Source organism: Kogia breviceps, chromosome 17, assembly GCF_026419965.1.
Source record: "Kogia breviceps isolate mKogBre1 chromosome 17, mKogBre1 haplotype 1, whole genome shotgun sequence".
Lineage (NCBI taxonomy): Eukaryota > Metazoa > Chordata > Mammalia > Artiodactyla > Physeteridae > Kogia > Kogia breviceps.
Window position 1 is genome coordinate 36,869,021 of NC_081326.1, and position 144,179 is coordinate 37,013,199.

General features: G+C 34.6%; 1 protein-coding gene across 6 annotated transcripts; it reads right to left on the reverse strand.

The window, feature by feature from the left end:
- Nucleotides 1-13,213: 13,213 nt before the first annotated feature.
- On the reverse strand, nt 13,214-112,869 carry TRIQK (triple QxxK/R motif containing). 6 transcript variants are annotated; one of them, XM_067017290.1, is made up of 6 exons: nt 112,779-112,869; nt 95,826-95,985; nt 59,818-59,896; nt 39,210-39,454; nt 19,241-19,326; nt 13,214-14,061 (listed from the first exon to the last, which is right to left on the reverse strand). In XM_067017290.1, exons 4-6 carry the CDS (start codon nt 39,289-39,291, stop codon nt 13,948-13,950), a joined length of 282 nt encoding a protein of 93 aa, XP_066873391.1. In that variant the 5' UTR covers nt 39,292-39,454; nt 59,818-59,896; nt 95,826-95,985; nt 112,779-112,869; the 3' UTR covers nt 13,214-13,947. The 6 variants fall into 6 exon arrangements, with proteins under 6 accessions (XP_066873391.1, XP_066873390.1, XP_058899467.1 ...); XM_067017289.1 differs by having other exon boundaries at nt 59,818-59,899; nt 112,779-112,866; XM_059043484.2 differs by lacking the exon at nt 39,210-39,454 and having other exon boundaries at nt 59,818-59,899; nt 112,777-112,860.
- Nucleotides 112,870-144,179: the final 31,310 nt, after the last annotated feature.

The window sequence follows — 144,179 nt, forward strand, 5'->3', positions numbered from 1 at the left end:
TAGGCCTATATATGCCTACGTTTGTGCATTTTTTTAATTAAAGACAGCAAAAATTGGGGTATTACTGTAGTCACAGGCTACTGAGGCCTGGGAACAAATAAATTGTATATTTTTATAATAACATGAAAGCATAAAGTCTAGAAGGCTAAAAGCAAGATAATTAATATACAAATATTATTAGGGAATATTTCTGGATAATATGATTTTGGTTATATTTAATTCATGTTTGTATTTTTTCTATAATTTTTTTTCTATATATATATATATCCTAAAGCTGTGGGATTTGCTGAATTAACTTGAACTTCTGAAATAGAGAGAGGAGGTCTGTGTATATTAAAGCTTTGCTTTGGCATCTTATTATAATTTTTGTTTCAATTGACTATAATTGTAGTATACCTCCAAAAGCTGCAATTTAATGAACCTGGAGCTTCATTTCTAGGACCAAAGAGAATTGGGAAACCTGGAGCTCGATAATGCTGTTTTGTTCCATTAAATGTTCTCACTGTCTGTGTGGAAATAAATGTGACTCGTCCCTGACAGATGATAAAAGGCAGCAGACATCATTAGTGTCCATCATATGACTCCTGACACCTTCTGGAGAGAGGGCTTCTGTTCGTTCATGATCAGAGGTAAAATCTTTCTACGGATTGATTTGAAATTACTTCTTAACTTTGGTGTTCAGATCTAGCCATGAAGCCAAGAGTAGCTTCCTATTCCAACCTTAGAAACCTTCTTCTGAGGTTTTAAATCATTTTAGCTCTGTATTTCAGGATGTTTCAAGGGGCATCCATGCTCACAAAGGATGAGGGCTCTGTGGAATGCTTTATTAGAATTTCAAAAAAGTGCCATCTCTTGAACTGCTCATTACTAGGAACAACCTGGTACCAAGCAATTTATGATTAAAACATACAATTTGCATTTAAATTAAATGAATTAATAAATAGCAGAGATTATAATAATGTGTTATATTTTCTTACTGTTTACTGATTTAATTTTTACACATGTTAAAATGAACAAAGTTTATGGGTTTCCTTTTTTTTTTTTTTTGCAGAGAAATTATTGAGAAAAATGTGAATTGGAGAAACTACTTAGTCTTTTATTTCCAGTTTTATCATGAGAACATGTTCTCTTATTGGTGCTTCTCTTAAAACATGGATTCTTTTCAAGAAACTGGACTACATTTTAATAGTTTTAGGAGATATTTCTCAATATTTATCTAGGTATGAAATCTTTTTAAAAAGATATATAAAGAACCCACATATTTTGCTTACAATTTCTTATATAAAAGTTTTAATAACTAAATAATTAATATATATTGAGAAACTATTCTGTGTATGTTAGTATACCAGGTACTATGGTGAATATCAAAATTACAAGATCTCTCCCCTCAAAGTGTGGAGTCTATAGAAGGTCTACAGAAGACTTATAGAAGACAAATCCAAAGCAGATTTATACATTTAACCTAGAAAATAAGCAATTTCAAAATCTATTTTAAAATTGTGGGGCTTTCCTGGTGGCGCAATGGTTGAGAGTCCGCCTGCCGATGCAAGGGACATGGGTTCATGCCCCGGTTCGGGAAGATCCTACATGCCACGGAGCGGCTAGGCCCGTGAGCCATGGCCGCTGAGCCTGCGTGTCTGGAGCCTGTGCTCCACAACGGGAGAGGCCACAACAGTGAGAGGCCCGCATACTGCAAACAAACAAACAAACAAAAAAATTGTGGTACTGGAGATAACAATATCCTCCTGAACTTGAAATCTCTCAAGTACTCCACCCAATGATAATATCAAAATAAGAATGCAAATATAATCACAAATGGCTCAAGTGTTTAGCCTTATTAGGAAGTAGAAAACACCAAAATCAAGTTACTTGTAAATAGAGATATAAACACCACATTCCAACAAACATCTTAAGCCTGTAGGTGCCAAAATTAGGAAAGGGGAAACTTAAGACACACCATTAAAAAGTGGAACACATCGACAAGTCAAAGACCCCAGAAAAAGGAAGTACAATACTAAGTGGCAAAATTTGAGGTCTGGTATTTGGCACTTCACAGTACAAGCTATAGGAAAAATGTTCGCAAATGGTTAATACTGAGGAAGTCAGCAGCCTCAAAGAGCATTGCTTCTTAGTGAGAATCATAAAAGTAGAAAAAAGATTATGCTCTTGAGAATGTAGCAGAAATGAGAAAGAAGGTAAGGGAAAAACTGAGGATCTTTCAGAAATGAAAGAGACAAGGCATGCAATCCTTTGTGTCTTCTCTACCACTGAAAGCATTCATTAAAGAAACTGGCTACACTAGGCTGTTATAAGGAAGTAATCCTGAACTAGAGACTCAACCCTCAAAATGACTAGGAATAGAAAAAAAAAAAAAAAAAAATCAAACCAACTACATACAAAGTTAACGGAAGAAAAAAACAGAAAATTCAAATCAAAATACTTCAGCTGATGAAATGGTCTGTACCAAAAAGCAACAACAAAAACAAACAAACAAAAACCAAAAACCAGAAGAATATGCTTACACAATTTTTAACTGAATTAAAAATCCTCAAATGAGCATTTGAAAATTAGATATAGATATGTAGAGACACAGATAGAGATACAGATATAAACTAGAAACAGAAAATGTAAAACTAAGGCCACAATGGGGAAAAAAAGGGGGAGTGATGGAGTAAGAGTTGATTGATCTCAGCAAAGAAATTGTAGAAAAAAACTAGCCCATCTCAGAAATAAAGAATAAATTGAGAGGTACCCAAGGTATAATAGATTCTAGTTAAATTTACTAAGGAACTTTGAAGAAAAGCAGGATAAAAGGATAAAATGAGATAAAGTAAGTAAGTAAAAGGGTCAAAGAGAAAATGGTTGAAATTGAAGACATGAAAAGAAAATTCAAAATACATATAATTGAAGTCTCTGAAGAAGGAAAACAAAACGTGCTATAACTGATATGTAAAAGTAAAATCAAAGAAAACTTTTCAGAAGTAAGAAAAACCTTTTTTTACATATTCAAAGGGCCCACTGTGTGCCTAGAAAACTCAAAAATAATCAACTTACAGGCATGTTCTAGGAAAACAATTAGAATTCAGGGTATACCGGCAATACCATCAAGTTGCTTATGCATAGAGGGGGTCTAGGAAAGACTGGCATCAAGCTTTTCAAAGGCAACACACAAACAAAAAAGGCAATGGTGGAGCAACATTTTGAAGAAATTTGAGGAAAAAAATTGCAAGCCAAGTATTCTGTAATCACCCAACTATCCCTCAAGTGTCAAGGCAATAGAAAAACTATTTTAAAGGTTCATGAATCAAGGGAATAGTTTACACATGAGCCCTTCCTTGGTTGGATGACCTTCATTCAACTCGGAGATAACCTGGAAAATTTTGGCAAAATAAATGATGATAGCATTTTATATATTTTTAATTTTTGAGTTAAATTTAAGTTTAATTTTTGAGTATTTTAAGAGTTAAATACCTAAAAGAAGGGTAGTGGCATGAGTAGAAGAATATACTCTAGAAAAGTAGAAAGAAAACAACTAGAAATGGAAAAAGGGAAAGACAAAGGAGAAAGCAGACTAAGAGTATTGACTGTTTTATAGGTAATAGACGAAAGTCAAGGATATCATGTAAGACTGACAGTCTACTGAATAAAAGGTTATTTAAGAAAAGGTATATTAAGTGCACAAAAAAGGTATAAATATAAGTGAAATCTCTAATAAAAAATACCAATGTTCAAAAATACCAAAATATTTTTAGAAGCAAAGCCACATCAAATACAGAAACATAGTATATATAACTAAATATATTTGGTGAATGTAAAATAAAATTATATGCAGAGTTGATACGAATATATCAGCCACATTGGAAAATGTGAATGGGCTTAACTCATCTATTACCAAAAAAAGTCCAAATTGGCTCATAAAGCAAATCTGAACTCTGTGATTCTATGTAAGGGACACACCTAACATACAGTGTTTCAAAATGTTGAAATCATAGGTATGGGAAAGGACATATCAAAAAAGTGAAACTATAAGATAGCAGGAATTGTGATATTGATATTAAAAGGGTAGAATTCAGGCCTAAAAGCATCAAGGACACTCTATAATGCTAAAATCCAAAACTTATAATCAAGATATAATAACTATGAATATCAATACACCAAATAACAAGATACCAGATAACAAAGAAGCCATGTTCAAAATGCAAAAAACACAGAAGATATGAGAAAAAAAAATACTAATAAAAGACTTAATATACCAATCTCAGTAAAAGGCAAGTAAAATGAATGAAAAATTAGGAAGTAAGAGATGAGTAGATCTCTGCACCTGCTGTCAGAATCATAACATTTCTATAGAGGCCTTAAAAGTCACATACACATTCCAAATGATTTCCACAACACATTTCCCTCCAAAGGCTGTGTCCTTGAAAATGGTTCCCACTGTGGAAACAGTGGGCAAAATATACATCCCAGGGAAAGGGCAAGGAACTTCCCATTGCCCTGGTTCAACTCACGGGTCAACCAGTTGTCACATCCTCTTGATGACATCCTACAACAATAACTGGGGCAGGAGGAGGTTCTACTAGCATCTAGTTGCATACTAGCATCTAAGTATGCTGCTAAGCATCCTCCAATGCACAGGACAGGACCCCACAACAGAATTATCTAGCCCAAGATGTCAATAGTGCCAATGTTGAGAAACCCTGTTCTAGGGAATGAGGTGTTAGTATTTATTCACTCAAAAATATTTACTGTGGCAAAAGTCATAGGTCTAGAGGAGTGCTTAACATTTGAGATATAACAATGAAACCAAGTTCCTTCCTGAAGGACCTCAGAGTCCAGTTGAAGAATTATATAAATGAATAATTGTCGTGGAATAAATTCTAGCCTTGGGTTGGAGGTGTTGGTGGCTGGAGCGGGGGAAGTCCAGGAAAATCTGGGAACAGATGAGTCTTAAAGGATAGATATGTAGGCATTTTCCAGATTAAATATAAGGAAATGGTTTTAGGCAAAGGAAAGAAAGGTGACAATAAGTACAAAGGGACATTAACAAACAACCTTCTCACTCCACTTTACCACATACACTCTGTGTTCTAGCCACGCTTGGCTGCAACAGGCCAAGCACTCAAGCACTAATATGTATTTGTACTCTTTTATTGGTTTTCTCTCACTTCAGAATACCCTTTTCATGCTTTTTTTTTCTGTTTGATGAAACCATCACCATCTCCATCTCTCAAGATCATATGTCATGAGAGCAAGAGTATTGTTTTTGTTTTTTTGTTTTTTAATGCTTATGGATATGTTGCAAGCATAAAAACATGTTTGGCATGTAGCAAATGTTCAATTAAGTTATTTTTGAATGAACAAATGAATAAACCCAAATACTGTTACTGAGTCTAAGCTCGTACCACTCCCACTTGCCACGTGACAGGACAATAATCGAGAGACGAGTTGTTGGGACAAGGAATAATGACTTTATTTGGAAAGCCGGAAAACCAAGAAGATGGTGGGCATGCCCCAAAGAACCATATGGACTGAGTTAGAATTCAGGCTTCTTTTATACTAAAAGGGGAGGGAGTAAAGTCAAGCATTTTCTGATTCCCATCAGCCTCCCTGCAGTCTTTCACAGGTGGGCCTGGTCAGGATGTTTCCTGTGAGTTAAACAAAGGTATTTTAGCTTAATGCTCATTACCTGGGAGGCAGGGTTCCCAGAGATGAGCCATTATGTATAATTTAAGCTCATAGGCAACATGTCTTGAGTTATTAGCTTGTAATAGGATACAAAAGTTCTTCCCTTTACAATATCAGTTCTTTTCTGAAGCATTCTTCAATTTCTCACTGTAAAACAAACAAAAAAAACAGAACTGCCTTTTTGCATACTTCTTAATTGCATATACATGGGTAAATGTAAAAGATAACTTATTATAATACCAAATAAGTGCTTAATGTTTATTAAATGAATGAAAAATAGAAGAACATAATGGGGGGGGAACCAAAAAACAGATCTGCCAGGTGTCTGGACCCATGATGTAGCTCAGTAAAACATTTCCCTTCTAGTTTTTCCTGAAGATCAGAGACTGAAGAATTCTTTCAATATACAGAAGTAAAAATCACTTATAACTTAATATCCAAAGATAAATACTCTTTCATTCTTGCTAAATATTCTTCCAACAGACTCATATAAACACACACATATACAACACACAGACGTGTATATACTTTCAAACAAAAGAGAATTGTATTACATGTAATCCTTTATGACTGCTTTTTCACCTCTCTCCATGTCAGTTAAGTATAAATATGTTATTTTTATAAATACATCACATTTTATTTTATAGATGTAACATGACTCATTTAAAAAGACTCCTACATAGGGCATTTACGTTGCTTCCATTTTGTTTGCTTGCTTGTTTGTTTTGATGTTACGAAGAATGCTGTGGTTAACTGTGTATTTACACACTATAGGCATTATCTTGAGATAAATTTCTAAAGTATATATGAAATTTAAGAGTTTTAAAGTACATTGCAAAAGTCCCTTCCACAAAGTGCATAAGATTGCCATTCCCCCAAGCAATATATGAAAGAGACTGTTTTCTCACATCTTTAATTAACACTGGGTACCAGGTTATGTGTTAGATTTTAATTTAATGTGTTATAAACCAACAGTATTTCCTTTATGGTTTCTGACTCATGAATCAATGCCTAGAAATAATTTCCCTACTATAATTTACTTAAAATGTCTACAATTTCTTTTAATCCTTTTAATGGTTTCATTTATTTTCATACAGAAATCAAATTCCATCAGAAATTAATCTTGTTTTACATCATGGTAGGCATCTTTTAATTTCAAAATGGACACTCAGTTGTTTCAATACATTTAATAAATAACCTATTTTTCCATCTTCATGACTTACAGGATACATTAAATGAATATATACATTTGAATATATTTCTGGACATTGCACTTTTCCTATTTGTCTACTTTTCCTTGACAATAATATTTTATGTATTATAACTTTATAATACACTTTAATATCTATAAAGTTTCACCTTTCTATTTCCAGATTAGAAGAAAATTTATATTTGTACAATACTGAATGATCTCATTCAGGGAAATAGTTGGTCCCTTTTTATTAAAGTTTTATTATGTTCCCCTGTAAAGTTATTTTTCCAATGAAGACTCTTCATATTTCTTGCTGATTCTTTTCTAGATAATTCTATAGTTTTGATTGCAATTGTGAAAATATTTTATGTTATGATATTTAGCTAATTATTGTATAAGTAGATAGATATTGATTTTCACAGATATTTTTCTTAAAGAGCATGTTATATAAAACTTTCTCAGTATTTTCTTAGTTTTCTAGTCTAGAAAACTAAGTTTAGTTTAGTTTAGTCTAGTTTTAGTTTAGTTTAGTTTTAGTCTAGTCTAAGTTTAGTCTAGCTTTCTAGTTTTCTAGATCATATAATATGAAAATATTATACTTTTTCCCATATTTACTACTTATTACTGTTGTTTTTAAAATCTGATTGGACTGGCTGTCACTTTCAAAATAACTTAAAATAGTGTAAAAGCATAAAACTTTCATGATTTTAATAATGTAAAGCATGATAATGGAATTCTCCTTTCAGTACTGAAAAGAACAAAGATTACAAAGGATTGAGCCACACCACATAGGTAAAATCTATGCCTTTATAATGATAATAAAAGAAACAACAGGAACAACAATGACACATCTTCATTGGCCAGTTAGAGAGTGCTAAGCCATTATTCTGAAATTTGGATTTCAAGTATTTATGCTTCCTTCTTGTTATGAGCTGTGTAAGCTAGCCAAATAGTTGATAAAATTGTTTTTAATAATTTCACTTAATATATGCTAAAGGAATGATGGAAAATCACCAGTTTGAAAGGCCTAATGAGATAATGAACTGAGGAAAGAATTATGAATGGATGCTAAAAGCTTTAGGTAAAATGTTGATGTAAAGCCTTATTTTGGAGGGAATCATGTTACTAGCACATGAATCCACTGTTAAATTTCAGCATCACCATTAGTGAGACAACCAGATATCATGTGTCTCATGTGTCTCACTATGAAATATTCTTGCCTTAAAAACAAACAAATGACAACAACAAAACTGTCTGGATCTAATCTAACTTAAAAGTTAACTCCTGGTTTACAGAAAGTAGGAAAAATAGAGGAATAAAATGAATAACAAAATGAAAAAGCCAAATCTAGAATGTTGAACATCCAAAAGGACAAATAACTTGGTTTCCTCAACAATCAATGGTATGAAAGAAAAAGGTTTGCTGCAGAATACAGTTGACTCCTGAACAACATGGGTTTGAACTGCATGGGTCCACTTATACGTGGATAGTTTTCGATAGTAAATACTACAGTACTACTGAATGATCGTGGTTGGTTGCATCTGTGGATGTGGAGCAACCAGGGATATGGAGGGCTGACTGAGTTATAAGGAGATTAATTCCCACATTGTTCAAGGGTCAACTTTAAAAGAAATTTAAGAGACATACAACCAAGTGCAGTATAGATCTTGATTCAAAACCTATCTTAAATAGGTATCTTGGAGGCAATTAAGGACATCTGAATATTGACTTGGTAGTAAGTGATAACAGGAAATAACTAATTCTATTAGCTGTAATAGTAGCTTCTTAGTAACTCAAAAAATAATACCTAACAAATAACAAACAAACAAATATGAAAGTTCCTTCAGGGATACATACTGAGATATTTACAGGTAAAATGTCAGCATATTTGAGTTTTGCTTTAAAATCCCTCAGGTTACAGAAAATGCATGGAGTATATAAAGCAGTGGCAAAATATTGGTAATTGTTGAAACTAGGTGATGGGTAGATTGAGGTTCATTGTACTATCCTCTCTAGTTTTGCTTAATGCCTGTGGTTAGTGACAGATTAAAAAGAAAGCAGGTAAGAAGTAAGAGACAGTAGAAAAAATAGGTGAGGATCAATGATGATTCTAAGTAAAACAGTAGATAGAGGCAGTTAATATAGTAAGCACAAAATTAAGTATTACAAAGTACAAGTGAGGTTCACACAAACAGAGAAGGAATGTTCGAGATTGCTGAGAATTTAGAATTGAGGCACATAGGTGAGGAGTAGGAGAAGTAAGCAAGAGAACTCAAATAAGATGCCTAGAAGGGCACTCACTATCTGCATCACAAATGTTTAGGAACTAGTGTAATAAATGAGTTTTTAATGTCTGTATTATTTCTCTTTGGTCCACCAACTTCTCCCACACTCTTGTTTTATGTAAAGCATACTAATAAGGGCTAAGACTCTGACCTCCATCTCATGGTCATTACAGCAAGAGTTATATGTGGCCATGTTTATTTATAAAATCTTCTTTTAAAAAACTGCAATTTAAGAGACTTTAAAAAATGTTTTAACCTCACTTTATAAATATGAGAACAACAACAAAAAAAACCCTCTGAATTCTGTATTATCCTAGGATGTACAGAGAAGGCAATCCAATAAGACCTGCCTTGTCACATTCAATAGAGCAACTGCAGAAGCAATTTGTTACAAGCAGATGGATAGTTGAACACTGAAAAGGATGATAAACTAGAACAAAATTAGATATTGAAATCAATTTCTTTTAGGCTCACCATGAAAATTCAGATTTACACAAACAATTGTATTTGAAGAAGTTAGAAAAAAGTGCCATACTAAGATGGGTGCCCGTGAAAACAGAACTTTACACATGCTATAGCCTTTATAGCCATCATTTACTTGGTTGGTCCAAATATTTATAGTTCATTGTTATGACTGCCAAAACTGGCAACCACAAGGATTGTTGTCTCAATTAGGACAGTAAACAGATTGTCTCTTTTTTTAATGAAAAAATCTAAAATGTAATACTTCACAGTTTAACATGTTTATTCATCTAAACGAGCTAAAAAATAATGGTGCGACATCTGTTCGAGAGGCATTGGTACCTCAAATTTTGGCTGCCACCCCACCATTTTGGTTGTTGTTTTAAAAAATGAAGAATAGGAGGGGGTACTGTCATCAAAAAATCTTCTGGCATGTAAAGTATCTTATTTTTCTTGAAATAAGGATCTCATGTCTGTTGCTAGGGATAAAAAAAAAAAAAAAATGTTTAACAAAGAGGCACAATGCTGAATACGACAGCAGTTCAATTGTTTTAAATACATTTACTGACCCACTATAGATATTTCCACACTGGTATAGTTCTTGAAGTGACTCTCCTAGTTCCCTCTATACTTACCTGTATAGCTAAAACCTATACAAAATAGTAAAGTGTTTCTGTAGGCACTGAATTCATCTGCTACAATTTTTACTGTAGGTTACACTGATTTTAGATATGGTGTCAATGGAACAAAATCTACCAAACATTCTATCCAGGCTGCATTGGAGCAATTCTAATAAAAGAAGGCAGTGGTGCTAAGGGAAAAGTGGTGAGAATCTCCCCAGAGAAGCCTCAGGTAAGTGTAAAGAAACCTAATTGTTGGTAAGAAAAACATAAAGGTTTATCTTAGATAGTCTCTGGCTCAATAACCGTATGTTATGGAGGAAATACATTAAGATTTCAGTTTAATTTCTAGAATTTTATTTCTGAAGCTTATCTAAAGCATAACTTGATCTACAGAATTATCAATGACTATATAATTTTAGAATCTGGAAAATATAACACTTTAGTTTTCACATAAATATAAGCACTATAATGAAAATTTAGTTTTATTTTCAATGGGAGTGAAGATTTAGACTAAGTTAAATTTAAAACAATAAGTATGATTTTTAACAATACTAAGGTGAAAACAGCATATTTGATTTCATAGAAAAGAGCAACGTTTCTGTTCTGTAGCAAATTTAATGATAGTTGTCTTGATCTTAAAGAGAACCAGGATTCAATGTATATGTGTCCCAATACAACCAAAACCATAAATGCTAAATGCTGAGTTGATCAATATTGTGATTTTCAAGTTTTATTTATTAAATGCAAATAATTTTTGATCATCTGTTACATGCAAGAACTGTGCCAGGGTCTGAGAGGACTGAAAGAGATTAACTTAAATTCTAACATGCATTTATTAAAAATGTGCAGACCACTACACTACTGGAATTACAGAAATGAATAAGAACATATTCTCAGGATTTCGTAATCCTTGGTTGGAGTGGGAGTATTTCACCTACATTTACAAAAAATTGAAAAAGATTGGAAAATCTTCAAATATTTTGTCACCTTAAAACAACAACAAACCTCATTCTGGTACTAAAATAGGATTTTAGCACATTTGTTTTAAAAGAAATTCTAGATGAGGTTATATTTTTACAACATCGCCTCTCAAATGAATTTACATATTCTGTATTTTTCATGCAATATAAGAACCAGCAATCATTCAAACTTCATTCACAGTATTCTATAGGTTGTACGTTAAGTCTAGCTGCATTAGTTGAAATTTCTTCTGCAGAAAGAGTATGTTAACAGATAGATCCTAACATTCTGAAAAGTTATTAAATTTTTGTTTTTGTTTTTGTCTTCTGAATTACTCTGAGCAGTGAATTATTGGAGGGGAAAAAACCATGCCTAAAATTTGTATGGTGCCAGTCTCAGATTTATGCCAAATACCACTCACTATTTAAAAGTGTAGTCCCCTGCAGGCCAGATATCACCTCTCTGTCTTCAAAGATTCAAACCAGACTTCAACTTGGGATTTCTCTACAGAGGATTGGCTGCTTCCCAGTTAATGTGAGTTTGAAAAATGTGCATTTCACAACAACATTATTTTGTAGACATACATTGTCTCACTTTACCTGCTATTTATTAAAATCAGAGTTTAGCCTTTGGGACTTACCATAAGTTAATCAGTTAAGTTAGTTATGCTGTGTTTAGGCTAATATTCATTACTATCAGAAACAATATTTTTCCTCCAAAGAATACCTCAAGAGTAGAACAGGATAGTAAAGTTGTTTTTTTTCTTTTTTTTCAGGGTAATGAATTTTCAAACATTTCCAAGAGTACAATCATCTATTTTAAATATTGTAAATTCTGTTATATCTCAGTTGGCTAGTTATCTAATAGACAATTATTACATATCCTTGCATTTAAATTACCACTGAAATTAGAAATAATCTTTATTTTATATGACTGTATTTAACACCAGATGGGAGGGGAAATAACTAAATGAAGATTGTTCACATAAATGTGATAGGAGTGGGGGAAAGCAGTATTTCTTGACATGTGGCATGTCACTCAGGAAAGTAAAAGACCCATCATATCCAAAATGCCAGCTTGGATATTCTCTTGCCACCCACTTCACAAACAGACATACCACATGGCATTAAATGCTGCAACCTTTCCTAAAAATGCCACTTGGATTTGTCCACTGTGGTGAGTGTATAGGAACTCTTGGTCTGTCTCTTAAGTTTGTGATTTCAAGGGGAAGAATCCAGGAAACAGCACTGGCTAAATTTTGCCCTCAGATGTTTGGCATAAATGATCTGTGAGGATACTGGAACTTTTGGCTGTTTTCACACTGATGAAATAAGTTATGCTACTTGAAAAAACTCTACAGAACATAATGCTACACAACCACATTCAGCTATCTGCAAAAGTCTCAAAGACTATCTAGGATATTTATCAATACTTTCTTCTCTTGGAGAGTATGGAAACAATCTTAACATTTTATTTACTCTTTATAATTACAATGTATTTACTATGAAACACCTTATGCACATGTTGCAAGCTATTCATTTTCTATACATATTTATGTAAGGTAGTAACTAACTCTGCTGTGGACACATATTTTTCCATTTTCTAATCTTTATGTATTCATGTGTTATAAAATTATTTAAAAATTCCATTATCAGTAAAAAATACTGAATATATTAGTCATTATACTCCAACAAATGTAAAATACCTTGAAAGATCATATAAACAAAAAACTCCATATGTGAGTAATATAAGACATATATTTTCTTCTACTACTTTTCATGAAAGGGTTCTAATTGATTTAATTCCCAAGAGACAAAATACAATTTTGTAAAACAAATTTGTATTGTTCAGATATAAGAGACAACCCAAGAAAATGACTCTGAGTAGGTAGGACTTCTGCTATTACCGTTGTGTGAAAAAGACTGCACAATTAGACAACAGGTTGCTACATATCTCCTTAACAAGAGGGGCAAACTGGTACTGCAAGCAGACAGGACAACATAATTAAAATAGAATTCCAAGTTTATATTAATAGAGTAATAAGTTAATTAAAATCAAGATCAACTGAACTTTCTATTTACACCAGTTCAGACAGCCCAAGAGGAAAGCAACTCTATTTTAGAGACATATGTGACTCTTTGAGCTTCTGTCATCCAGGTGCCATTTCTGATGGAGCACATGTGCACTGAACAGTTGGCAAAGAAGGAAAAAGATTACTGTAGATGTATGTGCAGATTGTCTCTCTAATGATATAAACTACGTCTGGAAAGAAAGCAGGGCTTCTCTGTAAAATGAAAAATTTCCCATGACTTTTCATTCCTTCTTAGGCTCTGAATGTGACTAGAGAATGTTTCTGTAAATGAGGATATATACTTTTACTTAGAATGTATATGGAACAAAAATAGATTTAGTAATCTGTAAGTGATGGAGTTATACACATAAATTGCCTAAGACATCTGAAGAATTTAGGATCTGTTTTTCACTTTATCTAAATGCACCATGAAGAGGTTGCCTGTCAAAGTAGAAAGATTTATAAAAGTATCTGGTAGCACACATACGACATTACTAGGTAAGGTTCTTTTCTTGATATCCTATGCAACATTTTAAAAGATATTTCTGCAAACTGAAAATACCAGCAGAAAAAATTCAAGATCTTGCTGTCTCAGTACTTCAGAAAGTATTGGTCCCTAGAGATGCTTTTATAAAATTATATCCTTTTCATGCATTGATTGCTGCTCAACTAATCTTCATCTGGTTCCAGATCAGGGTCAACGTCTGTGGACAGTCTGAGATAAAAGAAAGCATAGAAAGCCAGTAGGAGGGCCAATATAGCTGCAAGTAGAAGGCCAACTTCCTGAGGAAGGAAAAAAAAAGTAGATTTGAAATTCATGAAATGAGGTTGGTTAACATTATCATCTTCACGAGATAAAAAAACCACAGCCTAGATTTAATAATCACATTCTTTTTGTTTAACACTTTCTGTCATTAAGCAAAGAAACTTTTGTGCTTGACAATACCTAATATAATGACGAGTACTTCAGTGGGTATAATAATAGATGTGTATTATTATTTTTATTTAAATTTGTGTTTTTCTAATAGTAAAATTAACATTTATAATTTTAATATATTTTCATAGTTTGGATATCAAACTGTTGGATGTAAGCAATGTAGTTTGTGCCTACACAGTTTATCTTTTTCTATTTGAGAAAGAAATAACATTTGAGAAAGAAATAACATTATTTCTTTCTTCAATACATTTATTAGTAGCTATAGCATTTGGACACAGATTCTTTTTTAAATTATCATTCCTTTTCTAATAGGAAGAAACTATTATAACCAGTTTCCAGATTATGTCTCTGTAAACATCTTTATTAAATATTATTTTTTAAACTCATTTTTTAATTCTAAATTCTATAGTTTACAATGTGGCAGAACAAAACTAAGTACTCTTGTCTCATGAAGCATGATATGATATAATTAACACAACTATGAAGGATGGTACTGGATACTTCATTTGGTGATGTGATATGGATTATATTAATCAATTATGTTGAAATAATAGCCAAAAAATTACCACATATACAATGGTAAAAATCATATTATTTTTCAAAAAGTCGATAAACTTATATATATATATATATATATATATATATATATATACACACACACACACACACACGTCATGAAGGAATTTTCTCAATATTAACATATCATTTGGCTAAACAGAAAGAATAAATAGTGCCAGTACAGTATCCTAAAGGGCTTAAATATTCCCTTGTAATTCTCTCTTGCATATCACACCCCTTCCTGACATTATTTTATGGAGAAGCAATTTATTTGCACTTACACAAATGTAGTTTACATTTCAAAAGAATGCAAAATTAATAATTCAACATATGCCACCTAATAAACTTTAAAAACATTAAAATAAATTTGGTTTATAATCAACATGTAATTTTTACCTGGATGTTGAAATTACAAATGGACATTTTATACAGATTTTTAGCTTTATAATTATATTTTTTTTAGATTTGCAAACTATAAAAATAAATATTAATAAAAAACATGGGGTTGAAAGATTTAGTGTCAACTATTTTTGTAAGATTTGATTTCTCAATCTACTCTATCAATATAATGTCAAATTAAAGTGAATTTTTCTCTGTTGCAGTTGGAATACTTTGGCATCTCAAAAGGGCATGGCAGCATCAGACAGGTTTCATTTATTTTCCTGTATCCACAGCTGTGCTCCCAGACCCATCTGGTTACACAGCTACTAATTTTAAGAGGATGTAATAAACAAGTGACACACAACTGCAAACTCCATCTGTTCTGTACAGTGGACAAAAAACTGTTCAACAGCAGTCACCATTCCCATAAGCTTAACACAAGACTAAAGTTTTTACTCTTGATTAGAGTCTGTGATTCTCATCTCATTGATAATCACCTCTAATTGCTGTTTTTCAACTCCTTCTTATCCTTTCAAACAGCCCTGTATCATCTTCATTGTACATTTTCAGAAGATCCAGAGGCATGAAAAAGGGGTTTAAGGGTAGGAAGCAGAGAACGTTCATAGAATACAACTTCAGAAGATCCATTAATTCAATTAAGTCTATTCAACATACTATGGTGTGGGGGGTGAGACTTCCGAAGTATTGGATGAGGAGGTACAGCAAATCATTTGTTTCAGAATGTCCCTATTCTGTTAAGGAGATAAGTATTGTGGGGACTGCATGCTTGGAGGGTTAAAACTATGGTAAAATTTGAAAATACCGCTTTCAGAATTCTGGTCACACTAACCATAACTTAGAGACCTACAGGCATTTATGACTCTCCCCACTCCTGGCCATTTTTAGTTTTAGATCAGGAATAACAAAGAGAACAAAAATAATGCTTCCAGCTGGCTCATCCCAAGGGGTTGTTAGCAGGATCTGGTTGCCATTTGAATATTTTATTTATGTAACAGACAAATCAAATTTCTGATCCTTATTTTTTACTATAATAACTTGTTTCTAATAAATACTTAATAAACAAATATAGATTATCTTTTTTCCTTCTAAATACTAGGAAACACAGGTATTTGCATTCTAAAAAATTTTTCCCTGATGTTGCAACTCTTGAAAAATAATCTTCAAATTGAACAGCAACCAAATAGCAAATATTAGTTGTGCAAATATTTTTTTTAGGTGGTACTCATTACTGGGTCATAAATTATGACATTTTTTTTTTATATTGGTAAAAGACACGAACTAAAAATAGCCTCTCAATAGAAATAATTCCACATTTTGAAGAAGTGATATTCATATCTTATTCTGAATCACTACTGTTCCCTGAAATTTTCTATCACTAAACATACATTTATAAAAAAGCACTAGAAGCCCGTGAGGGTAAGTACCCTATTGTATAATTTTTATATCTCTAATCCATGATTTCTCAATCATGTGATTTCTTGTAGAAATTCCTCCAAGACAATTGTGTCTTATTCATCTTTTTGTCCACAGGTTCTACAACATTGTAATGCTCATAGCAATTTCTAAATAAATGAAGGATTAAGTCAGATTAATTTATGTACAAGGTATATTAAAATTATGTAATGTTTTGAAAACTTTACAGCAATAATATCCATAATACTATCTTCACAGCACAACTAAAAACATTTTGTAATATGTAGTATAGTCACACAAAGCAGACTTAGTTGAAGTAGGGGATCTTTAGGCCAATGACAAACATCCAAGGATAGTCTTATTTATGCAAACCAGTAATAGCTAATTCAAAGAAATATTTATGTTAAGTGTATTATTTAACTCTTCTGACTATACTGTGAGGTAAATGGCATAAAATCCATTTTACAAATGTGACAGTTTAGACTCAGCTCAATCATTGTAACAGTAAGAGGAGTCATGTGATTCTAGGCCTCTTTCGTGTTCAGTTTTATCATTGTTGTTATTTTTCTATTCCTTGCAGCTGTTCATATATTCTGTAGATTTAAATTATTTTAAGAGCATAGCAATGATTCGTTCTAAAAAATAAGTAGTAAAGTGATAAAATATTATAACATTATGGTCATCCTGTATTAACTAGATAAGAGTCAAACATGTTTGATGTTCATTAATCCTTAGTTGCTTCTCTGACATTATCAACATGGATAAAATCACTCACTGGGGAAATTAAATAGCATTAAATGGCAATTGCTGAAAGAAACTTCGTTATTTAAAATACTATGCTAAAATGACAAGGCAATCAAAGTTTGACAGGGCAAACTAATTAGTATGCCAGATTTGAAATGTAAAACACCTCCATGGTTCTGATTCTAAAAAGTTTCCTATTATTTTAATGGACTCTTTACATAAATTTTCAAGCAAAGTAAACAGTGTTTAAAGATAAGGTTTTTGTTTTTCACAGGTTTACAAATCAAAATGATATGCTAGTTTATTAAATAGGAGCTGTTTTTGATGTCAGAAACTTTTCTGTACATACTTTAAATCATAAATGAAATCTAAGAAAAATTATTTTCTCATAAAAGATAAACAAATTCTATACTGTTTTTAAAAAGACATTAGATTTCACTGTAAGGTAGACTTATACTAGGAATATGGTTATTCCTCAAGTTAAAACCATAGCAAAAATGATAAGAGCAAATGAAATAGAGGATATATACAGGAAAGTGGTATATATCAATAAATGCATGGCTGCACTATTTTTCAAATTCTAATTTGCATCTGCTCATTATACTGTGCCACAAGTGGAGTGTGCTACCCCAATATTCTTCTAACAAGACAAAAACAAAGCCCTGTATTGTGAAAGATAAAAATAAGTGACATATTGCTTTCCTGGAAAATGACAGACAGTGCTCTCATTACAAGAGACAATCATTAGGTAACTAACTGCAAAATAAGAAACTAACCACTTGTTTTAGAAAGTTTGTGTCATGGAAATAATTTTAAAGATGAATGAAATTTCACATGAAATTAGAAGAAAACTTGAAAAGATTAATCATCTCTCTTTCAAACAAAAAGGCAATTCACTTTTTTTTCCTTTCGTTAAAAACTGACACACAGCACTAACTGAGGAGATTGTGCTGTGAAAACATACTGCAGCACACAGCAATGCTTGATCAAAATCAGTAATCAGGAGTAAAAAGAAGGCAGTGTTTCGTGATCATAATAGCAAATTCTGGAAGACAACCAAATATATCATCTGGCAGTTCAACAGCTGTTACAGCTTGGTAGTAATACCTTGGCATTTGCTATAAGCTATAACTTAGAAAAATTGATTTTTCATCTGCCAGGTAAAACCCCAAATCTCCTCTTAACATTTTAATATTTAAATAAAATATATGTACTAGTCACTTTACTTTTGCACATTTGACAGTAGAGCCGTCAAATTAATTTTTCTATTTATAGTTTAATTTTACTCGAAACACGTGGCAGAGTTGACATGAGTAACAATGTAAATGTAATTTTGTTGGACTTCATTGTGCTGGCACATTGGATTAACATCTGCTAACATCATTCTCAGTTGCTTTTATCCCTCTTAAGCAGTTAAAATACTGGTTTTCTAAAAGAACAAGTTTGGGAACATCATTAGAATTTCATCATAGAGAGTACTGGCAACAAAAATAATACATGTGTAAACTTACATATATTAACGATCTAAGTATATACAATTATAATTAAAAGTTAAACAACCATAAAATGAAACTTATTGATAGTGAGAAAAGTTTTTGATCCAGGCCACATATATCGCTGAAGTGTTTGAACAATAAATATAGTAGCTAGAGAAAAAGTAAATTGCAACTTTAAGTGTAACTGTTTCTCTTAAGTGACATTAGGTCTTATTCTAAGACCTAATAAAATCTTAGAATGGGAAGGATGTTTCTCATTAAGTAAATTCTCTTTAAGAGCCTTTAATCCTGGCATTTGACTTAGATTTTGAAATGCCATAAAACATTTAGAATTCAACATTTATGCAATCCAGTTTTAGAAAATGAGATGGCATGCAATATATCAAATTTTAAAGTTATCAAATACTGGTACCTTTATTCCTATTGCTGTTTTCTTTGCTTCTGCTTTTAATTTGGTGGCTCGTAAAATAGGTTTGGTTTTTTTATAATCCTGTTTACCTAGAAAGAAATAATTTCAGACAATGAGCTATAATTTAAGTTTAACAGCCATCTGAAATGTCAAAGAACCTTTAAATAGAGTAAAACTGGGAGACAAAGTTGCAAAGTAATTCCCGGTTATGGAAACCATAAACTGGTCACCCTAAGGTCAATTTTTCCTTCTCTCTTACTTTTTCAGGAAGAAGATTTGACAGACATCTTTGATTTGCTGTGCAGTGAATATCAACAAAGATAAAAAATTCTTTTAGAGAATAAGATGTTTAAAGCAAAGAGAGTAAACCTTTAGAAGCATTTGGAGACATGTGGAAATAAATGAAATTACATAAGATCCCATTAAATAGGTAAGGTTAACTCTGTCTTCATAATTGAAGAATAACAGTTCATTAGAAATTTATTTTATTATGGATATATTAAGTATTCAATAATCAATCTGAGAAGTATCCTCAAAGTTTCTCTAAGTAAGAAACTAAAGACTGATCTGTAAATAATTAACTTTCAGTTGCTGAATTCTTTAGAAAAAAGTATTTAACTTTTGTTTGCTCTCTGTGGAGGACAGAATAAATATGGCTAGATAAATGATGTAGGATAGCTATATTTAGACATTCGTTTCAATGTTCTTTACCACATTTAACAACCAAAAATGAACAAAACTGAGTTAGTGTCCCAAATTTGCTTTTTTTGTGTATACCACCTGGTGACCCCACTAATGGGTAACAAGAGCTATCACACACCCTGTGAGGAAAACAGATTTAACAATAACAACAACAAAAGCATTGACTGGAATAATATACTTTTTTTGTTAACCAAACTGTTAGCTAAGAATTGGGTCAAATGAGTCTCAAATATAATCATATGTCATTCTGAGTGGGAGTTAACATTTGACCATATAATCTCTTCAACTATTTTATATTCTCCTATTTGGCCTTGTTGTTTCCATTTTATTCCCTTTCTTTTCAAAGGTCAATTACTTTCCAAAATTTACCCCTGTAGTCTATCAAAATAATACAACTGCTAACTTTAATTTCCACATCTTCCTCACACTGAAGTAAACCTGAAAGCAGTTTATCTAAAGTATACCATCAAAATTTAATGTGCAATATATTTTTTATATGTGTTTGCTAATGATTCAAAAGTAACTTTAAAATTCTATATAGATTTTTAGAATTAGAAATGCCAGGGAGAAGTGAGACAAATGGATGGGAGGATGAAGAAATGCTATATCTATGTTCATTAGGCACATAAAAGTATTTATTTGGCTGAAGAGTTATTTTTTTTTTTTTAAGAAGTGTGCATGCTATTTCCTTAACTGCAATGGTATAGCAGTCATTCTGGATCTATGAGCATGCAGCAGCTTAAAAAATATTATTTGATGATGGGTTTAATGATCCAGAAATGAGCCAATTGTAAAAACATATATCAAATGATCTAAATTTAAATTATGGAATGAAAAAATATAGAAAAATATTACTCTGACCCATTTTAAATTAGCAACATTTAATTTTGCTGAAAAAATCTTGACAAGTGTTCACTCTGATTTCACATCGCAACAGTCAAACTATTCATGTCATTATTCCTGCTGAGATATAAACAGTTCAGAGCAATGAAACTGGTGACACATCAAATGTCTCCACTCAGGGTTACAAAGCAAGTTTCTAATGAGAATTTAAAAAGAAATTTCAATATTATAGATTTGAAGCCAAGAAGTCATTTCTTATGTTATATGTGCCCTATAATAAACTCTGGGTGCAACGGGGACAAAATAAACAAAAGAAACGATTATCTTAACCAATCTGCTTTTTGTAGACATATGCAATATTCTGGATGATGTGTCTGTCATAAAGCATATTCAAATATGCTTAAAAGACTCAATGTTAAAGTGAGATTTTATCATTCTACTTCACTTGCCATTGGTTAAATAATGTGTTCTATTTCAATTCAAGTCCTATAATCTCTTAAAGAATAATACATCTAAATTTATATTAAAGTTGATATGAACATTTGAAGCAGTATTTATAATAGACAGTTTTAAAAATTATTACACACCTCATACTTCTCCAAATAGTGCACCTGTCATTAATGTAGCATTCTCCTTGCTGACTATGATATCCAAAAGTATATATTGCAAAACGTGGTTTCAGTCTACTAAGTAAAAATGTTTACAGGGTCATTTTTAAGTTCTTTATAACTAAAACCAGATCCCTCCATTATACCCAAAAAGATATTTAACATTTTAATTTTTTATGGCTTCATGAAAAATACCTATGCCCACATGATTGTAAAAAATATATATAAAATAAGAAGTTCCTGCCTTCTGAGTACTTACACCCAGGAAAAAACACATTTATGTAATCTAGATTTTATAAGTAGACAGCTTTTTAAATACAGTTGGATCTGATTTTGGTTATATCAATAATACAATAACAAAAGTAGCAATTTAGCAATTGCTTATTACATTTTATATGAGAGAAATTGAAGCCTACAAAGCCAATGTGGGGCCTCAAGCATCTCGTTTCTCTCTTCTCAATTACACCATTCATCACAGTTCTGTATTTTAATTTCCTATGACATAGTTTAAGTAACAAAAGCTTTCTCTCTCATCTCCACACTTTCTGATGGACTGATTTATGCTTCTTCCCTCCAATATGATCCTATTATATTATTTCATTATATTTTATTTTTTACTTATCATACAGTGAATATAACTTTTTTTTCCTTTTGGTATACAGTTCTATGAATTTTAATGCTTATGTATAGATCATGTAATTACTACTATGATCAAGATATAGAAAAGTTATATCATTTCAAAAAACTCCCTGGCACTAACTTTCTAAACTCAACCTCCTTTCTACCATAATTTCTGGCAAACACTGATATATTGTCCATTTCTATAGCTTTGTCTTTTCAATAATGCATCAATAATGTGACAAGGGCTTCTTTTATTCAGCATAAGGCCTTTAAATTTCACCCAAGTTGTATGTATCAGCATTTTATTCTTCTCTATTGCTGGTTAGTATTCCATTATAGGAAGGTACCAGAACTTGTTTATCCATTCACTCATTGAAGTACATTTGGGTTATGTCCAGTGTTTGGCAAGTATGACAAGAGCTACTATAAACACAGGTATGCGGGTTTTTATGTGAACATAAGTTTTCATTTATCTAGGGTAAGCTTGCTGAGTCATATGGTAAGTATATATTTAACTTTGTAAGAAATTGCCAAACCATTTTTCAGAGTGTTTGCATTCCCACCAGCAATGAAGAAGAGTTCTGATAGCTTTGCATCATCACTAGCACTTGGTATTATTGTATCTAGGTTATCTAATTTTTTAGTGTACAATTGTTCATAGTATTTTCCTATAATCCATGTTATATGTGTAAGGTTGATAGTAGTGTACACTGTCTTATTACCAGTATTAGTAATTTGTTCTTTTTTTTCCTTAGTCTTAACTACACAGGTTTTTTCAATTTTGTTGATCTTTCTAAATAACAAATTTTGGGTTTTGTCTATTTTTTTCTACCATTTTTCTGTTTTATATTTTGTTTATTTCCACTCTAATCTTTCTTATTTCCTTCCCTCAGATAGCTTTGAATTTAGTTTGCACTTTTTTTTCTAGTTTTTTAAATAGAAATTTAGGTTATTGATTTGAAAGCCTTTCTTCTTTATTAATATAGTCATTAACAGGTATAAATCTCCATCTAAGTACTGCTTTACATCATTTCATAAGTCAGCCAGGAGAAGAAGAAAGATACACAAAAACACTTGTAGATATATCTACCTATGCAGTTACTTTTACTGGTGTTAACTTATTTTTTCTGTATGTGGATTCTAGTAACTGCCTTATGTACTTTCATTTTAGCCTGGAGGACTTCTTTTAGTGTTTCTTATAGGGCAGGTGTACTATTGACCAATTTTCTGGTTTTGTTTATCCAAGAATATCTTGATTTCTCACTTTTTTGAAGGACAGTTGTGCTAGATGTAGAATTTTTGGTTGATGCTCTTTTGCTTTCATCACATCATATATAATGAATTACTTTTTACTTTCTGCTTTCAAGATTTACTCTTTATGTTTGACTTTCAGCAGTTTGACTATGATGTAGCCAGGTGTGGATCTCTCAGTTTATCCTTCTCAAAATGTTATGAGGTTCTTGGATATACAAATTAAAGTTTTTCATCATGTTTCAAGAAGGTTTTTATCTTTTAAATATTCTTTTTGTCACTCTCTCTTCCTCTTCTCATTCTGGGACTATTATTATGCATAGACTGCTATGCTAGATAGAGTCCTATAGGCATCTATGGCTCTGTTCATTTTTGTCATATCTCATTCATTATTTTTTATTCATGTTCCTCAGACTGGATAATCTCAGTTAACCTCTCTTCATGTTCCTTGTTTCTCCTATAAGTTCAAATCTACTGTGAAGCCCCTCTAGCAAAATTTTTACATTGGTTATTACATTTTTTCAAGTCCAGAATTTCTATTTTTTATATACATAATTTACATTTATATAATAATATTTTCTATTTGTTGATACATCATTCTCATACTTTAATTCTTTAGACATGGTTTTCTTTATTTTTTGAACATATTTTAAATGGCTGATTTTAAATCTTTGTCTAATAAGTCCAAGGTCTGAACTTGCCTAGAGATGCTTTCTATTCTTTTTCTGTGTATGGACCGTAATTTGCTGATTTTTTTGTGTGTTTCATAATTTTTGTAGAAAACAGTTTTCTACAAAATAATGTTATGTAGCAACAGTTAAATAACCTAATGTGGCAACTCTGCCAAGCAGATCTCCCCTAGGATTTGTTGTTGCTGCTCTTTGTTCTTCTTTTGTTGGTGTTACTGTTTGTTTGTTTAGTGACTTTTATGGTCTAATTCTGTAGAGTCTGTATTCTTTGTTATATGGAGTCACTTAGCTTGATTTTCATCTAATAACTGGACAGGCATTTTCTTAAATGTCTTTAACCAATAAATCTTCCAGGTTTGTTGAACAGGTGTTCCATACTTTGACAGGACTTTATAATTCTGCGTTAGCCTTCACTTCCTGCTAGCTTCCTCAAGGTCGGCAAAAAGTGAGAGCTTATGGCCGTTCCAGGTCTTTACTGGAGATGGCATAGTTCTGCACAGGTTCATGACTTTCTAGATTCCCAAGAGTCTATGTCAGAGATTTTAAAAGACACTATGAACATCTCATTTCCCAGTTTTAAAAACAATTTTAGGTCAGCCTTATGCTAACCCCAACTAGTAATGCTGCCTCGGGTAGTCGTGATGTTAAATGCTTGCCACTGATTGTTTTTGCCAAATGCCATCAAGAAAGGACTCTTCACACAGAATGAGCTCTAAGTCAGGTCAAATAAAGACAACTTCTGAGAACGGGGATTTTCCTTTTCCGTGAGCTCTCAGACACGTCAAATAGAGACAGTTCTCAGAGGATGGGATTTGGGGTAGCTCCAAACCCATTCTGCCTCTCCAGTGACTTCAAGTTGCGCTTTTTCATGACTACTATTGTTGCAAAGCTGAGGAGAGGAAGATGGGATTAAGGCAAGTTGAACAAAACAAAGCTTGATGTTCTTACTCAGAGTTAGCTGTTTTTCTCAAATAAACACTCTTTGCACTGTTTTAAATTTTTTGAAAATATGTAGATCTCTGAAAAAGTTGATTTTGACAATTTTTTGTCATTGTTCTTGCTTTTATAGAAGAGCAGACTTTTGAGGTCCTTACTTTCCATTCAAGAAGTGCTTCTCTTCCATCCTTTTACCTTTAATCTCATTATATTTGAAGTGAATTTCTTATCTATAGCCTATATTTACAGCAGTTTATAAAATTTCAACCTGAAAATCCTCTGTCCTTTCATTGGTATGTTTAAACATATACATTTAATGAAACTATTAATGTATTTTTATTTAGGTCTACCATTTTATCTTTGTTTTCTTTTTATTTCCTTTGATTTGTTTCTGTTTCACTTTTCATGCCTTTTAAAGTTATTTGAACAATTTTTAATATTTTGTTTAAATCATATATTGTATTTTGATATATCTCTTAGAATAATGTTTCAATAGTTTCCCAAGAGTTTACAAAATATACATTTAACTTTTAAGAGTCTAATTCAAATCAATATTTTATTCAATTTCCTATTTTTAAAGATATTCTACATTAAAAAAAAATTAACATGCACAATCCAATACATTTCACATTCTAATATAATGGAAACAAGCAGTACATTGCTTTGCAGTGCTAGTTTTACTAGTTGTTTATCTCTTTTGACTTTGCTGTACTTATATTTGATTTTCTTGGACATGTGTCATAGGTTAGGAAAGTTGTTTCTATACAGTTGACTTTCAATAATTCAGGACTTTACTGTGACGAAGTGAGAGAGTGGCAGGGACATATATACACTACCAAATGTAAATTAGATAGCTAGTGGGAAGCTGCCGCATAGCACAGGGAGATCACCTCTGTGCTTTGTGACCACCTAGAGGGGTGGGATAGAGAGAGTGGGAGAGAGGGTGATGCAAAAGGGAAGAGATATGGGAACATATGTATATGTATAACTGATTCACTTTGTTGTGAAGGAAAAACTAACACACTATTGTAAAACAGTTATACACCAATAAAGATGTTAACAAAAAAATTCAGGACTTTAAATGTCCACAGACAAAGAATTATACAAGTGAATATACTATTGTAGCACAGATGCATTTTCCTTAAAAATGCTAGACAAGACACTGGTGTTCCTATTTGATGCATGTTCTTATTATAGCTTAACTGTTTTGCAATAAAAAGTGAAAGGCGCATGCATAGTTAGAAGGACTATTATACTTTGGTTACTGAAACTTTATATTCATGATAAAAACTGCAGGTTGTCCTTAGATAATACTTGTATTTTAGTTCTGGAATAAAATTTCTAACTACACTTCTCTTGAGTTTTGTGTTCAGTTTAGTTGAAGAGTATCTGTAAATTGCTAGATCTGTACTATTAAAAAGTTACATTAATATTTTAACTATTTAGTTGTATTAATAGAATTTTCTTGATACTGTAAAACCAAAACTAAGTACAGGAATAAAACAAAGTTCAGGTTGATAAACGATGACAAATGCCAGTCTTAATCCTCAATATCAATTACCTTCGTCAAAACAGCCATAACATTCTGTTTGATTTTCTCTAAAATAACTACATATTATATCTTAAACTTATGAGACATATTTATAATAATGAAATGCCACCTTTTGTATGTTTAAAATAAAGTTGCAAAATTAATATTCTAGTAAAAATTCCATGATATGGAAAACAGTTTTTATGGCTTAGTAAGAATATAGATTCTATTATCCATTATGTATAGGTCTTAATAATAAATATATATTTAGATGACTGCATTATTAATATTGCCAATACAAATAGAAAATTTCTCTGAAATCATGACATTGAAAGTTAAAATTCCTTCAATACAATCTGAGATTCTTAATAGAGAGTGTGTGCTTCTATCAATATCTCATTATAAAGCTTCTCCCTTTGCATGTAAAATCTAAGATCATTTTGGGGAAGAAATATAAAAGGCTTTCCCCAAATATGCTAATGATACAGCTAAGTAATGAACTTGGAACAATAAAACATATTAACTTTCGTGTTAATGCCTGGACTTACCATAACTTATATAAGGGAAAAATACACTTAGAATGTGTGAACTTTGCTATTTATTCTATAATAGAATTTAGTAATTTTGTTTCAAAATTAATCTGGACTTAAGGCTGAAAATTGGGCATTTCAAAATAAGAAACATTAAAACTTGCATTTTTACACAGGAAATCTGTACTATAAAACTGCTCTTTGAACAAATATTAGCAACTGATTAACAAACCTCTATGAGTATATACACATAGTTATTGAGTACATTGTGAAATCTCTGACCTAAGGTTACTTTGGCTAGCAAGTAACAAAATATTGTTATCCATAAGGAAACAAAAAAGTTATACCTATGTGTTTATATATCTATATATAGATATATTATTACTACTATTATTATTATTATTTTTACCTGTATCCAAGCTCTTAATTGCATGAGACATTATTTTTTATGGTTAGCAGATAGAGTTGCTAGAATCTTTGAGAATAGTATTGTAAATACTGTAACATCAGGACATATCACCAATTATAATTTTTCTTAGTTAACCTTGTGCCTAAGCATAACTGAAAATGTTCACTTATGGTCATAAGAATTCTTATATCTTATTTTCTTAAACAGTGCTTTCATTCATTCATGAAAAATTATTGAGCACTTACACTATATAGAAAACAGTGTTCACGGTACTGAAAATAAAATAGTTTGGCAAAACAGACCAAATGCCTATTATCTTGAACCTTGTAAAAAGATGGATAATAAGCAAACACAAATAATGGTTCAATTTGCTAGGTAATGAAAAGCACTAAAAATAAGAATACATTTGGCAAGCAGCAGAAAACAAAGAAGAGAGATGTATTGTTTCAGATAGAGTGGTTAGGGAAGGCCTTCTTGGTAATATCACTTGACATTATCATTTGATGTCACTTAACCTAATACTTGAATGACATCAGGGAGGAAGTCATGTGGATAACTGGTGGAAGCAATTCCAAATACTGGGAACATATTAAGTATAAAGATTCAGAAAACAGTAACTTCTGGAGGAGGCCAAAATGTCACTGAAGTCTCCCAAGTCAAAAAGAGAGCTTAATAGGTAATAAAAGTTAAAAGTTCAATTTCTGATGTCAGGCTCAGTGGTCCAGAACCAACTGTCAATATCTGAGTATATAGGCTCAAATGATAACCTTGGAAATAGGCAGGGTCTTCAGCTTGGTTCCCTGATATGTTATGTGAGAGCTTTTGAAAGTAAGAGTGAAGTAGAAATATTAATCCCCTTGCTTACTAAAATGGTAAATCAAAGGGAATGCATATTCCTGGAGAAGTTTCAGAAACTGAGTATATCATCAAAAACAAAATATGTAGTTACACTGATTATTTTCGCAGATCTATTTATTTCCTCACTGTGGCTAGTTGGTCTTGGAGACTGAATACAATTATATATAAACTTATGGTAGACTTTTTTTACTGTACTTACTGTAGCAGAATATAAATGTCCTTTGCACATAGTCACAACTAGCTAATTAATCTAGCCAATGCATTTTTCTAGATTCTGATCACAGATACCACAAGAGACTATCTTGTGCCTTTACTGGAAGGGACAGCAGTATACTTACAAACCTGCTTTTAACCTGTATCAACTCTCCATCTGTTATAATCGGATTCCAATGGACTAACTGCCTCACCAACCTGAAATATATCACAAGGACAATAAGACATAAGCCCTGGAGAAGATATGAAAACTGCCTGAGATTCCTCATTCATAACTATATCTATATCTATCTATATCTATATCTGGGAGAAGAAAGAACATTTTGTCAAAAATACAGAGACTTATCAACTAAATCTGATTCATGGAAGTCCACTGATTTAGAGCATGTCAATGTTATCTCCAAGAAGAAAAGGTCAACTTGCTGCGCTTTGTGCTCTATCTACCATTAAGAAGGGAACATAGGTACAACTTCTTAAGAAATTGGCATTACTTGATAATGTCACATATCCATACCTATAATCCAACATTTTTCTACTGGGTATATATTGTAGAGAAAAACTCTTGCACATGTGAAACAAAGAACAGACATGTCTGAAAATATTTATAGAATCCTCATAATAGCATTCATAGGAAAAAAAACTGAGAATCATGAATTGTCAAAATGAGTAGAATAGATAGAAAAAAATTGGTATAGTCATATAATGGAATGCTATAATGCATAGAAAATGAATGAACTATATCAACATTCATCCATAAGAATAAAACTCAAAAATATGTTCAATAAGAGCAAGTTACATAACAATATATACAGCATGATTTCATTAATATAAAATTCATAAACTAAAAAATATATATTGTTTAATACATATCTAGGTAGAAAATTCATAAATGGAATTAATACAAAATCAAGATAGTGGTTATCTCTCACAGGTATAGAGGCATAGAGGGTGTAGCAATTGGGAAGGTGTATAAAGAGGCATCTAAGCTACTGGTATATGTCTAATATTTAACCTAGGTGATGGATACATGGTTGCTCATGTTGTTAATTTTTTTAATCTAGATGCATATTTTATATATGTAAAGAACCTGAAAAGCAGCTAAGACATGATACAATAAAAGGTTCTCCAGTAGATTGCTGTACAAGCTCCTCTACTTCTTAGAACTTATGACATGGCATAGTCAATGGAGCCTGAAGTGCTTTAAGCTAACTGAGACATAGAAACAAGCCTTTAGCAGGTCTCAATTAAAAAGAAGTGGCAGTCTCTAGGGTTTTGTAACAACACCATACATCCTTCAACAGGTAACAGCTGCTAAAAAACAACTCCTGGATTGCTACCAAGCTCTGATGAAGACTGCCTACCTGGTCATGAGATTCAGGGACCATCTGGCCTGAGCTATCAGTCATGAATTGGGGGTTATCTAATTCAACAAATCATAAAATTGTGTGTACTGTTTTAGTAGTTAAAAAATAATCTATGTGGATGGTTCATTATAATATGCTGCACCAGCTGGAAGTATACTGCCATCTTTGGAGGTGGTCCTAAAACACAATTTATAAGGGAAATCCTCCCAGTGCCCAAAGTTTAAGTAGTACATTTTGTTGTGTACTTTACCTAGAAAGAGAGGTAACCTAAAAAAAATGCACAATATTAGTTTTCCTGAATTGGAATCTGAGTCTGCTACCCAGTCAGTTTGGATTATTCATGCCTACAAGTAAACAGTAAAATGGGGACTCACAGTGTTGGCTGGGATAATTGATGCTGGCTATCAAGGAGAAAATGGTTTGTTAATAGATCGTGAGGGCCAAAAGGAATATGGAAAGATGTGAAGGAACTCTTTGGTTAATCCCGTGTACTAGCATGGCCCATGGTAGAATTTAATGAAATTTATGTACAGTCAACTGTAATCTAGAAATGATTTAACATATACAGGAAGATGTGTGTAGGTTATACACAAATAGAGTTGACCCTTGAAAAATGCAGGGGTTGGGGCACAGACCCCCTGCAGTCAAAAATCTAGTACAACTTTATAGTCAGCCCACTGTATCTCCAGTTCCACATCCATGGATTCAGCTAACCCAGGATCTTGTAGTACTCTAGTATATATTTATTGGGAAAAAAAAGTGTGTGTATAAGTGGGCTCGAGCAGTTCAAACTCATGTTGTTCAAGTGTCAACTGTAATTCACCATTTTACTTATATAAGGGACTTGAGTATCAGGATTTTGGTATCCATGGGGGTCCTGGAACCAATCTCCCATGGATACCAAGGGTCAACAGTGTGGTATGTAAATATACATGTAGAAGAAGTCCCATTTGGAAGATGGCGGAAGAATAAGACATGGAGACCACCTTCCTCCCCACAAATACATCAGAAATACATCTCATGTGGAACAAATCCTACAGAACAACTACTGAAGGCCAGAAGAAGACCTCAGACATCCCAAAAGGCAAGAAACTCCCCGAGTACTTGACTAGGGCAAAAGAAAAAAGACAAAAGAATAGGGACGGGACCTGCACCAGTGGGAGGGAGCTGTGAAGGAGGAAAGGTTTCCACACACTAGGAAGGCCCTTTGTGGGCAGAGAATGCAGGTGGCAGATGGGGGAAGCTTTGGATCCATGGAGGAGAGCGCAGCAACATGGGTGCAGAGGACAAAGCAGAGAGATTCCCGCACAGAGGATTGGTGCTGACCAGGACTAACCAGACCGAGAGGCTTGTCTGCTCACCTGCCGGGACATGTGGGGGCTAGGAGCTGAGGCTCCAGCTTCAGTGGGATCCCAGGGAGAGGAATGGTGTTGGCTGCATGAACACAGCCTGAAGGGGGTTAGTGTGCCACGGCTAGCCAGGAGGGAGTCCAGGAAAAGGTCTGGAACTGCTGAAGAGGCAAGAGACTTTTCTTCCCTCTTTGTTTCCTGGTGCACAAGTAGAGGGGATTAAGAGCACTGTTTAAAGGAGCTCCAGAGACGGGCGTGAGCCGCAGCTACCAGTGCAGACCCCAGAGATGGGCATGAGATGCTAAAGCTGCTGCTGCCGCCACCCAAAAGCCTGTGTGCAAGCATAGGTCACTATTCACACCTCCCCTCCTGGGAGCCTGTGTAGTCCACCAAGGCCAGGGTCCCGTGATTCAAGGACGGCTTCCCCAGGAGAACACACGGCATGGCTCAGGCTGGTGCAACGTCATGCTGGCTTCTGCTACTGCAGACTTGCCCTGAACTCTGTACCCCTGCTTCCCCCCACAACCGGCCTCAGTGAGCCTGAGCCCCAGGCTGAAGCAGCTGCTCTTTCAACCCTGGCCTGTCTGAGTGAAGAACAGATGCCCTCAGGCGACCTACATGCAGAGGCAGGGCCAAATCCAAAGCTGAATCCCAGGAGCTGTGCAAACAAAGAAGAGAAAGAGAAATCTCTCCCAGCAGCCTCCTTAAATCCCAGCACTGAATTAAATCACCACAGTCAACTTGATGTACCCTGCATCTGAGAAATACCTGAACAGACAATGAATCATCCCAAATTCAGGAGGTGGACTTCGGGAGCAACAATAAATATATATATTTTTCACATTTTCTCTTTTTGTGAGTGTGTAGGCGAATGCTTCTGTGTCTGATTTTCTCTGTATAGCTTTGCTTTTACCATTTGTCCTGGGTTCCGTCTGTCCATTTATTTTTGTTTGTTTGTTTGCTTTTTTGGTAAAGTTTTCAGTGCTTGTTATCATTGGTGGATTTGTTTTTTGGTTTGGTTGTTCTTTCTTTCTTTCTTCTTTTAAATTACTTAAAAATTTTCATAATTAATTTTTGGTTTTATTTAAATAACATTTTTATTTATTTACTTAATTCTATTTTAGATTATTTTATTTTATCTTTTTCTTTCTTTCCTTCATTGCTTCTCCCTTTTATTCTGGGCCATGTGGAGAACAGGCACTTGGTGCTCCAGCCAGGTGTCAGGGCTGTGCCTCTGAGGTGGGAGAGCCAAGTTCAGGACATTGGTCCACCAGAGACCTCCCAGCTCCACGTAATATCAATCAGCGAAAATCTCCCAGAGATCTCCATCTCAACACCAAGTCCCACCTCCACTCTACAAACAGCAACCTACAGTGCTGGACACCGTATGCCAAACAACTAGTAAGACAGGAACACAACCCCACCCACTAGCAGAAAGGCTGCCTAAAATCATAATAAGGTCACAGCACAAAAAACACCACCAGACGTGGACCTGCCCAGAAGAAAGACAAGATCCTGCTCCATCCAACAAAACATAGGCACTAGTCCCCTCCACCAGGAAGCCTACAAAACCCACTGAACCAATCTTAGCCACTGGGGGGCAGACACCAAAAACAGTGGGAACTATGAACCTGCAGCCTGCAAAAAGGAGACCCCAAACACAGTAAGTTAAGCAAAATGAGAAGACAAAGAAACACACAGCAGATGAAGGAGCAAGATAAAAACCCATCAGGTCTAACAATTGAAGAGGAACTAGGCAGTCTACCTGAAAAAGAATTCAGAATAATGATAGTAAACATGATCCAAAATCTTGGAAGTAGAATGGAGAATATAAACGAAACGTTTAACAAGGACTTAGAAGAACTAAACAGCAAACAAACAATAATGAACAAAACAAGAAATGAAATTACAAATTCTCTAGAAGGAATCAATAGCAGAATAACTGAGGCAGAAGAACGGATAAGTGACTTGAAAGATAAAATAGTGGAAATAACCACTGCAGAGCAGAATAAACAAAAAAGAATGAAAAAAAATGAGGATAGTCTCAGAGAGCTCTGGGACAATACTAAACCACCAACATTCGAATTATAAGGGTCCCAGGAAAAGAAGAGAAAAAGAAAGGGACTGAGAAATATTTGAAGAGATTATAGTTGAAAACTTTCCTAATATAGGTAATGAAATAGTTAATCAAGTCCAGGAAGCACAGAGAGTCCCATACAGGATAGATCCAAGGAGAAACATGACAAGACACATATTAATCAAACTGTCAAAAATTAAATACAAAGAATAAATATTAAAAGCAGCAAGGGAAAAACAAGAAATAACATACAACAGAATCCCCATAAGATTAACAGTTGATCTTTCAGCAGAAACTCTGAAAGCCAGAAGGGAGTGGCTGTACATATTTAAAGTGATGAAGGAGAAAAAGCTACAACCAAGATTACTCTATCCAGAAAGGATGTCATTCAGATTTGATGGAGAAATTAAAAACTTTACAGACAAGGAAAAGCTAAGAGAATTCAGCACAAGCAGACCAGTTTTACAACAAATGCTAAAGGAACTTCAATAGGCAGGAAACAGAAGAGAAGGCAAAGACCTACAATAACAAACTCCAAACAACATACATATTAATAAATAGCTTAAATGTAAATGGACTAAATTATCCAACCAAAAGACATAGACTGGCTGAATGGATATGAAAACAAGACCCGTATATATGCTGTCTACAAGAGACCCACTTCAGAACTAGGGACACATACAGACTGAAAGTGAGAGGATGCAAAAAGATACTCAATGCAAATGGAAATCAAGTGAAAGCTGGAGTAGCAATCCCCATATTAGACAAAATAGACTTAAAAAAAAGACTATTACAAGAGACAAAGAAGGACACTACATAATGAACAAGGGATCAATCCAAGCAGAAGATACAACAATTATAAATATTTATGCACCCAAGATAGGAGCACCTCAATAAATAAGGCAAATACTAACAGCCATGAAAGGAGAAAGTGACAGTGACACAATCATAGTAGGGGAATTAAACACCCCACTTTCACCAATGGACAGAACATCCAAAATGAAAATGAATAAGGAAACACAAGCTTTAAGTGATACATTAACAAGATGGACTTAATTGATTTTATAGGACATTCCATCCAAAAACAACAGAATACACTTTCTTCTCAAGTGCTCATGGAATATTGTCCAGGATAGATCATATCTTAGTGCACAAGTCAAGCTGGTAAATTTAAGAAAATTGAAATCGTATCAAGTATCTTTTGTGACCAAAATGCTATGAGTCTAGATATCAATTACATGAAAAAATCTGTAAAAAATACAAACACATGGACGCTAAACAATGCACTAGTTAATAAGCAAGAGATCACTGAAGATATCAAAGAGGAAATAAAAAAATACTTAGAAACAAATGACAATGAAAACACAATGACCCAAAACCTATGGGATGCAGCAAAAGCAGTTCTAAGAGGGAAGTTTATAGCAATATAATCGTACCTTAAGAAACAAGAAACATCTCAAATAAACAACTTAATCTTACACCAAAAACAATTTGAAAAAGAACAAAAAACCCACAAAGTTAGCAGAGGGTAAGAAATCATAATGACCAGATCAGAAATGAATGAAAAATAAATAAAGGAAACAATAGCAGAGATCAATAAAAGTAAAAGCTGGTTCTTAGAGAAGATAAACAAAATAGATAAACCAATAGCCAGACTCATCAAGAAAAAAAGGGAAAAGACTCAAATCAATATTATTAGAAATGAAAAAGGGCAAGTAACAACTGACACTTCAGAAATACAAAGGATCATGAGAGATTACTACAAGCAAATATAGGCCAATAAAATGGCCAACCTAGAATAAATGGACAAATTCTTAGAAAAGCACAACCTCCTGAGACTGAATCATGAAGAAATAGAAAATATCAACAGACCAATCACAAGCACTGAAATTGAAAATGTGATTAAAAATCTTCCAACAAACAAAAGCCCAGGACCAGATGGCTTCACAGGCGAATTCTATCAAACATTTAGAGAAGAGCTAACACCTATCCTTCTCAAACTCTTCCAAAATATAGCAGAGAGAGGAACACTCCCAAAATCATTCTACAAGGCCACCATCACTCTGATACCAAAACCAGACAAAGATGTCACAAAGAAAGGAAACTACAGGCCAATATCACTGATGGACATACATGCTAAAAATCCTCAACAAAATACTAGCAAACAGAATCCAACAGCACATTAAAAGGATCATACACCACAGTCAAGTGGGGTTTATCCCGGGATGCAAGGATTCTTCAATATATGCAAATCAATCAATATGATACTCCATGTTAACAAATTGAAGGAGAAAAACCATATGATCATCTCAATAGATGCAGAGTAAGCGTTCAACAAAATTAAACTCCCATTTATAAGAAAAACCCTCCAGAAAATAGGTATAGAGGCAACTTACCTCAACATAACATAGACCATATATGACAAACCCACAGCCAACATTGTCCTCAATGGTGAAAAAAATGCAAAAATTTCCACTAAGATCAAGAACAAAATGAGGTTGCCCAACTCTCACCATTATTATTCAACATAGTTTTGGAAGTTTTAGCCACAGCAATCAGATAAGAAAAAGAAATGAAAGAAATTCAAATCAGAAAAGGAGAAGTAAAGTTGTCACTGTTTGCAGATGACATGACACTATACATAGAGAATTCTAAAGATGCTACCAGAAAACTACTAGAGCTAATCAATGAATTTGGTAAAGTAGCAAGGTACAAAATTAATGCACAGAAATCTCTTGCATTCCTATACACTAATGATGAAAAATCTGAAAGTGAAATTAATAAAACACTCCCATGTACCACTGCAACAAAAAGAATAAAATATCTAGGAATACACGTACCTAAGGAGACAAAAGACCTGTATGCAGAAAATTATAAGACACGATGAAAGAAATTAAAGATGTTACAAACAGATAGAGAGATATACCATGTTCTTGGATTGGAAGAATCAATATTGTGAAAATGAATCTACTACCCAAAGCAATCTACAGACTCAATGCAATCCCTATCAAAGTACCACTGGCATTTTCCACAGAACTAGAACAAAAAATTTCACAATGTGTATAGAAACACAACAGATCCCAAAGAGCCAAAGCAATCTTGAGAAAGAAAAACGGAGCTGGAGGAATCAGGCTCCCAGACTTCAGACTATATTACAAAGCTACAGTAATCAAAACAGTATGGCACTGGCCCCAAAATAGAAATATAGATCAATGGAACAGGATAGAAAGCCCAGAGATAAACACAAGTGCATACATTCACCTTATCTCTGATAAAGGAGGCAAGAATATACAATGGAGAAAAGTAGCCTCTTCAATAAGTGGTGCTGGGAAAACCAGACAGGTACATGTAAAAGAATGAAATTAGAACACTCCCTAACACCATACACAAAAGTAAACTCAAAATGGATTAAAGACCTAAATTTAAGGACAGACACTACCAAACTCTTAGAGGAAAACATAGGCAGAACACTCTATGACATAAACCACAGCAAGAGCCTTTTTGACCCACCTCCTAGAGAAATGGAAATAAAAACAAAACTAAATATATGGGACTTACTGAAACTTAAAACCTTTTGCATAGCAATGGAAACCATAAACAAGACGAAAAGACAACCCTCAGACTGTGAGAAAATATTTGCAAATGAAGCAAATGACAAAGGATTTATCTCCAAATTATACATGCAGCTCAATATCAAAAAAAAAAAACAAAAACAAACAAACAACCCAATCCAAAAATGGGCAGAAGACCTAAATAGACATTTCTCCAAAGAAGATATACAGATTACCAACAAACACATCAAAGAATGTTCAACATCATTAATTATTAGAGAAATGTAAATCAAAACTACAATGTGATATCATCTCTCACCAGTCAGAATGGCCATCATCAAAAAATCTATAAACAATAAATGTTGGAGAGGGTGTGGAGAAAAGGGAACCCTCATACACTGTTGGTGGGAATGTAAGTTGATACAGCCACTATGGAGAACAGTATAGAGGTTCCTTAAAAAACTAAAAACAGAACTACCATACGACCCAGCAATCCCACTACTGGCTATATACCCTGAGAAAACCATAATTCAAAAAGAGTCATGTACCACAATGTTCATTGCATCTCTATTTACAATAGCCAGTACAGGGAAGCAACCTAAGTGTCCATCAACAGATGAATGGATAAAGAAGATGTGGTACATATATGCAATGGAATATTACTCAGCCATAAAAATAAATGCAATTGAGTTATTTGTAGTGAGGTGGATGAACCTAGAGCCTGTCATACAGAGTGAAGTAATTCAGAAAGAGAAAAACAAGTACTGTATGCTAAAACATATATATGGAATCTAAAAAAAAAAAAGGTCATGAAGAACCTAGGGGCAAGACGGGTATATAGATGCAGACCTACTAGACTTGAGGGCATGGGGAGGGGGGAAGGGTAAGCTGGGACAAAGTGAGAGAGTGGTAGTGTATATATGGACATATATACACTACCAAATGTAAAACAGATAGCTAGTGGGAAGCAGTCTCATAGCACAGCGAGATCAGCTTGTTGCTTTGTGACCAGCTGGAAGGGTGGGATAGTGAGTTTGGGAGGGAGGGAGATGCAAGAGGGAAGAGATATGGGGTTATATGTGTATGTATAACTGATTCACTTTGTTATAAAGGAGAAACTAACACACCACTGTAAAGTAATTAGACTCCAATAAAAATGTTAAAAATAAATAAATATACATATATTTCTATTTTTAAAAAAGGGTCAACTGTGTGACTTTATAACAAGAATCACTTAGAACCTTCAGGAATGAAGATTTGTGTTACCCACTAATGGCAAAGGACTCATCAAACTAAGATTCTTGCTAGAGATAAGACAATCTGGAATGAATATTGGAGAAGGAAGGTCATAAATTATAACTACTATGACCAGCTAGAATACTGACAATTATAACCTGAACCTATAGTTCTTCGCTTGCTCCTAGAGTGTACTGTCCATCCTCTGTACACAACCAATTTCTCCTTAAAACAGCATTATAAAAATTTAAATATTTCTGTCTCGTCTTTTAGGCTGGATCATAATAGAAAAAAGAAGAAAGAATAAAAAGACTAAATATTACTTAAGATCCTAGACTTGGAGATTAACAGTCCCTGGGTTGGTTGGAAATTATCTGGGTCGTTGTTGAGGATCTTCTTAGATACTCTTCAGGATTGTTTTCATGATAAAGGACAGAAAGCCAACTTGAAATAACATGAAAATGAGAGAGAAAGGTTAATTGATTACTTCTTGATTCCAGGAGATAAGAGAAGAATAAGAGTTTATTTCTTGTTTCACTGTGGATTCATGGCTATTTCCAACCCTGGCTCACACGTTATAAATCTAAGAGCAAAGTGGAATGGATACTTTTCTTTGGGATCATTTTAATCATCCTTATGCCCCAGAAGATTATCTCTCAAGTTACTTCTAATGACAGAAAACTAAGATTCACCTAATAATATGTGTGTAGTCCCCAATTCTAGCAACTTTAACAAAATAAACTAGTCTGTCTCTGATTTCTCCTGTTAAATATAAATTGAAAACATATACTTGACAACTCATTGTACATAATCACCAGAATTTCCTGTTTCAAGTCTTAAACAGGGATTATAAATATCAACTAAGAGCAAAATAATAACTAAAAAGAAAACATTGATGTAAAAGAATTTTTGAATTATGCCTGAAGTTTTTGATAGCAAAGATAATACCTACATTCTCATAATTTTTATTTATATATACTTTGCAAACAATCTGTGTAGTGTCTGCTTTTATAAACAGAATACTTTAAAAAGCCATTTTCATTTATAATTTCTAATCAGTAGATATTATATATGTTAAAAATTCCTTTCTTATTCAGTATAATTTAAATATATTTAACTTTAGCATTGGCACTGTTTCTATAAAGAATCACAGGTAGATATAAGAACATTTTTTAAAAATAAATTTATTTATTTAATTATTTACTTTGGCTGTGTTGGGTCTTCATTTCTGTGCAAGGGCTTTCTCTAGTTACAGCAAGTGGGGGCCAGTCTTCATCGCGGTGCATGGGCCTCTCACTGTCACAGCCTCTCTTGTTGCAGAGCACAAGCTCCAGACGTGCAGGCTCAGTAGTTGTGGCTCACGGGCCCAGCTGCTCCGTGGCATGTGAGATCTTCCCAGACCAGGGCTCGAACCCGTGACCCCTGCATTGGCAGGCAGATTCTCAACCACTGCACCACCAGGGAAGCCCAGAACATATGTTTAATAAAGATCATATTTTGGTACCTCAATATTATCACTTTCCATTCTTCATATTACATTAATTTAGGAAAGAATAATTTATATGCTCTATTTAATTCGACATAAAAACCTACATTTATGTCATGAATTATTTTATATTTAAAGTAATAGTCTGTGTTAACTGTGCCACAGTTTTACTGACAGTTTCCTTAGTTTAATAAAAGAATTGATTACTTAACTGCTTTTTGCTTTTTAATTCCTTAGTTTTGCCCAGAAACAACACTGCATCTTTGCCCTTTGTTGATATTGCGGCCTAAGCACATTATCATGTGAATATCTGGTTATTGTTTTATAAATGTTCATTTTTCAGAAGCTCACTTTTTTTTTCTTTCTTAGAACAGTAGACTATACTAGCCGCACTCATTATCATCATGTGGCAGTACTGCTCTTCCTCTGCCTTTGCTGCTTTAAAAATTAATGCACTGTTATTTTCTGAATACTGCATAAGCTGCTTATGAGTACATTATGCTATCAAGCAAGCACATGCAGAAAAGCTTCCTCAACTGTTATTCTTTCAGTGAAAATACAGCTGGTTCTGCTTCAAAGGCACATCTTTTCACCTGCAAATGGACTTGCTCCTACACTTACTCCTCAATTCATTGTCTTTTATTTGTGTCTGGAAATCTTTAATTGCCTTTAATTAGAAAAAGTAAATTCAGTGCTTTAATCTTGCAAACACATTCAATCATAATTCTGTCTGGGATGAATACCAAGTTCTATTCACTATCTGATCTCTATAACAAAGATATATAATTTATTGTCCATTTATATAGACCACACCAATTAAGATACAATAGAAAAGTGAGGAGATAAGAGTCAAAATATTTGAAAAGAAAAATTTGCAATCTAAATTTAATTACTCAAATGAATTATTGGAAGATGAGTTATTTACAGCATGCCAAAAATACTAATAATAAAATTTGCTAATCAACAATACTTTTATATTTCCTACAACATCTTTAGAATAATTTCTCAACTATTTCAAATCCCTCCTCCCTTCCTTAAAAAGCAAAATGCTATTTGAAATCTTACTTTTCTCATATTACCATAATTACACATAAAAGAACAATACTATTTGACATATAAAATAATTTTCCAACTACTATATGAACACAATTTTTAGTTACTATATTACAAACTACAAATAACTATAGAAAACTCTTTGCAAAAGCAAGGGTCAACAGTCTTTCTTATGGAACTCTATAGCAAGCTCCAGTAGCTATGCCAGTAAACAAAAAGTCTGCATTTTGATAGCTGCAAGATGAATAAAATCACAAATTGCGTGGTCACAGGCAAAATATAATTAAAATTTTAATCTATCGAGTTGGTAAAAAGAAAATTATTACAAAACCAGAAACACAATAAAAATACAGATCTAATTGATTCTCATCAGCATTGTACACTTTTATACTTAGCTATTCATACAAAATGATGCCACATATTTACTTAGAAAAAGGAGGTATCTATAAGAGTAAATTTGAAAAAAGTATTTTTCTTAAAATTATTGAGGGATATCTGGGCTATAGAGAGGAAGCTGGTAAATTAATCCTCAGAAACAAAAATCTCATGAAAACTTTTAAAATTATGTTATAGAGGCAACTCAAACAATGATAATTTTTTAATGCTTGCACAGGACAACTTAACATTAATCACACATTGCAAAGGACACATCACCATTTAACAGCACATTAAGTCATTAAGTACTAAGAAACAAGTACATTACTTTGGGTTGCTACAAAGATAATGTAACAAGTTGCTTATGAGATATAAATTAACTTCCCAGAAAAATACATTAAAAATGCTAACCAAGCAACAATTTAATATATGGAGAGCAACTTATACATGTAGGGGAGCAAAATTTGCCACCCCAAAATGTCTCTTTGGCATGCAGATTATTTTGAGCTTAAAACAATCAAGGCCCCAAAACACTCAGGAAGACATTTTGACCTTCTCCTGTTTAAAAAATTTAGGTAGAGAGTTTGTTCTAAAAATAGAGCTATCACCAGAGATATCTGCAGAATAGGGGCTGGGTGTGGTGGGTGAAACTCAGCAGTGCCTACTGATCAGAGTGAACTCTGTGTTTAATTATCTCTGCAGGGCGCAGCAAACATTTGCTTACCAAAAGTTTGCTTTCATCTGCATGTGAATTACCTTCCTTTCCTTTAAAATTCCAAACTGCTACCCCCAAGTCTTCCTTTATTTTTAGCTGAAGATGGTATTTAAGGTGAGGGTTTCAGCCATTTTGGTGAGTTAATTAGTTTCTCCTGGGTCTCTCCTATGTATACATTTTATTTTAACTTTTGTTTGATTTTTCTCCTATTAATCTGTCTCATATCAATTTAATTCTTAGACCAGCCAGAAGAACCTAGAAGGACAGAGGAAAGTTTCTTCCTCCTCAACAGAGGGAAATGTAGTTAAGTAAAATGTATTATAAAGTATCTCAATCTTTAGTTTGTATTTAACCACCACTCTCCCCCCCACCAAAAAAAATCAACAAACATTTTTTTAAGTAGCTGCTATGTGTAAAGTGCGCTTGAGGATACAGAGATAAAATTAAAGGAAAACAACAAAAAGTATCACACAGAAGATAAGAAACAAACTCCAGAAAAATTAAATAACCGCATATATCAATAAGTTTTTGAGTGAGTTAAAGATAACTGCTTATTATTTCAAGAGAAATTACAAAATAATAAATAATATAAACAGAGTAGGTTAAACAAAGGGCATATAGAATTTTAATTACCTAAGAATTGGGGAGATTGTTTTATTGATTATTTTAACAAATAATTATTAAGTATCTTCTATCATTAAGGATGATCATTAAGGATGCAAAAGTTAGATAGAGTTTCTGCCTGCAAAAATGTTTAAATCCTAGTAGGTACAAATAAAAATATAAATACATAAACAAGGTAGAAAGAAGTGGTATGTGCAATCAGCAAAGTTAAATGTTAAAAGGACTTCCAGTTCTGAAAACATGGTAGAGAGGGCTGAGATGGACCCTTCTCTGATATAAGTACATAGAAACAGTAGGAAACAAACAGACAAACATTCTATAAAGCTCTTAATATTAGATGTACACATATTTACACACACACATACATACATATATTTATAATAAAATAAAGTAACTAGAGAAAATGTTCAAATGCCAGAAACAAGGAAAAAACTCAAAGCAACACAGCTAGTTCCAGCTGATGTCCTGGTGGCCCTGGTTGCAGAAGTCGGGGTGGTCATATTAGCACCTGTATTAGACATCAAGAGGCTTGCAAATTAGATTTTAAAGGTCCAGGCCTGTATAGTGCCACTGTGAGATATATGGATAAAGGTTTGAGGTTCTGAAAGGACTGATCAAAACATACAAAAAATAATTCTGTGTTTGTTTGGAGAAATAGCAAGGAATCTTTCTGCTTTCTCTAAGCTCTGGGTGTGGAAGATAGATGTGTCTCCTGTGAGATATACAAATCTTAATACTGTTAGACCCAAAACAAGGTATGAGGTCCAAATTGCGGGAATCTGAATAGGCCAAGAAATAAGTCCAAAATAATAGTCCAAAATCTATAAAATCCCCATTGTCAATAAATAAATAGAACACTGTTCCATAAGAATATTTCCTAATTCAGACTGCTGGGACTCTCACAGAGGGAGAAAATGGAAACAAAAACAAACCTCTACTGAAGCTGAATACATACACACAAACTCAGAACCATAAAGCACAAAGAGATCAAAAAAAAAAAAGAAAAAGAAGAAAATAGCATGACCTAGAATAAATAAGCCAATACAACAAATGGGAAAGTTGGTACCATAAGAAGAAGGAATAATTTTAAAAACCTGAAAGAATATATAAAATTGGTATTTAAAATAATTTAAGAGGAAAAAAATTAGGAACAGAATAAAAACAGAATGATTTTTTAAATGATTAAATAGACCTTTTACCCAGGACAAAAAAAGGTAACTGAAATGATACATCTATGGGTGCAAGTTAGACATAGTAATAAATAAATGAGAGAGAGCAAAAGAAAGAATTTGTGAATGCTAGTCAAAGGGAAAGTAGATCTGAGAAGTAACCCAGAGTAGGACAGAGATATAAAATATAAAAGTGATTTTAAGAGATATCGATGCTATAATGTGAAGACTGAACTTATATATAATAGGTATTCCAGAAGGAGAGATTAGAGAGGAGGAAAGTCATTATTTAAAAAAAAAAATAATCAGAGATTTAAGTCCTTCTGAAACTTAAGACAAGAATCCCCAGGATGAAGAATCACACCAAATCTGAAGCCCACCCCTTTTGTTCTTTTTACCAATAAAAATAAATATTTGCATTAAAATAAAGTTGAAAAATATGTGAAAAAATCCTTAATGACAGGAAAAAAAATACACCAAAAAGAAATGACATTTAGACTAATGGATGTGTTCTCATCAGAAACACATGAAACAATAAATCAACTGTGAGTACAATGTAACAATATTGTCTTTTAAGCAGAGACAGAGGAATTTTTCCCTAATAGATATTTGCATTCAGGCAAAAGGAACAAGGAAACTTCACCAGGAGGAAGATGTAAAATATAAGAGGTAGTGGTTAGTAAAGAGAGCAAACATAAAGTTAGACCTAAGTAATTATTGGTGATTAAAAAGTTAAAAATAATAATTATTATCCTGTTAAAAACAAGAGAGAAAGTAATACACACAACAACATGAACAACAGGAAAAAGTAATCAGATATAAAGAGTTAAAAATCTTTATATTGTTTAGGATAAATAAAAGTATTGATTGGGCTTCCTGGTGGCACAGTGGATGAGAGTCCGCCGGCCGATGCAGCAGGCATGGGTTCGTGCCCTGGTCCGGGAAGAACGCTTATGCTGCGGAGCGGCTAGGCCTGTGAGCCATGGCCACTGAGCCTGCGCATCCAGAGCCTGTGCTCCGCAACGGAAGAGGCCACAGCAGTGAGAGGCCAGCGTACCACAAAAAAAAAAAAAAAAAGTATTGATACACTTTAGTTTTCACTAAGTCAAATATACCAGATAACATTTGATGGATGAAAAAAATTAAAAAAACAAACAAACAAAAAAGAAAATAGAGAAAGAAATGGAAAGTAAAACGAAAAAAAGACATGTATTTTTTGGAAAGAATGTTAGGGTAGAGATTAGCAAGGAAAACCCACCACAGATAAAATATAACAAAATAAAATTGTGCAAATATATTTAGATTTTTTTATTCACAGTAAATAATATATGATTAAATTTGCTTACCCCAAAACATAGAATCTTAGGCTGTATCAAAATCATAAAATATAACATTAAAGTATAGATGAAAGTAAAAGGGTAGGAACAAAAATGTCAATCAGAATAGTAAACAAAAGAAAGGTCATTACCAACATTAATTTAAGACAAAAAAAGATTCTCTGAAAAATAAATAATAGCACGTTATAAAGGCCAGCATTGAATGGAAAAGGGGGAATAATTATAAGAAATATATACCAATTTAGAAATGCTATGCAACAGACGGCTTAAAGATGGCGGAAGAGTAAGACGCAGCGATCTCCTTCCTCCTCACAGAGACATCAGAAATACATCTACACGTGGAACTTCTCCTATAGAACACCCACCGAATGCTGGCAGAAGACCTCAGGCCTCCCAAAAGGCAAGAAACTCCCCCACGTACCTCGGTAGGGCAAAAGAAAAAAGAATAAACAGAGACAAAGAATAGGGACGGGACCTACACCAGTGGGAGGGAGCCGTGAAGGAGGAAAGATCCCCAAACACTAGAAGCCTCTTCACGGGCGGAGACTGCGGGTGGCGGAGGGGGAAGCTCAGGAGCCGTGGAGGAGAGCACAGCCACAGGGTGCAGAGGGCAAAGCAGAGAGATTCCCGCAGAGGATCAGTGCCGACCAGCACTCATCAGCCACGCCGAAGCTGGTGGGGGCCGGGAGCTGAGGCTTGGGCTTCAGTCGGATCCCAGGGAAAGGTCTGGAGTTGGCAGAGTGAAAACAGCCTGAAGGGGTTAGTGCACCATGGATGGCCAGGAGGAAATCCGGTTGAAGTCTGGAGCTGCCGAAGAGGCAAGAGACCTTTTCTTCCCTCTTTGCTTCATGGGTGCGAGGAGAAGGAATTAAGCACGCTGCTTAAAGGAGCCCCAGAAATGGGCGCGGAGATGCTGAAGAGACAACAGACTTTTTCTTGCCTCTATGCTTCCTTGGACACGAGGAGAGGGGATTAAGAGCACCACGTAAAGAAGCTCCAGAAATGGGTGCGGGCCACGGCTGTCAGCACTGACAGTACAGATGGTTGTGGGACGCTAAGGTTGCTGCTGCCGCCACCAAGAGGCCTGTGTGTGAGCACAGGTCACTCTCCACGCCGCCCTTCGTGGGAGCCTGTGCAGAGCACCACTGCCGGGGTCCTGGGATCCAGGGACAGCTTCCCCAGGAGAACGCGCAGCGCACCTTGGGCCGGTGCAGTGTCATGTCGGCCTTTGCCACCGTGGACACACCCCGCAACCGTGCCACTCCCTCGCCCCAGCCTGAGTGAGCTGGAACCCCCGAATCAGCTGCTCCTTTAACCCCGTCCTGTCTGAGTGAAGGGCAGATGCCCTCAGACAACCGACACGCAGAGGTGGGGCCAAGTCCAAAGCTGAACCCCAGGAGTTGTGCGAACAAAGAGGAGAGGGGGAGGTCTCTCCCACCAGCCTCAGAAGTAGCTGATTAAAGATCCACAATCAACTTGAAGTGCCCTGCATCTGTGGAAAACCTGAATAGACAACGAATCATCCCAAGTTGAGGAGGTGGACTTTGGGAGCAAGATATATTATTATTTTCCCCGTTTTTCTTTTTGTGAGTGTGTATGCGTGTGCTGCTCTGTGAGATTTTGTCTGTATAGCTTTGCTTTCCCCATTTGTCCTAGGGTTACACAGACTGGGTTTTCTGTTTTTTTTTTTTTAAATAGAAATTTTTCTTCTTAATAATAATTTTTTATTTTAATGACTATACTTTATCCTACTTTATTTTGTCTTCTCCCTTTCTTTCTTCCTTTCTTCCTTCCTTTCTTCCCTCCTTCCCTCCTTTCTTCTTTCCTTCCTTCCTCCCTTCCTTGCTCCCTTCCTTCTTCCCTTTCTTCCTCTCCTCCTTCCTTCCTTCCTTTCTTGCTTTCTTCCTTACTTCATTTCTTCCTTCCCTTCTTCCTTCCTTCCTCCCCTCCTTTCTTCCTTCCTTCCTTCCCTCCCCCCTCCTTCCTTCCTTCTTTCCTTCCTTCCTTTTCTTTCTTTTCTATTTTTTTTCCCTTTTATTTTGAGCCGTGTGGATTAAAGGCTCTTGGCGCCCCAGCCAGGCACCAGGGCAGTATCTCTGATGTGGGAGAACCAACCTCAGGACACTGGTCCACAAGAAACCTCCCAGCTCCATGCAATATCAAATGGCAAAACTCTCCCAGAGATCTCCATCTCAACACCAAGACCCAGCTTCACTCAAGGACCAGCAACGAACAGTGCTGGACACCCTATCCCCAACAAAGAGCAAGACAGGTCTACAGCCCCATCCATTATCAGAGAGGCTGCCTAAAATCATAATAAGGCTAACAACATCCCCAAACACACCACCAGACGTGGACCTGCACACCAGAAAGACAAGATCCAGCCTCATCCACCAGAACAGAGGCACTACTCCCCCCAACCAGGAAACCTACTCAACCCACTGAACCAACCTGAGCCACTGGGGACAGCCACCAAAAACAATGGGAACTACAAAGCAGCCTGAAAAAAGGAGACCCCAAACACAGTAAGATAAGCGAAATGAGAAGACAGAAAAACACACAGCAGATGAAGGAGCAAGATAAAAACACACCAGACCTAACAAATGAAGAGGTAATAGCCAGTCTACCTGAAAAAGAATTCAGAATAATGATAGTAAAGATGATTCAAAATCTTCGAAATAGAATAGACAAATTGCAAGAAACAGTTAACAAGGACCTAGAAGAAATAAAGAGGAAGCAAGCAACGATGAGCAACACAATAAATGAAATAAAAAATACTCTAGATGGGATCAATAGCAGAATAACTGAGGCAGAAGGACGGATAAGTGACCTGGAAGATAAAATAGTGGAAATAACGACTGCAGAGCAGAATAAAGAAAAAAGAATGAAAAGAACTGAGGACAGTCTCAGAGACCTCTGGGACAACATTAAATGCACCAACATTTGAACTATAGGGGTCCCAGAAGAAGAAGAGAAAAAGAAAGGGACTGAGAAAATATTTGAAGAGATTATAGTTGAAAACTTCCCTAATATAGGAAAGGAAATAGTCAATGAAGTCCAGGAAGCACAGAGGATCCCATACAGGATAAACCCAAGGATAAACATGCCAAGACACATAATAATCAAACTGTCAAAAATTAAATACAAAGAAAACATATTAAAAGCAGCAAGGGAAAAACAACAAATAACACACAAGGGAATCCACATAAGGTTAACACCTGATCTTTCAGCAGAAACTCTACAAGCCAGAAGGGAGTGGCAGGACATACTTAAAGTTATGAAGGAAAAAAACCTACAACCAAGATTACTCTACCCAGCAAGGATCTCATTCAGATTTGATGGAGAAATTAAAACCTTTACAGACAAGCAAAAGCTGAGAGAGTTCAGCACCACCAAACCAGCCTTACAACAAATGCTAAAGGAACTTCTCTAGACAAGAAACACAAGAGAAGGAAAAGACCTACAAGAACAACTCGAAACAATTAAGTAAATGGTAATAAGAACATACATATTGATAATTACCTTAAATGTAAATGGATTAAATGCTCCCACCAAAAGACACAGACTGGCTGAATGGATACAAAAACAAGACCCATATATATGCTGTCTACAAGAGACCCACTTCAGACCTAGGGACACATACAGACTGAAAGTAAGGGGATGGAAAAAGATATTGCATGCAAATATTAATCAGAAGAAAGCTGAAGTAGCAATTCTCATATCAGACAAAATAGACTTTAAAATAAAGACTATTACAAGAGACAAAGAAGGAAACTGCATAATGATCAAGGGATTGATCCATGAAGAAAATATAACAATTGTAAATATTTATGCACCCAACATAGGAGCACCTCAATACGTAAGGCAAATACTAACAGCCTTAAAAGGGGAAATCGACAGTAACACAATCATAGTAAGGGACTTTAACACCACACTTTCACCAATGGACAGATCATCCAAAATGAAAATAAATAAGGAAACACAAGCTTTAAATGATACAATACACAAGATGGACTTAATTGATATTTATAGGACATTCCATCCAAAAACAACAGAATACACATTTTTCTCAAGTGCTCATGGAACATTCTCCAGGATCGATCATATATTGGGTCACAAATCTAGCCCTGGCAAATTTAAGAAAATTGAAATCGTATCAAGTATCTTTCCTGACCACAACGCTATGAGACTAGATATCAATTACAGGAAAAGATTTGTAAAAAATACAAACACATGGAGGCTTATCAATACACTACTTAATAATGAAGTGATCACTGAAGAAATCAAAGAGGATATAAAAAAAAATACTTAGAAACAAATGACAATGGAGACACGACGACCCAAAACCTATGGGATACAGCAAAAGCAGTTCTAAGATGGAAGTTTATAGCAATACACTCATACCTTAAGAAACAGGAAACATCTCAAATAAACAACCTAACTTTGCACTTAAAGCAACTAGAGAAGGAAGAACAAAAAACCCCCGAAATTTAGCAGAAGGAAAGAAATCATAAAGATCAGATCAGAAATAAATGAAAAAGAAATGAAGGAAACAATACCAAAGATTAATAAAATTAAAAGATGGTTCTTTGAGAAGATAAAGAAAATTGATAAACCATTAGCCAGACTCATCAAGAATAAAAGGGAGAACACTCAAATCAATAGAATTAGAAATGAAAAAGGAGATGTAACAACTGACACTGCAGAAATACAAAAGATTATTGGAGATTACTACAAGCAACTCTACGCCAATAAAATGGACAACCTGGAACAAATGGACAAAATTCTTAGAAATGCACAGCCTGCCAAGACTGAACCAGGAAGAAATAGAAAATATGAACAGACCAATCACAAGCACTGAAATTGAAACTGTAATTAAAAATCTTCCAACAAGCAAAAGCCCAGGACCAGATGGCTTCACAGGCAAATTCTATCAAACAATTAGAGAAGAGCTAATACCTATCCTTCTCATACTCTTCCAAACGATAGCAGAGGGAGGAACACTCCCAAATTCATTCTATGAAGCCACCATCACCCTGATACCCAAACCAGGCAAAGACGTCACAAAGAAAGAAAACTGCAGGGCAATGTCACTGATGAACATAGATGCAAAAATCCTCAACAAAAGGCTAGCAAACAGAATCCAACAGCAAATTAAAAGGATCATACACCGTGATCAAGTGGGGTTTATTCCAGGAATGCAAGGATTCTTCAATATACGCAAATCAATCAACGTGATACAGCATATCAACAAACTGAAGGAGAAAAACCATATGATCATCTCAATAGATGCAGACAAAGCTTTTGACAAAATTCAACACTCATTTATGATAAAAACCCTGCAGAAACTAGGTATACAGGGAACTTTCCTCAACATTATAAAGGCCATATATGACAAACCCACAGCCAGCATCCTTCTCAATGGTGAAAAAGTGAAACCATTTCCACTAAGATCAGGAACAAGACAAGGTTGCCCACTCTCACCACTCTTATTCAACATAGTTTTGGAAGTTCTAGCCACAGCAATCAGAGAAGAAAAAGAAATAAAAGGAATCCAAATAGGAAAAAAGGAGTAAAGCTGTCACTGTTTGCAGATGACATGATAATATACATAGAGGATACTAAGGATACTACCAGAAAACTACTAGAGCTAATCAATGAATTTGGTAAAGTAGCGGCATACAAAATTATTGCAAAGAAATCTCTGGCATTCTTAAACACTAATGATGAAAAATCTGAAATGGAAATTAAGAAAATGCTCCCATTTACCACTGCAACAAAAAGAATAAAATATCTAGGAATAAACCTACCTAAGGAGACAAAAGACTTGTATGCAGAAAACTGTAAGACACTGATGAAAGAAATTAAAGATGATACAAATAGGTGGAGAAATATACCATGTTCTTGGATTGGAAGAATCAACATTGTGAAAATGACTACGACCCAAAGCAATCTACAGATTCAATGCTATCCCTATCAAATTACCTCTGGCATTTTTTACAGAACTAGAAAAAAAAATTTTCACAATTTGTATGGAAACACAAAAGACCCAGAATAGCCAAAGCAATCGTGAGAACGAAAAATGGAGCTGGAGGAATCAGGCTCTCTGACTTCAGACTATACCACAAGGCTACAGTAATCAAGAGAGTATGGTACTGGCACAAAAACAGAAATATAGATCAATGGGACAGGATAGAAAGCCCAGAGATAAACCCACACACATATGGTCACCTTATCTTTGATAAAGGATGGAAGGATATACAGTGCAGAAAAGACAGCCTCTTCAATAAGTAGTGCTGGGAAAATTGGACAGCTACATGTAAAAGTATGAAATTAGAACACTCCCTAACACCACACACAAAAATAAACTCAAAATGGGTTAAAGACCTAAATGTAAGGCCAGACACTATCAAACTCTTAGAGGAAAACATAGGCAGAACACTCTATGACATAAATCACAGTAAGATCCTTTTTGACCCATCTCCTAGAGAAATGGAAGTAAAAACAAAAATAAACAAATGGGACCTAATGAAACTTAAAAGCTTTTGTACAACAAAGGATACCATAAACAAGACCAAAAGACAACCCTCAGATTGGGAGAAAATGTTTGCAAATGAAGCAACTGACAAAGGATTAATATCCAAAATTTATAAGCAACTCATACAGCTCAGTAGCAAAAGAATAAACAACCCAATCTAAAAATGGGAAGAACTAAATAGACATTTCTCCAAAAAAGATATACAGATTGCTAACAAACACATGAAAGAATGCTCAACATCATTAATCATTAGAGAAATGCAAATCAAAACTATAATGAGATATCATCTCACACATGTCAGATTGGCCATCATCAAAAACTCTAGAAACAATAAATGCTGGAGAGGGTGTGGAGAAAAGGGAACCCTCTTGCACTGCTTTTGGGAATGTAAATTGATACAGCCACTATGGAACAGTATGGAGCTTCCTTAAAAAACTAAAAATAGAACTACCATATGACCCAGCAATCCCACTACTGGGCATATACCTTGAAAAAACCATAATTCAAAAAGAGTCATGTACCAAAATGTTCATTGCAGCTCTATTTATGATAGCCAGGACATGGAAGCAACCTATGTGTCCATCAACAGATGAATGGATAAAGAAGACGTGGCACATATATATATAATGGAATATTACTCAGCCATAAAAAGAAATGAAACTGAGTTATTTGTAATGAGGTGGATAGACCTGGAGTCTGTCATACAGAGTGAAGTAAGTCAGAAGGAGAAAAACAAATACCGTATGCTAACACATATATATGGACTCTAGGAAAAAAAAAATGTCATGAAGAGATTAGTGTTAGGATGGGAATAAAACACAGACCTACTAGAGCATGGACTTGAGGATATGGGGAGGGGGAAGGGTAAGCTGTGACGAAGTGAGAGAGTGGCAGGGTCATATATACACTACGAAATTTAAATTAGATAGCTAGTGGGAAGCTGCCGCATAGCATAGGGATATCACCTCTGTGCTTTGTGACCACCTAGAGGGGTGGGTTAGGGAGTGTGGGAGGGAGGGTGACACAAGAGGGAAGATATATGGGGACATATGTATATGTGTAACTGATTCACTTTATTGCAAAGGAAAAACTAACACACTATTGTAAAACAGTTATACTCAAATAAAGATGTTTTAAAAAATGTAATTCAAAAAAAAAAAAAAAGAAATGCTATGCAACAAAACATAACCTCAAAATATACATAGTAAAAATGACAGAATTATAAGAATTGACAGCTTCATGGAATTAGTGAGAATATTTTAATTATTCTTTCTCACAGACTGACAGCTCATACATTTATATTAAGTACAAAATAGATTTGAACACCACAATTAATATAAGCAGTACTGCATCCCAATATTAGAGGATACCTATCCCTTGCAAGCACAGAGAGAATGTTAACAAAATTGACCATATATATAGTAAGCAATAGAGAAGAGCTTAATATCAAAAACTAACATTATTCTAAAAACATTTTCTGGGCTTCCCTGGTGGCTCAGTGGTTGAGAGTCCAACTGCCGATGCAGGGGACACGAGTTCATGCCGTGGTCCATATGGGAAGATCCCATATGCCGCGGAACAGCTGGGCCTGTAAGCCATGGCCGCTGAGCCTGCATGCCCGGAGACTGTGCTGCGCAACGGGGAGAGGCCACAACAGTGAGAGGCCCGCATACAGCAAAATAATTTTTTAAAAAATTAAAAACATTTTCTGAACAGAAAACAATAAGGTTAAAAATCAATTTGAAATGCATATATGTATACACATTTGACCCTTGAACAACATGGGTTTGAACCATGTAGGTCCACTTTTAGAAAGATTTTTTTCCAGTAAATACAGACAGTACCATGCAATTCAAGGTTGGTTGAATCCATAGATGCAGAGCCATTAATACAAACGTCAACTATGGGACTTGAACATCCATGGATTTTGGTACCTGCAGAGGGTCCTGGAACCAATCCCTGGCAGATACTGAGGGATAATTGTACATAACTCAAGAAAGCTCTAAAATAGTATAATAGAGCCAATAATGTAGTGAAGAAGACTGATCCATTAAATGAATACATTAGTAAAAAATGTTTGTAAATCAAATAGCAAAGAATTCAACTCAAATAATTATAAAAGAAAGAGACAAGTTAAATAATTACAAAGAAGGAAATCAGAGACAACAGTAGAATTATGGAAAAGGAAATGATAAAATCTAGTAACAAAAGCTAATTCTTTAAGATGTATAAAAAATTTAAACAAATCTCAAGTGATAATGAAAAAAAGAGATAGAGTAAAATAAAATAACATCAATTAAAAATAGAAATTACAGTTATAATTTTAAAATATTAAGAGAATTTTATGCATAACTTTATGAATATACTTGATATTTTCCATTCAACTTTATCACTGAATATGTTACCCAAATTGGCTGAAGAAAATATAGATCATTAACTGATGGAAAAAAAGGTAGTTAAAAGTCTACCCACCTAAAAAGCTTCAGACAGGGGTTTTGCTAGGGAGTTTTATAAACAGTCCAGAAAGTCATATTTCCAAATTTATATAACCTATCCTGGAGCATATAAAAAAGATATTTCTCCAATTCATTATAGAAATCTTATATGACTCTGAAACTAAAACTGAACAAAGATGGTAAGAGAATGGAAAGTTATGTGCCAATTTCAGGCATGAAGAAGGATGTTAAAAAAATCTTAAATTATTAATAAACTAAATTCAGCTGTGTATTAAAAAATGTCAAGACAAAGTAGGGTATATATCAGTAATGCAACGATAGTTTAACATTTAAAAATTTATAAATACAATTTGCCAAAATAACAAAAAAAATCCTTCCAACAGACATAGAAAAAAATTCAATAAAATTCAACATACTTTATTTTTTTAAAAAAGAAAAACAAACTCTTAGCAAACTGAGAATTTCCTTAGTCCAACAAGTATGTACCAAAACCCTAGAGCTGTATTATACATAATGGCAAAACGATTGCAGTGTTTTATTTTTTTAATTTTTTTTAATTTTTAAATATTTTTAAACATCTTTATCTGAGTATAACTGTTTTACAATAGTGTGTTAGTTTCTCCTTTACAACAAAGTGAATCAGTTATACATATACATATGTTCCCATATCTCTTCCCTCTTGCGTCACCCTCCCTCCTGCAGTGTTTTCTTAAAAGTTAATAATTTATATCCACTACTTGAAAAACATAACATAAGAAGATATGAAAGATAAAATACAAAGGTTAAAAAAATTTAATTATGTCTATTAGAAAATCAAGAGAAATTACAAATTATTATTACTACTAATAAAATGCAGTCAGGTTGCTTAGTACAAGATTAATAATTAAAATTCATTACTATGTTTATATAGCAACAAGAACCAATTACAAAATATAATTGTATATTAGCAAAAATTATGCAATAATAGCACATAAATTATGTATCACTTCTATTTAGCTCAAAAATACTCAATAACTTTATGAAGAAAATAATAAAATTTATTGAATTTACCAGCCATATGATCATTTCAAAAGATAAAATTGATAAGAATTTTCACATATAAAGACATAAATTCTCCATAAAGTAATCTACAAATCCCATGGAATTCAAATTTGACCACCAGTGGCCTTTTTCATGACTATTTAAAGTTAATTTTAAAACTCACATGAGCAGAGAGAGGACCAAGAGTAGTTGAGACAAGTTTTAAAAACAACAAATAAGGGTGAGGATTTGTCCTACCATTTTAAAGACTATAAAAAAAGTATAAAAGTATAAAAGCTATAGTAACTAAACAAGTAAGGTGTTTCCAAAGTAAGAAGCAAATTGGATAATGGAATAAAGTAACAGAGAATTATTATCAGTATAAATAAAGAAATGAAACAATGCAATGAGAGAAAAACAGCTCAGTAGATTTCATTCATCTTCATCCCAAGATGTTACACAAATTGGCTCAATAAAATATAGATCTATTTACAGATGAAAAAAAAAAGAATAGTAGTTAAAAGTCTACTCACACAAAAAAAGAAAAATGGCAGCAATAGATTTGCCAAAGAGAGAAATCAAAAGATCAATAAATATATTAGATGATTAATCTTAGTAAGTAATAAAATGAAAACTAAAATAAGAATGAATACAGTTTCATGTGTATGAGATTAGCAAGAATTTTAAGTCTAAAAAGTAACAAAGAATATGGAGAAATAGACAACATTTTACATCGTTTCTGTGACTGTAAAATAGCAAGTGCATCCACTTTAGAGAGTAATTTACCAGCATTTAGTAAAGCTGAAAATGCACCTTTCTACTGTACAGCAATAGGATATCTGATATTTGCCAAGAATGAGAGAAAAAAGAATGAAACTGGGGTAATATTTTCAGGAAACAATGGATAAGAATTTTCAAGAACATATTTTAAAAAATGAATCTACAATAACAGGAAGCCCAGTAAACCCCAAATAGAATAAATGAAGTCAAACCTATACTTAGACTCATCTTAGTGAAACTGCAGAAATCTAAAGACACAGAAAATCTTTAAATGAGGTTAAAAAAAAAAGATTGATTATTTTTACAGAAGTAACATTTAGATTGAGTTCCTAGGAGTTAAAAGACAAAATGCAAAGGCATGACATTTTCATATATTGAAGGAACACACTATGAAATAAAAACAAAACTTTCCAAATGCAAATTCTATAGCCAGAGATAACATATTTCAGAAATAATGGTATATCAATATCATTTTTTTGAAAAAGAAACTGAGAAATTGCCACAAGCAGGCATATATTCTAGGAAATTCTAAAAATGATGTCTACCAAGCACAAAAGAAAATGATTTTAGATAGAAGGTCTGGGACATAAAACAGAATTAGGAATAGAGGAAATAGTAAATACATATACCATTATATATGAATTTTTACTGAATAAACTACAATAATAACATTAGGATTTTTAAAAATATAGAGAGAATTAAGAAATACCAGAATTTATTTCAGAGTTTGTATTTCTAAATTATGAGCAGAGTTTCCTCAGACAGTCATAATAGCCATAGTGCTATTATACTGCAAATTCCATGAACTCAGATCTTATAACTTAATTATTTTTGCATCTGCCAGTACCTAATATAGTTTTTGGCCCCAGGGAAGCAGTATAGTGAAGGGATTCTGTGGTCAGTTTCTTGGAATGGAGTCCTGGCTCTACCTCTTACCAAATGTAGCACCTTGAGAAGTTCTTTAACCCATATGTGCTGTATTTTCCTGATCTGTAAAAAATGAATCTAACAATAGTTCCTATAGGACTACTATGAGGATGAAATAAGATGTGCATGGCACAATATGCCTATAATACTTCTGTTATATAAGAAAATAGGAATTTATAAGTAAATTAGTTATAATTTTTATATGATTTACCTAGCACATATATTATTTGGCCTCATATATTTAATAATATCTATTTATAAAATATCTTAATTATGTTAGAAGTTTTAAAAATTCTATTCTTTTCCAATTTTGAAATAATTTATCTCTAGAATAATACATATAATATTAGCCAGTCTCACACTATCTATTTTTAAAACATTATTTCTGAAGAAATGTAAGGCCCAAACCAATTTATTTCCCCTTGCAGTCAGCAATATTTCAGAATATTCAGTTTTTCTTAGTTTACTGCCTTGAAAGTGAGAAGGGTATTCCATCTCAGTTCACTACACATTTCAAGATCATGATACAGTAATTAACGTAGTGTCCATTTAATGTGAAAATTCTCTATCTATGAGGTGTTTCCAGTCACATTGTCAGCTCATTTTATTCCTAACTGAGCAGACTATTGTAAGAAAGGCTTTTTGTGAAAGCCATTAATCACTGTCATTTACTACAAAATTTAAAAGGCAAAACTTTTAGTGGAAGACAAATATTAAACAGTGATATTGAAATCATCATTCAAAAATGGAACTGATTTTGCCAAGTACAGTTACTGACTGACCATACAAAACTTACATAAATAAATGACATTTAGTAACAAGTGAACACTGAACACATATAACACCTCTATTCATTGTGAAACTTTATTAGAAATCTAAATTAGCTTACTAACAGCTTGAATACTAAAAAAAAAACACTGTGATACTCAGTTTATTTGCTATTTGTACTTTGTTTTTTACCACCAATATTGAAATATCTTCTTAAAATAATTCTAGTTGCTTTATTCCCTCCTCACATTTTCGATCAAATCTGGGAAAACGTCTACATAGAACTCCATGTAAGGAAGACAGTGTCAGTGATAGACCATCTATCATCATTAGTATGAGTTGAGGCTTCTGGTACTATCTAACTCTGACACATTAAGTGAGGAAAAAAAATCTTTCCTTGAGAAAATTATCGAATTATTTAATATCCTAATTAATTAACTAATTAATATCTTTTCTATTTCATTTTTTCTCTGTCTTTACACAATCTTACATATTATTATTACTTACATAATATTACTATATTATTCTATAGTATATACATGAAAATCTAAACACTGCAGTGTATTATCCTTGAAAAGAGTAAATAAAATTATACCCTTGCTATTTTAATTTTAGTATATTTTGTTTGATCATGATTACTGTATTTGAAAAGTATACCCAGGATAACTCATATCCATGCAACACTCTATAAACTGCTCTAACACTTTTTATGGATCTCACAAGCATCCTGTGAGAAGGGTAGATCTTGTGCCTGCTTATATTTTCAAGAGGAAGTAAAACAGGAAAGAGAATTCTATGTGGGAACATAATACATAACACAGAATCCTCAGAACAATTTAGTATAAGAAGAGGACTGAGACTTTACAATTATATTACTTTCTCTGTCTTATTCTTTCTTGGCTTTTATATATATGAATAGAACTAAATCAAAGGAAAGATATGCAATGTTTATACAACAGAATACTTTAGATTTTTAGGGTGTCTATTCTCAAAAACTGATCATTAGATACAATTCAATTTCAATAAAAATCTTAGCTGATGCTTTATTTTATTTTTCTGTCATCAATGATGATAGAAATCAGAACAGTGGTTGTATATGGGGGGTGTGGGTAAGGACTGACTAGAACTATCTGAGAAGATGGAAATGTTCTATATTTTGATTGGCATATGTGGTTACATGGATATATACACTTGCCAAAATTCTAAGAATTGTTTATTTAAGAGTTGGATATGGATTGATCCCCAATATGGTTATTCTTTATTTATGTGGTTTAGCACATCCCATTTGATCAAACTTCAGTCTGGTAAGTCAGTCCTTCTGTTTAAACGCATAAATAATATAACAACCTACACTATTTACTTATGCTGCATCCTATAATTGAAGGAAGATATATACAAAAGAAATCAAATATCATAAACCTTCTCTTAAGAAATAATATAGTCAGAAATACTGTTTTCTAATTTGCATTATCCATCAGTTAGGTGAGTTAAATCTTTCATAAGATTCTTTTGATTGTATTTCTTATTGTAATAGTTGTTTGGTTTTGTTTGTGTATTTTGATTTCCTCTTTTATGAATTGCCTGCTTATATTTTTTGCCCATTTTACTATTGGATTTCCAGATTATTTTATTTATAGTAGGGCTTTATTTTTCTACATGTAAATTTTTAATTGGTTACATATTTTAAATATTTTTCACTTTGTTTTTATCTCCTTTGTTTTGCAGAAACATCTTTTCCCTTATGGAGTGTACCTTATGTATCATATTTATAAAACAGGTATATACTCTATTGTTATCAATTACTTCTACTTCTTTTCTGACTTGTAACTTCTTTGTTTATCTGTCAGTTATTTATAAGAGGTTTTATTATTATTATTTTAATTTCCAAAAGAATGGGAACAGGTGGCTTCCAACAGATTTCTAATTTACTACACTTTGCTCAAAGTTGTGGTTGCAGGATATTGATTCTTTAAAATTGAGGGGACTTGGTTTGTGATGTAGTATGGAGGTAATTTTTTGTAAATACTCCAAGCATCCTTGAAAAGATTAGGTAGGAAATCCTGCACCTAGAGCATAGTCTAAAACAGGGAAGCTTCCTGTTATCTTCCTTTGCTGTTGACTGGACTTCTCTCTAGTCCACCATTTTACAAAGTTAACATTTTAATGAAGAATTTTGAGGTTATCACATTATTGCTACTAAGAGTCAAAAGAATTGAAAGATTTTATAAGGATAAAAATAAATAATTAAACAGATGTTAATATTAAAAACATTGATTATACACAAACACCTTGCCTTAAGAATAACAATAAAACTATTTTTGCATTACCAAATTAATAAAATCTAAAAGAGCTTTGAAAAATCATAAGTACAAAAAAGGTATTTCTTCAGAGGTAAACAGGGCTGCACTGATTTTTGTTCCTTAAAAATTCTGTGCAGTCCTTTGTTATTCATATTATGTGTATCATATGTATTAGGGAAAAGTTATTTTCTTATTATCACACATAATTGCTTTTTTTCTTCATCTTAATTCACAAGAATGTATCAAAGGTAATTCATTGCTTACCAATTTGCTTTCTGTACTGATCAACAGGAAGTTTTATAGTGGAGGCATCTTTTCTCCCCATCTTTGATCTCCAAAATGCCTGCTGCAAAGAAAAAAAAATAATTATGATGAAGTCTTAAAAATTCTAAAGAACTATCTATAAACTTCAGGAATAACTTATTTCACAAAGTCCATTTTTAAAGCAACAGGTAAAAATGCATTTGACTTATTCCCATTAGATATTGGTAAAGAATATAAAATTCGATTGACCTTCAAGATGGCAGAGGAGTAAGACATGGAAATCACCTTCCTCCCAACAAATACATCAGAAATACATCTACATGTGGAATAACTCCTACAGAACACCTACTGAACACTGGCAGAAGACCTCAGACTTCCCAAAAGGCAAGAAACTCCCCCACGTACCTGAGTAGGGCAAAAGGAAAAAGAAAAAACAAAGACAAAAGAATAGGGACGGGATCTGCACCAGTGGGAGGGAGCTGTGAAGGTGGAAAGGTTTCCACACACTAGGAAGGCCCTTTGTGGGTGGAATTGCGGGTGGCAGAGGGGGGAAGCTTCAGAGCCATGAAGGAGAGCCCAGCAACACAGGTGCAGAGGACAAAGCAGAGAGATTCCCGCACAGAAGATTGGTGCCGACTAGCACTCACCAGCCCCAGAGGCTTGTCTGCTCACCCACAGGGGCAGGTGGGGGCTGGGAGATGATGCTTAGGCTTTGGAAGTCAGATTGCAGGGAGAGGGCTCGGGTTGGCTGCGTGAACACAGCCTGAAGGGGGTTAATGCACCACAGCTAGCCAGGAGGGAGTCCAGGAAATAGTCTGGAACTGCATAAGAGGCAAGAGAACAATGTTTTGGAGTGAGCGAGGAGAGGGGAATCAGAGCACAGCCTAAATGAGATCCAGAGATGGGCACAAGCCATGGCTATCAACACAGACACCAGAGTCGGGCTTGAGATGCTAAGGGTGCTGCTACAGCCACCAAGAAGTCTGTGTGCAAACAGAGGTCACTATCCACCCTGTCCTCCTGGAAGTCTGCATCCCGCCACCGCCAGGGTCCCACGATCCAGGGACAACTTCCCGGGAGAACACACAGTGCACCTCAGGCTGTTGCAATGTCACACTGGCCTCTATCCCGCATTACATACCCGTCTCTCCCCCTGGCCTGAATGAGCCAGAGCCCCCAAATAAGCTGCTCTTTAACCCCGTCCTGTCTAAGGGAAGAACAGATGCCCTCAGGCAACCTACACACGGGGGGGCAGGGAGCAAATCCAAAGCTGAATGACAGGAGCTGTGCAAACAAAGAAGAGAAAGGGGGGCTTCCCTGGTGGTGCAGTGGTTGAGTCTGCCTGCTGATGCAGGGGACATGGGTTCATTCCCTGGTCTGGGAAGATGCCAATGTCATGGTGCGGCTAGGCCTGTGAGCCATCACTGCTGAGCCTGTGCATCCGGAGCCTGTGCACCGCAATGAGAGAGGCCACAACAGTGAGAGGTCCACGTACCACAAATAAATTAAAAAAAAAAAAAGAAGAGGAAGGGAAATTTCTCCCAGCAGTCTCCCTGCATCTCTGGAATACCTGAATAGAGAACGAATCATCCCAAAATTGAGGTAGTAAACTTTGGGAGCAACTGTAGACTTGGGGTTTGATTTCTGCATCTAATTTGTTTCTGGTTTTATGTTTATCTTAGTTTAGTATTTTATCTTTATCTTAGTTTAGTATTTAGAGTTTATTATCACTGGTAGATGTGCTTATTGATTTGGTTGCTCACTTCCTATTTTTTTTAATATAGATATACATATATATTTTTTTCCTTTTTCTCTTTTTGTCAGTGTTTATGTGTATGCTTCTTTGTGTGATTTTGTCTGTATAGCTTTACTTTTACCATTGTCCTAGGGTTCTACCTGTCTGGATTTTTTTGATTGTTTTGTTTGGTTTTTGTATAATGTTTAGCACTTTTATCATTGGTGGATTTGTTTTTTGGTTTGGTTGCTCTCTTCTTTCTTTCTTTCTTTCTTTCTTTCTTTCTTTCTTTCTTTCTTTCTTTCTTTCTTTCTTTCTTTCTACTACCTTTTATTTTATTTTAAATAATTTTAAAATTTATTTTATTTTATTCAGTTTTCTTTTTTTCTCCCTGTTCTTCACAGCTCTGTGGGTGACAAGGTCTTGGTGCTCTGGCTGGGTGTCAGGTTTGTGTCTCTGAGGTGGAAGAACCGAGTTCAGGACATTGGTCCACCAGAGATCTCCCAGCTCTGCATAAAATCAAATGGCAAAAGCTCTCCCTGAGATATCCTTCTCAATGCTAAGACACAGCTCCACTCAACAAAGAGCAAGCAGGACATGCCATGCCAAACAATCAGCAAGACAGGAACAAAATCACACCCATTAGCAGAGAGGTTGAGTAAAATCATAATAAGGTCACAGACACCTCTTTTTTTTTTTTTTTTTGTAGTATGTGAGCCTCTCACTGTTGTGGCCTCACCCTTTGCAGAGGACAGACTCCGAACACACAGGCCCAGCAGCCATGGCTCACAGGCCCAGCCACTCCACGGCATGTAGGATCCTTCCAGACCAGGGCACGAACCCGCATCCTCTGCATCGGCAGGTGGACTCTCAACCACTGCACCACCAGGGAAGCCCTCACAGACACCTCTTAACACACCACTGGTCACAGTCCTGCCCACCAGAATGACAAGATCCAGCATCATCCACCAAACACAGGCACCAATCCCCTCCACCAAGAAGCCTACATAATGCACTGGACCAACCTTAGCCACTGGGGACAGACACCAAAAACAACAGGAAATACAAACCTGCACCCTGTGAAAAGGCGACCTAAACACAGTAAGTTAAGCAAAATGAGAAGGCAGAGAAACACACAGAAGATGAAGGAGCAAGGCAAAAACTCACCAGAGCAAACAAATGAAGAGGAAATAGGCAGTCTACCTGAAAAAGAATTCAGAGTAATGATAGTAAAGATGATCCAAAATTGTGGAAATAGAAAGGAGAAAATACAAGAAACGTTTAACAAGGACGTAGAAGAACTAAAGAGCAAACAAACAATGATGAACAACAAAATACATGAAATTACAAGTTCTCTAGAAGGAATCAATAGCAGAATAAGTGAGGCAGAAGAACGGATAAGTGACCTGAAAGATAAAATAGTGGAAATAACTACTGAAGAACAGAATAAAGAAAAAAGAATGAAAAGAATTGAGGACAATCTCAGAGACCTCTGGGACAACATTAAATGCATCAACTTTCGAATTATAGGGGTGCCAGAAGAAGAAGAGAAAAAGAAAGGGACTGAGAAAATATTTGAAAAAATTATAGTTGAAAACATTCCAAATATGGAAAAGGAAAGAGTTAATCAGGTCCACTTTGCACAGAGAGTCCCATACAGGATAAATCAAAGGAGAAACAGGCCAAGACACATATTAATCAAACTATCAAAAATCAGATACAAAGAGGGCTTCCCTGGTGGTGCAGGGGTTGAGAGTCCGCCTGCTGATGCAGGAGACACGGGTCCGTGCCCTGGTCCGGGAGGACCCCACATGCCACGGAGCGGCTGGGCCCGTGAGCCATGGCCGCTGAGCCTGCACGTCCAGAGCCTGTGCTCCGCAATGGGAGAGGCCGCAACAGTGAGAGGCCCGCGTACCACAAACAAACAACAACAACAACAAAATTAAATACAAAGAAAAAATATTAAAACCAGCAAGGAAAAACAACAAATAGCATACAAGGGAATCCCCATAAGGTTAACAGCTGATATTTCAGCAGAAATTCTGCAAGGCACGAGGGCATGGCAGGACATATTTAAAGTGATGAACAGGAAAAACCTACAAACAAGATTACTCTATCCAGCAAGGATCTCATTCAGATTTCAGGGGGAAATTAAAATATTTACAGAAAAGCAAAAACTAAGAGAATTCAGCATCACCAAACCAGGTTTACAACAAATGCTAAAGTTGCTTCTCTAGGCAGGAAACATAAGAGAAGGAAAAGACCTACAATAACAAAACCCAAACAATTAAGAAAATGGTAATAGGAACATACATATCGATAATTACCTTAAAAGTAAATGGATTAGGGCTTCCCTGGTGGCACAGTGGTTGAGAGTCCGCCTGCCAATGCAGGGGACGCGGGTTTGTGCCCCATCTGGGAGGATCTCACATGGAGCAGAGTGGCTGGGCCCATGAGCCATTGCTGCTGAGACTGCGTGCCCGGAGCCTGTGCTCCGCAGTGGGAGAGGCCACAACAGTGAGAGGCCCATGTACCGCAAAAAAAAAAAAAAAGTAAATGGATTAAATGCTCCAACCAAAAGATGTAGACTGGCTGAATGGATACCAAAAAAAATACCCATATATATGCTGTCTACAAGAGACCCACCTCACACCTAGGGACATATACAGACTGAAAGTGAAGGGATGGAAAAAGATATTCCATGCAAATGGAAATCAAAAGGAAGCTAGAGTAGCAATTCTCATATCAGACAAAATAGACTTGAAAATAAACACTATTACAAGAGACAAAGAAGGACACTATATAATGATCAAGGGATTGATCCAAGAAAACATAACAATTATAAATATTTATGCACCCAAGATAGGAGCACCTCAATACATAAGGCAAATGCTAACAGCCATAAAAGGGGAAATCGACAGTAACACAATCATAGTAAGGGACTTTAACACCCCACTTTCACCAATGGACAGATCATCCAAAATGAAAATAAATAAGGAAACACAAGCTTTAAATGATACATTACAGAAGACGGACTTAATTGATATTTATAGGACATTCCAACCAAAAACAAAAGAATACAATTTCTTCTCAAGTGCTCATGGAACATTCTCCAGGATAGATCATATCTTCATTCAAAAATCAAGCCCTGGTAAATTTAAGAAAATTGAAATTGTATCAAGCGTCTTTTCTGACCATAACACTGTGAGACTAGATATCAATTATGGGAAAAAATCTGTAAAAAATACAAACACAGGGAGGCTAAACAATACACCACTCAATAACCAAGAGATCACTGAAGAAATAAAACAGGAAATCAAAACATACCTAGAAACAAATGACAATGAAAACATGATGAACCAAAACCTATGGGATGCAGCAAAAGAAATTTTAAGAGGGAAGTTTATAGCAATACAATCTTACCTCAAGAAACAAGAAACATCTCAAATAAGCAACCTAAACTTACGCCTAAAACAATTAGAGAAAGAAGAAAAAAATAACTCCAAAGTTAGCAGCAAGGAAGAAATAATAAAGATCATATCAGAAATAAAAAATAAAGAAATGAAGGAAACCATAGAACAGCTCATTAAAACTAAAAGCTGGTTTTCTGAGAAGACAAACAAAATTGATAAGCCATTAGCCAGACTCATCAAGAAAAAAAGGGAGAAGACTAAAATCAATAGAATTAGAAATGAAAAAGGAGAAGTAACAACTGACACTGCAGAAATAAAAAAGATCATGAAAGATTACTACAAGCAACTATATCACAATAAAATGGAAAACCTGGAAGAAATGGACAAATTCTTAGAAAAGTCCAACTTTCTGAGACTGTACCAGGAAGATACAGAAAATATAAACAGATGAATCACAAGCAATGAAATTGAGACTGTGATTAAAAATCTTTCAACAAACAAAAGCCCAGGACCAGATGGCTTCACAGGCTAATTCTATCAAACATTTAGAGAAGAGCTAACACCTATCCTTCTCAAACTCTTCCAAAAGATAGCAGAGGGAGGAACACTCCCAAACTCATTCTACGAGGCCACCATCACCCTGATACCAAAACCAGACAAAGATGTCACAAAGAAAGAAAACTACAGGCCAATATCACTGATGAACATAGATGCAAAACTCCTCAACAAAATACTAGCAAACAGAATCCAACAGCACATTAAAAGGATCATACACCATGATCAAGTGGGGTTTATTCCAGGAATGCAAGAATTCTTCAATATATGCAAAACAATCAACGTTGTACACCATATCAACAAACTGAAGGAGAAAAACCATATGATCATCTCAATAGATGCAGACAAAGCTTTTGACCAAATCCAACACCCATTTATGATAAAAATCAGCAGAAAGTAGGCATAGAGGGAACCTACCTCAATGTAATAAAGGCCATATATGACAAACCAACAGCCAACATCATTCTTAATGGTGAAAAACTGAAACCATATCCTCTAAGATCTGGAACAAGACAAGGTTGCCCACTCTCACCACTCTTATTCAACATAGTTTTGGAAGTTCTAGCCACAGCAATCAGAGAAGAAAACGAAATAAAAGGAATCCAAATCGGAAAAGAAGAAGTAAAGCTTTCACTATTTGCAGATGACATGATACTATGCAGAGAGAATCCTAAAGACACTCCCAGAAATCTACTAGAGCTAATCAATGAATTTGGTAGAGTAGCATGATACAAAATTAATGCACAGAAATCTCTTGCTTTCCTATACACTAATGGTGAAAAAGCTGAAAGAGAAATTAAGGAAACACTCCCATTTACCCCTGCAACAAAAATAATAAATTACCTGGAAATAAACCCACCTAAGGAGACAAAAGACCTGTATGCAGAAATTATAAGACACTGATGAAAGAAATTAAAGATGATACAAACAGATGGAGAGATATACCATGTTTCTTGATTGGAGGAATCAACATCGTGAAAATAACTATACTACCCAAAGAATCTACAGATTCAATGCAATCCTTATCAAACTACCAATGGCATTTTTCACAGAACTAGAACAAAAAATTTCACAATTTGTATGGAAACACTGAAGACCCTGAAGAGCCAAAGCAATCTTGAGAAAGAAATACAGAGCTGGAGGAATCAGGGTCCCTGATGTCAGACTATACTACAAAGCTACAGTAATCAAGACAGTATCGTACTGTCACAAAGAGAGAAATATAGATCAATGGAACAGGATAGAAGTCCCAGAGATAAACCCATGCTCCTATGGTCAACTAATCTATGACAAAGGAGGCAAGGATATACGATGGAGAAAAGACAGCCTCTTCAGTAACTGGTGCTGGGAAAAGTGAACAGCTACATATAAAAGAATGAAATTAGAACATTCCCTAACACCATACACAAAAATAAACTCAAAATGTATTAAAGACCTAAATGTAAGGCCAGACACCATCAAACTCTTAGAGGAAAACATAGGCAGAACACTCTATGACATAAATCAGAGCAAGATCCTTTTTAACCCACCTCCTAGAGAAATGGAAATAAAAACAAAAATAAACAGATGGGACATATTGAAACTTAAAACCCTTTGCAAAGCAAAGAAAACCTTAAACAAGATGAAAAGACAACCCTCAGAATGGGAGAAAATTTTGCAAATGAAGCAACTGACAAAGGATTAATCTCCTTAATTTACAAGCAGCTCATGCAGCTCAATATCAACGAAACAAACAACCCAATTCATAAATGGGCAGAAGACCTAAAGAGACATTTCTCCAAAGAAGATATACAGATTGCCAACAAACACATGAAAGGATGCTCAACATCACTAATCATTTAGAGAAATGCAAATGAAAACTACAATGAGGTATCACCTCACACCAGTCAGATGGTCATCATCCAAAAATCAACCTACAATAAATGCTGGAGAGGGTTTGGAGAAAAGGGAACCCTCTTGCACTGTTGGTGGGAATGTAAATTGATACAGCCACTATGGAGAACAGTATGGAGGTTCCTTAAAAAACTAAACATAGGGCTTCCCTGGTGGCGCAGTGGTTGAGAGTCCGCCTGCCGATGCAGGGGACACGGGTTCGTGTCCCGGTCTGGGAAGATCCCACATGCCATGGAGTGGCTGGGCCCGAGAGCCATGGCCGCTGAGCCTGCGCGTCCGGAGCCTGTGCTCCGCAACGGGAGAGGCCACAGCAGTGAGAGGCCCACGTACTGCAAAAAAACAAACAAACAAACAAACAAACAAACAAACAAAAAAAAACTAAACATAGAGCTACCATATGATCCAGCAATTCCAATATTGGACATATACTCTGAGAGAAAACCATAATTCAAAAAGAGTCATATATCACAATGTTCATTCCAGCTCTGTTTACAATAGCCAGGACATGGAAGCAACCTCAGTGTCCATCAACAGATGAATGTATAAAGAAGATATGGCATATATATATATATATATATATATATATATATATATATATATATACAGACACACAATGGAATATTACTCAGCCATAAAAAGAAACGAAATTCAGTTATTTGTAGTGAGGTGGATGGACCTAGAGTGTGTGGTACAGAGTGAAGTGTGTCAGAAAGAGAAAATCAAATGCCATATGCCAGGACATATATATGGAATCTAAAAAAAAAAAGTTCTGAAGAACCTAAGTATATGACTGGAATAAAGATGCAGACATAGAGAATGGACTTGAGGACAAGGAGAGGGGGTAGGGTAAGCTGGGACAAAGTGAGAGAGTAGCATGGACATATATATACTACCAAATGTAAAATAGATAGCTAGTGGGAAGCCGCCACATAGCACAGGGAGATCAGCTCGGTGCTTTGTGACCACCTAGAGGTGTGGGATAGGGAGGGTGGGAGGGAGACACAAGAGGGAGGAGATATGGGGATATATGTATATGTATAGCTGATTCACTTTGTTAGAAAGCAGAAACTAACACACCATTGTAAAACAATTATACTCCAATAAAGATGTAAAAAAAAAGAATATAAAGTTCTTTCAAATAAATTATAAAGCATACAATTGTTGGTGCAAATAAATACAATTAAATTGCCCAATTATTCATTCTTGGTAACATTCATTTTATCAAGTAGTATTAATGCTCAGTGAAACCACACTGTTACAGAGCTGGAGATCAGGGTATTTAAGGTGAGGGATTCAGCCATTTTGATGAGTCACTCTGTTTTCCTGGGTCTCTCCCATGTATACATGTTATTAAAGTTTTGTTTGATTTTCTCCTGTTAATCTGTCTCATGTCAATGTAATTCTTAGACCATCCAGAAGAACCTAGAAGTGTAGAAGAAAATTTCTTCCCTCCGTACACTACATCATATGCACTGTTTGTTTTAATCCACAACATATCTTTCAAATCCTATTCTTTTTACTGAATTTAGATATTGTAATGGAGACTGCAACCTACTAACCAAAATCCATATTGTCTTTTCTTCCTGACACTATTTTTCCTAGTCTGAAATCAAACATTTAATTGAATTCTTGTCAACAGAATATGAATGGAAGTCATGTGTGCCACTTCCAGACCTGAACACTAAAAATCTCCCTTGTTGAATCCTGTGTTCTTTTTCCCCTTCCAATTGGCTAGAATGGAAATAATCCCCAGAGAAACCATAAGGGTATCTTTGTAAGAACACAGAATCTTGATCTGCCTGGGATGGAGGAGGGTATTCTGTAACTTATTTACTATTGTCGACTGAAAAAACTGCACAACCTAAAAGTTGAGAGTTATGTTTTATTCAGCAAACATTCTTAGGACTTCAAGCCTGGGAGGAAGCATCTCGGATAACTCTGAGAGACTGCTCAAAGCGGCAAGAGGGGAAGCCAGGATATACAGGAGTTTCTGCAACAAAGACCAGGTAGTTGGAACATCAAAAGATTACTATTAATTAAAGAAAACCAGATAGCTCAGCTTAAGGAATTTAGCTCTTTTCTATGTATGGGAAGATGCAAGAGTCTGGGCTCACTGAAATCATTCCTTTGATATGCCCTTCAGCTATCTGGGGCCAGTATCCTGTGTTTTCTCATCCTGAGTTTCCTCTGGTGCACTATCACAGGTGGCTACAGTGGCTGTCTGCTAGATGGGCTTGGCAGTGGGCAGCCTGTTTGTCTCCATCCTGAGTTCCCTCAGGGCTCACCATCCAGTGGCTGTAATGTGATGGCTTGATGGCTGCAACATCCTTTGTTTACTGACATGGCAGGCAATATTTTAGTTCAAACTATCATTGTACTCTACTGAAAAAGAAATGAAATTCTATTGTGATTGAATCACGTATCTTGGTGGGGTCTATTACAGACCTAAGTGTTCCCCAGAGGGTGCCTGGAAACATTCCTCAATGCTTCGAGGAAGGAGCTACAAGATAAAGATGAAGTCAGGCAAGAACTGGCCAGTTCACAAGCAAAACTATGAGGGAATAGAGAGCCCAGTAATTTGGGAACAAGATTGGAAAAGCCAACCTCTAAATGCCAAAAAGCAGTAAATAAAAGTTAAAGAGAAGCATTGAATCTATAGATTGCTTTGGGTACTATAGTCATTTTCACAATATTGATTTTTCCAGTCCAAGAACATGGTATATCTCTCCATCTGTTTGTGTCATCTTTGATTTCTTTCATCAGTATCTTATAGTTTTCTGCATACAGATCTTTTGCCTCCTTAGGTAGGTTTATTCCTAGATATTTTATTATTTTTGTTGCACTAGTGAATGGGATTGTTTCCTTAATTTGTCTTTCTGATCTTTCATTGTTAGTGTATGGGAATGCAAGAGATTTCTGTGTATTAATTTTGTATCCTGGAACTTTACTAAATTCATTGATTAGCTCTTGTAGTTTTCTGGTAGCATCTTTAGGATTTTTTACATATAGTATCATGTCATCTGCAAACAGTGACGATTTTACTTCTTCTTTGCCAATTTGGATTCATTTTATTTCTTTTTCTTCTCTGATCGCCATGGCTAGGACTTCCAAATATTTGTTGAATAAGAGTAGTGAAGAGTGGGCACCCTTGCCTTATTCTTGATTTTAGAGGAAATGCTTTCAGTTTTCCACCATTGAGAATAATGTCTGCTGTGGGTTGGTCATATATGGCCTTTTTAATGTTGAGGTAGGTTCCCTCTATGCCCACTTTCAATAAAAAATAAAATTTTAAAAAATGCAATGAGGTACCACCTCACACCAGTCAGAATGGCCATCATTAAAAAGTCTACAAATAACAGATGCTGGAGAGGATGTGGAGAAGAAGGAAACCTCCTATATGTTGGTGGGAGTGTAAGTTGGTACAGCCACTTTGAAAACAGTATGGAGCTTCCTCAGAAAACTAAAAATAGAATTACCATATGATCAAGCAATCCCACTCCTGGGAATATACCCAGACAAAACTATAATTCAAAAATATACATGCACACCTATGTTCATAGCAACACTATTCACAATAGTCAAGACATGTTAAGAATCTAAATGTCCATCAATAGATGAATGGATAAAGAAGATGATGAGATTTCTATCTATCTATCTATCTATCTATCTATCTATCTATCTATCTACACACACAAAGTGGAATATTACCCACCCATAAAAAAAGAATGAAATAATACCATTTGCAGCAACATGGATGCAACTAGAGATAATCACATTAAGGGAAGTCAGAAAGAGAAAGACAAATACCATATAATATCACTTACACGTTGAATCTAGAATATGACACAAATGAACCTATCTAAGAAACAGAAACAGACTCAGAGGGTGTGGGGGAGGGATGGAGTGGGAGGTTGGGGTTAGCAGATGTAAACTATTATATATAGAATGGCTAAAACAACAAGGTCCGACTGTAGAGCACAGAGAACTATATTCAATATCCTATGATAAACCATAATGGAAAAAATATTTTTTTAAAAAGAACGTATATATATATATGTATAACAGAATCACTTTGCTGTACAGCAGAAATTAACACAGCATTGTAAATCAACTATACTTCAATAAAACTTAAAAAAAATTTTGAAAACAGTTAAACAGATTTTGAAGAACAAATGCTCATTAAAACATCTCAGTTAAAAAAGAGAGGGGGGGGGCAAAGAGCAGATCAATGATGTTCCTTTCTCACCTGAACGTAAGGTTCCAGATCACCTAGAGGCAGCCACTATAGAAAGAGAGGCATAGGAGATCTGATGTTTATAAAGAAAGCAGACTTGAGAACCATGTCTAGGAAAGAAATCACAGTGTGATTACTGGCACATGGAACTAACTAGAAATGGTAAAAAGGTTACTAAAATATAAGGGAACTATATTTAGAGGGAAACCAGAAATTTTGTTTAAAAAATTCCGTGAATGAAACCCAATCCTTGGGCCTCTAAACTTAAACAAGCAGAGTGCTGCCCCCAAAGAAGGCAAATTTTGTAGATTTGTAACACTCACTTCATATGTGACCAGGAAGGAGAACCATCCAGAAAGCAGAGCCATGACAACGGAATTTCTCTAAAAAAGACCATAACTAGGGTCTAAGCAAGAAACTTCTACTGTCAGTATAATGGGCCTTCTCAGAGGTATCCTGCACAGCATGGATCAATGACCCCTGTGTGTTTCCCATTCTTTCCTTTCTAAATGGGAGTGATTATTGGAGCTATGAAACATTTATCCTTTGCTTTGCTGTTATTTATTAGAGGCCTGGTGAGGCTGGGAAAGAGTAGGTAAATTCCATAGTCTGTAATCCTCAAGGAACCATAGACTGTGCATTGGCTTGAGATCCTTGACTTTGTGCAGGATTCAGTAAGTGGGGAACTTTAGGATCTCCCTACTGGGGAGGCAGGAAAAAGGAACGTGCATGGCTATATCATGACCAGAAAGGTGGAATGTAGGAAAAGCTGTTTCCTAAATTACATGCTCTCCTTTTTTTCTCCTGGTCACACTCAATTACATTTTCCAGCCTCCTTTGCTGTTAGTTGTGGGCATGTGACTGAGTTTCAATTAATGTAATATGAATAAATTAATATTTGCTACTTCTATAACTAACCTATAAAAACTTTTCATATGTACTCATTCATCTGTCTGAAATGGAGATGACCTCCAGAATGAACCTGTTAGTAATGTGATGAGGACAGCAGAGCCCATGACATCCTGGATCCTGAATGACTGCATGGAGGACAGCTATTCAACCAACTTGGTTTCCTTTCATACTGCTATGAGCACAAGAAATAAACTTGTAGCATTTGAGCCTCTATACATTTTGCATCTATTTGTCACAGTAGGTAGTATCACCCTAACTAAAACAAATAGATGTATAGATGTCTCCATATAAACTGATGCAATTATCAAACTGTAAATGAGCATTATTAACAATAACAAATGACAAACACATTTGAAATCTGTTCAGACCAAACTGTATTGTTTATTTGTATTTATGGTCACACAGATAGAGCAATGATAACAATGATACCACTTTATACAGTAAGAGGCATTTCCAAAGTAAAATTTTCTACTTATATATAGGAAAACTATAAATTCAGCTAAAAATTTAGTTTTATATTCATAATAATCTTCAGACTTAATATTATGCTAATACCTAGGAATGTACAAAGCAAGACAAAAAGTCAAATAAATTGTCTTTATCTCTCATAAACAATGTAGTTATTACATCTAACATAACACATCCTTAAAATTTCAGAATTGAAACCAAGACATCACCTAATCCTATATTCTCACTTGTTGTAATTCAGAATATCAAAAATAATTCTGATAATACAAGTACTATAAATAATGTCAACAGATATATTATAATTTATTCATATAGCAATGCATTTGCATACTGTTTTGCATTTGTTAATTGTAGAGAGGAGTCAAGTTATTTAAATCTTGATTGTGTGGGACTAGACAAGATATCACTACATTTTAGGAGAGAAGTTAGTTTAAATGAATAAATACACAAGATATTATTCTCTCTTCAATTTAGTTTTGGTTTTTTGCCTTTATGGAATAGCTTAAATGTTTAAAAAGCAAATTACTAAGGTGACCTACCAAAACAGTCACTAACTATATTTCCCCCAATTCCTTCCTGGTCATTTAAACAAACATCTAAACAGAGATAACACTTTAGAGGTCAGTATTCTATTCATTCATTATCTGTAGTAAATAAAAAAGTCAGGAACTCATAATCTTTTCACCAAAGTAAACTGGACTTTATTTACTTTAAAATGTACTTTAAATACACAAAATTATATCAAAAAAAAAAAAAGCTAAAGAACCTAAAGGTTTATAAGGGTCTACACTCTATAAATGACACATTTTATGTGTATAATAACCTGTGAATATAAAAACTTTAAGAGAATTTCAACCTAGGAGATACATTAAAGAGGAACTAGTTTTAAATGTTTGTTCCTAATTATTTTGGTGATTGATAACCCTTATGCAAAATTTCAAAAATTTAACCTTTATTCTTGTCTTTGAAATTATTATAGTCTATTTTTTAAGCAAGATTACATTCTAACAAATGTTGAAACAAACAAAAAAATGCCTAGAGAAAACACACATGCACAAATGACTCACATTTTATTAGTTGCAACAAACACAAGAAGGTGGAAAATATTTTACTTTCCTAATAAATACATTGGGGCTATTTTAAATGATCTAAAGAGAAACCCATTCATGTGTATGGTGCAAACTGTCAATGCCTCAGACATCTAGAACCTCTAAAATGCTCTGACTTTTCTTTGTGCTTCAAAGCCTTTCAGTAATCATCATTCATTTCTATTGCTTTGATGGTTAGATAGCAAACCCCCAAGAAATCCAGGGAGACATTAGCACGTACAGACACAATTTCTAATAAGACAGCTATTTGCATACAAGATCAGCCACAATTTAAAGTGTGTTGTGATAGATGCAGAAAGGGAATAACAGATTTATATTAGCATGTACAATACCAAGATTGTTTTCGCAATTTAATTCCTTGGAGATTACAGCTCATCACCTTCTTTTATAAAGAAGACTACATTCCCTGAGGAACTAACTTGCTCTGAGACCCAGCAAAACTAAAATATGGATTAATAAGATAATATTTATTATTTATGAATTTTGCTGTAAGAATTAGTTCAGATTAAATCATCAGAGAAGTTTTTAACATTCTTGAAACTTGATAACACATTTTTAAGGAAGAAAAAAAGTTAATTTTATTTAATACCTAAATTGCATATTAAAATAAATCATAATTAATTTTTACTCCATTAAAACTGTACACTCTTTAGGACTTTTAAAATTAAAGAGAATACTTTAGTTTTTAATATCCTTTCTTAACCTGAATTTTGCACAGCAACTTGCCATACATAATTTTAAGCATAATATGTGACCTTTAAAAAAAAACAAAGGTAGTGTTTGTTATATTTAATCACATTCCAACCAACTTATATTATTGCTCATTTATACCTTTTTTATGAAATCCAGAAAGAACGTGTAAAGAAAAAAGAAACCTGAAGCCTTCACATATGTCTCTGCTTCCAGAAAAAGCATTCAATCCAGACTGTGACATTTAAATACAGATCGAAACACAGGTTATAAAAAAAAATTCAACCCATGACCACAAAAAATTAACCATCTCAGTTTTTAAGGCTACAAGATAGACCCTCACTTAAAAACAAACAAACAAACAAAAACCCTCTTACCTAATTATTAAGTTATAAACAGGCAAAAAAAAATGTTTGGCTATGGCTTGATCAGAATTGAGAACCAATCATGAAAATACAATCTTATGCTAGAAGCTGAATTGAAGAAAGTAGTAAATGAAGAAGATAAGGGTCCCTGATCTAACATTCCAGAGTAATGTTTTAAAAATTCAAAGCTGATCATGTAATTAACATACTTAAGTCATCCAAATGATGGCCTTTTTCCTATATAAAGCAAAAATCCTTGGTATAAAGAAGAATTAATGATCCAAGTTAGTCATTTGTTCCCTACTCATGTTCCAGTGCACTATCAAATTCAGCTTTTAGGTCCATGATTTTGAAACTCTGCAATTTACTTTAAATGTCACTTCCATACCCCACCCCCACTCATGGAATCTATATTTTAATATTTCAAGCAAGGGTACATGATTCAGATCTCCAGAGATAATTCTCCACACTTGAGGAAATGAAAAATAGGTAATTAAAAGACTATCAAAATATAACACAGCATCCAAGTAGACAATGTATACCTTGACATAAGTGTAATAGTGGGAGAAGTCTGTAATAGGAACAAATTCCTATTGTATAAAACTGGAGAGCTAAACAGTGGTCTTCCTTATATTTTCAAGGATCAAAGTGACCATTTCATTTTTACTTTGCCAAATTAATTTCCTTTGTAGCTGCAGATAGATTATGTAAAAACTCGAATGTGTGAAAATGTGATTTCCAAAATCCTGATCACTTGCCCTCATTGATATAACAATTCATTAGAAAAGTAACTACAAGACAGTAATCTGTATGACTCCAAAAAGTCATGTTCCAAAAGAGGAATCTTAGGGATTGGGACTACCCTTTATCTATACTTAGAACTAAAATAATTACAGTATCAACAAATAGTGCTGGAACAACTGCATGTCCTTATGGGGAAAAACAAAAACAGACCCCTATCTCGTACCACACACAAAACTCAATTGAGGATAGACCATAGACCTATACAAAAGAGAAAAACAACAAAACAATTAAGCTGCTACGAAAAAAGAAGATTATTTTCATGACCTTGGGGTAGGCAAATAACACTTAGTGAGAACACAGATGGTATGCACCATAAAATCAAAAAGAAAAGGATGTACTGAACTTCATCAATTAAGAAAATAAGTAGGTGAATTACCTATAGGAAGTAAATATTCATAATACCTGTATCTGACAAAAAGAACTTGCATCCAGAATGTATAAAGAACTACTCAGTAATATAAGACATACAACTCAACAAAAAATGGATAAGACTTGAACAGAAACTTTACCAAAGAAGATATGCAAATAACAAACAAGCACACGAAAAGGTTCTCAACACCATTAGTAATCAGCAAAATGCAAATTAAAATTAGAATTGAAATATCACTATACACCCACTAGAATGATTCAAATAAAGATTTACTCTACAAAATATTGGGAGGATGTGGAGCAACTGAAATTCTCATGTATGTAAGTTGTAAAATCATACAACCACTTTGGAAAATTGTTTAGCAATTTCTTACAAAATTAACTACCAACAATTCTACTCCTATGTATTTATCTAAGAGAGATAAATACATATGCCTACAAAAAAAACTTTGTACAAGGATGTTCATAGCATTTTTATTCATAGTAGCCAAAAAGTGGAAACAGCTCCAATGTTGATCAATAGACAAACTGATAAACTGCAGTTTATTCATATAATGAGATACCACCCAGCAAAAAACTACTGATAGTATGCAACAATGGAAATAAATCTCAAAAATAGTATGCTGAGCAAAAGAAGCAATGGCTCCTTTGGACCTAAATTGAATGGGCATTCATCAGTTTCATTATAATTGGCCTTATAATATGATTTAACAATGGTCATCCCTGCTTCTTCCCTGACACATACACTGAAACACTTAATTCCTATGCTCTAAGGAATATGTACAAGGTGAGAAAGCAGAGATGGAAAGCCTAGACAAATCTATTACAAAATAAGTAAAAGGAAGGAGAGATATAGGACAGTAAGTAGAGAGGAACTAAGGTTGAGGGAGATTTTTTTGTTATGCTTTGCTTTGTTTTACTCTTGAGGGCATGTTTGTTTTTGAATACAGATGGAAATTTGAGTTAGTCTAAATAGAAGTAGAAGGAACCAGCACAAAGTGAGGAGTTGAAGACACAGGAAAAAAAAAACAGAAAATGATTGAGGTTTCCAAGTAGATAGGAATGGACAGAATTCAGTGTACACTTGAAGGAATAATCATAGCAGACTACCTATTTCACTTCAGCAGGAAAGAGGAAAAACGAAGAGTAAAAGTATATGGAAGTTTTGAGGTTTGGCTGCCAAAAGCAGAAGGAGCTCTAAGTGGTAGCTCTCCTTTCACTATGAATTAGGAAGCAAGGTTATCTCCTAAGAGTGAAATGGAAGGTGGGAAGTTTGGAGATTTGAGAGTGCAGAGGCTGGAATTTCTGCTGTGGAGAAATGGAAAGAGGTGTCTAGGGAAAACCGGATTAATGAGAAACACTAAGAGACCACATTAACTTGGTAACCATGAAACCACAGTAGCAGCAAGCTACATGATTGCAAGTAATATATTTCTGAATGTTCAGCTGTGCATTGCTGGTCTAGGGAAGGGGTAGAGAGCTGCATTAAGCAAAGTTTCATTTTTCCCGGACAGGCATAACAGGAAGGCAGTAGGGCAAAAAGATTAGGGTATTATAAAAAGTGGGTGAAATGATGTACCATGGAGTTTAAAGATAGAGAAAGAAGTGGAGACAGTGGGGATTTAAGAGTTAAGCAGAAAATAGATCGATTTTTGGACTTAAAGATTTGTATGAGGTCCAATAACCAAAGTCTTCTTTTACTCTGGAAGAACTAAAGGTTATTAATAGAAAGTGTGAGGTGATTGATGTTATTATCGGGATGAAGCACGTTAGTCACCCATCATGGAGGGTGACTAAAATGACAGAAAAACAATATGGCAGATAAGGAAATGAGAAACCAGAATAATATATACTTCATACATATGAATAGTGAAGGCACTCAGGAGGGTGGAAAGATTTGGGGTAGGATGGAAAGAAAACTCTAAGTTAGGGAGACTCTGTGACCTGAATGTCCACAGATAACAGCAGAGAAGAGAGGTAAAGGGCACTACAGTCGAATGGAATGAACCACAAAGGAGCTGTGTTTTTTTTGGTTTCATTTGTCATTCTATATGCATGGAAAAAGAAATGATCTGGAAGTGGTAATAAGGAAATGAAAAGATAACAACTAAAATCTTGATCCATGGGTATGTGGAGGGTTAAAGAAAGAACAGTCTCCACTGAAGAAAGCTTCAGAGAAGCTTTGAGTCTCTGAGAAGAATAAGGTTTAAATTAATGCCAAGAGGTAAAAGTAATAATCAATTGCTTGAGAATGGATGGGGTTCAAGAGGGACATAAAGAAAAATATAGGAACATAAGGGAACAGCAAAAGAGTGGTCCATGAAAAACAAAAACAAAACCAAAAAAACCCACAAAATAATGGGGAGCATAAGTGTTAAGGGGAGGAAAAATGGCCAAATACGTCATCTTAAAAAGTGAATGAATATAACAGGAATGTGTAATATCTCGAACCAGCTTAACTCCTAACTGCATGGAGTACTCAGGCCTCCCTCTCAGGAGGCAGCTGTGACCTGGGTAAAATGGAGAGATCCCGGTCCCTGTGGAAAGGGTCAGCTGCCCAGAACTGAGCATCTCAGTTCCAGGGGTAAAGGATCGGGTTTCCTGTTTTCAACAGGAAACCATAAAAGGGTACTGTGCAGTGAGGTAACCAAATCAGACACTTTCTAATGATATTAGAAAGACTGGAAGGTTTGAACATAATAAGTTTTTAAAAAATTTAGTTATGCTCAAAGGCAATCCACTAAGGGAGGAATGCAGCAGGTATAAAGGAAGTGACATTTTGGTGTTTGACTTCTGGAATTTGGGAACATCCTGGATGGGGGTATGAGGCAAAGGAAGAGCTGAAGATGACTATGCTTTTAAACTGAGTCATAATTAAAATACAAAGTCCCAGGTCTTACTCTTCAGAGACACCCGGTCAGCAATGTAGGGGTGCATCCAAGGAAGCTGCATTTTAAACAAGCACCAGCTCCCTGCTGCAGTTTTCAAACTCAGGTGGTTCATGGCCCATACTTGCAAAATACTCGGTTAGCGAGATGGTAATGTCATTAACAGAAATAGGTAATATAGCAGGAGAAGAAGGTATGGGCTAGGCAATGAGGATCGAGTACTAGTATAAATGCACACCATAAAATGTTTAAAATTGCTGTAAGTAAACAATGCACTTGTTTTTCCTGAAACCTAATAGAATTAGTTAATCCAAACATAATTGTATCACAAATTCCCAGGTCTTCATAAAAAAATACCTACAAATATTTTACTTACTTTTATTTTAATGCCTTTTTAATTCACAGATTGTTGTGGCATCTGGACACATGGCATACTTGAAAACAACACATTAAATTTATACTGCCCAGAATAGACCAAAAGCTGCCTGCATGTACCATCAGCAATGCTCATCATTTGGCGGTGGGGGAGTTACATTAGCTGGGTCCCATGGAATTATTTTTTAAAATTCTGAACTTCGCATAAATATCAAAGGAATAGGCACTTCAAATCTGACAGGGATAGGATTTATCTCTGGACCATGTTCCTAGGCAGAAAAATGATCATTATGATTTGCAGGGTTTAAGTTCAGCAAAACAGGAAATACACTTCAGTTAATTTCTCATATTACATTTTCAAAAGAATATAGGTTAATTAAGCTAGGATTGGCCTATGATATAACTTTAAATAGTTAATTAAAAAGTCATAAACTACACTTTCAAATAAGGGTTTTTTTAATTGTAAAGTGTACTTTCAAAAAAATTTTATAGGTTACAATAATATGGTACCAAATAAATAAAACTCCAGACCCTGCTTTTACTATTACAAAGTGCTGATAAAAGAAGAGATGCATATCCAACCATGTAAAAAGAGCAAAGACACCTACAGTTCTAGTATAAAATCAGTAAGTCAGGCAACGTGTACACTGAATGCTGAGCTACTAACAGTCAAGAGGAATGAGAGGAACCAAGGCTATGTTTGGCTTCAGGGACTCAAGCAGAGAAAAGGCAGTTTCATATCTTTGACCTTTGACCAACACACCTTCAGACTGTTTTTCCTGAAGAGACAAAGAGTAATTAAAAATAGGGTTCTAGCTCTAAAGGTCACAAACTTTGATTTTTCAAAACTTATAATCCCTTTAAACGAGGGATTATTTTAAGGGAATTTTATGAAACCCAAGATTGTTTCAATTATCATATCAATAACAAAAAACTTTATTCCAACCAGATGCTACCAAAACCTGGTAGCTAAAAGATGAGACAAAACAATAAGCTCTAAATGCAAACATCTCGAAACGGGCATGGAGCTGCCGAAGAGACAAGAGACTTTTTCTTGCCTCTTTGCTTCCTCGGGCGTGAGGAGAGGGGATTAAGAGCACGGCATAAAGGAGCTCCAGAAACAGGCGCGAGCCGCGGCTGTCGGCACGGACAGTAGAGACGGGTGTGGGACGCTAGGGTTGCTGCTGCCGCCACCAAGAGGCCTGTGTGCGAGCACAGGTCACTCTCCGCATCGCCGCTCCCGGGAGCCTGTGCAGCCCGCCACTAATTGGGTCCCAGGATCCAGGGACAGCTTCCCTGGGAGAACGCGCAGCGCGCCACGGACCAGTGCAGCATCACGCCGGTCTCTGCTGCTGCGGGCTCGCCCCGCATCCGTGCCCCTCCTTCCCCCCCCACCTGTGCCAGAGTCCCTGAATCAGCTGCTCCTTTAACCCCGTCCTGTCTGAGCGAAGGGCAGACGCCCTCGGACGACCTACACGCAGAGGCGGGGCCAAGTCCAAAGCTGAACCCCAGGAGTTGTGCGAACAAAGAGGAGAGGGGGAGGTCTCTCCCAGCAGCCTCAAAAGCAGCGGATTAAATCTCCACAGTCAACTTGAAGTGCCCTGCATCTGTGGAAAACCTGAATAGACAGCGAATAATCCCAAGTTGAGGAGGTGGACTTTGGGAGCAAGATATACTATTATTTTCCCCGTTTTTCTTTTTGTGAGTGTGTATGTGTGTGCTGCTGTGTGAGATTTTGTCTGTATAGCTTTGCTTTCACCATTTGTCCTAGGGATAGACTGACCCGTTTTTCTTTGTTTTTTTTTAATAGAAATTTTTCTTCTTAATAATTATTTTTTTATTTTAATAACTATACTTTATCCTACTTTATTTTGTCTTCTCCCTTTCTTCATTTCTTCCTTCCTTTCTTCCCTCCTTCTCTCCTTTCTTCCTTCCTTCCTCCCTTCTTTCCTCCCTTCCTTCCTCCCTTCTTTCCTCCCTTCCTTCCTACCTTTCTTCCTCTCCTCCTTCCTTCCTTCCTTTCTTGCTTTCTTCCTTACTTCATTTCTTCCTTCCTCCCTTCCTTCCTTCCCTCCCTCCCCCTCCCTCCTTCCTTCCTCCCATCCTTCCTTCCTTCCTTCCTTCCTTTCCTTTCCTTTCCTTTCTTTTCCTTTCTATTTTTTTCTCCCTTTTATTTTGAACCATGTGGATTAAAGGCTCTTGGCGCTCCAGCCAGGCACCAGGGCTGTGTCTCTGAGGAGGGAGAACCAACCTCAGGACATTGGTCCACAAGAGACCTCCCAGCTCCACACAATATCAAACAGTGAAAATCTCCCAGAGATCTCCATCTCAACACCAAGACCCAGCTTCACTCAAGGACCAGCAATAAACAGTGCTGGACACCCTATCCCCAACAAAGAGCAAGACAGGTCTACAGCCCCATCCATTAGCAGAGAGGCTGCCTAAAATCATAATAAGGCTAACAACATCCCCAAACACACCACCAGACGTGGACCTGCCCACCAGAAAGACAAGATCCAGCCTCATCCACCAGAACAGAGGCACTAGTCCCCCCCAACCAGCAAACCTCCTCAACCCACTGAACCAACCTTAGACACTGGGGACAGCCACCAAAAACAACGGGAACTACGAACCTGCAGCCTGCAAAAATGAGACCCCAAACACAGTAAGATAAGCGAAATGAGAAGACAGAAAAACACACAGCAGAAGAAGGAGCAAGATAAAAACACACCAGACCTAACAAATGAAGAGGTAATAGCCAGTCTACCTGAAAGAGAATTCAGAATAATGATAGTAAAGATGATTCAAAATCTTCGAAATAGAATAGACAAATTGCAAGAAACAGTTAACAAGGACCTAGAAGAAATAAAGAGGAAGCAAGCAACAATGAGCAACACAATAAATGAAATGAAAAATACTCTAGATGGATCAACAGCAGAATAACTGAGGCAGAAGGACGGATAAGTGACCTGGAAGATAAAATAGTGGAAATAACTCCTGCAGAGCAGAATAAAGAAAAAAGAATGAAAAGAACTGAGGACAGTCTCAGAGACCCCTGGGACAACATTAAACGCACCAACATTCGAATTATAGGGGTCCCAGAAGAAGAAGAGAAAAAGAAAGGGACTGAGAAAATATTTGAAGAGATTATAGTTGAAAACTTCCCTAATATAGGAAAGGAAATAGTCAATCAAGTACAGGAAGCACAGAGTCCCATACAGGATAAACCCAAGGATAAACACGCCAAGACACATATTATTCAAACTATCAAAAATTAAATACAGTTACCAAATATTAAAAGCAGCAAAGGAAAAAAAAAACAAGTAACACATAAGGGAATCCCCATAAAGTAAACAGCTGATCTTTCAGTAGAAACTCTGCAAGCCAGAAGGGAGTGGCAGGACATATTTAAAGTGATGAAGGAAAAAAACCTACAACCAAGATTACTCTACCCAGCAAGAATCTCATTCAGATTTGATGGAGAAATTAAAACCTTTACAGACAAGCAAAAGCTGAGAGAGTTCAGCACCACCAAACCAGCTCTACAACAAACGTTAAAGGAACTTCTCTAGGCAAGAAACACAAGAGAAGGAAAAGACCTACAGGAACAACCTGAAACAATTAAGTAAATGGTAATAGGAACATACATATCGAGAATTACCTTAAATGTAAATGGATTAAATGCTCCCACCGAAAGACACAGACTGGCTGAATGGATACAAAAACAATACCCATATATATGCTGTCTACAAGAGACCCACTTCAGACCTAGGGACACATACAGACTGAAAGTAAGGAAATGAAAAAAAAGTACTCTATGAAAATTGAAACAAAAAAGACTGAGGTAGCACTGACAGACAAAATAGATTTTAAAACAAAAACTGTAATAAGAAACAAAGTATGACATGACATAATGATAATGGGATCAACCCAACAAGAAGATATAACAATTGTAAATATAGATGCACCCCATATGGGAGCACCTAAATAAATAAAGCAAATATTAACCACTATGAAGGGTTAAACTGACAGTAATACAGTAGTAGAAGACTTTAACACCCCACTTATATCAAAGGACAGATCATTGAGACAGAAAATTAGTAAAAAAAAAAAAAAAAAAAAAAAAAAAAAAAAACCACTGGCCTTAAATGACACATTAAAGCAGATGAAATTAATAGATACATATAAAATATTCCATCCCCCAAACAGCAGAATACACATTTTTTTTCAAGTGCACATGGGTCATTCTCCATAATAGATCACATCCTAGGCCACAAAATAGTCTTCATAAATTTAAGAAGATTAAAATCATTATCAAGCATCTTTTTCCATCGAAACACTATGAGACTAGAAATCAATTACAAGAAAAAAAATACTACAGAAAACACAAACATGGTGGAAGCTAAACAATATGCTACTTAAACAACCAATCAGTAATAGAGGAAATCAAATGAAGTAAAAAAATATTTGAAGACAAACGAAAATGGAAACACAGCAATCTGTGGGATGCAGAAAAAGTAGTTCTAAGATGGAAGTTGACAGTGATACAAGCCTACCTCAGGAAACAAAAAAACTGAAAGAAACAATCTGTTCTTGCACCTAAAGTGATAGAAAATAAAGAACTAACAAAATCCAAAGTTAGTAGAAGGAAAGAAATAACAAAGATCAGAGCAGACATAAATAAAAGAGACAAAAGAGGGAGAGAGAGAAAAGTTCAATAAAACTAAGAGTTGGTTTTGTGAAAAGATAAACGAAATGGATGAGCCATTAGACAGACTCATCAAGGAAAACAGAGGGCCAATCTTAGAGATTGGCCCAAACTTAGAGAGCTATTATTTTCTTCATAGTTAGAATTTTCCAAAAGTCAATCAAAATATAGTCCCAGAGATTAATATTTGAGGTTAGTTTGAAAGAAAAAAAAAATCTGGGATGAACATGGTAGTTAAAACCACAGAAATTAACTAAAAGATATATGAATATACTTCAATTTTTGAATGAGAACGGTAGTATTAAAGCCATGGAACTTACCTTAAATATATAAAAAGAAGGATCTGAGTATAACTAGCCAGCACAACAGTTTATTTAGTACAACACAATCACAGGATCAGAAGGAACCTCAGAGACTAAATACATCTATTTGTTCTTAACCTTTACACCTTGGACAGTCCAGTAAGCCTTATCAGAGAACCTGGGTTCAATCCTACCCTGATCCTAATAATAATAACAAAAAATAAATAATAACAAAATCTTTGTATAAGAAGACCATGTAAATGTTAATCTGAATTCTGCTGTTACAGTAATGGTGTGAAAATTAGACAATTGGTTTTGTAAAAAATATTGACCTGGTTGAATACTCATATTTGAAAGGTAACACATCCACAAGATCAATGCCTTTAGGTATAACTCTAGAACTCAATTAACAATGGATATCCAAAGGAATGATATCTATTGCTTTTCATATTAATTATGCTTGATTATTTCCACATTAATTATGCTTATTTCCCCATCTATTAAAAAATAAACTATCTAAATTTTGAAAAGACTATCTGATGACCAAGGAGACGATGTTATCTAAAAATTAAACTTCATAAACATTTAATGAGTTTTAACTGTGACATAGGTACTATCAAAGGCACATTTACATTTTATAAGGAATCTTTAAAGAAATTGACTAGATGCAATCACTACATGTCATTCTATGTTAGACCCAATTTATGTACTTCCACAGATTCACTGCCTCCTGGATCTTCAGTCACTTGCCCAATAGCACCAGCCATTAACCTCAACTAAACTTCTAATACCACTGGCTGACTTGGCTTCCTCTGGGGGTGAAGGTGAAGGTACAGCTTCCAACACTACCTCCACAGCTATAGCAATACCTACACCTAGACCCATAGGAAGCTTGGCTCCTCCTGCCACTTCCAAATCCCAAGCCCCATAGCACAACAACAATCTGAAAAGTACAGGGATAGTAACAAACCATGAGGTGAACTTTGACCAATGAAAAATAAGAGATAGGAAGATGCTGGCAGATAAATTACTTTCTTCTGCTCAACCCAACTAATTGGTTCTATACAGCCAGCCTGCAGAAGTCCCACATGACTACACAAAAGTCTACATTTTCTCCTGCACCTATGGTCAGCTTAGTAAACACCTTGTATTTGTTTTTCCTCCTTATCTAAAGTTTTTCTTTCTTCCATTTTTCACTCACTCTTGTCCCCCTAGTATTGCACTCAAGGTTAAGCTGTGCCTCAGAATCTGTTGTCTGGGGAACCTGTGATAATATATATAATCATTACTCTATTTCTGCTCCATCAATTCCTAAATACATTACAGCTTTTTGCAATTAACTGTGTTTTCTCAACAGTTTTGAATGTCCAAAAGAGACCCAGAATAACTCTCCATAGGAATTCATTAGCTGCTTTTTAAAAGTAGAAATCTCAATGTGTGGGTTCCTCTGTCTCACCTGTTCTAAACACGGATAAGAAGAAAACTATGATAATGCAGCAGAGATGTAGGAAGTAAAATGTTAGATGTAAATACAAAAATTTTAAGTGAGCAGAGCAAGAAAGACCTGGTATTAGCTACAAAAATAATGAGGTAATCCTGGAGCACACCGTTGATTAAAAGTTATCCATACACTCATATGGGTAAGTAATGACTACATCAGATGTGATTGGTAGAATTCTAAGATGACCTCCAATATGGTCTTCTTTGCAAATCTCTTCCCCTCCTTAAGTGTGGGTGGAATCTGTGAATATGATAATATATAACTCCTGTAATTATGTTACATTAACAGCACAGCGGGTTCACATATGAGCATTTTAAATCTTGGTCTAGAGGTCAAAGCCAGAGAAGTCAGAGAAATTCAAAGTCAAGGGAATTCTGTGTATAAGAAATTCTCCATTGATGGAGGGGGTTATGTGGCAAAAAATAAGGCTGACCTGAAATACATCAGTTAGCCAAGAAGGAAATGAGGACTTCAGTCCTACAACCAGAAGAAACTAAATCCTGCCAAGAACATATAAGAGGTTAGAAGTGGATTCTTTCACAGAGCCTTGAACAGCCTGGTTGGCATTTGATTTCAGGTTTGTAAGACCCTGAGCAGAAAATCCATTCAGGCCATGTTGGACTTCTGACCCACAAAATTGTGAGCTAATAAATGGTTGTTGTTGCAAGCCACTGTTTATGGTAATTTGTTATGCATCAATTGAAAACTAATACATACCTAGAAATTAATTATCTAATATCTAGTTTATTGAATCAGTTAAACATAGCCATGTTGGTTATTATTAGTAATTATTATTTATTTGTTTGTTTGGTTTTTGTTTTTATGGCTGTGCCACACAGCTTACAGGATCTTAGTTCCCCAACCAGTGATTGAACCTGGTCCCCACAGTGAAAACGCCAAGTCCTAACAATTGGACCACCAGGGAATTCCCAGTAATTATTTTTAAAGACAAAAGAATGTGTAACATTTGTTAGATCCTTCCTAAACTACCTTCTTATTAAGAAATTAAAGTGTCATTATATTTAGAATCAATTTTTATTCACTATAAAATGGCATTACTACTCTACAAGTTTTCTCTCTCTCCCACTGGTCAATTTTCAAGTGTTAATTAAATCCTCCTTCACATAAGCTAACATTTTACCTTGGAATCAGGTCCTCTAGAAGGATATTTCAAAAAAAGAGGGTGATTATTGTGAGCAGTTTGCTATTTTCCCCATGAACTAATAGAATAATGATCACTGATGTTCAAAATTAAAGGTTGCAATCTTGGGAAACATATAAATGCTTTCTGAATTAAAATTTCAATTATTCTAATATAGTTTATAAATATATTTTATTTTGCTTTTTTTATACACTCCTACTTCTATATGACTAAACACAACATCTCCTTCAGCCATATCATATAATAAAAGAATGTATTTCTGCCCTAGCTCTTTGTGTTTGAACTTATGTGAGATTTAGATGTATAAGGTACTGATTGAAAGAACACCCTGTTATCTTTATTATTTTTATTATTTTCAAAGAATTTGAGAAATATATACTTTGGATCTCCTGGCTAAAGAAGTAGAAAATGAATATAGACAACCCCAGGTCACAGGATCCTTAAATGCTCACTCATACGGTATCCACTGGGAACATGCAGTAATAATAATAAAACCCGGAATAGTAAGGTGAAAGACTTTTGTATGCAGTTTCATACCTTTCGTAGAATCACTTGCTTTGTTACATGGTGAGAGTACAGAACAATAGAATGCTAGCAGCTTTCACTAAGTGTTTCAAGTCAATTTGTTTATGTTGAGAATTCCATTTAAATTTTTACTAAACCCACATTAGGCAAACACTCATGCAAGGAAAAAATGGCATTTGTACAATGAATTAACATACTAGAGTGAAAAGTATTCCTTACAAAAAGATAGGGAGAGAGGTGACACACCAACAAAGAGTTCACATATTCTTCACTTAAGATTTTTAACTGTGATTATCATTATAAAGAATAAAGGAAGAATAAAGGGAGGTGTGGAATAAACTGAACTGATAAAATCTACTAAAGTTATTCATGTTCTATGTGATTAAAGAGAGAGATTGATTATTTTATGAATCAAAGATTGAAGTTTAAAAGGTTTATTCAGAAAACAGCCAGAAACTCTCTGGAAATAAACTGTTTACTACAAATAATCATTGGCGTTTTGTAAATTTAAGCAATATGCTGGTTTTCATGATATTAAATTAAATAGTTTAATTGTGAGTGCTGATAAACACTAAAAACTTATAAATAAAAGTTTCAGTTTTAATTATTAAAAAGGAAAAATATATGCCTGACATAATCATAATTTGCATAATATTTCATATTCAAGAAGGTAATCTTTATGAAAATAATGGGGCTTGCTTTAACTTGACAAGCAAGCTGTGTAAGTTATGTCCACTTAAATCAATAATCACATATATTCACAATAAATAAATATACCTATTGATAAAGTATCCTTCTTTAAGGAAAATTTTGTACATGTGGGTACATAAGAACACATATGAACAAAGATTATGTGTGTGTATAAGCTTAGAGATTCATTCTAGTGTCATCACATGCCCAAAAAGATAGCTCCATGTAGTAAGTTTAGAGTATAAAATATAATTAATTTTCTATTAAATTATAAAAGAAAGTTTCTAAAATATGTTCAGAGAAAAATAGCATTTATAATTGAAAATAGAAACAAAGAATAGAAAATAAGAAAGAAAAACATATCTTACAAAAAATAATATAACTATAAAAAAAGAACAGAAAAAGTTGATTTCCCAGTGAAAAATATACTCACTCTGGGCAGAAAGAAAATGACTAACATATCAAAATGGACAGAAAATAGTTTGTTTAATAATAAAGGCTGACTCAGCGAAAATCTACTACACTTCCTAGAATACTTTGATGATAGGAAAAAGATGAGTATATTATTTCTCAAGTGTGATGTATCTAGGAAATAGATCAGTGAAACAAAAAGAGTAATATCATCACAGCATACAAACAGAAAATTCACATATAGAAGCAAAAAATCACAGTTTACATTGAATTCATGTTTAAAATCAAACATCACTTTTTCACATTCTGAAGATTTCCCCCCCCCCAAATGTGGAAAGAAAAACAAGCCAGGGCTTTAATATAATATTTTCTTTCAACCTGGAACAGCTGCAAAAAACAAATCTTGCTGGAGATAAGCTTGGTTATAAATATCAACATTCCCTTTAAATAAGGGAGTCCAGTTTTCATACCATCTGCCTCTTTCTAAAAGGGAAAAAGATATGAAAATCATAAACCAGGGCATTCTCTTTCAAATAAGGCATTTGGAAATGAATGTAGTGAAAAGGCTGTGAACTGTTCTGAGTCCCTGCCTTTAAACTTGTCTTGTTTAGTTCAGATCGGAAAATGTGATTTTATGAAAGTAAACAACCCTTAGTGCATGAATAAACTGATGAAGCAATTAATAAAGAAAAATATATTGTTTTCCAAATTTTTCACATTATTGGCCATAATCACAATCTCTGGTTGGTCCAAAATTCTCCCTAATGAATCATATTCCTTACTGCTTATTTTATAACTACATTTGTCACTTTTGTTACCTTTACTTTTTCCAAAACTTTTTTACAGCCTGTTCCAAAGACTTTCATGTTATCTCTTTCAGTACAAAAGTCTAGTTCCTAACAGAACTGGACTTTTAATACAGATTATATCCTCTGCAAAAATCTTTCCTATGCCTCTCTCAACACAGTGGTCTTTTCATACTTGAGTTTTGATTTTATCTTAAAACCTTTTTTCATCTTTTGCCCTTAATTATTTTTCATTCTTTGTTAATGACCTTGTGACTGAACATTTTAATTTTTCACTGTACCACATCATTACTACTTCAATAATGAAATTCATTTTTTAACTTCTTAAAGCATACACAAGAAAGAATAGATGTAAGATGGTCTACCAAGTAGTTGTGGCGTGGTATACTAGAGACAGCTACATAAAAGAATATCTAATATAGTAATACTGAGACCACTTGAGAGAAAATAGAAGAAACATAGAACAGAGAAAATGGCATCCTTTACTTTAACAATATATGTAAAAGTTTAGTCAATTCCCTGAATTACAGGGGTAGAATTCTGAGAAGCTACTAAAACAAAAGCACCTAGGGAGCTTTGGCATTATCCATTTTCATTCTCTTGTTTATTCTTTCCCTTCCTCTTTTTCTCATCCACACATAAACATACCCCTATATATTGCAAACAAAAAGACGATGACTGAACCTTTAATTATGAGCATCTGCAGTTATTTTGGTGCTAAAATGCACTTAAATGTGTCCTTCATAGGAAAAATATGTCCTGAGACTTTTCACTTTCATTCTGTTTAAGCCATGGATCACTTAGTTCTGTAATTATATAAAGTTCTTTTACAAATGACATTTAATTGTTTTCTTGGAATGCTGCATCTTCAGTGTGTAAGGAGGGAGGAAAGGGAGAGATTTATTCAAAGTAATGGTCAATAATATTTAAAATAAATAACCATATTATAGCAATCAATATTTCACCTTTTTCGTGATTTGATGTAGGTATATAAAATATGAACAATTAGATGATCAGTGTTGCAACAGAAAAGTTATTTTTACCTTAGACCTATCAACTATTACTTTTAAATGTTAAAAAGCTCTTTTCATATTAAATGTAGTCTATTGCTTATTTTCTGACTTCCCTCCACTAGAATGTAATACCACAATTGTTTGAAAATGAAATAATCTCAAACAGTTAGAACACTGTGGACATAGTAGACCCTCAGTATATTTTTGAGTAGATATTTTTCAGAAGACTGTTACGTTAACTTAAAACATCCACATTTTATGCTTAATTGTTATAAACTTAATTTTAAAATGCTTTGAGCTTTAAAATATTACTATAAGTTCTCTATCTTTTACAAGAATATGAGTCTGATAAAGTATGGGTTAACTCTTCCCTGCTTTAACTCATTTCCTTTCTGGTTCTGTTACTTTTTAGTTGTTTACGAAGCTAAGCTAGTTTACTATTTTTTTAAATCAGTACAGTAAGAATTCCTATCCCATGTGGCTGCTGTAAGCATTAAATTAAATAGCTAGTTCATTTAAAGTACTTAACATGGTGCTTCTCACATAGTAATTGCTCAATAAATGTTGTTAGTATCATTACATCATTCTGGCTTAATCATTTACTCACTGATGAGGCACCATACAATCCAAATAGGTTTTTTTAGACAAAAAATAATAAGTAAATAACCTGAACTTGATGACCTCACATTCATTTAAAAAGTCAATGAGATACAAAAAGTAAAGAATGGTCTCATATATGCATCTTATGTGTAACTTAATTACATATAAATTGTACCCTTTCTGCTATTATTTGGTCTCCTAACCATCTTCTATCATCAGCTAAGTGGTTTCAGAAAAAGTATCTTTGGATAACTTTTAAAATGCCAAATTACATATGCTGTCTTCTTGTTAGTGTGTTGAAAACTTTGAATAAATAGATTATCACTTATATGTTTATAGTATATGTACATAATCAGTATGCAAAAATACTTTCTAAAATGGAAGACTTCTGAACAACAACAAAAATCTTAAACACTAGTCCCCACTAGTTAGTTGTTTTAAACTAACAACTGAATCTCTTATCTTTGTCAGAAATCTCCAATTATTCTCCAGTCTAAGAAAAGAATCTTCTCAGTTCAACACTTCCACAACTTCTTTGATATTCTCTTATCAGGAGTTCAGGAGTTGTAAACTCTTGATGTTATTTCTAAGTTGATATGTCACAATTTCTCTCATATATCCACCATGTGCATTGGGCAGGTCAGTATGGTTCTTTCTACTAGAGCAGTAGTCTGACACTAGATAAAACTGGTTCTGTCAATGACCAAAACTTGAATTTGCAGTAATAAATTTAGCATCCCAAATATTTAAAATGACCATGGGTCTAACATACAATGGCAAACAAGAAATATAATTTCAGAATATCTTTAAATTATAGTACATTCCAATGTCTTCCAAAAATCTTTAAGAAAAATATAAGTGTTCCAATCACTTCTCTATTTTCTTTTTGAAAATTAAACTTCACTATAACATTATAGTATTTTATTTCAGTCTATCATAAAAAATGATTTTATAAAAGCACTGAATAACTACCTCACTAATTTTAGAAAATTTTCCTCTATTATAAAATAATTGGGTCGCATTATCACATTAACCAAAATTTGGGAGCAGGGGATAGGTTATATATCATGGGCCCCTCTAATGGAAATAGCATACACAAATTCATTTTTAAATGTTTATTTTCAAATTATTGCTGAACTCTAAACAATTTAAAGAAAAAAGCAACTGAACTTCCAAAAGCAATTTTTGCTATAAAATGTGCAATCTGATATTTTACAAGTACAGAACACTACCCAGCAACTTCTCAGCCCCAAGGTGATCCCATATCCCATTTGACTCAGTAGCCATTCCAGCTTGCAGGGCTCTCCTGAAACCCATCTTCGTTTCAGTCTGGGCACATGAGCTTGTTTACCAAATCACAAAGAAAACATAGATCTTTAGGTAAAGCCAACTGACTTTGCAAGCTCACTCTCACTCTCTCACACACACCAACATACACATTTACAAACACACTAAACAAAAATCCACATACACATGCTCAGGAACAAACACTGCCAGTGTAAGAAGTATCCTACTTCCTCTGTGCCCTGAAGTCCACCCCATAAACACTTTCCTGCCTTTTTACCTTTTGTTTCCCTCCTTTTCATCTCCTCTGTCATTGTCTTTATCCAGGGTCTCACCAGCATTACTGTGTTAGTATCATAATTGGTCTTGCTGTCTCCAGTTTTTCCTCCCCTCAAAGCCATCCCCCACACTGATTCCAGAATAATATCTCACATGAAAACTCTAATTCAAAAAGATACCTGCACCCCAATGTTCATAGCAGCACTATTTACAATAGCCAAGACATGGAAGCAACCTAAATGTCATCGACACATGAATAGATAAAGAAGATGTAGTATACATATACAATGGAATAATACTTATCCATAAAAAGAATGAAATAATGTCATTTGTAGCAACATGGATGGACCTAGAGATTACCATACGAAGTGAAGCAAGTCAGACAGAGGAAGACAAATATCATATGATATCACTTACATGTGGAATCTAATAAAAATGATACAAATATGGGATTAACATATACTATACTACTACATATATATACTACTATATATAAAATAAACAATAAGGACCTACTGTATAGCACAGGGAACTATATTAATATCTTGTTATAATCTTTAATGGAAAAAAATCTGAAAAAAAAATATATACACATATATATATGTATATATACATATATATATATAAAATCACTTTGCTGTACACCTGAAACACAACATTGTAAATCAACTATACTTCAATTTAAAAAAATAAACAGGAATAATCTCTCACAAATTAAATTTAATCAAGAAATTCCTGTGAGGTATATTATATCATTCAATGCTCCCTAAGTCCTTTAGGATAGAGTTCTAATTCCATAGTGTGTTATAATCTAACCCCTGTTTTCCCACTTATCTCTTTATCTGTCTTTATCCCACACATGCACTATGTCCCAACTACTTTTAACTACATGTAGTTTTCTAAAACGATCATAATATGTAACAGCTTACTGGCTTTGCCCATGCCCTTCCTTTCTCTGAAAATGCTTTCAAATACTTCTTCACTTGGGTATCTTATACTCCTTTAAAACAGTAGAAAGGCATGGTAGTCATTAATCCTGTTCACATATATTCCAATTTTCCTTTTCCTTTGCGTAGAGGCCAGTATTGTACTTCACAGTCCCCCATTTGAAATAAAGCAATTTGCTTTGACGAGTGAAACTCTATATGTCAGTGCATAACTACCCACTCTTTCTTCTTACTTCTGCAGTGATCATGGAAGTACATTCAGATGAAGTCTTCAATGTCTTTGGTCACTGTGAGTCCCTACCAATCCAATTTGGACATGTAGTCTGTGTGAGAAATAAATATTTGCTGTGTTAAGATTGGGAGAATGGGATTGACATGTACGCTGCTATATTAAAAATAAATAACCAACAAGGACCTACTGTATAGTGGAAGGAAACTCTGCTCAGTATTCTGTAATATCCTAAATGGGAAAAGAATTTGAAAAAGAATAGATACATGTACATGTATGACTGAAGCACTTTGCTGTACACCTGAAACTAACACAACATTATTAATCAACTATGGTCCAATATAAAATAAAAATTAAAAAAAGAAAGATACTGAGGTTTGGGCCTCTTTGTTCCTACAGCATAACCTAGGCTATTTGAGTGATTCAAAGGGTTACATTTTTCAGGAAGACTTTCATGAGCCCAACACAGTCTGATTAAATGTTGCTTCCCCAAGTAATGATAATGTTCTGTTCATAGCTGCAATTTCTACCTCCCTTCAAAGTGTATTTCTGAGGGCAGGAACTGTGTATTTTATTCCTTATCCTCACCAACTAGCACTGCTCATGGTAAGTCCTTAAAAAATATTTGCTAAATTAAGCATTCATTCATTCACTCATCAAAGGCCAGAGACTACTCTGGTGGCTAGAATAAAACCAGAGCAAACAAAAACCCTTGCCCTCATAGGAATAACTAATATTCTTGCAAATGATAATGACAGTGAGCAACACAAATAAGTATAAAATACATAGGTTATTAGATAAAATAAATGCTAAGTAGAAAACACAGAGCAGGGATATTTTGGATGGTGACCACGTAAGACCTCATTTAGAAAGTGACCTTTTAATAACAACGGAAGAAAGTAAATAAATTGGTCACGCAGATATCAGGGAGAAAGCAATTCAGTAGAGAAAATAATGGAAAAACCCTGAGATGGGAACATGCCTGGCATGTTCAAATAACAAGGGAGAGAGTATGGCTGAGCAAGTGAGTAGTTAGGGATGAGATTAGAGAGGTAACAAGGAGCCAGGTCTTGCAGAGACATACAGGCCAGTTTCAAAGCTTTAGCTTTTGTCTTGAGTGAAATGGGGAGCTATTGAAGAGTTCTAATTAGAATGAGGGGTGGAAGAAGAGAGTAGAAGATAGGGTCACAGATATAATGGGGGCCCATTTTCTTCCATTTTATAACATATTTCCTCTCTCCACAAAACATGTGAGACATAGATGTACCAATTAATCAAGAAAGATTTAAAATAATGTTGAATAATAGATATTTTATGATGATCTTAATTTGTTTATTACTTACTATGCAGGGACATTTATTTTAACCAATATATAATTATCAACATATGTATCATATGTATCAAAGTATCATAGTGTATCAAACATCAAGAGAGATCACATATTTAATGTGGCAACAAATTCTCAGACAATTAATAATACTAAATGATTTAACAAATTAACCGGATAAAAATTTATAGTTTTATGGATCTTGCTTCATTTTCTTGGATTTACCCAAATTCATAAAATAAATCCAAGTAAAAACATTTCCCCATTGTAATCCTGCCTCCCATAAAAAAGAACTAATTCCAAATTCAAGTTCATTGCCAAAAACAAACAAACCAAAACAAGAAAAACAAAGTGAAAGAAAACAAATCACAAGTCAAAACACCTTTTGCCAAATGTTAAATCAAATAAACACACCTTGTGTTGTGTCCTTGAGGCTGCCAAGTCTTAACTCTGGAGAGATGTCAAGGGGTAAGATGTTTCCAAAGGCAAGATCTTTACTGAGGAAGCTGTGCTTGCATTCCTGGCAAATTTAACTCCAGATACCAATAATAATACTCTTGGTTGCTTTTTCTTACTGGAATTCAAAACAGAGTATATGGAAATATTAAATGAATGATCTCCAGTTCCTTAATGTCCACAAAATAAAATCACTGTGGTAGCATTTTCCAAGTTGTGGTTTGTGGTTTGCTAACTCTTTTATATGTTCATTCAAATTAAGTTTCTATGGCCACGTATACTTGAAAAACATTGCATACTATTCCTCCTTTACAAAAGGTACACTTTCAAAAAAAAGCTCTGAGAAGTCCTGTAATAGAAAAGCCTATTTAAATTTACTTGACCCAATGTGTCCCAAACTTATTTAAGTAAAGACCCCCTTCCACTATAATAAACAGTAACATTATTTCTGCAGATCACACTTGAAGAATGGTTCACTGTATAGTGATTATCTGAAAAGTAGTAAGAGATGTTTCCACTATATTTTAGACTTAAATATGAATGTAGAGACTAAATTGAATTTATTTTCTGTTATTGCAATTTGTAGAGTTGACCTATAAATATATTTATTCAACCATAATTGTTAAGTACATGTTACTTTCTAAACTAAATGCCAATTAAAAAATGAGGGAAAAAAAAAACAAGGAAAACATTCAAATAATGCATGGTTTATTCATTTTTGTTCAATGAATATTTATTAAATACTTATTATGTGCCAGGCACTGAACTTATCTCTAGCTTTATGCCACAATTGCTCTCACATAGATAAGAGTATCAAATTTAAGTGGTTCCAAACTGCTGTCTAACAATAATAATCAACACAAAATTTAACTCAAAGTATTTGAGAATACAAGTTTTACTAATTGTAATTATATCATTAAAAATAGCTTGCAGAGGTGGCCAAGATGGTGGAGTAGGAAGACCATGAACTCACCTGGAGTTCAACGGACACACCAAAATTACAACTACTTACAGAGCAATTCTCCATGAGAACAACATGAAGACTAGCATATAGGATTTTTCACAGCTAAACATATAAAGAAGAGACCACAAGAAGATGAATAGGAGAGGCAGAGATGTGGTATAGTCAGAGCTCACTTCCTCAGGTTGTCAAACCACAAATGAAAAGAATATCAAAATCTTAGAGTTCCTCCCCAAGGAGTAAGAGGCCTGAGCCCCACACTAAGCTCCCTAGCCTAGGGGTCCTGCACCAGGAAGACAAACCCTCAGAATGTCTGGCTTTGAAAACCAGCAATCCTTATGTTTGGGAGAGCCAGACAGCTATAGGAAACAAACTCTGGTCTCAAAGGGCACATACAAAACTTCATATGTTCTGAATCCCAGAACAGAAGCAGTAGTCTGAGAGGAACCTGGGTCAGACCCACTTGCTGATCTTGGAGAGCCTTCCAGAGAGGCCGGAGGTAACTGGGACTCCCCAGGGGGATGGAGAAGCTGGCAACAACCATTTCTGGGAGCTCATTCTACAGCAATACCACCAGCATTGTCAATCCCCATTTTGGAATCCTCCCTCAAGCCATCAATGGGATAGCAACAGACCCATGCCTCTCTGGACTGTGTGGACAGCCGCCCAGAGACTTGGCCATGCTCTCTAGCAGGCCAGTGCCAGCTCAGTGCCCACCTGGACCAGGCAAACAGCCATGCTAAGACTCAGCTCCACACACCAGCAGGTGAGCAGCAGTCCTATTTCCCCCAGGCTGTACAACCAACTGCATGGGGAGCTCATTCCATCCCCTAGCAGGCCTGCAGCTACCACACAACATGTGGCTTCACAGCCAACCGGGTTGGGGCCAGCCTCACCTACCAGCACGACCATGGTAGTCAGCCCTGCCACAACAGAGGGCACATGCAGCCCATGTATGGGACACCCCTAAGACATATAGTTCTGGTGACCAGAGGGGAACATGCTGCTGAGCTACATAGGATATCTCTTACATAAGACCACTTCTCTGAGAAGAAGAAACATAATTGACTGATCCTAACATAGAAATAAACACAGAGAACTGGGAAAAATGAGGCAACAGAGAAATATGTCCCAAAGTAGAATCTCAAAAAAAGACCTAAACAAAGGAGAGATACGTAATCTACCCAATAAAGAGTTCAAGGTAATGATTATAAAGATGCTCACCGAATTCAGGAGGAGAATGGATGAACACAGTGAGAAGTTCAACAAAGAGATAGAAAATATAAAGAAGAAACAAAGAGAGCAAAGATTATAATAACTGCAAATTTAAAAATTTACTAGAAGAAATTAATAGTAGATTAGATACAGAGGAACAGATCAGCAATCTGGAAGATAGACTACTGGAAATTACCCGAGCTGAACAGAAAAAAAAAATAATAATAATAATAATTTTTAAAAATTAGGATAGTCTAACAGATCTCTTGGACAACATCAAGCAAACTGACATTCACATTATAGGAGTCACAGAATAAAGAGAAGAAAGAGCAGATAACTTATTTAAAGAAATAATAGCTGAAAAGTCCCTAACTTGGGGAAGGAAGCAGACGTCCAAGTTCAGGAAGCACAGAGATTCCAAAACAAGATGAACACAAGAAGGTGCATGCCAAGACACTTTATAAATAAAATAGCAAAAATTAATAACAACAGAGGATATTTAAAGCAGCAAGTTAAAAGCAACAAGTTATATATAAGGGAACTCCCATAAGGCTATTAAAGCAGCAGGTTATGTATAAGGGAACTCCCATAAGGCTATCAGCTGACTTTTAGCAGAAATTCTGACGGCAAGAAGCTAGTGGCACAATATATTTAAAATGATGAAAGGGAAAAACCTACAACCAAAAATACTCTACCTGGCATGGCTTTCATTCGGATTTCATTGAGAGATCAAAAGTTTTACAGAAAAATAAAAATTAAAAGACTTCAGTACCACCAAACCAGGTCTAAAAGATATATTAAAAGGACTCCTTTAATCATAAAAGAAAAGGCCACAACTGGAAATATGAAACTTATGAAAGGAAAAAAGAATCTCACTGATAAAGGCAAATATACAGTAAATCAACCACTTATAAAGTAGGAAGATTAAAAGACAAAAGTTGTAAAATCATCTATATCCACAATAAAAAGTTAAGGGACACAAAAACAAAAATATAATATGAAAAATGTTAAACATGGTGGTGGGGGAGTAAAAATATAAGGCGGTTAGAATGCCTTCAAACTTAAGAGATCACCAACTAAAAATAATCACACACATACATACATACACATACACAATACATATGTGTATATATATATATATGTACATAGGTTGTTATATATGAACCACAGGGTAACCACAAATCAAAAACCTAAAATAGATACAGACACAAAAAAAGAGAAAGGAATCTAAACATAACACTAAGATAGCCATCAAATCAATAGGGAAGCAAAAGAAGAAAAGAGAAAAAAAAAAAAAAAACTGCAGAAACAACCCAAAAACAATTAACAAAATGACAAAAAGTACATGCATATCAAGAATTACTTTAAATTTAAATGGACGTAATGCTCCAATCAAAAGACATGGAGTGGCTGAATGGATTAAAAAATTAAGATTCATACATATGCTTTCTACAAGAGTCATTACAGTTCTAAAGACACACACAGACTGAAAGTAAGGAAATGAAAAAAAAGTACTCTATGAAAATTGAAACAAAAAAGACTGAGGTAGCACTGACAGACAAAATAGATTTTAAAACAAAAACTGTAATAAGAAACAAAGTATGACATGACATAATGATAATGGGATCAACCCAACAAGAAGATATAACAATTGTAAATATAGATGCACCCAATATGGGAGCACCTAAATAAATAAAGCAAATATTAACCACTATGAAGGGTTAAACTGACAGTAATACAGTAGTAGAAGACTTTAACACCCCACTTATATCAAAGGACAGATCATTGAGACAGAAAATTAGTAAAAAAAAAAAAAAAAAAAAACACTGGCCTTAAATGACACATTAAAGCAGATGAAATTAATAGATACATATAAAATATTCCATCCCCCAAACAGCAGAATACACATTTTTTTTCAAGTGCACATGGGTCATTCTCCATAATAGATCACATCCTAGGCCACAAAATAGTCTTCATAAATTTAAGAAGATTAAAATCATTATCAAGCATCTTTTTCCATCGAAACACTATGAGACTAGAAATCAATTACAAGAAAAAAAATACTACAGAAAACACAAACATGGTGGAAGCTAAACAATATGCTACTTAAACAACCAATCAGTAATAGAGGAAATCAAATGAAGTAAAAAAATATTTGAAGACAAACGAAAATGGAAACACAGCAATCTGTGGGATGCAGAAAAAGTAGTTCTAAGATGGAAGTTGACAGTGATACAAGCCTACCTCAGGAAACAAAAAAACTGAAAGAAACAATCTGTTCTTGCACCTAAAGTGATAGAAAACAAAGAACTAACAAAATCCAAAGTTAGTAGAAGGAAAGAAATAACAAAGATCAGAGCAGACATAAATAAAAGAGACAAAATAAAGAGGGAGAGAGAGAAAAGTTCAATAAAACTAAGAGTTGGTTTTGTGAAAAGATAAACGAAATGGATGAGCCATTAGACAGACTCATCAAGGAAAACAGAGGGCCCAAATAAATAAAACAAAAAATGAAAAAGGAGATGTTACAACTGACACCACAGAAATACAAAGGCTCATAAGAGATTACCACAACCAATTATGTGCCAACCTAGAAGAAATGAATAAATTTCTGGAAATGTACAATCTCCCAAGACTTGATCAGGAAGAATTTAGAAAATATTGGGTTGGCCAAAAATTTCGTTTGGGGTTTTCTGTAAGATGTATGGGAAAACATACATCTTTTTCTGTAAGATGTAATGGAAAAACCCAGATGAACTTTTTGGCCAACCGAATATGAAGAGCCCAATTACAAGTAATGAAATTCAGTCATTAATAAATACATTAATATTAATTTACTCAATCATTAATTAACAAATTCAATCAGTAATAAAAAAACAAATATTCTTAACAAAGTCCAGGCCCAGATGGCTTCATAGATGAATTCTACCAAATATTTAAAGAGTTAACATCAATCCTTCTCAAACTATTTGGAAAACTGAAGAGGTAGCAACACTTCCAAACTCATCTTACATGGCTAACATCACCCTGAATACCAAAACCAGAAAAAGAGACCACAAAAACAGAAAATTACAGGTCAACACCACTGATAAACATATATGCAAAAATCCTCAACAAAATATTAACAAATCAAGCAATACATTAAAAGAATCATACACCATGATCGAGTGGGATTTATTGCAGTGACACAAGATGATTCAATACTCACAAATCAATCAATGTGATACACTGCATTATCAAATTTAAACAAATGATCATCTCAATAGATGTAGAAAAAGCTTTTGACAAAATTCAGCATCATTTGTGATAAAAACTCTCAACAAAATGGGTATAGAGGGAATGTACCTCAACATAATAAAGGCCATGTATAACAAACTAACAAACCTATAGCCAACATTATACTCAATGGTGAAAAGCTGAAAGCATTTACTCTGAGATCAGGAACAAGATATAGATGCCCACTCTTGCCACTTTTATTCAACCTGGTATCAGAAGTCATAGCCACAGCAATGAGAGAAGAAAAATAAATAAAAGAAATCCAAATTGGAAAGAAGGAAGTAAAACTGTCCCTGTTTACAGATGATTAGAATATATATATAAAATATATATATGCATATATATAAAATATGTATATACTATATAATTTATATACATATATAAATACATAGAAAATCCAAAGACACCATTGCAAAACTATTAGAACTCACCAATGAATTCAATAAAGTTAATATACAAAAACTGTTGCTTAGCTATACACTAACAATGAACTATGAAAAAGAGAAATTAAGAAAATAATCTCATTTATAATTGCATTTAAAAGAATAAAATTCCTAGAAATAAATCTAACCAAGGTGGTAAAAGTCCTGTACTCAGAAAACTCTAAGACATTGAGGAAAGAAATTGAAGCCACACAAACAATTGAAAAATATACTGTGCTCATGGATTGAACTAACTAATATTGCTGAAATGACCATACTACTCAAGGCAATCAACAGAGTCAATGCAATTCCTATCAAATCCCAAAGGATTCTTTACCAAACTAGAACAAGCAATTCTAAAATTTGTATGGACACAAAAAGACCCAGAATAGTCAAAGCAATCTTGAGAAAGAAGAACAAACCTGGAGATATTACCCTCCCTGATTTCAAACTACACTACAAAGCTACAGTAATCAAAACAGTATGATACTGGCACAAAAAGAGACACACAGATCAATGGAATAGAACAGAGTCCAGAAAGAAATTCACACTTATACAATCAATAAATCTATGACAAAAGAGGTAAGAATATGTAATGGGGAAAAGACAGCCTCTTCAATAAATAGTGTTGGGGAAACTGGATACCTACATGCAAAAGAATCAAGAGGGTATTATGCTAAGTTAAATAAATCAGGTGAAGAAAAAGACCAATACTGCATGATCAAACAAACAAAACAAAATGAAAAGAGACTCATCGATGAAAAGAACAAATGGGAGGTTACTAGAAGGGTGAGAGGTGGGGAGGTGGGTGAAATAGGTGGAGTATTAAGAGATACAAACTCCAGTTATACAATAAATAAGTTATAGCATAAGGAATACAGTCAATAATATTTTTGTATGGGGACAGATGGTTACTAGACTTATTGTGGTGATCATTTCATAATGTATGCAAATGTCAAGTCACTATACAGTATACCTGAAACTAATATAATATTGTAGGTCAACTGTATTTCAGTAAAAAAATAGCTTGCAATTTTTAGACTATTTGAAAATAATGACGATAATTCAGGTCAAGAGTCACGATATGAAAGCACAGTCCTAAAAAAAAATGATGCTGCCAAAGAATAAAGTTGAACTCCTACTTCATACCATACACAAAAATTAACTAAAACCAAGTCATAGACCTAAATGCAAAGGCTGAAATTATAAAATGCTTGGAAGAAAACACAGAAGTAAAACTTCATGACCTTGTGTTAGGCAATAGTTTCTTAGAAACAACATGAAAAGCACAAGCAACAAAATAAAAGATAGGTAAATTGGACTTCATCAGAATAAAACAACTTTTGTATTCCAAAAGACATGATCAAGAAAATGAAAAGACAACCCACAGAATGGGAGAAAATATTTGCAAATTGTATAACTGATAAGGGTCATATACAGAGAATATATGAAGAACGCTTACAACAGTAAAAACATGAATAACAATTTTTAAATGTGCAAGGGATTTGAATAGATATTTCCTCAAAGAATAAATACAAATTGCCATAAGTACATGAAAAGATACCCAGTATCATCAGTTATTAGGGAAATTCAAATCAAAATCACAATTCAAATCATACCCACTAGGATGGCTATACCAAAAGACAGATAATAAGGAGTGCTGCTGTGGATGTGGAGAAACTAGAACCTTCATACATTGTTTGTGGGAAAGCAAAATGGTGCATCCATTTTGGAAAACAGTTTGGTTGTTCCTCAAAAAACTAAACAGAATGGCCACGTGACCCAGTAATTCCACTCCCAGGTATATATGTGAGAGAAATGAAAATGTATGTTCACATTAAAATGTGTACACAAATGTAAATAGCAGCATTATCCTTATAGACAGAAAGTGAAAACAATCCGTGATAAACAGATAAACAAAATGTGGTATAACCATACGATTGAATATTATTTCAATATATAAAGTAATGAAATATTGATACATGGTACAACATGGATGAACTTTGAAAACATTATGCTAAGTGAAAGAAGCCATTCACAACAGTCCAATTAATGCATCATTCCTATTGTTCTCTTTATATTAAATGTTCAGAATGAGAAAATCTATAGAGACAGAAAAAGTTTAACGGTGAGGGTGAGAGCAGAACAGATGGGGAGTGACTGATAGTGGGTACTTTCTGAGGTGATGAAAATATTCTAAAATTAGATAGTAGTGATTGCACAACTCTGTGAATATGCTAAAACCCACTGAATTGTACACTTTAAAATGATAAATTTTATGATTGTGAATCATATCTCAATGAAGCTGTTATTAAAATAAAAGAATCATAATAATATAGATCTGTAGTCCTTATCTAAAATGTTTGAGGGACTTCCCTGGTGATCCAGTGGTTAAGACTTCGTCTTCCAATGCAGGGGGTGCAGGTTCGATCCCTGGTCAGGGAGCTAAGATACCACATGCCTCGCAGCCAAAAAACCAAAACATAAAACAAGCAATATTGTAACAAATTCAATAAAGACTTTAAGAATGGTCCAGAATTTTAGAAGAATTTTAAAAGTCTTTTTAAAAGACTTAAAATTTTTTTTTTAATTTTTAAAAAAAGTTTTTAAAAAATTCTAAAAAATAAATAAATAATAAAAATAAAAAAAAATAAAATGGGCAAGATGTGTTTTGGAGACTATAGAAAGGCAATATGTCCCATATCTACCATAATTACATGACATTCTTAGAGGAGTATGGGGGCAGCACATCAATACTTCACAGCAAAATTTTATCAATATTGACACTGACTAGAAAAATAAATACTATATAAGTAGTATCTTGTCATTTCAAAGATGGTTTGCCTCAAATGACTTTGTGAAAACTTGGAAAAAATAATTTTTCAAAACTTCTGTGTCTTGAAAATGTGAATAATGTGAAGCCTTATAATGATGATTAATATTAGTAATAATAATAATACCAGCAATTTACTGTGTTAAGCATGTCGCATGCATTATCAGAAAATCTCATAATATTCCCGTGGGATAAGTACAATTAAGCCCAACTGGGAAAACTAGGTTTTCTAATGATTAGGTGACTTTTCCAAGCATGCAGTTAACAAGATAAGGGTAGAGATCTGAAATCAAATCTGTCTAATCACAGAACACACTCACTTTCCTCTACAAGGAAGAGTGTATTCAGATCATTTATCTGAGATATAGACTTTACATAAAATGGAGAAAAGAAATTGAGGGATTGTTTATATATCCCCCTCAGAGGAAAAACTGTTATAAATATAACATAAATGGGTATATCCCAAGGCAACTTTTGCTTCATGAAGGTATAAGTCATAGCATTAAAGAATTTTAGGGAGTGCTGTACTTGAAAAATTTAAGAACCATTATTCTAAACACTAATCTGATCATGTTGCTCTGCAGTTCAAAACTCTGAAATGGATCCTCATTGCTCACAAGATGAGAATTGTTTTGCATGACATATAATAGCCTTCTTGGCCTGGGCTAGCAGGTCTTATTGCCTCAACTCCAGCCACTTTTTTTTTTCCAAATTCTGTTCCAGCTACTGAATTTCTTACATTTCCCAATCACATGACCCTACTGACAGCTTAGTGGCTTTACAAATCTTGTTCTCCATGTTACCTTAGCCCCAGCCTTAACCACCTTGAATTTACAAATACCCTTCAAAAACTGTTTCAATGTCACTTCTTCTGAAATAATTCACCTATACTTGCCAAACAAATATTTGATTATTAACTGATTGACATACAACCTACTTATTAAATGTAGTACCTGCTTATCTATCTCTATAAGCACATATAATTTTGGCATACAATAGTAAAGTATTCATTTTTTCTTCTTATAGTATTGCAGTATTAACTGATTTTTGTCTTTGGAAGTGATATTCTAAAATCTTTACATAAATTTTGTTTCTAAAGCACAGAGATGAAAAAGAGAAAATTTGGATTATTAAATATAAAGAATAATAGATTCTTGGTTTTAACCCAAGTCCATATAAGACCAAAGAGTTGCTAGGGTAAGTAGAACATTGAAGGGCAATAACTGAGTAAATCTGGGTACCGTGAATTGAAAAGAAAGTTTCAGTCTTATACACTAAAGTCCATATATATAGTTTAGGTTAGGAGTTGCAAAGTTTTTCTGTAAAGGGCCAGATCATAAATATTTTAGGCTCTGCAGGTCAAGAGACAAAATTAAGTTATAACCCAATTTTGTCACTGTGATTTGTAGTGCTCTGAGAAGCAATGCAAAGCTATGAGAGCACCACATTTACATCTCTGTTGCAATTACTCAACACTGCTGTTTTAACACAAAAACAGCTATAGACAATATGTAAAAAAATGAATGTAGCTGTGTTCCAATAAAACTTTATTTATAAACAATAGAGTTGGAATTTCATATAATTTTCACATTGCAAAATATCATTGTTTTGATTTTTTTCAACCATTTAAAAACATAAAAACTATTCTTGGTTCATGGGTCTTACAAAAACAAGCCAGATGTGGGTGGGTTCCAGGTCATAGTTTGCTGATCTATGGTTTATTCTTTAATCTATTCATACTCTTGAATTACCAGGTTTCATCTCTGGCATAAATAAATCAGAAAATCACAATGTTTTATTTAAATTTACATTGCTGTTGCTGAATTAATTTTTACATTATATATCTTCTCATGCAGTTTTTTTGTTACATTTGAATTTTTAACTAGACTTAACGTAATTATTAAAGCCACCTCTATATTCTAGGGCTCTGAGATATATCATCTTTTTTGTTTGTTTTTTAATATACCATCGCTTTTGCATTTATATTGTATCAGCTTCTTATAAATTATTGTCCTTTTTCCCTCCAAAGCAAAAGTATGTAGTTTAGAGTTCTTTATATACTTAAGAGTGGTTTTCTGTTGCTGTGTGTGAACAAGATAGATTGCATGGAATTTTATTTTAAACTCTAAAAATGTTGCTCTGTTGTCATTTGGTATTTAATACTACAGAAAAGAAGTCTGAGATTAGCTTAATTTTTGTTTCCTGATAATAATATGCTATTTTTTCTCTCTCTTTCTATACATATGAAAATTTTTTCATCATTATAATTTGAAAAAAATATTGATATTGTATCTCTGAGTTGTTACATCTCATATAAGAAATATCCTTTCTAATACATTGGTCATTTTTAGTTCATAAAACTTTTATTTCCTGTTATCCCTTTGTTTATTACTTTTTTTCAAATGTTCTGTTCTCTTGTTTAGGAATAATTATCTATTTTCTAGTCTCTCCTTCTCCTTCAGAAATTCCAAATGTTCATATAATGGACTTCATTCATCTTTCTCTCTTTTCATGCATTCAGTATTTCAACTAGGACATTTTTTCAAGTCTATTCTCCACACATTAGATTTTCTACCATAACATCGGTTCTGCTCTTTACTGCCTCAGATATAAACTTTTAATATGTTATTGTGATAGGCAGAAATGTCCCTCCTCAAAGATGTCCAAGTCCTAATTCTTAGAACTTGTGAATATGTTACCTTACATTGCAAAAGGAACTTTGCAGATGTGATTAAATGAAGAACCACCTGAATTATCCAGCTGAGTCTTTAAATGTTGTTAAGTTTTCCTAGTTGTGGTCATAATGTATTTGACTACAGAAGAATAGTCAGAGAAATGCAATGTTGCTGGCTTTGAAGATGGAGGAAGGGAGCCATAAACCAAAGAATGTGGGCAGCCTCCAAAAGCCAGAAAAGGCAAGGAAACAGTCTCTCCCAGAGTCCCCAGAAAGAAATGCATCCCTGCCAATTCCTTGATTTCATCCCAGTAAAACCTATATCAGACTTTGAAATACAGAAATTATACAGCATGAATATAAAATACAATTCTCACATTTTTCAGTTTCTTTGTCCTCTTTTTGTTTTATTTTATTCTCTTCCTAGTGTCACTTAATCGTTGCTCTTTTTATATGAAGTTCTCCTATCCATAGAGGCTATGCATTCTTGCATATGTTAGATATCAAAAAATTCCCTCAAATGTTCTTCCTTAGCTTAAAATTCTTCTCAGATTTTCACAGGTATGCCTATGAGTATTCTGCCAATTTCCTTTTCCTTGGTTTTGTGGGATTTTTTTGTTCCACTTTATTCATTTCAAATGCTAAATTTATCCAGAAAGTTCTGGCATTGAAAGAGCCTGTATAGATCATTTCTACATAGCCCAGTGTTTTCCAAGTGTGTGCATGTGTGGAGGGTGAGGGGGATGTTGAGGGAAGGAGAAGAGACAGAGACTAGACCTCTATGAACAGACAAAATGAAATCAGGAACTGGGATATACTTTTTAAAATTATACCTAAAAAGTATCTAATACACTCCTGCCCAGAAAGATTCAGTGCTGTAAACTGCTATAAGTGAATCACTGTGAATAATGAGAATTTTTATGATACTCAAGCATATTCTTCAGAAAAAAACTAGTAGAAAACAGTAAGTCTTCAACTCTTTCTATTCACAAATAAGGAACTTGATGCCTGGAGACATTATAAAACCCAACAAATGATGTATCTACTGCTGGAGCCAAGTCTAAAACTTTCAGTCCAGTGCACTTTCTAGCTGGTGTAGGTTATAAACTTTAATCTACAGTTAGGATTTTGTCACAGGTATCCATATAATTTCTTATTCTATATCTTGCAATATTTGAATATTTTAAAATTCAAAGTATGTAAAAAATGCTTTTTGTATTAAACTATCTTCCCTTCCTCTTCCCCAAAATTTTAAGTTGTTCAATCTAATTGGTCTGCTGTTTTTGCAACTTTGTCCTACATACTACTACTATAGAAGAACTAAGGTACTTTATTCCTGCTTCATTCTCCAAGTTCAATGGCTTGAAACCATGAAATTGAAAAGATCCTCTCATTTACAGAACTGTCTCCACCTTCTGATTCAACACAACAGAGTTTGTTAAACCACTGAATACAGAGTATTTATCTTTCTATTGTTGTTAACATTTTAAAACTTAAAAGTAAGCTAAGAAGTCATCTTTTCTTTTTGATGAAAATATATACCTACTCACTCTATTGTTGCAAAGATACTTAACAGTTGTACCATATAAGAAAGAATTAAATGTACATAATAGGGGTGAAAAAAATGAACTCTAGGAGTCTATGATTCTTATATGTTCAGTAAGGATATATTCAGTCTTAAGGATATTAAATATGATGAACTATGTATCACTATTTTCCATTAATGTAATTTTAGTCATTCTGAGAGAATACCAAAAAATAACCACATTCTAAGCAGTGTTTTTATTAAGACCTTTACATTTAGAGTCAAATCTATTGATATCAAAAACATGGTAGGTACTCAATAGATGAATGGATAAAGAAGATGTGGTGTGTATATATACAATGGAATATTACTCAGTCATAAAAAGAATGAAATCTTTCCATTTGTGACAACATGAATGGGCCTAGAGGGTATTATGCTTAGTGAAATAAGTCAGACAGAGAAAGACAAATACTGTATATTACCACTTACATGTGGAGCCTAAAAAGTAAAACAAACAAATTAATATAATGAAACAAACAGATTTCACAGAGAACAAACTAGTGGTTACCAGTGGGGAGACTGAAAGAGGTAGGGGCATGATAGGGATAGAGGTCTGAGTGGTATAAACTACTATGTATAAAATAAATATGCCACAAGAATATATTGTACAGCACAGGAAATATAGCTAATATTTTATAATAACATTAAATGAAGTATAATCTATAAAAATTGTGAACCACTCTGTTATAAACCTAAAACTAATACAATATTGTAAATCAACTACACTTCAATAAAAAAAATAAAAAGAAAGAAAAAACATGGTACATATGAACAAAGACTAGTGGGAAATTTGACCTAGTTTCATGTTTCTATATGGATGAACTTCCACTGGAGTAGTCTGAAGATGATTTTGGTGTTGGAGTAGGGGAAGGAAAGCTTTCATTGAGCTAGTGGACCTCTACATTATACAAGAGCTGGTGGACCTCTACAATATTCAGCATCCTTAAATGTCAGGGTCCTAAAAGTCAGTAGCTTTGAAAGATATCATGATAATTTAATAACACCTCCACATATTTCAAATGGCCCAGAGGTACCATCCAGGATGAAAAACCAAAGCACTAGATTAACAGTCCTGGCCTCAGATCCCACTCTGTATTCACAGCTTCCCAACAATGATCCGTAGCTGAAATCCTTTGGTCCATATTATTCCAATGGGAAAGGATAACCTGTTATAAACCTGTAAACACTAGGGGTTTATCTTCTTTTTCTTCCCTCTCTGCCCTGGATCATACAGACCAGCAATTCTGAGTAAGTGCATCTGTTCTTTAAACTGAAATTTTCTCTCACTGGACTAAAGTCTAGGTTCCAAGAAAGGAAGTGGAGCTAAAAAGGGGAAGCAAGTTCTAGTACTTATTTTTGGTCTCCCACTGAAAGCACTATGTCCAATCAACTCTGTAGTAATGAAGCAGATCTTGCCAACTCCACCTGTCTGTTTATAAATTCAAGAGAAGAGCTATTATTTATTGAGGCCCTAAAACTTTAATTCCATTAGAATTCTTGCTGTAATCAGTTTGTCTTTATTCTAGTTTCTCCACTAGAAATGAAGTGAGTTGAGTGAACAAAGGAATGAATACTAAACAGTTCGAATAAAATTATAAGTGCTAAAGAAACAATCAGTGTTCCTAAACACTCTTATGTTTATTACAAAAGCTATATATTTTTCCTTTTCATTGTTTTCTCTATCTAATGATAGTATCTACTACTGATGCCCACTTTTACTAATAAAGCTAGATTAAGGTATGTTAGCAAACAAAATATCTCTATTTCTAGCCTTCCATTTTAATATAGAAATCAGGAAAAGAGCCAAAGTGGAGTCAAACACAATATTTTTTAGACACAGGAAATTATAATGTTATAAAAGATCATTCATATAAGTTAAATAATTCTAGTAGCACACACTAAAAGTAATCAGCTTTTCTTTGTCCAAAATGGACTTTGATAGAAGAGAGAATTACAAAAATACAATTTAACTTTTCCCAAAATATTTGACAATAATTTCTCTTTTACTTGCTTAAACATAAGAATATTCTTTAAGAGGATGATCAAAGGGCATTTGGAATAAAATATAATTTACATGTTTTTGAAAGACAGCAACAGTTTATTGATCATTGGTAGCTCATGTTTGTTAAACACTAAAAAGAGAAAAGAAAAGAAAAGAAAAAGGATTCGTTGAAGACCATGAACTAAGGTAAGCTACAGTGAGATGCATTGCGTAAGAAAGGAAAGAGACCCAATTCTGCTCCCAGCCAAGTAGTTTTGGATATAAATTACTCACTCTTTGGAGTGAGGTAAGGTGGGAGAGTAATTTCTTTAACCCTCAAGAAGTTGATCAAAAACAGATGTTCTTTATCCAAAGTCCACTTATGCTTGTAATTGTGTTTTTATTCTAAGGCGAGAGTCAATAGCTTCCCTTGGCTTCTTACAATCGTATATGACACCAAAAAGGTCACTCATCGTTTAATTAGAAAGTACTCTTTACCAATTCTTTCAGGCTCTGAATATACTTGAAAAATATCTAGTGATGTCAATGGAAAAAAAAAATGTCATGCAAGACATTTCAGGTACTAAGAAGAACTAATACAGAATCAACAACAGAGATCATAGAGACAAAAAGATAGATTAAAAGTGTAATCAATAACAGTTTACATTACTGTAAACTGTTAGATCATTACTTTAATAACACTTTGACAACCAATTATTCCTCCTTACTTTTTAGAAATAAAGGGCACATAAGTATCTCCACTTTCCAGATGAGAAAACAGTTATGAGGGTTACTGCCCAAGGGCAAATATTTCCAAACCCTGCTAGATTCCTGACTTTTAGGCCAGTCTTCTTCCCAGTGGTAACAAGTAGTACAAGCTTCCTTCTTGGGGATTTATACAGTAAACCTAGCAGAAGGAAGTAAAAGCAGACTTTCAGCTCCTTTGTGTTTTCTCTATGGAATGTTAGTTTTGCTGAATCATTTGGGGCCAGCTGATTGGGGCAAAGAAGAGATTTGAAATGGTTATGTATCGTTACCATCTCATAGTTAATCATTAAATATGGGACAGTGAAGCAAAAGAGGGCTTTATAGGCTTAGTACCACCCTTCTCCATAATAGGGTCCGAAAGGGAGATCATATATTAGGGCATGTCCAATAATGAATTGCCTCAACTTCCTGAGAAGCTCATTGAGCTCAAACAGCAGCACCGATTAAAAATAATTCCAGGTGGAAGAAATCAGATCTTCTAACTGCCTTTTCCTAGTCATCCACGTGGACACCATGTGGGTTCAGGGATTCACCAAACACCAGGAAAAGACCCAATCCCGCCCAACCATCCTGGCAATAAAGCCACCTCAGGCTGCCTGAAGCCCTTCTCTTCACATATTTTGGTCTGCAGATTCTTGTTCATTTTAGAAGGGGAGGTGAGGAAAAATGTTGAGAAGAGTAACATGAGAGAGGGAGGCCTGAGAGGGAACTATAGACGCAGATATCAGCACAGTGAAATTAACAGACGCGAATTAACTGACAGCATACGGGAGCCAACCCCTACCCTAATGGAAGGCCTTGGGAGGTGGGTGGGGCTACGGTTTCTAGGGCTCAGCAACCAGCGCCAGACACGCTGGCAGGGCGGGAACCGCGCGTTCTTTAGCAACCACGGCGGCCACGCCCACCCACCGCACGAATCCCGCGTCCGCCATCCCCACCCCCACCGCGATCTCCCTGCTCGCCGGGAAGGGTCCTTAAGTCATTACCGTACCTACTGGGTTTCCCGGGCTCTGGGTTCCTCCTCTTCCAGAGCCCCCCTCTGCCCAGCCCGCCCAAGTGCCGCTCCCAGGAGCGGATCGAACGTCTCCTAAACGCATTGGGGGCCCACTAAGGAGGTGCGCCTGCTTTCAGTCCCGGACCCCGAGCTTCCCGGGCAGGGCCTCCCCAATCCCCTCGCCCTCGCGGGACACACACACCTCAGCTCAGCCAACGCAAGGGCCAACAAACTATGTGTCCGGCTGGAAATGTTGCTGTCCACGGTCCTGTCACTCAGAGGAGGGGGCGGGACGAGCCTGCTGCACTTCCCTACTCCCAGAGGGCGGTACGGAAAAGAGGCGGGGCTCTTCGGAAAGAGGCGGGAGCAGCCTTAACTTGCGCTCCGATTGGTCATTCTCTCTCCCGCCTCTGCGCGGGTCCTGGAAGGAAATGCGCGGAACCTGTGGCATTTCCTTTTGACGCAATTCCCAAGCTCTGATACCTGTCTCACAAAGTGACGGTGGAAAGTGAAAATAAGGACTGCGACTTGTTTTTCAATGTATAGCACAGAAGTACGTTCTTTTGATTATTGAACTTTTCTCACGTAACACACATACACACACACACACATCCCCATCCACACTCTCTAAGGGGGCATCCCTGGATGGAAGAATGAACTGTCTGAAAACAATGTTGTTTGCAGATTCAAGCTTTTAACAGATTAATCAGTTTAGGAAAGGTGATTCCTGAAACCTGACCAACAACTAAGATTTGGAGATATGTCCAGGTACCCAGTCTTCACACCTACAAAATTGGAATGAAATATTGTTATTAGTTATTATTTGCAAAGCATCTGACAATTGAATGATTTATACCTTATATAATCCTCAAAACACCCATTGCGCGATGTTATTATCCACAGCTTAAGAACGAAGGAACTGAGGCTGTGAGTGACGTTTTTCAGTCGTTTAACACATGAAAAAGTGCCTGCAGTCATTATTTTTATACTGTGGTAAATTGAACTCAAATTTCTTTAAAAAAAAAAATGTAACTTCCAATTTAATTTTTCTCTTGCTGAAATATAAGTCACTTTTCTCTAGGACAGCCCATCAAATCTTTAAAAACAAACGAACAAACAAAAGAAAACCTTGAGAAAGGAAATAGCATGCAAAAGAACTGGACAAGTATAAACAGACTAACTAGAAGATTCTCTGAAATCTCCCAAGATATCAGGGCCAGGAATTGAGTCTAAAAATGTAATTTTATTTTCTGTCCTTCTAAATCCTTTGTTGGTCTCCAGTTCCTTTTCCAGAAATAAAGATAGAGTTAAATGAGACTATCTTAATACTCTTGACTAAATTTGCATGTGTGCAGCTTTAAAATAATAAAATTCGTTTTCGTTCTATATTATACCAATACCCAGAAGTGTTTGTCTTGTCAGATAAGGTAGTAAGAAAGAAAATAAAAACAAACAAACAAAAACAATGCCTCTGGATAAGTGCTTTGCAATTCAATTAAAATGGCCACTATACTATGGTAAAATTGTTAGAATAAAAGAAACACATTCCAATTGCAAATGCTTTTATTCTCCTGTCCTGCTGAATTTCCAAATTCTTTGGAAAGTTTGCTAGCTATGAATACCTCTGTACAAAGAATTTCTTCATTTGTATGACTCATGATCCCGATTGTTACTTTAATCTTTTAAAAATATTTGGTTTTACACTAGAAAGTGTTCTGATTGTAGAGTAATAAGTACATTATACAAATAAATACTGTAAGATTTAAATAGAAATGAATTATTTATTTGAATCCTTTTTCAATTGCATATTCAAATAAGTACAGCAAATGTGTTTGAATATTCTCACATATATAAGAAATTATACATTTAAATAAATGTATTGTATGCATGTAAATGTGTAATCATTGACATAAACACAGCTGTATACTCCCCATATGTATAACTCCAGATGTTTGAAGCATATATTCAAATTTCTGGAACTCTACACCTTGGTATCTATTTAAACATCTCGTAGAAAATAGTGTGTTACACATACACAGGAATAAATTTTCAAACTGTACCCACAGTGAGGAAATAAGGTTAGAACAGTGAGTAATGAGTCTCTGCCAATGAATTTCTTATCTTGAACATATCCTTATGAGATAGCTTTTCCCTGCAAATTGTCTGCAAGTAGTTTACTGATCTATAAGGTGGGCACTAGCCAACTTACCTTCCATGAATATGGCTATTGCAAAGTAGTCTTGCAAGCATCTTTTAAAATAATTAAACTCCAAAAAATAATGTTTCAAATTAACTTTTTTTTTTTTTTTTTTTTTTGCGGTATGCTGGCCTCTCACTATTGTGGCCTCTCCCGTTGCGGAGCACGGGCTCCAGACGCTCAGGCTCAGCGGCCATGGTGCACGCACTTAGTTGCTCCATGGCATGTGGGATCTTCCCGGACTGGGACACGAACCCATGTCTCCTGCATCGGCAGACAGACTCTCAACCACTGGGCCACCAGGGAAGCCCTCAAATTAACTTTTAATACTTTACACTTTTGGTGTGGGAGAGTCTCATGTTATCCAGCCCTCAATTATTTATTTTTCAACTCATGCTTGTTCTCCAATACTTGGAACGTGTATAATTTAAAATTCCCTCCTAGGCACAAATATATATTAGAAGAAATTATGAGGAATATACTACCCAAATACCAAATAAAATATATCTAGAGACATTGAACAAGAAATAAATGGCTTTACATAAAATTAAACATCCAGATATATGCTATGAATATGCCTATTTCTTTATTATATAGTGGCAGATATGTCATTTAGTTAAATTTGTGGTAAGTTGAATTGTAAACTAGAATCTAATAATTATATGTGCCATCATCTTTCGTCTAGATAAATGTGCATATAGATTGAAATTTTGGAGAATCATTCTGGATCAATTTGCAGAAATTATAATCCTGTCAAAATGTATGAAATTCATTGAATATATTAAAATAAGAAATATCATATCAAATTACTTAATCTTGTTAAGCAGTCTTTTGCCTTACATTTTAAAAGTTGAATTATCCAAATTTGCTTTCTCAGTAGCTGAAATCGGCTACTTAATAGGTCAAACACACATATTATTATTTCTGTGAGATTGTCCTAGAACAACATCAGGAAGGTGTTTAGGGTGAATTTTGTTTAAAAATTTAAATGAATGATTTTTCATGTAAGTTCATTTAAAAACTCTGATCCTCTAAGTCTGTACTTGAAAGTCTTGGTTTTAATCTATTGTACTATATTTAAATCACTTAACAAAACCTGGAAAATGGGTATGTTTTCTTAAAGAAAGCCTTCCTTTTCAAAACTCAGAAAGTTAATAAACTATAAAAAACATTTTTATCGATTTCTATATTTGAAATTACAGTTATATAGCACATATATAGAATGAACTCCATAAAGAGTACTGACATGTTATTAAACACATATTTCAGTGTTTGTTTGCTTTATGAATAATTGAATGCAATATTGTCTCTGAAATCTAGAAGAAAATTACCTCAAAAAATTCTTCAGATGATTAATAGTGAGAACATATATAGAGAATTATTTTATGTACACAGAAGAAATATGGACCATATATTACAAGTATTTTGAGGATTTCAAATGTAGAGTTGCCAACTATTTAATCATCAAATGACATACATAAAAAGCATAACTTGGGCTTCCCTGGTAGCGCAGTGATTGAGAATCCGCCTGCCGATGCAGGGAACACGGGTTCATGCCCCGGTCCGGGAAGATCCCACATGCCGCGGAGCGGCTGGGCGCATGAGCCATGGCCACTGGGCCTGCGCGTCCGGAGCCGGTGCTCTGCAACGGGAGAGGCCACAACAGTGAGAGGCCTGCGTACCGCAAAAAAAAAAGCATAACTTGTAGTAAGCTGAAAATGTTCACATTTGGTTCTTTTTTTCTGCTTATTGAGCATTTAACTCAAAATGTCAATGACATATTTCACATACATTTCTCAAATCAGGATGCAGCTCATAAATAATTCCCTGATAGCATTTTCTCCTTCTTAGTGGTACACAAAATATTGATAATATGCTCCCCTGGTGTATTACCTCCTCAGTTTCTCCAACTCAAATTCAAGTGTCCCCTTACCATCTTTACTGGTTCCTTTGTTAATCGTCATTCATCACTTTTTAGTATAATTTATACATAATTTACTTATATATTATGTAAATTGTTTATTATCTTTCTTCACCTCAGAATTTAAGTTGCTTGAGGGTAGAGATCTATTCTGTCAGTTTTATTAATTGACGTATCCCAGGTGCCTAACACCTAATAGGTACACAAGAAAAGTTTTAATTAAATTAATTGCTGTAATCGATTTGTTTTAATTCCTTATACTATTCTAGCTCATGAATATGCCATAATTCCTATATCTATTGTCCTGTGGTCTTGCTTTAGGGCTGTTTCTAGGTTTGTTCTATAACAGGGTGCTTATAAATATTTTTATATGATTTTCCTGGTGTAGATTCGCAAGAGTTTCTCTTTGGTTTATAACCTGGAGTAAAATCACAGATTTCTAGAGCTTGTGCACATTCTAAATGAAAGTATAATACCAAAGTGTTTTTTCAAGGTGATATACTATTCTACCCTCCTAACAGAAGTATTTCTGAGATTCAGATGTATTTCTTTTCAGAAAGCTAAATTTTGTCTTTGTTCATTTTCTCTAATGTCTGTTTAATATTTCATTGATTTCTGCTCTTTGTTATTTCTTTTTTGCTATTTAATTTTCTTATTTGTCTATGTCTTTAAGGTGGAAACTAAAAAAATTGATTTAAACGTGTATTCTTTAATAATATAAGCATTTAAAACTAGAAAATTACCTCTAAGAACTGCTTTCTTAATATCCCATAAATTTTAGTATGTAGTGTTTTAACTAGAAGTCATTTGGAATTATTTTAAAATTTCCCTTTCTGTGAGTTTTTCTTTTATCACTGTTATTTGTTTAGAATTCTGTTGTTTAGTTTTCAAGTATTTGAGTGTCTTATAAATATCTTATTATTACTGACTTTTAATTTCATTACAATTTGTTAGACAACATACTCTACAAGATTTCAAACTTTTGAAAATTATTGAGACTCATTTTATAGCCTAGCATATGGTTTATGTCAGTGATTGCTCTCAGTGTACTAGAAAAGAATGTGTATTCTGCAACTGTTGGAAGTAGTGTTCTACAATTCTAGGATTAATAGTATGCATACTTAAATAATTGATAAGATTCATCAATGTTATATCCATTAATATTACATATTTAAGACGGATCCCCCTATGCTCTTCGTTCATACTACCCTCAGTTTTCTCCCCAACGCCAGCATTCCAGAGCTGGAGTTCACGGTTTCACATTTCACACACAATACTTCACACCTCCTGTTCATAAATGATACTTCACAAATGTAAAAAGCTTGTAAGAGTGTAATTCTATTTTTCACACTCCCACCCTATCTTTTTTTTTTTTTTTTTTTTTTTTTTCAGTACGCGGGCCTCTCACTGTTGTGGCCTCTCCCGTTGCGGAGCACAGGCTCCGGACGCTCAGGCTCAGCGGCCATGGCTCACGGGCCCAGCCGCTCCGCGGCATGTGGGATCTTCCCGGACCGGGGCACGAACCCGTGTCCCCTGCATCGGCGGGCGGATTCTCAACCACTGCACCACCAGGGAAGCCCCCACCCTATCTTTTGTATTATTGTTGTCATGTATGTTTCTTTTAAATGCATTGTAAAACCTCAACTTAAAATTTTTACTCTGATATTTACCATTTCTGCTGTTTCGTTCTTTCCTACATCTCCAATGGAACCAATTCCCTTCACATTGCAGAATTAGTTACACCAAGTGTGGTGGTGATACTTTCTCTCAGCTTTATTTTATCTGAAAAGGTCTTTCTTCCCTCTTTTTTTTGATGGTTATTTAGAATTCTGGATCTTTTTGCCTCCATGTTTCTGATGTGAGGTTTGCCATTATTTACCTAACTAGTCCTCTGTTGCAATCTATCTTTTTTTTCCCACCTCACACTGCTTTCCACATGTTACCTTTGGTTTTCAGCAGTGTGACTATCACGTATCTAGGTGTGTAGATGTGCTTCTCTTTGTATTTACCCTACTTTGATTTTGTTGAACTTCTTGGATTTATAAGCCAATACTTTATATCACTTGGAAAGCTTTGAATATATTTTTTAAACAATTTTTCTGGCCCATCATAAGTGTTCTTTCATTCTGGGATTCCAGTTATATGGTAATAATTGTGTCATCCTAAATCCCTGAGGCTCTTTTAGTTTCCAAGCTTTTATCATCTGTTCTTCAGATTGGATTCCCACTTCAACTGTCTTTATTCTGCCCTGAAGCTTATTCAGTAATTTTTAAAAGTAATTTACTGTAGAATCACTAAATTTCCATTTAAGTGTTATATTTCTATTTCACTACTGAGATTCCTTAACTCTTCACTCATTATGGCCATATTTCCCATTAAGTCCTTGAACATATTTATAATAGCTATTTTAAACACTTCACCTTGAAATTAAACATTTCTGCCTTCTCAACAACTATTTCTATTGACTGCTACTTTTCTTTGTTGTTGGTCGTATTTTCCTGTTTCTTTGCAGATATGGTAACCTTTCATTGTGTACTGGATGCTGTGGATGATATGCTGTAAGGACACTGACTTCTGTTATATTCCTCTGAAAAGTGTTGTTGTTGTTTTTTCTTGCAGTCAGTTCAATATATCCAATCAACTTGCATTTATGTTGGCTTGGCTCTATACTCTGTTACAGTGGATCAGTGAAAATTCCAAAATGTTTTCCAAGACCCTCTACATTGGCTATCTTCAAATTCCCTCCTGTTCTTGTCCAGGCTTGATTTTGAGCTTTGTTAGTATAGGTTTCCAGTAAGCCTTAGTGGTCATTGCACCTAAGCTATGGCCTTTCTGGGGTCTCAGTTTTATCCCTGAGTGCTTCTGAGGTTTCCTCACTCTACTTGGATGGGAATTTAATTTCCCATTTCTGGTCAACCTCTAATATCTTTATTACTCTCTCAATCTCACAACAACTAATCTTTAGTAGGCATTGTAAAGTTTTTCATTGTATATGCACAGCCTAATCCTTGACTAAGGATTTATAGGGAACCCCCAAAGAGACTTTTGGTTCCTGCCTTATGTGCATCTTTCTTTTTTCCTGCCTGCCCTGCAGATTCCAGCTAATTTGACAGCCCGAAATTCTGAAATCTGTCTCCACAGGCAAGTGGAACTGATGTGCTTTGCTTGTTTTCCAGCTTTGTAAGCTGTGATCAGGAAATTGACTTCAGACAGAGAGCTCCAGTGAACATGGGACTTTATATAATGTTTTTTCCTTCTCTCAGGGATGACAGCTATATGCTGACTCATACCCAAGGCCTGAAATGTTGCCTCATGTATCTTGTCCAGTTATTTAAGTAGAAAGGCTAGTCTGGTACTAACTACTCTGCCATGGTTTAAAGCAGAAGTCTACATTAACACATGTATTTTAATTCTGTATCTTGCAATTCTGCTAAACTTTTATTTAAATTATCTGCATTATTTTTTTCTACATAATTATGCCACCAGTAAATAATGACTATTTTATTTTTCTTTTAAAAATAATTTTTATGTCTTTTTCATGCTAAAATGTTGAATAGAAGTGATGATGGCAGGCATTCTTACATATTCTGTATTCTCAAAGGGAAAGCTTTAAATATTTTATCACTGAATGTTTGTTGGCTGTAAATTTTTTAATATTCTTTATTAGGTTAAGGAAGTTCCCTTTTATATCTAGATTTCAAAGACTTTAAAAAAATCACAAGTGGATGTTAGTTTTATCAAATCTTTCTCTGCATATTTTGAAATGATCACAAAGTTTTTCAAATTTTCCTATTGGTGTTATGACTTAAATTAATACTTTTCAATGTTGAATTTAACCTCAGTGGCTCCCCCACCATCCTACCAGGTACAGCTGAAGCCCTGACTGGTGGCCCAGGTGAACAGCTGCCAGTACATAGGGCTTCAGTGGGTCATTGGAAACCAGAAACTTTCTACATCTTTTGGCATCATGTTACATGGGATAACAAAACCAGGAGGGTGAAAACACTACCTCTGTACCTGGGCAGGGTATCAGGGAAGTGAACAGAAAAAGAGGCAATGAGGCCAATCCCACAAAGTGGAAGACCAACCAGTGCTCAGCCCTTAATATAAACCAAGACTTTCACTCGATCTTTACTGAGTTCCAGGATGTATCACTCAGGGCCAGATTTATGGCATGAGAACTGTGCAGGCACACAGAACCTGCAGAAGGGCCTCCTGTTTGGTTAATGCTGTCCTATTGATTTCATGAAATTCTTAATAATTATTTTATCTTTGAACTTGTCCTTTGTTAAGGAAGTTGAATTGGATACAGGAGCATGTGCATGAGCAGAGGAGATAAACACAGTATGTTTGGCACCATTCCTGGGCATCCCATGTGCATACAGAGTTCTGGATGCCCCAGGAGCACAAAATTCTGGTTGATTTCAGATGTGTGGTAGTTCAGCAACACTAAAACTACAAGTAAGACAAACAGAAGGCACTGCTTCTTCCTACAGAAGCTGAGGCGGAAACAAAAAAGTCTTTGGTTTTGGGGTTCTATCCTCCTTTGAGTCTACCTCTACTGGGCTATTACTAGCAAGCCTGACTCTTATAGACATCCACCCTCCATTGTATGTCCCGCTTCCTCAGTCAGCACCAGTGAGCATGTAAGAAACTCACACAAAGAAAGATACCTGGTGTATAAGATGTGTTACCCAGGTGGCCTGCTCCTATGGCCACCTAAGTTTCTGCTGGTAAGAAATGAGTGATACAATATCATTTCACATACAGTAAAAGAGCCTTAAAACTGTGTACTTCCATTTATTCAGCCTTTGTGATACTGCTATCATGCATTTTATTTCTTCATTTGTTATGGCCTTGATAATACATGTTATTATTTTTCCTTTAACAATTTAATTTTCCTTCAGTAAGGTTTTAAAAATAAGCAGAGTTTTTTTATATATTCACCCACATATTTATCATTTGCAGTGTTCTTTATTTCTTTGTGTAGATGCATGTTTCCATCTGGTATTATTATTTATATTATTATTATTGAAGGACTTCCCTGAACATAACTTATGATGCTAATGATGAATTATTTTACCTTTTGTATGCCTGAATAAGTCTCCATTTTGCCTTCATTTCTGAAAGATATTGTTGCTGGGTATAGAATTCCAGGTTGGCATTTTTCATTTCAGTATTTTAAATGTTACTCCACATTCTTCTGCCTTGCATTGATTGCAAAAGAAGTTTTCTATCTGCAATCATCTTATATTTGTTCTTCTTTAAGTAATGATTCTCTTTTCTTTGGCTGTTTTTTAAAATTTCCCTTTAGCAGTTACTTTAAGAAATTTGATTGTATGTCATGATATAGACTTCTTCATGTTTCTTCTGTTTGAAGTATTTTGAGCTTCTTGCATTCCTGGTTTTATAATTTTTATTAGATTTGTAAAATTGTCAGTCACTATTGCTCCAAATAGTTTTTCTATTCCTCACTCTTCTGTCTCCTTCAAGTACTCCAGACACATACATTAGACTACTTGATCTGTTAGTATGTTTTAATATTTTTTCTCTATATATATAATTTTGGATAGTTTTTATTGTTTTAGGATAGTTTTATTGTTTATTGCTTTACATTTCAAGTTAATTTATATCTTCTGCTCTTGATCCCACCCAGTGTATATTTTTAATATCAGACTTTTTATGTAACTAGAAATTCAATTTGATACTTTTTTGAAATCATTCATCACTTTTCTTAATATATTCATCCTTCCCTCTACCTTATTGCACATTTGGAAGATAATTATATTAACTGTTTTATTATCCTTGTCTACTAATTCTATCATCTGTCACTTCTGAGTCTGTTACTGTTGATTGAATATTTTTTTCATTATATGGGTGACTTCTTTGCATGTCTGGCAATTTTTTTATTGAATGCCAGATATTTTGAACTTTACCTTGTTGGATGCTAGATATTTTTATGTTCCTAAAATATACCTGAGGTTCTTTTTTGTGGAATGCAGGTGTTACTAGAAACAATTTAATGCTTTTCAGAGTTGTTTTAAGTTTTGTAGGCAGAAGCAGAGGAGAATTTGGTCTATTAATCTTTCTCTACCACTGACCTAATACACTTGTGTTTATTCTAACCCTTTGACTTATGATGTTACTATCATTGAATTACTACTTTGGCTGGTAAGGACACAAACTTTTCCTGACCCTGTGTTAACCCTGCAGATTTTTCTCCCTGTTTCTTCCAAATAGTACTTTGTAAAAATTCAGGTTCTTTCCTGACACTGATTCACTGATCACTATTCAGTTGAAATTCAAGAAGTAATCACTGTATCTATTCAGAGCTCTCACTCTATAGGACATTCCTGTCTGGTATTTGACCCTGTGAACAGCAGCCGCCTTGACCTCACCAGTTCTCAACTTCATTATCTCAACTGAGCGACACCACCAAGCTCCACCTAGGTGTCTTCACCCTCAACTATGGGCTGGAAACTCTATCCAGGTGTAAGTAGGGCAGTCATAGCCCTCAGTTAATATTTTTCCCCCCTCAGAGATTACTGTCCTGCTGCCTGATGCCCAGTGTTTAAAACCATTATTTGAAACCAGGAAGAAATAGAAAACATGAACAGACCAATAACAAGCACTGAAATTGAATCTGTGGTTAAAAATCTTCCAACAAACAAAAGCCCAGGACCAGATGGCTTCACAGGCAAATTCTATCAAACATTTAGAGAAGAGCTAACATCTATCCTTCTCAAACCTTTCCAAAATAAAGCAGAGGGAGGAACACTCCCAAACTAATTCTACGAGGCCACCATCACCCTGATACCAAAACCAGACAAAGATGTCACAAAGAACAAAAATTACAGGCTAATATCACTGAGGAACATAGATGCAAAAATCCTCAACAAAATATTAGCAAATAGAATCCAACAGCACATTAAAAGGATCATACACCATGATCAAGTGGGGTTTACTCCAGGAATGCAAGGAGTCTTCAATATATGCAAATGAATCAATGTGATACACCATATTAAAAAACTGAAGGAGAAAAACCAAATGATCATCTCAATAGATGCAGAGAAAACTTTCGACAAAATTCAACACCCGTTTATGATAAAAACCCTGCAGAAAGTAGGCATAGAGGGAACTTTCCTCAACATAATAAAGGCCATATATGACAAACCCACAGCCAACATTGTCCTCGATGGTGAAAAACTGAAATCATTTCCACTAACATCAGGAACAAGACAAGGTTGCCCACTCTCACCACTCTTATTCAACCTAGTTTTGGAAGTTCTAGCCACAGCAATCAGAGAAGAAAAAGAAATAAAAGGAATCCAAATAGGAAAAGAAGAAGTAAAGCTGTCACTGTTTGCAGATGACATGATACTATACATACAGAATACTAAGGATGCTACCAGAAAACTACTAGAGCTAATCAATGAATTTGTTAAAGTAGCAGCATACAAAATTAATGCACAGAAATCTCTGGCATTCTTATACACTAATGATGAAAAATCTGAGAGTGAAATTAAAAAAAACACTCCCATTTACCATTGCAACAAAAAGAATAAAATATCTAGGAATAAACCTGCCTAAGGAGACAAAAGACTTGTATGCAGAAAACTATAAGACACTGATGAAAGAAATTAAAGATGATACAAATAGGTGGAGAAATACACCATGTTCTTGGATTGGAAGAATCAACATTGTGAAAATGACTCGACAACCCAAAGCAATCTACAGATTCAATGCTATCCCTATCAAATTACCTCTGGCATTTTTTACAGAACTAGAAAAAAAAATTTCACAATTTGTATGGAAACACAAAAGACCCAGAATAGCCAAAGCAATCTTGAGAACGAAAAATGGAGCTGGAGGAATCAGGCTCTCTGACTTCAGACTATACTACAAGGCTACAGTAATCAAGGCAGTATGGTACTGGCACAAAAATAGAAATATAGATCAATGGAACAGGATAGGAAGCCCAGAGATAAACCCACACACATATGGTCACCTTATCTTTGATAAAGGAGGAAAGGATATACAGTGCAGAAAAGACAGCCTCTTCAATAAGTGGTGCTGGGAAAACTGGACAGCTATATGTAAAAGTATGAAATTAGAATACTCCCTAACACAATACACAAAAATAAACTCAAAATGGATTAAAGACCTAAATGTAAGGCCAGACACTATCAAACTCTTAGAGGAAAACATAGGCAGAACACTCTATGATATAAATCACAGCAAGATCCTTTTTGACCCACCTCCTAGATAAATGGAAATAGAAACAAAAATAAACAAATGGGACCTAGTGAAATTTAAAATCTTTTTCACAGCAAAGGAAACCATAAACAAGACAAAAAGACAACCCTCAGAATGGGAGAAAATATTTGCTGATGAAGCAACTGACAAAGGATTAATCTCCAAAATTTACAAGCAGCTCATGCATCTCAATAACAAAAAAGCAAACAACAATGGGCAGAAGAGCTAAATAGACATTTTTCCAAAGAAGATATAAAGGTTGCCAACAAACACATGAAAGAATGCTCAACATCATTAATCATTAGAGAAATGCAAATCAAAACCAGAATGAGATATCATCTCACACTGGTCATAATGGCCACCATCAAAAAATCTAGAAGCAACAAATGATAGAGAGGGTGTTGAGAAAAGGGAACACTCTTGCACTGTTGGTGGGAATGTAAGTTGATGCAGCCACTATGAAGAACAGTATGGAGGTTCCTTAAAAAACTACAAATAGAACTACCATACGACCCAGCAATCCCACTCCTGGGCATATACCCTGATAGAACCATAATTCAAAAAGAGTCATGTACCAAAATGTTCACTGCAGCTCTATTTACGATAGCCAGGACATGGAAGCAACCTAAATGTCCATCATAGGATGAATGGATAAAGAAGTTGTGGCACATATATACAATGGAATATTACTCAGCCATAAAAAGAAATGAAATTGAGTTATTTGTAGTGAGGTGGATGGATCTAGAGTCTGTCATACAGAGTGAAGTATGTCAGAAAGAGAAAAACAAATACAGTATGCTAACACATATACATGGAATCTAAGGGGAAAAAAAGAAAAATGGTCATGAAGAACCTAGGGACAAGATGGGAATAAAGACACAGACCTACCAGAGAGTGGACTTGAGGATATGGGGAGGGGGAAGGGTAAGCTGTGACAAAGTGAGAGAGTGACATGGACATATATACACTACTAAACATAAAATAGATAGATAGTGGGAAGTGGCTGCATAGCACAGGGAGATCAGCTCGGTGGTTTGTGACCACCTATAGGGGTGGGATAAGGAGGGTGGGAGGGAGACGCAAGAGGGAAGAGATATGGGAACATATGTATATGTATAACTGATTCACTTTGTTATAAAACAGAAACTAACACACCATTGTAAAGCAATTATACTCCAATAAAGATGTTAAAAAATAATAATAAAACCATTATTTGAGATGTCCAATTTTGGGTGAGAAAATGGCCACCTCCAGGAGGGTTCACACCAATGAGTACTCCCCAAAACTACCGCCACCAGTGTCTTTGTCCTCACAGTGAGACACAGCTGCCCCCCGCCTCCCCTGGAGACCCTCCAATACTAGCAGGTAGGTCTGACCCAGGATCTTAGGAGGTCACCACTTTTTCCCCTGGGTCCTGGTGTGCCTGAGACTTTGTATGAACCCTCCAAGAGTGGAGTCTCTATTTCCCCCAGTCCTGTGTAATTCCTGCTTTCAAACCCCATTGGCCTTCAAAGCCAGATGGTCTGGGGACTCCTTCTCCCAATGCCAGATCCCCAGGCTGGGGAGTCTGACTTGGGGCTCAGAACTTTCACTCCGGTAGGAGAACCTCTGTGATATAGTTATTTTCCAGTTTGTTGGTCACCCAACTGGCAGGTATAGGATTTGATTTTATCATGATTGCACCCCTCCTACCATCTCGTGTGGCTTCTTCTCTGTCTTTGGGTGTAGGATATCTTTTCTGGTAGGTTCCAGCATTTTTTTGTTGATGGTTGTTCAGAAGTTTGCTGTGATTTTGGTGTTTTTGTGAGGGGGGTAAATTCAAGAGTTTCTACTCCACCAAGTTTGTAGTTGTTTTAGGTGAAGGTTAGATCTGATCTTTATTACTTAATGATAGCTGGGAACAGAAGTTTTGTGTTACTCCATTTTATTTGAAAATTAATTATCAGAATTTCTGGGTGTAGGAGGAAGGAGTATTATTCCAGAGAGGATTTGTATTACCACTGTAAGCACTTTAGGGCAGTAAGCATGTAGAATAATTTAAAACTTAATTGAAGTATAAAAGACTCAACTTTTGACTGCAAAATATTCAAAGTCCACCTTGTGGGTACAACTTCCCAGGGATTTTTTTTTTTTTTCCTTTCTCCGTTCAGAGTCAGGACCACCATAGTCCTTTGAGGATAGAGGCATACGTATATTTACGTATGCATCGAGGGTCCCAACTCACTGTCTGAGAGTTTCTTATTAGATTTCCTACCTTGGGTGCTCCCTGACTCATGAAGGCTGTGAAAACCACTGAAGTTTCCAGCTTCTGCATACACATTCAGGGCAAAAGCAGTTTCTGTATTCCTGCTACTTGCTGAAATACAGCTGTTTCAATTAACTGTTATTATAAAACACACCACCAAAAATCTAGTGATATAAAACAATAGTAATTTTATTATGATCAAAAATCCTATGGGTCAGGAATTTGGACAGGACTCAACAGGAAGTGCTTGTCTGTTCCACAATGTCTGGGGTCTCAGCAGGGAAACCTAAACTCCTGGGGAATGACTCAAATGGCTGGCTATTGGAATCAATCATCTTTAAGCTCCTCTACACAAATGTCTGCTACCTGGGTTAGGATGTCTTGAAAGCTGGATTGCACTTAGCTGGGACGATTGACAAGAGGACCTGTACATAGCATTTCAGTGGCTTGGAATTCTCACAGCAGGTTAAGGTCACTTTTCAGATCTGTGAGATAGAAAAAATTATTGTGTCCATCTTTGGAAAATACAACTTGCCATACCCTCTATTATATTTGTGGTTGAAAAATGCTTTCATTTCATTAGGTCTTTGGAGACATGTCTATATCTATATCTATATCTATATCTATATCTAGTCTTCAGCATTTTTATTTGTTTTCAGCACGAAGAATTCCAGAGGTAAATCTTGATATTTAGGCTCAATAAAATATCACTAGATATGGAACTCTCAACTTTCATACATATTTGAGAATCATTTTTTCAAGTTCCACAAAAATATTATTGGTGTTTTGGTGGGTATTTCACTGATATTCATTACAGGCATATTTTGGATATACTGTGGGTTTGATTCCAGAATGCCACAATATAGTGAGTATCACAGTAAAGTGAGTCACACAAATTTTTGGTTTCTCAGTGGATAAAAATGTTACGTTTACACCACAGTTTCTTAAGTGTGCAATAGTATTATGTCTAAAAAATCAATGTGCATACCTTAATTTAAAAATACTTTATTGTTAAAAAATGCTAACCATCATGTGAGCCTTCAATGAGTCATATTGTTTTTGTTGATGGAGGGTCTGCCTTGATGTTGATGGCTGCTGACTGATCAGGATGGTGGTTGGTGAAGGCTGGTGTGGCTCTAGCAATTTTTTTAAACAAGACAGTAATAAAGTTTGCTGCACTGATTGACTCTTCCTTTCGTGGATGATTTCCCTGTAATACGCAATGCTGTTTGATAGCATTTTACCCACAGAAGAACCTCTTTCAAAACTGAAGTCTTAACCTCTTGAATCCTGCCCCTGCTTATCAATTAAGTTTATGTAATGTTCTAAATCCTTTGTTGTCATTTCAACAGTGTTCACATCTTCACCAAGAGTAGATTTCATCCTAAGAAACCACTTTCTTTGCTCATCCATAAGAAGCAACTCCTCGTTCATTAAAATTTTATCATGAGATTGCAACATTTCAGTCACATCTTCAGGCTCCACTTCTAATTCGACTTCTCTTGCTATTTCCACTCAATCTGCAGTTACATTAGTAATATCAAAGATCACTGATCACAGATCATCATAACAAATATAATAATAATAATAAAGTTTGAAATATTGCAAGAATTACCAATATGACTCGGGGACATGAGATGAGCAAATGCTATTGGAAAAATGGTGCCAGTAGACTTGCTCAATGCAGGGTTGCCACACACCTTAAATTTGTAAAAAACACAGTATATGCAAAGTGTAATAAAGTGAAGTGCAATAAAATGAGGTGTGCCTATATTGATTTTTAGATGCCCTTATAATATTGAGTGTTCTTATTCTTGAACATACATAGCATCTATTTTTAGATCTCATTAACTGAAGTTGCATAATTTTTTCCATTCAGGTCATGCATATTTATTTTTAGATTTTTTTGTAATATTGTATTTTTTGTGGTTTTATGAATTTCATTTACTACATGCACTATATTTTCTAATTGCTTACTCCTGGTTTGTGGGAAAGCTATTGAGTTTTGCAAACTGATCATGTATATAGCCATTCAACTTGGTTTAATTTCTTAGCTGCTATAAAAGTTTGTCTGTTGATTCTCTTGAAATTTAGAATCATGTACAAATAATGATAAACTGTCTTGGAATTTGGAATCATGTATGACTGATAAATTTTTTTTCTCCTTTCCAATGTATATACCACTTTATTTTTATTATTCCCTTAGCTAGGATTCCAATATGATGTTGAAGAACAGCAACAATAAAAAGAATCATCTTGGGTATCAACTCTAATTTGAAATATTTCTAATGTTTCAGCATTGTGATATGGCGTTCACTTAAATCTCTGGTACTTTATTAAGTATATTCTAGTCTAGATTTGTTTTGTTAAATATTTTTATTAGGAATGAATATTTGCTTCTATTTAATGTTTACCATTACCCATTGAAATAAACAACAGCATTTTATAGTTATTATATCAATAGATATTCTAATGTGAGAATATATTTTATGATGGAGAAACACTACTGAGCCGTGCCTTTTTTTCTTTTTATCATGCTGCCTAATTTGGCTGGTTAATACTTTATATGCTTTTTTGTACCTATTTAGGAAGTGTAATTGGCATATTGTGGGGCATGTATGTGGGTGTGGGTGTGTTTGCTATCATTTCCCAGTTTTGGTAACTGTTGAGTATATTAGGTTAATAAAATGAGGTAGGTAGCTTCACCTTATTTTCTTTGCTCTGGGAATCTTTTGCAGAAGTTGGAAAATAATTTATTTTGTAAAGTCTTACCAGAACTCGCTATCTAAGGAAAAATATGCTTCAATTTACTCTGGGGTTAAAGGTTTAATTCAATTGTTCTACTTTCTCTTGAACACACTTAAAAATTCATTTTCCCAAAAGCATATACATGTTATGCAGGCTTAAAAATTTATGGCCTAGAATTCTACTTTCTCTTACAATATCTTAAATGACTTGTAAAGTTATTTCAATAACTTTGTCAATTTGAGTTCCTAATGTGTTCTCCCCTTTTTCATGACCATACTTTCCAGGTTTTTTTTTTAAACTGGAGTATAATTGTTTTACAATGTTGTGTTAGTTTCTGCTGCACAGAAACTAACAGAAAGTGAATCAGCTATATGTATAAATATATCCCCATATCCCCTCCCTCTTGAGCCTCCCTCCCACCTCCCTATCCCACCCATCTAGGTCGTCACAAAGCATCAAGCTGGGGCTTCCCTGGTGGTGCAGTGGTTGAGAGCCCGCCTGCCGATGCAGGGTACATGGGTTCGTGTCCCGGTCAGGGAAGACCCCACATGCCGCGGAGCTGCTGGGCCCGTTAGCCATGGCCGCTGACGCTGAGCCTCGCGTCCGGAGCCTGCGCGTCTGGAGCCTGTGCTCCGCAAAGGGAGAAACCACAACAATGAGAGGCCCACGTACCGCAAAAAAAAAAAAAAAAAAAAAAGCATCAAGCTGATCTCCCTGTGCTCCCTGTGCAGCAGCTTCCCACTAACCATCCATTTTACATTTTGTAGTGTATATATGTCAATGCTACGCTCTCACTTCGTCCCAGCTTCCCCTTCCCCCACTGTGTCTTCAAGTCCTTTCTCTACATCTGCGTCTTTAATCCTGACCTGTCACTAAGTTCATCAGTACCGTTTTTCTAGATTCCATGTATGTGCATTAGCATATGGTATTTGTTTTTCTCTTTCTGACTTACTTCAATCTGTATGACAGACTCTAGGTCTGTCCAACTCATTACAAATAACTAATTTCTGTTCCTTTTTATGGCTAAGTAATATTACATTGTATATATGTGCCATATCTTCCTTACCCATTTGTCTGTCGATGGACATTTAGGTTGCTTCCATGTCCTGGTTATTGTAAATAGTGCCGCAATGAACATTGTGCTACACGTATCTTTTTGAATTATGATTTTCTCAGGGTATATGCCAAGTAGTGGGACAGCTGGGTCTTATGGTAGTTCTATTTTTAGTTTTTTGCTGTTGTTGTTGTTGCAATATCTTCTTTTTTATTTTATTTATTTATTTATAAACACTTTTATTGGAGTATAATTACTTTACAATGTTGTGTTAGTTTCTGCTGTATAACAAGTGAATCAGTTATATGTATACATATATCCCCATATACTCTCCCTCTTGAATCTCCCTTCCACCCTCACTATCCCACCCCTCTAGGTGGTCACAAAACACGGAGCTGATCTCCCTGTGCTATGGAGCTCCTTCCCACTAGTTGTCTACTTTACATTTGATACTGTATATATGTCAATGCTACTCTTTCCCTTCATCCCAGCTTTCCCTTCTCCCTCCCTGTGTTCTCAAGTCCATTTTCTACCTCTGCGTCTTTATTCCTGTCCTGCCCCTAGATTCATCAGAACCATTTTTATTTTCAGATTCCATATATATGTATTAGCATATGGTATTTGTTTTTCTCTTTGCCACATACTTCACTCTGTATGACAGACTCTAGGTCCATCCACCTCACTATAAATAACTCAATTTTGTTTCTTTTTATGGCCAAGCAATATTCCGTTGTATATATGTACCACATCCTCTTTACCCATTCATCTGTCAATGGATACTTAGGTTGCATCCATGTCCTGGCTATTGTAAATAGTGCTGCAATGAACATGGTGGTACCTGTCTCTATTGAATTATGGTTATCTCAGGGTATATGCCCAGTGGTGGGATTGCTGGGTCATATGGTAGTTCTATTTTTAGTTTTTGAAGGAACCTCCATACTGTTCTCCATAGTGGCTGTATCAATTTACATTCCCACTGACAGTGAAGGGGGGTTCCCTTTTCTCCACACCTTCTCTAGTATTTATTATTTGTAGATTTTGTGATGATGGCCATTCTGACCAGTGTGAGGTGTTACCTCATTGTAGTTTTGATTTGTATTTCTCTAATGATTGATGACGTTCAGCATCTTTATGTCTACTTTGGAGAAATGTGTACTTAGGTCTTCCAACCATTTTTGGATTTGGTTGTTTTTTTGATATTGAGCTGCATAAGCTACTTTTTTATTTTGGAGATTAATCCTTTTTCCGTTGCTTCTTTTGCAAATATTTCACTCATTCTGGGGGTTATCTTTTCATCTTGTTTATGGTTTCCTTTGCTGTGAACAAACTTTAACTTTCATTAGGTCACATTTGTTTTTATCTTTCATTTCCATTACTCTACGAGGTGGGTCAAAAAGGATCTTGCTGTGATTTTTTTAAAATTTATTTATTTATTTATTTTTATTTTTGGCTTAGTTGGGTCTTTGTTGCTTCATGCGGGCTTTTCTCTAGTTGTGGTGAGCAGAAGCTACTCTTCATTGTGGTGCACAGGCTTCTCATTGGGTGGCTTCTCTTGTTGCAGAGCACAGGCTCTAGGCGCACGGGCTTCAATAGTTGTGGCACTTGGGCTCAATAGTTGTGGCACTTGGGCTCAATAGTTGTGGCTCATGGGCTCTAGAACACAGGCTCAGTAGTTGTGATGCATGGGCTTAGTTGCTCTGCATCATGTGAGATCTTCCCAGACCAGGGCTCGAACCCGTGTCCTTCACATTGGCAGGCAGATTCTTAACCACTGTGCTACCAGGGAAACCCATTGCTGTGATTTTTGTCATAGAGTGTTCTGCCTATGTTTTCCTCTAAGAGTTTTATAATGTCTCACCTTACATTTAGGTTTTTACTCCATTTTGAGTTTATTTTTGTGTATGGTGTTAGGAAGTGTTCTAATTTCATTCTTTTACACATAGCTGTCCAGTTTTCCAAGCACCACTTATTGAAGAGGCTGTTTTTTCTCCATTGTATATTATTTCCTCCTTTGTCAAAGATAAGGTGACCATATGTGCATGGCTTTATCTCTGGGCTTTTTATCTTGTTCCATTGATCTATATTTCTGTTTTTGTGCCAGTGCCATACTGTCTTGATTACTGTAGCTTTGTAGTACAGTCTGAAGTTGGGGAGCCTGATTCCTCCTGCTGTTTTTCTTTCTCAAGATTGCTGTGGTATTCTGGATCTTTTGTGTTTCCATACAAATTGTAAATTTTTTTGTTCTAGTTCTGTGAAAAATGCCATTGGTAATTTGATATGGATTGCATTGAATCTGTAGATTACTTTAGGTAGTGTAGTCATTTTCACAATGTTGATTCTTCCAATCCAAGTACAAGGTATATCTTTCCATCTGTTTGTATCATCATTCATTTTTTTAATTAGTGTCTTATAGTTTTCTGCAAACAGGTCTTTTGCCTCCTTAGGTAGGTTTATTCCTAGATTTTTATTCTTTTTGTGACAATGGTAAATGGGAGTGTTTCCTTAATTTCTCCCTCTGATTTTTCATCATTAGTGTATAGGAATGCAACAGATTTCTGTGCATTAATTTTGTATCCTGCAACTTTACCAAATTCATTGATTAGCTCTAGTAGTTTTCTAATGGCATCTTTAGGATTTTCTATGTATAGTATCAGGTAATCGTCAAACAGTGACAGTTTTAGTTCTTCTCCAGTTTGGATTCCTTTTATTTCTTTTTCTTTTATTGCCATGGCTAAAACTTCCACAACTATGTTGAATAATAGTAGTGAGAGTGGGCACCCTTGTCTTGTTCCTGATCTTAAAGGAAATACTTTCAGTGTTCTACCATTGAGAATGATGTTGGCTGTGCGTTTGCCATATTTGGTTTTTATTATGTTGAGGTAGGTTCTCTCTATGCCCTCTTTATGGAGAGTTTTTATCATAAATGGATGTTGAATTTTGTTGAAAGCTCTTTTTGCATCTATGGAATGATCATACGGATTTTTTCCTTCAGTTTGTTGGTATGGTGTATCACATTGATTGATTTGCAGATATTGTAGAATCTTTGCATTTCTGGGATAAACCCCACTTGATCATGGTGTATGATCCTTTTAATGTGCTGTTGGATTCTGTTTACTAGTATTTTGTTGAGGATTTTCGCATCTATATTCATCAGTGATATTGGGCTATAATTTTCTTTCTTTGGACATCTTTGTCTGAATTTGACATCAGAGTGATGGTGGACTCACAGGATGAGTTTTGGAGTGTTCCTCTGTCTGCTATATTTTGGAAGAGTTTGAGGAAGACAGGTGTTAGCTCTTCTCTAAATGTTTGATGGAATTTGCCTGTGAAGCCATCTGACATTGGGATTTTGTTTGTTGGAAGATTTTTAGTCACAGTTTCAATTTAGTGCTTGTGATTTGTTTATGTGTTCTATTTCTTCCTGGTTCAACCTTAGAAGGTTGCACTTTTCTAAGAATTTGTCCATTTCTTCCAGGTTGTCCATTTTATTGGCATATAGTTGATTGTAGTAGTCTCTCATGATCCTTTGTATTTCTGTGGTGTCAGTTGTTATTTCTCCTTTTTCATTTCTAATTCTGTTGATTTGAGTCTTCCCTTCTTTTCCTGATGAGTCTGTCTAATGGTTTATCATTTTTTTATCTTCACAAAGAACCACCTTTTAGTTTTATTGATCTTTGCTATTGTTTCCTTAATTGATATTTATAAGGCATTCTATCCAAAAACAACAGGGTCCACTTTCTTCTCAAGTGCACATGGAACATTCTCCAGGATAGATCACATCTTGGATCACAAATCAAGCCTCAGTAAATTTGAGAACATTGAAATCATACCAAGTATCTTTTTTGACCAAATGCTATGAGACTAGCTATCAATAACAGGAAAAAACTGTAAAAAATATAAACATATGGAGGCTAAACAATACACTAGTAAACAACCAAGAGATCACTGAAGAAATCAAAGAGTAAATCAAAAAATACCTAGAAACAAAAGACAATGAAAATGTGATCACCCAAAATCATGGATTCAGCAAAAGCAGTTCTAACAGGGAAGTTTATAGCAATACCATCCTACCTCAAGAAACAAGAAAACTCTCAAATAAACAACCTAACCTTACACTTAAAGCAATTAGAGGTAGAAGGACAACAAGAAACAACAATGACTGCAAAAAAAAAAAAAGAAAAGAAAATTAGCAGAAGGAAATAAATCATAAAGATCAGATCAGAAATAAAAATTTTAAATGCAGTTTTTAAATATTAATGTCTCCAAAAATCTTGTTTTTAATTTGTTGATCAGCTTTAGAAATTATTTTTTAATTTTATTAATATATATTTAATTTTATTGACTTTTTTTCTGTTTGCTGTTTTTATTTATTTTTAGTCTATTGTTTTCTAATAGTGCATTTGGGTCTATAAATTTTTCTCTGAGTTCTGTCATGGACATAGAGTATACACTTTCATACATTAAAAAAAAAAAAAAAAAAGCACTTTTAAAGTGCTTTTTGGGCTTCCCTGGTGGTGCAGTGGTTGCAAGTCCGCCTGCCGATGCGGGGGATGCGGGTTCATGCCCCAGTCCGGGAAGATCCCACATGCCGCGGAGTGGCTGGGCCCGTGAGCCATGGCCGCTGAGCCTGTGCGTCCGGAGCCTGTGCTCCACAACAGGAGAGGCCACAACAGTGGGAGGTCCACGTACCACACACACACAAAAAAGTGTTTTTTATCCTTTAAAAGTTTATCATTAATATTTCTTTTCCTCTTAGAGTTATTTAGAAGCATTTTCTTTAATCAATAGGTTTATATATTTGAAGGGAACCTGAAGAAGTGTTTTGATTTTGTGATTGATTTCTTATTTTCTTGCAATATTCTCAGTAAATATGGCCTCTATGATAACATTTTTTGGTAGCTTTTTTAGATTCCTTTTGTGATTAGTACATAGTCACTTGATTTGTGTTTTCTTTTGGTGTTCCATTTGTGTTTATATCCTTTGCTGAGGACAGTCTTATATAAAATTCTACATATATCTACTACATCATTAGTTAATTGTGTTATACAAATATTTTATATCCTAACTTATTTTCACATTGCCAGTTCAACAAATCAAAAATTTCTAAAGTTTGTCACTATGATTATGGACTTATTACTCTTGTGTGTACTAATCAGTTTCATTATATATATTTTGTAGCTATGTTCATTGATATATAAAGAACCATTACTACTATATACTGCTAAAATTCCTACATTACTTTTAATCAGTATGAACTATCCCTTTCACCTCCTTTAATGCTGCTTACCTTAAATTCTATAAGGTTGTTATTCATTTTTTTCTTAACAAGTTTCTGGCTTATATGTTTTTCTTTATTTTTTTATTCCAATATTTCTGTGTCATTTTGTCCCAGGTGAGGTTTCCTACTTCCATTGAATTCAATCTTCTTTGAATATTTTAAATTTCCAATAGTTTCTAGACCAAAATGGGATATCCTTTTGGTTTTCCAGTACAATAATGAATATTTTAAATATATCTTTAATACCAAATCCAATAAATTGAAACAGAGGGAGATGATGTAGCATTTACCTAGTGTGCTATTTTGATCTTACTGCATTATAGTATTTTTAAGGTCTGCAGCATTTCATGACATCTTAAGAGCATTATTTTTCCTTATGAAAATATAACTTTCATTGTACATTTCAGAACATACAATAAAGCTTCATTTTCATGCTGTACAGAAAAAAAGTAAATAAGGTTTTCTATTTTTGTAAGAAGCTTAGAAAAAGAAATTAATAGAGACAAAACAGAAATACTTAAATTAGCAATCACTCATAAAAGACATTATGTTTTGGAAATTTGGTTACTCTTTGATCACCTTTTATTTGAAATCTGCCAAATTAGCAATTTCATAATTTGCAGTACTACTTTATTTTAATTTTTTTATGGAAAACATAACTTTGGGTTTCACTTAGACTTAAAGAAGGAAAACATTGTTGGCCCCCTGTTAATTTCAGTCATGTACATTTCCTGTATATTAATGGAAATAAAGATTTTATGTATGATATATGTGTTATGGAAAATTAAAACCTAGCATAGATTTAGCATTGTTCCACACAAAACATTGAAGGACCCAAATATGTTGCAAATTCCATGGTAGTTTTAAAGTTGAGCTGCTATAGTAAATAATTGGACATTCTTGATACTAGAACATGGAATATGTGCACAAGGAAAGGAAATAACTTTGCACTTTATAAGCAGTGTATTGTAAGTGGAAAATGCAATGTCTTAAATAAAACTGTATTTAAAAAAAATAAATAATAATGTGCTTTTGTCAGTCAGCCAAATGCATAGATACTGGACAAAAAAAAAAAAAAAAAAAAAAAAAAGAATCCTTTAGCAACCTGACATTCAGTGAATTAACCATATATTCTTTACTGGTGGGGAATATCTATGATGAGGGATAGATATGACTGACTGCTTTCTAGGCAATTTTCTCATCCTGTAATGTCTACCAGAACTGACACAAAAATCAGAGATAAATAATTGTTTTCATTTTTCAAATAGTTGAGTAGATTAAAGATATGTTGGTCTGTTAAGTGTTCCTGGAGAATCAGATGCCCCAATATCAATGGGAACTATTATATTCTCTTTTTCATGTATCCAGCTGTCTTCTGTTATGCTTCCTGAAGAGGGTCATATTATAAGCCCAGAAGTAGGATCAAGTTGTGATGTGTTGTTGAGGTTCTTCTTCCTCCTCCTAGGTAGGGGTTGTCGTGCCTTAATACTAAAAGACATTTGAAGAGAAAATTGGACCCTGCTGCAATCCATTTTGAAAAGCTTTAGGGCCTTTCAGAATTGAATTTAAATGCTAGATCTATCTAATCTATATGTGACAGATTGCAAAAGTTATTTAATGTCTCTGTGACTTAGAGTTCTCATCCATAAAATTAGTCTAATAATATCCAGTTCACAGTGCTGCTGTAAAAAATATTATAAAATAGTGTTTGAAAGGTTATAAATATAATAAGGCCCAAGGTATGAATGATATGGTTTCCTAAATTTAAATTTACAATAAATTACTTTTATTTACCCTAGAAGTGCTGGACAAAGGAGAGGAACAGGGTTGCTACCTATCCCATCATACAGATACTAGTACTATCAGACAGCTCCCTTGGAAGTAATGCCACAGGAGACACAAAGTAGAAACAGACAGGAGGTGAAAGATCTTAACTTCAGGTCAAATCAAGACAATATTTTGTGATTGTTTATAAGCACAGAGCAGATTAACTGATAAAAGAAACAAATTCCAAGTTCCAGTGGTTTAACACAGTAAATTTTATTTCTTATTGAGTTTGCAATTTCTTTGACTCCTACCTAGGAAGACAGTGAGACCTCTGCTCCATGAAGTTATCCAGGGAATGAAGCTTCTTTCATCTAGAGGTTCCACTATTCCTAGAGTCTTGAAGATCACATGTGAATCTATTGCATCTAGCAAGCAAGAGAAGTAAAAAAGAGTAAGAATAGAGAATAACATGGGTGTATCTTTAGGGAACATGAATAAAAGTAGTATGTGTTATTTCCAAGTTTTTCATGTTGCATTGGTTAGAACTTAAGTCATATGGTCCCATCAACTAGGTGAGGGGAGGTTTAGAGATATAATCTGTGTGTCCAAAGGCAGAAAGAAAATAGAGTCTGGTAAATACGTAGCATTGTTTCTGCCTGCCAGAGATGGCATTTGGTCAGATGCCAGAAAAAGGGCAGGGAGTCAACTGAATTTTTCTTTTGAATTTCCTCACCTAAGTTTTTTTCATAGTCCTTTCTTACATTCTTAAAAGTAAACATCCAATTTTTTATTAAACTTAAGAATAAATGCAGGAATAGTTTATAATTTACTAATCAGTTTAGCTCAGCAGATCTTGATTCAATGCTGGATTCTCATACCTAGCCCTTTGTAAAGTTCAAGTCATTCAAATCTTCCAGTTTTGGTTATCTGAAAAATGTCTATCTAAATTACAGAAATGGAAAGTTAAATTGAGATATACATTAAAATGTGTTTATAAATTAGGAAGCATGAGGCATTATTTTTACTAATGAAAAGATGGCTGAAAAAATACTATAATTATGACTTGGCATTCCATTCCACTCTGCCCTGTCTTCATCAAGTCCATTAGCAAATCTGTGCAAATCATGCTGTTTAAATTTCAGAAGTATATCTGAATTTCACCTGTATTATACAACTGGAATCTATGTTTAGTTAACACTTTCTTGTACTGACATGATTCAAATAAACTATGATATTGAAAAAAAATGAAGTCATCACAGAGAACATCATACCATTACATATAAGCCAAGGGTGTGGAAGACAAAGATTCAGAAGGAGATAAGAAAGGAGTTTTCAAAGGTCAGGTTGGGCTTGCGTCTGAAAAGTGGAGAATTCAGTTGGTCATCAACATTATATTAGATATTAGAATAATAGAGAAACCTAAGTAGGGTTGGTTTTGTTTGTTGTTATTTTTTTAACCTCTTGAATTTATCCTCTAATTTTGTTTTATTTTTCTATTGAGGTAACGTTGGTTTGTAACATTATGTAAGTTCAATGCTTACATTATATTCCTACTTCCATACACACTACAGCATGCTCACCACCAAAAATTTAGTTTCCACCTTAAGCTAATTCTTCATCAAAGAATTGAAAAAAGGAACTTAATTCTTTAGTTCCCCTTTTATTCTGTTATAGACATTAGTCTAACTTTCAAAATATATTTCCTTTCCAATAAGTTTTTGCTTATTTAACATTCTCAACCCTGTCCTTAATCATCTAAATTGCAACTTAAGATCAAATTGTTTTTCATGCAAATTAGAAGATATGCCAGTTCTATGAAGGCCCACATTATAATTTTTAGGTAGACTGAAAAACAATTCTTTCTTTTTTCTTTCCTCTCTTACTTTCCATTTTGCCTTTCCCTGTCTTTTTCCTACATTTTGTTCATGATTTTTCCACAAATTTTCTTGATTTTGTATATTATGTCTTTATAAAATCTGGAAATCATGAAAAGGATATTCAACAATTATGTATAATGCAGCACTTGTTACCTCTAACTGAACTAAATTCCATGTAAGAATAAAATAGTCCTTCTGTCAGTTATCATGAAAAAGTTCTATCAACCTATCATGTGTCCAAAGGTTAATAAACACATTATCTTAATTTCTTTCCTAGACTCAAGTCAGATACTACTATATATTTGTTTCATTTAGTTTTCTTTTTCAAATTTGACTGACACTGTGATTGACTTTGAATGACCCTTATTGATCTCCAAAATTGTATGAGATCATTTCTTAAACACATAGCTTTTTTTGCTAAAAAGTGAATTGAAATGTGTATGTGCATTTGTGTATGCAAAACAGAGAGGGAATGTCTGTAGAGTAAATGCTCATTGAGAATTTTGCTAAGGACCATGAAATTTTCATTCCTTGTGACCACGCCATAGCTTTTAGACTCCATCCCCTATTTATTCTTCCACTTTCCTTTTGATTTCCTAACAATTCCCATCATATAATAAGTGGTAGGTGAAATCAATGGACCAATCTTTTCCTACAAGAAATGGGGGAATAGCTTAATTTAGAGACATTAGAGGAGATTTGGCTTCACCCCATTTTCAGTTTCCATTTGCTGTGGGAAGCCAAAGGCTAACATTTAATTTCATATATTTATTTTTTTGTCCATGTCTGACATGTCTTAAAGCCTCCAAGGTTTCTTTTCATTCTTTATTCTCGTTATTGTCACAAAAGGAAGGAGAGAGGAAGAAATGTGTGTTTGTATAAGTATGTGAGTTTTTAAATTCCATGCCTCTTTTTCTGGCATTTAAATCAAAAGGGGCACTAGATTGATGGGGTATACTTATTTTTTACTTTCATGTCAGAAAACATAAAGTCAATTTTATTTTCAAACATTATAATTTGTCTAGTAATTTAACTTTTCTAAAATTATTGTATTTCAGATTGTCTCTGTTCTACCTAATCTCCAACATTTACTTGGGTAAAATTTACCCTTAACAGGTTGGTCATCTCAAACACCATCTGTACCCAAAAGCTTTCCAAGATCTCCAGTTTGGCCCATATATCAGTTCTCTGTGTTCTCATTACACCAGAAGACGTTTTTCCAAACACTTAGCTAATTTTATTGACCATAAATTTCTGAAAATCTGGGATTATATCTCATTCAACTTCTTATACCTTTGGATGTTATATGATGAATACAAGTTGAAGTGAATATTATAAAAATTTCTACCCCTTTCCCCCAATTTGTAATTTTAGTTCCACCCCAACAGCAGTGATTTATTCACTTTTGACAGTGGATATGCAAAAACGATTTTAAATTTTATCTGGAAAAGTAATGAATAAGAAGAGCTAAGAAAATTAGTGCATTACAATGCAAAAATATGTGGACAAATCAGTAAAAAATAATAGATAATCCATAAACAAAATTTTTAGCCATGAGGATTTAATTTAACATGTTATAAATGTAATATTACATGTCAGGAATGAAAAATTAGTAAGTAAAATATGTTTCTATTTTAAAATAATAAATTTAGAGCTACAATTCAACCAAAAAATAAAAATAAATTCCAGGTGTATCAAAAGTTAAAACTAAAACATAGAAGAAATTATGACTAGAATAAAATATGGCATAATATCTGGATAATCAGAACCATTTAAGTATAAAAGTAAGTGAACGAATGATCAAGGAATTTACAGAAACATTTGACTATGTAAGAGTATTTTTTGAAAAAACTCATTTGTCAAAAATAATCAGGCAAACAAATAATGAGAAGATTGCTCCAAGTTTAATGACTTTAATATTTTAAAAAATACTAATATCTCAATAACTAAGGTCATCAAAAACAGACTAAAAATATAGCATTGGTATAACAATATTCAATATTAGTCAGAATGTGGTAAGATTGAAACATAATAATGGAATCACCAAAGAAATTTTATATTATGCTCTTTACATTGCTTATTAAAACAATAAAATGAATAAATATATTTCATAAAGATTTTCTCAAGTGTTGGGAGCTTCTTTTTATTTGTCAATTAATAAGAAAATTAAACTAACCAGAACACCTGCTTCTCTAAGAATTTCAGTCAATTTGGTGCTAATATTGAGGATATTTTTGCTGTTATGATACTTCTGTTTTATTTTCTACAATTTCTCTTTGTGCTTTCTCTGTATTTTTTTTTATTAGACTTGTCAAAGATCTGTTTATACTTTTGATCTTTAAATTAAAGAAAAACATAAAAATCAAGTTTTACCATTGTACCAGGTAGTGCTACCAGGTAGGATTATTGATATCAAGTGACAAAAACTGACTGATTAACTTGAGCCAGAAAAAAATTAAATTTACTGCTGGGTCATAGAATTGAGAACCATGAGTTAGAGGAGATTCAGAGATGTCAGGAGCAAGGGCCCAGAAACTGTGTATTAGGAATGACTCAATTCCAGTTGAGCTACCACGGTGAGGATTTACGTACCAGTCCAGATTTAAATTACTGGAAGAAAAATTCCACTTCCTATGAAACAGTTCATTAGTTTTAGTAGCTATAAAAATTTTAATTTGTGTCCTTAGGTTTGCTTTATGTATGCAATTGTCAAACAAAGAAGTAATTTTGTGTTTTTAAACACAATTACCTTATTGCATTAGTTATTACCTCAAAAGTAAAATGGAAAAAAATTACTTATTTCTTATTTTATTTAATTCTTCTTTTAACTTACTTCTTATGCCAGGCACTGTTCAAGGATCAGAGGATATAGCAGAGAAAAAAATGGACCAAAACTCTTTCCTCATGGACTTGATCAAGGTAAATATGACATAGACAATAAACCAGAAAAATAAGCCAAATATACAATATGTTATACAGTTTATTTTTTAAATATTTATTGGAGTATAGTTGATTTGCAATGTTGTGTTAGATTCAGGTGTACAGTAAAGTGAATCAGTTATACATATACATATATCCACAGTTTTTTTTTAGATTCTTTTCCCATATAAGCCATTACAGAGTATAAAGTTCACTGTGCTACACAGTAGGTCCTTATTAATTAACTATTTTATATATAGTAGTGTGAATATGTCAATCTCTCAATTTATGCTCCCACCCTTCTTCCCTGGTAAACATAGGTTTGTTTTCTTTTTTAAACATCTTTATTGGAGTATAATTGCTTTACAATTGTGTTAGTTTCTGCTGTATAACAAAGTGAATCAGTGATACATATACATATATCACCACATCTCTTCCCTCTTGCATCTCCCTCCCACCCTCCCTATCCCACCCCTCCGGATGGTCAAAAAGCACAGAGCTGATCTCCCTGTGTTATGCAGCTGCTTCCCATTGTTACCTACTTTACATTTGGTAGTAAATATAAGTCTATGCCACTCTCTCACTTTGTCCCAGCTTAAACTTCCCCTGCCCCGTGTCCTCAAGTCCATTCTCTACATCTGCATCTTTATTCCTGTCCTGCGCCTAGGTTCTTCAGAACCTTTTTTTTTTTTTTTTTTAGATTCCACTTTTTTGTGTTAGCATACAGTATTTGTTTTTCTCTTTCTGACTTACTTCACTCTGTATGACAGACCCTAGGTCCATACACCTCACTATAAATAACTCAATTTCGTTTCTTTTTATGGCTGAGTACTATTCCATTGTATATATGTGCCACATCTTCTTTATCCATCCATCTGTTGATGGACACATAGGTTGCTTCCATGTCCTGGCTATTGTAAATATAGCTGCAACGAACATTGTGGTACATGACTCTTTTTGAATTATGGTTTTCTCAGGGTATATGCCTAGTAGTGGGATTGCTGGGTCATATAGTAGCTCTATTTTTAGATTTTTATAAGCCTTTATACAGTTCTGCATAGTGGCTGTATCAATTTACATTCCCACCAACAGTGCAAGAGGGTTCTCTTTTCTCCACACCCTCTCCAGGATTTATTGTTTGTAGATTTTTTGATGATGAACATTCTGAACGGTGTGAGGTGATACCTCATTGTACTTTTGATTTACATTTCTCTAATGATTAGTGATGTTGAGCATCCTTTCATGTATTTGTTGGCAATCTGTACATCTTTGGAGAAATGTCCATTTAGGTCTTCTGCCCATTTTTGGATTGAGTTGCTTGTTTTTTTTGATATTGAGCTG

Coding starts and splice junctions, on each gene's coding strand:
- TRIQK (XM_067017290.1), bottom strand. CDS start 39,291: ATGCACCGCGATGAAGACTGGCCCCCACTTGCTGTAACTAGAGAAAGC. Junction 19,327..39,209: donor GAAGACCCAACACAGCCAAA/GTAAATAATTAA, acceptor ATTTCTTTCTAG/GTAAACAGGATTATAAAAAA. Junction 14,062..19,240: donor AAACAGCAATAGGAATAAAG/GTACCAGTATTT, acceptor TTCCTTCCTCAG/GAAGTTGGCCTTCTACTTGC.